At 44.1% G+C, this 142689-nt stretch overlaps 10 protein-coding genes across 14 annotated transcripts in view; 5 read left to right on the top strand and 5 right to left on the bottom strand.

Moving 5' to 3' along the window:
• The window catches only part of clcn1b (chloride channel, voltage-sensitive 1b), a 45617-nt gene extending 24634 nt beyond the window's left edge, over positions 1–20983 (bottom strand). The window contains exons 1-2 of the mRNA XM_083640055.1: positions 20924–20983; positions 711–930 (exon numbers count right to left, since the gene is read on the bottom strand). Of these exons, the coding sequence (XP_083496181.1) occupies positions 711–930; positions 20924–20968 (265 nt within the window). The 5' untranslated portion in view covers positions 20969–20983. The remainder of the gene's footprint in view (positions 1–710; positions 931–20923) is intronic.
• Positions 20984–25280: 4297 nt separating this feature from the next.
• Positions 25281–48063, bottom strand: casp2 (caspase 2, apoptosis-related cysteine peptidase). Its single transcript, XM_083642518.1, has 11 exons — positions 47933–48063; positions 44926–45085; positions 44609–44779; positions 43740–43809; positions 43166–43257; positions 41934–42116; positions 38651–38779; positions 38478–38568; positions 32206–32394; positions 28834–28943; positions 25281–27438 (listed from the first exon to the last, which is right to left on the bottom strand). The coding sequence occupies exons 2-11, from the start codon at positions 45073–45075 to the stop codon at positions 27304–27306; spliced, it is 1320 nt and encodes a 439-aa protein (XP_083498644.1). The 5' UTR covers positions 45076–45085; positions 47933–48063; the 3' UTR covers positions 25281–27303.
• A 1520-nt stretch (positions 48064–49583) lies between these two features.
• On the top strand, positions 49584–53938 carry rap1gapl (RAP1 GTPase activating protein-like; the record flags this gene model as incomplete). Its single annotated transcript, XM_083642658.1, has 19 exons — positions 49584–49666; positions 49823–49852; positions 50020–50110; positions 50321–50356; positions 50449–50496; positions 50677–50874; positions 50998–51095; positions 51235–51313; positions 51419–51472; positions 51592–51675; positions 51778–51878; positions 51972–52101; positions 52235–52402; positions 52904–52975; positions 53095–53181; positions 53303–53449; positions 53552–53635; positions 53740–53759; positions 53848–53938. Exons 1-19 carry the CDS (start codon positions 49596–49598, stop codon positions 53936–53938), a joined length of 1689 nt encoding a protein of 562 aa, XP_083498784.1. The 5' UTR covers positions 49584–49595.
• A 1105-nt stretch (positions 53939–55043) lies between these two features.
• On the top strand, positions 55044–66615 carry styk1b (serine/threonine/tyrosine kinase 1b; the record flags this gene model as incomplete). The annotated part of the gene is made up of 16 exons (XM_083635420.1): positions 55044–55595; positions 55688–55769; positions 55891–56019; positions 56950–57095; positions 57195–57311; positions 57423–57516; positions 59036–59084; positions 61712–61767; positions 62077–62262; positions 62671–63003; positions 63689–63870; positions 64048–64122; positions 65192–65400; positions 65995–66035; positions 66203–66299; positions 66423–66615. Exons 1-16 carry the CDS (start codon positions 55476–55478, stop codon positions 66613–66615), a joined length of 2109 nt encoding a protein of 702 aa, XP_083491546.1. The 5' UTR covers positions 55044–55475.
• On the bottom strand, positions 66612–87601 carry phc1 (polyhomeotic homolog 1). 3 transcript variants are annotated; one of them, XM_083642523.1, is made up of 14 exons: positions 87519–87601; positions 85684–85808; positions 84228–84338; positions 83836–83901; positions 83581–83724; positions 83299–83478; positions 81039–81881; positions 79656–79791; positions 79350–79528; positions 79176–79239; positions 74958–75045; positions 69184–69346; positions 68842–69082; positions 66612–68730 (listed from the first exon to the last, which is right to left on the bottom strand). In XM_083642523.1, the coding sequence occupies exons 2-14, from the start codon at positions 85798–85800 to the stop codon at positions 68579–68581; spliced, it is 2484 nt and encodes an 827-aa protein (XP_083498649.1). In that variant the 5' UTR covers positions 85801–85808; positions 87519–87601; the 3' UTR covers positions 66612–68578. The 3 variants fall into 3 exon arrangements, with proteins under 3 accessions (XP_083498649.1, XP_083498650.1, XP_083498651.1); XM_083642524.1 differs by having other exon boundaries at positions 79350–79516; XM_083642525.1 differs by having other exon boundaries at positions 85791–85808; positions 87519–87575.
• Positions 87602–94621: 7020 nt separating this feature from the next.
• On the bottom strand, positions 94622–101782 carry m6pr (mannose-6-phosphate receptor (cation dependent)). 2 transcript variants are annotated; one of them, XM_083641171.1, is made up of 7 exons: positions 101488–101782; positions 100530–100702; positions 100131–100291; positions 99749–99858; positions 99484–99620; positions 98760–98886; positions 94622–97592 (listed from the first exon to the last, which is right to left on the bottom strand). In XM_083641171.1, exons 1-7 carry the CDS (start codon positions 101491–101493, stop codon positions 97470–97472), a joined length of 837 nt encoding a protein of 278 aa, XP_083497297.1. In that variant the 5' UTR covers positions 101494–101782; the 3' UTR covers positions 94622–97469. The 2 variants fall into 2 exon arrangements, with proteins under 2 accessions (XP_083497297.1, XP_083497298.1); XM_083641172.1 differs by having other exon boundaries at positions 101599–101782.
• A 2797-nt stretch (positions 101783–104579) lies between these two features.
• On the top strand, positions 104580–121028 carry arhgef5 (Rho guanine nucleotide exchange factor (GEF) 5). Its single transcript, XM_083642640.1, has 15 exons — positions 104580–104826; positions 105484–108768; positions 111665–111710; positions 111990–112039; positions 112835–113253; positions 114308–114468; positions 114642–114794; positions 115086–115215; positions 115419–115493; positions 115615–115704; positions 116476–116618; positions 118509–118652; positions 118773–118843; positions 120040–120144; positions 120305–121028. Exons 2-15 carry the CDS (start codon positions 105504–105506, stop codon positions 120460–120462), a joined length of 5010 nt encoding a protein of 1669 aa, XP_083498766.1. The 5' UTR covers positions 104580–104826; positions 105484–105503; the 3' UTR covers positions 120463–121028.
• Positions 121029–122507: 1479 nt separating this feature from the next.
• On the top strand, positions 122508–128448 carry LOC310781530 (gamma-aminobutyric acid receptor-associated protein-like 1). Of its 2 annotated transcripts, none has more exons than XM_083642176.1 (5): positions 122508–122707; positions 125331–125420; positions 126184–126262; positions 126581–126699; positions 127934–128448. In XM_083642176.1, the coding sequence occupies exons 2-5, from the start codon at positions 125331–125333 to the stop codon at positions 127997–127999; spliced, it is 354 nt and encodes a 117-aa protein (XP_083498302.1). In that variant the 5' UTR covers positions 122508–122707; the 3' UTR covers positions 128000–128448. The 2 variants fall into 2 exon arrangements, with proteins under 2 accessions (XP_083498302.1, XP_083498303.1); XM_083642177.1 differs by having other exon boundaries at positions 122508–122791.
• A 7526-nt stretch (positions 128449–135974) lies between these two features.
• LOC310785257 (rheacalcin-1) lies at positions 135975–139427 on the top strand. The gene is made up of 6 exons (XM_083646267.1): positions 135975–136154; positions 136242–136346; positions 136658–136738; positions 138119–138270; positions 138466–138563; positions 138666–139427. Exons 1-6 carry the CDS (start codon positions 136043–136045, stop codon positions 138793–138795), a joined length of 678 nt encoding a protein of 225 aa, XP_083502393.1. The 5' UTR covers positions 135975–136042; the 3' UTR covers positions 138796–139427.
• trpv6 (transient receptor potential cation channel, subfamily V, member 6) overlaps positions 139339–142689 on the bottom strand; it is an 11935-nt gene continuing 8584 nt past the window's right edge. The window contains exons 12-18 of the mRNA XM_083646255.1: positions 142260–142346; positions 141727–141803; positions 141433–141598; positions 141159–141225; positions 140747–141015; positions 140543–140649; positions 139339–139887 (exon numbers count right to left, since the gene is read on the bottom strand). Of these exons, the coding sequence (XP_083502381.1) occupies positions 139608–139887; positions 140543–140649; positions 140747–141015; positions 141159–141225; positions 141433–141598; positions 141727–141803; positions 142260–142346 (1053 nt within the window). The 3' untranslated portion in view covers positions 139339–139607. The remainder of the gene's footprint in view (positions 139888–140542; positions 140650–140746; positions 141016–141158; positions 141226–141432; positions 141599–141726; positions 141804–142259; positions 142347–142689) is intronic.

Below are 142689 nucleotides of genomic sequence, written 5' to 3'. Positions count from 1 at the left end.
AAAAAGACTAAAAGAAATAAAAAGGCTATAAAATAAATGTAAAGTGCATTGCCATGAAGCCAGTAATTTAAAGTGCATTTCTATGGAGCCAGTATTTTAGGGCTCTTTTAAAACTGGTCACAGTAGTACTTGCTTTTATGTCCCTTGGTAGATTGTTCCAGTGAACTGCTGCGCTGTACCTGAAGCTATTTTTCCCCATCAGACTTTTAAATCGACAGGGTATAAAATCTGTCGACCTACCTCGAGTAGCGTGCTGATGTGTTTCTCGTACAAGTAAGAAGTAGTTTAGTAGGTACTTCAGGACCTCACGTAAAGTGATTTTAAAAGTGAGCAGCATTTTAATATATAAAGTGCGCTTTTCGACCGATAACCATCGGAGACTTTCAAAGTGCTTGGTTAGGTAGGTTGGTAGGTGAGTACGGAGGTGCAACTTAAGTATAACTCTGATTAATTTGTTTTGGGCTGTCTGCAACCTGCCCTTTAATCGTTGTGTGTTTTACATGTGCCTAAGCCTTTTGCACATTACTGTACATAAGAATAAAAAAAGGGAAAATTGCCGACTAGTTCCCTTGGTGGATGGCATAGCGATTAATAAAGCATGGCTGCCCATGTCTTATGGGATTCATCAGCATTGTCATCTTTTAGCATTCTAAATGATACTGGTCCCTGGTTGTTCTGAACTGCTACAACTGTTATATCATGTTGATCACCTTGGCATTTGGAGTAGGGACGGGGCTTCTTGGTAGAAGAGACATGGCTGAGATGCGACTCCAGGGTCACAGGGTGGTGATGTCGCCGGCCAAGCCCTTTGCGGCCGGTGGCCAAGGTGTTTTCCCCTGCCTGTCTCCTCCTCCATTGTCTCTCTGTCAGCAAACGGGCTGCCTCCCGTCTGGCAAAACTTCCCAGCTGCTCCCTGTACTCACCGTACAGCTGTAGCCAGGGGGAAACACGATCTGAGTTAACAGGCTCGCAAAGATACAGTATGAAACAACAAGCATTTAGTAGAGAAGTGGTGTTTTAAGACAGAGGTGAAAACAGACAAGTTTAGATGCTGGATAAGAAATGAGGGAGAGAGAAGGGAAGAGAAGGGAGAGAGGGGGCGAGATAAGTGTGACAACTGAGACTTGGGAGTCGGATAAAACTAGATCCAGTGCAAAGAGTCTTGAGATAACGAGAAAGAGATGGGGAATGTGCGGCGTGTGTGTAAGGGATACACACCAACCTGAATACCCTGGCAGACAGAAATAGACAAAACGGGCATAGAGATCGGAAAAACCCCTCCCAGAGAGGAGGCAGTGGCTGGAGAGGAGCCAAGTCGCCAGAGGAAGAGATCCTGGAAGAGAGAACATTCCACACCTTCCCCTTCCGACTCACTAACACACACATGCATGTGGTTACACACACACACACACACACACACACACACACACACACACACACACACACACACACACGGACAGAAGATGATCTGGTGTGATATCAGCTTGCACCACACTCCCTATAACGACAGAAGCTGTAAAACACAGCAGATCCAGGTGCTGCTGCTGTGTGCAACCTAAAGCTACAGATCATATGCAGCAGATCCAGGTGCTGCTGCTGTGTGCAACCTAAAGCTACAGATCATATGCAGCAGATCCAGGTGCTGCTGCTGTGTGCAACCTAAAGCTACAGATCACATGCAGCAGAACCAGGTGCTGCTGCTGTGTGCAACCTAAAGCTACAGATCACATGCAGCAGATCCAGGTGCTGCTGCTGTGTGCAACCTAAAGCTACAGATCACATGAGGTGCTGCTGCTGTGTGCAACCTAAAGCTACAGATCACATGCAGCAGATCCAGGTGCTGCTGCTGTGTGCAACCTAAAGCTACAGATCACATGAGGTGCTGCTGCTGTGTGCAACCTAAAGCTACAGATCACATGCAACAGATCCAGGTGCTGCTGCTGTGTGCAACCTAAAGCTACAGATCACATGCAGCAGATCCAGGTGCTGCTGCTGTGTGCAACCTAAAGCTACAGATCACATGAGGTGCTGCTGCTGTGTGCAACCTAAAGCTACAGATCACATGCAACAGATCCAGGTGCTGCTGCTGTGTGCAACCTAAAGCTACAGATCACATGCAGCAGATCCAGGTGCTGCTGATGTGTGCAACCTAAAGCTCGAGATCACATGCAGCAGATCCAGGTGCTGCTGCTGTGTGCAACCTAAAGCTAGAGATCACATGCAGCAGATCGAGGTGCTGCTGCTGTGTGCAACCTAAAGCTACAGATCACATGAGGTGCTGCTGCTGTGTGCAACCTAAAGCTACAGATCACATGCAGCAGATCCAGGTGCTGCTGCTGTGTGCAACCTAAAGCTACAGATCACATGCAGCAGATCCAGGTGCTGCTGCTGTGTGCAACCTAAAGCTACAGATCACATGCAGCAGATCCAGGTGCTGCTGCTGTGTGCAACCTAAAGCTACAGATCACATGCAGCAGATCCAGGTGCTGCTGCTGTGTGCAACCTAAAGCTACAGATCACATGCAGCAGATCCAGCCATGAGGGAGGCCCAACAAGGACGAAAGCTCAATCAATTGCCCATAATTGTGTTATCTGAGATTTAAATAAAGCTTCTATAACAATCTGTAATCTCCTCAGATCAAAAATGCCAACTTAGACACTACTAGGCTACTAATGAATTAGGTGGCGAGACCTTCTTCAGTATAGGTGTACAGAAGTGTTCTACACAACTCGTCTAAACAGTCCATTGTAAAATATGAGCCTGTAAACCCACATGACAAACTGCTGACTGATTTAGAAGTTTATAATTACTAGATAAATACACCAGATAGCAGGTGGCCTGCAGTTACACTGCAAAAGGCAATTGAAAACCTTTGATGCCTCTAAATTCTCTAACTGGTTATTTTCACCCTCACTAAACACTATAAACCACGGACTGTTATTCAGAACAATGCTAAATCTCTGAAAGCTTACAGGTTGTAATGCAACAAGTCCTTGTTTAATAGTTTTCATAATAACTCATACGGGAAATGCTGAGCTAACAGTGGATCTATGACTACTGAGACAGAGAAATACAAAACACTATTGCCTATTATAATTATTTTGTAATGGGCAAAGGCCTTGGTCAAATAGTATTTTCAAATAGGCTATTATGTTTTATCTCACGTAGATTCATTTCAGTCATGCAGAAAGTAAGATGTCCAAAAAATAATAACAAAATCCACTGGATTTAAAATCAAGCTTCATCAGAGTATTTGCAAGCTACTGTATTATTACAGTTTGCTATTCAGATTAAACAAACAAACTATGAATTATTTGGAAAAACTATTTGACCCACGTCTGATGCAAATCACTATTGGGTTTCTTGCAGATTTACATGTGTTATGCGAAGTTGCGAACTATACACCTACAGTATGAAGTTTTTAGTCTCTTGCCATTCGTTTTTATATTACATGATCCATTCTAATGATCTTAAATCTAGATAAACCTCTCATCCGTTTCAAAACAGTACAACCAAGCGCATAATTTAAATTTGAGCTGTGAGAAATGAAATAATTTGGGGTTTTCACTTTTCAATAATACAATTAGCACAGCAAGAGAAAATAATATGTTTTTACAATATCTTGGAGGTTAAGAAAAGGAATCGTGTGTGACACACATCATGAAAAAGAGACTACAGGTTTTCATTGCTTTGAGTTGAGTTTTTGCTTTGAGTTAGATAAGCCTAAAGGATTATGCATGAATGTACAGTAAGTGGGAATTTGTACGATCATCAGACACCTAAATGAAGAATTTGGCTACTCTATAAATGACACATAAATGGAACAATGTTAGGCTATCCAAATTGTATTCATTTATTCAATCTATTATTTTAACATAAAATGTCTGCCATTTAATCCTGTCTACAGGATTCAATGAGACATGTGAATATATTGAAATATGTAAACGGATGACTCCTGCATCAATTGTACTGATGGAATTCATAATTCATGTCATGAATAATGTATAAATACTGTAAGAGAGAGAGAGAGAGAGAGAAATGACCTGCACCAGAGTGCCAGAGCCATCCATCCTCAAGTCTTTACCTGTTCCTCATCAGTTGTCTTAAGCATGATGTGGCTGCAGCTCTGTCCTGGTCTGTCTCCTGTCCTACACTACACACCTCCACTACACTACACACCTCACACACACACCTCCACTACACTACACACCTCACACACACACCTCCACTACACTACACACCTCACACACACACCTCCACTACACTACACACCTCACACACACCTCCACTACTCATTAACAGCACAGAACTGATCCATCACAGGATCAAACAGCCACTGGCAAGAGAAGGAGAGAGAAAGAGAGAGAGAGAGAGAGAGAGAGAGAGATGAGAAATGTTATTCTTTCCCAAAATGCTACACAAATATCAAGAATTTCAAATCAGAAAGGGATTAATTCAAATACCTATTAGGCAAAAAAAGCACATTTGGCAGCTAAATATCTGGCTTCTTGCCACAACCACTGAAACACCATCAGACCAAATTGTTTGTGTGTGTGTGTGTGCGTGTGTGTGTGCGTGTGTGTGCGTGTGTGTGTGTGTATATATATATATATATATACACACACACACACACACACACACACACACACATATGTATGTATGTATGTATGTATGTATGTATGTGTGTGTGTGTGTGTGTGTGTGTGTGTGTGTGTGTGTGTATATGTATACAGTATATATTTGTCCGCCCGCCCGTCCAATTCTCGTTAACGTAATATCTCAGGAACGCCTTGATGGAATTGCTCCAAATTTGGCTCAAACGTCACTTGGACTCAAGGATGAACTGGTTAGATTTTGGTGGGCAAAGGTAAAAGGAAAAGGGGAAAGGGGCCATAGCTAGGGATAGGAAGGTCGTAGAGGGTCGGGGTTTGAGGGGTGGCTAGAGAGAGTGGCTCAAGGAAGGGGGTGGGACTGCCGAAAAGGGATACAAAGGTCATAGAGAGTCGGGATTCGAGGGGTGGGTTGGGGGGATGTCTGGAGATGTGGGTGATTCATAGAGAGTTGGGGTTGGAGGGGTGGGTAGGGGGGATGTGGGTGGTTTTGAGGTAAGGGTAGGACCATTTTCCATGTTGAAAATGATTAGCCGTGTTGTTGAGGTACAGTACTCCCAAACATTGCCTAAAGTGCCATAAGGCTGAATGGCCACACCAGTGCGCTGTGGGCTTCAAGGTATTTGTGCATGGCGGAGGCATACCTCTGCGATGCGGTATTTCTAGTTTTATTGTTGTATTATTGTTAATATTTGTTTGCTTTGGCAGCATAACCACAGTCTTTTCATGCCAATAAAGCTCATTGAAATTGACAGAGAGAGAGAGAGAGAGAGAGAGAGAGAGACAGAGAGAGAGAGTGAGAGAGAGAGAGACAGAGAGAGAGAGAGAGAGACAGGCAGCGTGAGAGAGACATTGAAAGCTTAGAGACATTCACTCCTGGTAGCTTTGCTCTGGCTCCATCTCTCAATTTGTGTTTACCCTGTGTCAGCTGTGACCTTGTGTGTCCCACGGGTGATGATCAGCAACCACCATTTTACTCAACTATCACACGCTTTTGAGTGTCGCTGCTGCTGCTGTCGTCGTCATTTGGCTCCTCAACAGTGGAACGACCTTCCCACTAACCACTCTCTCCCCCCCCCTTCCCCCCCCTACTGAATCGCATCTCTCGCCGGCATCTTCCTCCTCTACTCACACCAATTTGCTCCCATCAAAAGATTCCCCTATTGCTTTCATTCCCGGCACTAAGTCTTCTTCTCTGTAACATAATCTTTCTATGGTCACATGAAGGTAGTCAGGCTCTACTGTACGTTTCTGACACTTTGCACCCCTTATTATTAGTCATATGTAATGACGGTGTAGGAAGTGAAGCAGCTCTGCATAAGAGGTTCACTTAACCACCTAAATGCAAAGTGAAAATCATCCCATAGATGCCCTTTTTTTGGAGGGTTATAAATATCATGTCTGTGTTACATTATGTTAATGAGGTGTCAAGGGCTTTGTATTCATGTGGGTATCTGCACTATGAGTCAGCCTCCATAAGGTAATACATAGAACCAGCAGTCTGCACTATGAGTCAGCCTCCATAAGGTCATACATAGAACCAGCAGTCTGCACTATGAGTCAGCCTCCATAAGGTCATACATACTGTATAACCAGCAGTCTGCACTATGAGTCAGCCTACATAAGGTCATACATAGAACCAGCAGTCTGCACTATCAGTCAGCCTCCATAAGGTCATACATAGAACCAGCAGTCTGCACTATGAGTCAGCCTCCATAAGGTCATACATAGAACCAGCAGTCTGCACTATCAGTCAGCCTCCATAAGGTCATACATAGAACCAGCAGTCTGCACTATCAGTCAGCCTCCATAAGGTCATACATAGAACCAGCAGTCTGCACTATCAGTCAGCCTCCATAAGGTCATACATAGAACCAGCAGTCTGCACTATCAGTCAGCCTCCATAAGGTCATACATAGAACCAGCAGTCTGCACTATGAGTCAGCCTCCATAAGGTCATACATAGAACCAGCAGTCTGCACTATCAGTCAGCCTCCATAAGGTCATACATAGAACCAGCAGTCTGCACTATGAGTCAGCCTCCATAAGGTCATACATAGAACCAGCAGTCTGCACTGAGTCTGCCTCCATAAGGTCATACATAGAACCAGCAGTCTGCACTATGAGTCAGCCTCCATAAGGTCATACATAGAACCAGCAGTCTGCACTATGAGTCAGCCTCCATAAGGTCATACATAGAACCAGCAGTCTGCACTATGAGTCAGCCTCCATAAGGTCATACATAGAACCAGCAGTCTGCACTGAGTCTGCCTCCATAAGGTCATACATAGAACCAGCAGTCTGCACTATGAGTCAGCCTCCATAAGGTCATACATAGAACCAGCAGTCTGCACTATGAGTCAGCCTCCATAAGGTCATACATATAACCAGCAGTCTGCACTATGAGTCAGCCTCCATAAGGTCATACATAGAACCAGCAGTCTGCACTATGAGTCAGCCTCCATAAGGTCATACATAGAACCAGCAGTCTGCACTGAGTCTGCCTCCATAAGGTCATACATAGAACCAGCAGTCTGCACTATGAGTCAGCCTCCATAAGGTCATACATAGAACCAGCAGTCTGCACTATGAGTCAGCCTCCATAAGGTCATACATAGAACCAGCAGTCTGCACTATGAGTCAGCCTCCATAAGGTCATACATAGAACCAGCAGTCTGCACTATGAGTCAGCCTCCATAAGGTCATACATAGAACCAGGAGTCGACTTGAGGAGGGATACGAGAGGATGCCATCCCCCTTGAAATATAAGTTGTCAAAAGCCATCCCCTTTGTAACACCACCATCCGCCTTTCATCCCCCTTCATGGCACAAAGATATCATGTAATCATGTGTAGACACTTATCATTGATTTGTCATCATTTTAGGGGAAATAGCAAATCTGGAGTTTTCATCAATTCCAAGGGCAGTGGGGGGAGGGAGGGGGGGGGGGGGTCTGTGAGGGGCCACACGCACCTGCATTGACATGGATGATTTATTTTGGGGGATGGGGGGGGGGGGGTTGATAGCACAGCAGAACCTTGAGGATATTATTTTGTCTGGGGACCCTTTCACAGCAGCCATTTGGATGTGTTAAAGGAGAATTTCGTTTTTTTTTAACCTGGACCCCTCTCCTCACATTAATTATGATCTGACGACTCACCCAGCGATCTCGGCAGCGTTTCTGGCCGTCCTAGCGTTGTTTTGAGATCAATAGCGTCCAAGCCAGTCCTAAAATGGAGCTCCGAGGGGGCCAAGTGGCAGCCTGTCTTTCCTGCATCTAAATAGCCAGTTTTATTCCCGTTTTCGCAACATATCTTCATAATCTCATCCCGCAACAACCACCAGACTGATATTTCCTCCCAGGCTGTTCCCTGGAGTCTCCCAGGGATCAAATTACCTCATTCGTGATCTCGGTCACCAAGTCTGGTCAAGTCCCGGGATACTTTCCTGCCGGCTGGCCAGTGTATCGTTCCAATTTTAGTATAGCCTACTAAATTGGAACGATACACGACCGCATGCCAGTCTTCTCTGTATCATTCCAATTTAGTAGGCTATACTAAAATTGGAACGATGCAAGACCGCACGCCAGTCTTCTCTGTATCGTTCCAATTTAGTAGGCTATACTAAAATTGGCGGGAGTGCCGCGGTGGCGGGAGTGCCGCGGTGGCGGGAGTGTCGCGGTGGCGGGAGTGTCGCGGTGGCGGGAGTGTCGCGGTGGCGGGAGTGTCACGGTGGTGGGAGCACACGCCGATGAAGCTCCTCATACAACAGCTCTCTGCAGTAGCGACAGGCCACCTGCGGGGGATGAAGAGCGAGCTCCGCGTAGCGCGGTCCCAGACACACAAAGCATTTGTGATGCATGTCATCTGCATTGATGTAACCAGACCGGCATTCCTGACAGGTTTGGACGCCGGGAGGGAAGCGGCCATGGATCAGCTTGGGACGGGCGCCGCTAGAAGAGGCTCCGTCACCGGCTGCATCTCGCTGGTTGTCGCTCATCTTGCTTGTAGACTTGTCTCTACGACTCGGTGAAGATTGTGGGGGGTGAGCTATGGTCAGGTGTGGGATTAAACACCGTTTGCGCACATAAAGGTGCAATGCCTGTAAGGGGGCGTGTCAGTGGTTGGTGGACCAATGATAAGGATCGCGTGGGGATATCTCCAGTATAGCGAAGCCTAAAAAAGGGCGGAGCTAATTGAATATGAACGATACATTTAAAGTTTGGATAAGATAAAAGTGCCATGACTATTACGTTATGTGAAGTTACACTTTATTGATCACCCTGGGGAAATTTGTCCTCTGTATTTGCCCCATCCTAACTACTTAAAAACAGTGGGCAGCCACAGTGCAGCGCCTGGGGAGTAACTCCTATTCTGAGAACAGTGCCCCTTGGTTAACAGCATTGGCAGGACTATCTGATACCTAACATCCCTAACTTGCATGTCTTTTGAATATAGAATTACCTTTGTGCTGTTTACAACAAAAGGCAGCTGGTCCCCTACCCTCCATGCTGTCTTCCCCCTCACTATCAAATTGTTTGTCTCCATAAGACCCCACCATCCCCCTTGAAATGTGTGTACAAATCGACTACTGCATATAACAGAATATCAAGAGGTGAGAGAGAGAGAGAGAGAGAGAGAGAGAGGCTTAGACAGAGAGAGGGAGACTCGGGCATAGTGAGAGCCGCTAATAGATGCAGAGGGTGAAGGGCAGTGTGACATTGAGAGTTAATTAAAAAAATAATAACACATTCCTCTGTCCCTTATGAGAGGGAGAGAGTGGGCATAGCATATTCATAAATATCCCAGTGTTTTTTTGTGGGTCCTTAGGCATGATAAGTGTGTACGTGTGTGTGTGTGTGTGTGTGTGTGTGGGGGGGGGGGGGGTAATAAACATGATAAGCGAATGCATGTGTGTGTATGTGGTCAAGCCTTACAACAATGTAGCCTTGTCCTGTAGCACAAGGTTAATGATAAAATCTGACCCACTCACTGACGGACAGACAGATAGGGAGATTAGGACCCCCCCCCACCCCACCATACACCCCTCCAACCATACTCCACCACACACACACGCACGCACACACACATATGCGCACACACGCGCACACACACACACACACACACACACACACACACACACACACACACACACACACACACACACACACACACACACACACACACACACAAATGCATTCCAAAAGCACTCATCTCCTTATGCATACACTAATTAACCAGCACAATAGCATGTCCATGCCTAGTCCAAACACTATTCAAGCTGTCATGTTCTAATTAAAGAATATTAGTACCACCATGAGTGGAAAATAAAACAAGTCATGTGTAAACTTCTAGATACTGTAACTGAGATTGACTGATTTAAGTACATTATTGAGTTATATATATGCACAACATCCAAAGTCACTTTAGAAATCCAGTTCTGCATTTGAAGCCGCAATTCAAATTCAAATTTAAACCAAATAATTCAGGAAAAACAAACAAAAGAACAAACATGTACAGTAGGCCTCTTCAGTCACTTTTATCAAAACTGGTTTATATTTACTGTTAGATTACAAAATGTACATTTAACCTCAAACCAAATCTAAGCATCTAAAAAGTCAACGAATTAAGAATAGCACTAGAAATAGTAGCAGTAATAATAACCAGAGATGAAAAACATATTGAGTACATCATTAACATCACCTTGGCCTCTCAATGCACTCATCACTCTTAACAGTAGGAGAAAAAAACTTAAATAATCAAGATAGTATACCTTACAATAATCAAGTCAGTATACCTTACCAAAATCTGATCTATATTCAGAACTGTCTCAAAAGTGTTGATGCGCTGCCTCATCTTCCCCCCGTTCGTCTGCGGGTCAGTGTTGCCTCCCACTTGTTCCCTCCCTAATATACTGTAACTCTCCATATCTTTGTCTTACATCTGTCCTTTTCTGTCGTTCAAAAGCCCCCAGTACGATATGCAGACAGACTGTACCCGCTACCTACCTCCTTTCAGGGAGGCTGACACACTATAGACCCCAGTGACTGACAGGTATGGCCGATACACTACAGTACAGTACAGTAGAGGGAAAGGAGTAGAGGTTAATGCAGACACACTTGAGGCTTAACAATAAGTTGTCAGCAGCTCTTAATTCAGTGGTCTGGATGCCCAGTCCGCCAGCCAATCCAGCAGATTCCAGTCAGTGAGGCCTGGATCATAAATGTTATCAGCAGCAGCATGGACACACCGTGCTGACTTAGCATTTGGAACTAGGACTATGTTGTGTGCCTTCTTCAGCATGCAAAGCATAATGCTGCTTTGCGCTTCGTTTAGTGTCGAGGTTCTTAAACTGTATGTGAGACATAAAATGGGTCACGGTTCTGTTTCTGCTGGGTCCTGATATAATGAGTAGTAGTAGTATGGTTTAGAGCCTGCATGGTCCCAGGGTGAGACCCATTTAGTGAATTCAGGTGCTGGACTGCAGCCGGATGTGCGCTCCCGGCTGATTACAAACTCTCAGTCATTGGCTCCGACCATGTCAATCAGAGCGGCTTCCGCTCCCTCCTCCCTGTGTGTCGCTGTAAATAGTGCCGCCTAAGTGAAAACAACAACGCTAACTAGCTAGCAGCAAGTTAACAGCAGAAACCTACACGCTAGCTCGTTGCTACACGCTGAAAACGGTAAATTGGATTGTTGGAAACTATTTTCCAAGGGCACTGCCGCTAAGCGCCGCCCATCGCAATCCCACTATGGAGACCTGTGGCGCCAGACTACTCGGAGGGAAGGGAGAGGAGGCTGGCCAGCGAGACTACCCTTGCCCTAGTCATCAGCTTATCACAACACTTTTAGCTTGTTAGGGCAACAGATACCCACCAATGATAGGGAGGGGAAAATAGTATGTTTGATTTTTCAATAAGATAAAGCACTGCTGGTATTGACACTGTTGCAAATGAGTATTATATGCATTTAAAATTTGTATTATTGATACTATTGATACGGTCAATACCTGTTGCGCGTATCCGTTTAAAGTCTTTAGTATTGATAGTTATCGATACTATCGATACTTAGGACAACCTTGACTGACTGTCGTCTCTTCTGCAATTACATTGGAAAATTGTCCTACAATGTCTATGTATGCTGTATCTGTCCCTATTAAATACATTTATGCATTTTGCTGAATATTACAATTGCTATATAAATTGCAATACAGTATACAGACAGATATTTCAATATTTCAGTCAACGTTTTTAATAAAAAGAAAATCAGATGTTGCTGTGTTTAAAGGGATACTCCACCTTTTCGGGAGTTTAGCTCATTTGCCACATCCTCCCACATAACCAAGATACCAAGCTACAGTCGTGAAGTTAGTTAGTATCGCCATAGAATGGAGGGTAAAAGAGGTCGGCGGCCATGTTTGGAAAGTAGTGCCGGCTACCTCTTTTCCCCTAAAAAGACCAATTATATGCATTTTGGATGAATATTTCATCATGTGCTGAGTACCTGAAGCAGAATATGTATTTTGGCGCCGTGCGATGTGTGTTTTAGCAGATTTTTAACAGCTGTACGATTAGCCTCCATTCTATGGCGATACTACTGTAACTTCACAACTGTAGCTCACTGTAAACTGTGCGGCCAGTGCCGGTAAGGCATGGTGTATCTTGGTTATGTGGGGGGAATGTGGCAAATGAGCTAAACTTCCCAAAAAGTGGAGTATCCCTACAATGAAAGTATTTTTTATTTGATTTTTTTAATAATGCAAATCAATTCAATTGATAGGCCAGTGACATTGGGCTCAGCACCAGAAAACCATGTTTTGAGCAGCCACTGCTCTACTAAGATATTGCAGTCTCTTACGATTTGTAAAATTAAGAAGTTCATATTGCAGTTAATTTTATTTTTTCAGATTAATTGTGCAGCCCCTTTCGGTCCCCCTACGAATACCCAGCTACAAACCTGTAACTGGCTTGAGAACTGAAAAACAGATTTTTTTACATTCTTGGACCCAATGACGGCTTCTCAAGTTTTGCTTCCTTTTCCAAGCAGTCTCACCTATGACTTAAGAGCTGCGTCCACCCTTTCACCTTTCCCTCTTCTCTCTCTTCCCCCTAACTTTCCCTCTCACCACCCCATGTCCCCATCCATCCAACCCCCACCCCCGAGGTGAAACCTTACTCGTGGATAAATTTAGCACCAGTGTGACCCAATGTTCACTGACACACTTCTCTGCACCTCTCTCTCTCACGCTGTTTGTCTGTCTCTTTCAGCCCATCTCTCTGGGGAGGCCTGTTGTGCAGACAGATGGAGGGTTTTAAACTTAACACAACACAATAACACTGACAGGTCTGCAATCCTAGCAAGCTGCTCATCCTGTAACTATCGATCTGGTAGCTAATCGTTTGGCTATTACATTATAGTACACTTCTGTAACAGAACTGCGATTATCGTATGAAATTTAATGGCTTAATCGCTCTACATCGCAGGCATTCCTCTCGGTAAGAGTTTTGGCAGATGAACACGAACCCTTAAGGAGGCTATAACATCTGAGTCTCCAAAGATCCATTTCATTGCTGTTGACATGCTCAGATTTTCCCCCTCCTCTGTCTCCTCATCTCAACCTGATTTTTGCCACATCCAATAAGTAAGCAACATACAACCAGTTGTATGAAAGCAAGAACAAACACATGTGTGCATAATGTATAGACACACACACACACACACACACACACACACGCCTCTATCTCCGTCCTCCTGACCACCCTGCCAGAGTGTGTCTGTCAGCCTGACCCGAGTCCGCAGAGGTCACTTCCTCTCTGTTAAGGTCAGGGGTCAAACACAGCTGTGTGACCTGGAAGTGATTAACAGAACTGCACTAACACTAACAAGGTAGGCGCCCAATAATAACACTCACAGGCCCAGTGTGTGTCTGTGTAATAACACTCACAGGCCCAGCGTGTGTCTGTGTAATAACACTCACAGGACCAGCGTGTGTCTGTGTAATAACACTCACAGGACCAGCGTGTGTCTGTGTAATAACACTTACAGGACCAGTGTGTGTCTGTGTAATAACACTCACAGGACCAGCGTGTGTCTGTGTAATAACACTCACAGGACCAGCGTGTGTCTGTGTAATAACACTTACAGGACCAGTGTGTGTCTGTGTAATAACACTCACAGGCCCAGCGTGTGTCTGTGTAATAACACTCACAGGACCAGCGTGTGTCTGTGTAATAACACTCACAGGACCAGCGTGTGTCTGTGTAATAACACTCACAGGACCAGCGTGTGTCTGTGTAATAACACTCACAGGACCAGCGTGTGTCTGTGTAATAACACTTACAGGACCAGCGTGTGTCTGTGTAATAACACTCACAGGCCCAGTGTGTCTGTGTAATAACACTCACAGGACCAGCGTGTGTCTGTGTAATAACACTCACAGGACCAGTGTGTGTCTGTGTAATAACACTCACAGGCCCAGTGTGTCTGTGTAATAACACTCACAGGACCAGCGTGTGTCTGTGTAATAACACTCACAGGACCAGCGTGTGTCTGTGTAATAACACTCACAGGCCCAGTGTGTCTGTGTAATAACACTCACAGGACCAGCGTGTGTCTGTGTAATAACACTCACAGGCCCAGTGTGTGTCTGTGTAATAACACTCACAGGCCCAGTGTGTGTCTGTGTAATAACACTCACAGGCCCAGTGTGTGTCTGTGTAATAACACTCACAGGCCCAGTGTGTCTGTGTAATAACACTCACAGGCCCAGTGTGTGTCTGTGTAATAACACTCACAGGCCCAGTGTGTGTCTGTGTAATAACACTCACAGGCCCAGTGTGTGTCTGTGTAATAACACTCACAGGCCCAGTGTGTGTCTGTGTAATAACACTCACAGGCCCAGTGTGTGTCTGTGTAATAACACTCACAGGACCAGCGTGTGTCTGTGTAATAACACTTACAGGACCAGCGTGTGTCTGTGTAATAACACTCACAGGCCCAGTGTGTCTGTGTAATAACACTCACAGGACCAGCGTGTGTCTGTGTAATAACACTCACAGGCCCAGCGTGTGTCTGTGTAATAACACTCACAGGCCCAGTGTGTGTCTGTGTAATAACACTCACAGGACCAGTGTGTGTCTGTGTAATAACACTCACAGGACCAGTGTGTGTCTGTGTAATAACACTCACAGGACCAGCGTGTGTCTGTGTAATAACACTCACAGGCCCAGTGTGTGTCTGTGTAATAACACTCACAGGACCAGTGTGTGTCTGTGTAATAACACTCACAGGACCAGCGTGTGTCTGTGTAATAACACTCACAGGACCAGTGTGTGTCTGTGTAATAACACTCACAGGACCAGTGTGTGTCTGTGTAATAACACTCACAGGACCAGCGTGTGTCTGTGTAATAACACTTACAGGACCAGCGTGTGTCTGTGTAATAACACTCACAGGCCCAGTGTGTGTCTGTGTAATAACACTCACAGGCCCAGTGTGTCTGTGTAATAACACTCACAGGACCAGTGTGTGTCTGTGTAATAACACTCACAGGACCAGTGTGTGTCTGTGGAATAACACTTACAGGACCAGCGTGTGTCTGTGTAATAACACTCACAGGACCAGTGTGTGTCTGTGTAATAACACTTACAGGCCCAGCGTGTGTCTGTGTAATAACACTCACAGGCCCAGTGTGTGTCTGTGTAATAACACTCACAGGACCAGTGTGTGTCTGTGTAATAACACTCATAGGCCCAGTGTGTGTCTGTGTAATAACACTCACAGGCCCAGTGTGTGTCTGTGTAATAACACTCACAGGACCAGTGTGTGTCTGTGTAATAACACTCATAGGCCCAGTGTGTGTCTGTGTAATAACACTCACAGGCCCAGTGTGTGTCTGTGTAATAACACTCACAGGCCCAGTGTGTGTCTGTGTAATAACACTCACAGGACCAGTGTGTGTCTGTGTAATAACACTCACAGGACCAGTGTGTGTCTGTGTAATAACACTCACAGGCCCAGTGTGTGTCTGTGTAATAACACTCACAGGCCCAGTGTGTGTCTGTGTAATAACACTCACAGGACCAGCGTGTGTCTGTGTAATAACACTCACAGGACCAGCGTGTGTCTGTGTAATAACACTCACAGGACCAGCGTGTGTCTGTGTAATAACACTCACAGGACCAGTGTGTGTCTGTGTAATAACACTTACAGGACCAGCGTGTGTCTGTGTAATAACACTTACAGGACCAGCGTGTGTCTGTGTAATAACACTCACAGGACCAGTGTGTGTCTGTGTAATAACACTTACAGGACCAGTGTGTGTCTGTGTAATAACACTTACAGGACCAGCGTGTGTCTGTGTAATAACACTTACAGGACCAGCGTGTGTCTGTGTAATAACACTTACAGGACCAGCGTGTGTCTGTGTAATAACACTTACAGGACCAGCGTGTGTCTGTGTAATAACACTCACAGGACCAGCGTGTGTCTGTGTAATAACACTTACAGGACCAGCGTGTGTCTGTGTAATAACACTCACAGGCCCAGTGTGTGTCTGTGTAATAACACTCACAGGCCCAGTGTGTGTCTGTGTAATAACACTCACAGGCCCAGTGTGTGTCTGTGTAATAACACTTACAGGACCAGCGTGTGTCTGTGTAATAACACTCACAGGCCCAGTGTGTGTCTGTGTAATAACACTCACAGGACCAGTGTGTGTCTGTGTAATAACACTCACAGGACCAGCGTGTGTCTGTGTAATAACACTTACAGGACCAGCGTGTGTCTGTGTAATAACACTCACAGGCCCAGTGTGTGTCTGTGTAATAACACTCACAGGACCAGTGTGTGTCTGTGTAATAACACTCACAGGACCAGTGTGTGTCTGTGTAATAACACTCACAGGACCAGCGTGTGTCTGTGTAATAACACTCATAGGCCCAGTGTGTGTCTGTGTAATAACACTCACAGGACCAGTGTGTGTCTGTGTAATAACACTCACAGGACCAGTGTGTGTCTGTGTAATAACACTCACAGGACCAGTGTGTGTCTGTGTAATAACACTCACAGGACCAGCGTGTGTCTGTGTAATAACACTCACAGGACCAGCGTGTGTCTGTGTAATAACACTCACAGGACCAGCGTGTGTCTGTGTAATAACACTCACAGGACCAGTGTGTGTCTGTGTAATAACACTTACAGGACCAGCGTGTGTCTGTGTAATAACACTTACAGGACCAGCGTGTGTCTGTGTAATAACACTCACAGGACCAGCGTGTGTCTGTGTAATAACACTTACAGGACCAGCGTGTGTCTGTGTAATAACACTCACAGGCCCAGTGTGTGTCTGTGTAATAACACTCACAGGACCAGTGTGTGTCTGTGTAATAACACTCACAGGACCAGCGTGTGTCTGTGTAATAACACTCACAGGCCCAGCGTGTGTCTGTGTAATAACACTTACAGGACCAGCGTGTGTCTGTGTAATAACACTTACAGGACCAGCGTGTGTCTGTGTAATAACACTCACAGGCCCAGTGTGTGTCTGTGTAATAACACTCACAGGACCAGCGTGTGTCTGTGTAATAACACTTACAGGACCAGCGTGTGTCTGTGTAATAACACTCACAGGCCCAGTGTGTGTCTGTGTAATAACACTCACAGGACCAGTGTGTGTCTGTGTAATAACACTCACAGGACCAGCATGTGTCTGTGTAATAACACTCACAGGACCAGCGTGTGTCTGTGTAATAACACTTACAGGACCAGCGTGTGTCTGTGTAATAACACTCACAGGCCCAGTGTGTGTCTGTGTAATAACACTTACAGGACCAGCGTGTGTCTGTGTAATAACACTCACAGGACCAGCGTGTGTCTGTGTAATAACACTCACAGGACCAGTGTGTGTCTGTGTAATAACACTTACAGGACCAGCGTGTGTCTGTGTAATAACACTTACAGGACCAGCGTGTGTCTGTGTAATAACACTCACAGGACCAGCGTGTGTCTGTGTAATAACACTTACAGGACCAGCGTGTGTCTGTGTAATAACACTTACAGGACCAGTGTGTGTCTGTGTAATAACACTCACAGGACCAGTGTGTGTCTGTGTAATAACACTTACAGGACCAGCGTGTGTCTGTGTAATAACACTCACAGGCCCAGTGTGTGTCTGTGTAATAACACTTACAGGACCAGTGTGTGTCTGTGTAATAACACTTACAGGACCAGTGTGTGTCTGTGTAATAACACTTACAGGACCAGCGTGTGTCTGTGTAATAACACTCACAGGCCCAGTGTGTGTCTGTGTAATAACACTCACAGGACCAGTGTGTGTCTGTGTAATAACACTCACAGGACCAGCGTGTGTCTGTGTAATAACACTCACAGGACCAGCGTGTGTCTGTGTAATAACACTCACAGGACCAGTGTGTGTCTGTGTAATAACACTCACAGGACCAGTGTGTGTCTGTGTAATAACACTCACAGGACCAGCGTGTGTCTGTGTAATAACACTCACAGGACCAGCGTGTGTCTGTGTAATAACACTCACAGGACCAGCGTGTGTCTGTGTAATAACACTCACAGGACCAGCGTGTGTCTGTGTAATAACACTCACAGGACCAGCGTGTGTCTGTGTAATAACACTCACAGGACCAGCGTGTGTCTGTGTAATAACACTCACAGGACCAGTGTGTGTCTGTGTAATAACACTCACAGGACCAGTGTGTCTGTGTAATAACACTCACAGGACCAGTGTGTCTGTGTAATAACACTCACAGGACCAGTGTGTGTCTGTGTAATAACATTCACAGGCCCAGTGTGTGTCTGTGTAATAACACTCACAGGCCCAGTGTGTGTCTGTGTAATAACACTCAGAGGACCAGTGTGTCTGTGTAATAACACTCACAGGACCAGTGTGTGTCTGTGTAATAACACTCACAGGCCCAGTGTGTGTCTGTGTAATAACACTCACAGGACCAGTGTGTGTCTGTGTAATAACACTCACAGGACCAGTGTGTGTCTGTGTAATAACACTCACAGGCCCAGTGTGTGTCTGCCGAGCTTCATCTGGCTACACCTTTATGAAATGATGCACTGTCATATCCTACACCTGATCGATGAATACATTCTATTAGGACAGTGTATTAACAGGTCTATGCACACTCCTCAGCTCACAACACTCATTTCCTCCCTCGCACGCACGCACGCACACACACACACGCACACACACACGCACACACGCACACACACACACGCACACACACACACACACACACACAGTCACTGCTCTCACACCTGAGATGTGTGTCTAAGCAACTTCAGCAGAGACACATTAAACTTGTAGTGTCATTAATGGAGAGGTTTGATTGATATCTGCCCGCGGCTCCTTAGAGGCTCCATAAGGGCCGGGGATGAGGTAAGGGGGGTAAGGGGGTAAGTGCCGGGGGGGATTTGGCTTTGGGCAATCATCCATCTTCTCCCAGGAAGAGAAGGACTTAAAGGGGAACGGTGCTGACATGCTCTCACCTCTCCTTGCTTTCTCAGTGCGGCTCACAAACACACTGATCTGCTTCAACGCATGTAGACACTCGGCTTGCTCTAAAACAGTCCCTCGTTTACCAATCTGTCATTGCCTCTGCTTATAATTCACATTCAACTCTGTGGCAAAGGGGTCATTTTGAATCCTGGCCAAGTTCTGCATGATAGAATGTCAACACACAACGCATCAAACTGAGTGCTGGGGCAAAAAAATCCCACGTGTTGTCTGTGGTTAATTCCTACAGAGCAGGTGTGTTTTCATGGTACCAGGAAAAAGTCAATGGCGTCCAAGGCAGACGCCACAAGACAAGATCATGATGATACTTGGAGGAATGGCCGTCGTTCTGGATGAGCTTTTAAACAGATGAACCGGTGGATACAGTGACATGAGTTCATCTCTCAACATGTAGCCTACATCTAACCTGTCTGCTCAGGTTTCCTGTATATAGGTATTTATATCCACCAACAGATGAAAACAGCAACTGCTTTACAAGGCTGAAGCTTGAGGAGGGGTACAGTGGTAGATAGAAGGGGTCACCAAAGAAAAACAGTGAGAACACCCATTGTACTGGGAGAATCAGGACAAAAGAAAAGAAAAGAAATTAATGGGAAATGCAAGAAAACAGAAAACACGCAACACATTGGAAATGAATGGTAATGGTATGTTAAAAAAAAAAAAAAAAAATCTATCCGTTACTGGGACGCATTTTCATTTAGCGTTTCATAAATGTGCAGCCCGTGAAGCCCTTGGAGACTGTCACTGTGATTCACGGCTACACAAATAAACTTGACATGACGTGAGACTTCACAAATACTGTTCAAGAGGAAAGTGGAATGGAGGAGGAGTGAAGATGACAAGGTGTCAGATAGTAAGGATGACCAGCAGCGATCCGACACAAGGGCAATAGGACAAATCTACGTGCCAAAGTAGGAAAGCATGAAAGACAGCAGACAACTAGCTGACTACTGATTCCCAACGAGGGGTATATATATATACCCCTCGGGGTACTTGAACAGCTTTCAGGGCGAACATGGAAAGTTTGGGAATTACAATTTATTTACAAAATTATTAAAAAAAAATTCAAGTCATTTCATAAGCCCATTACTTCCTTCTAATATAAGCCCATTGCTAAAATAGTATGTGTGCGCCGCAACTAGCTCCCCCCCGGTAGGTGTCAACTGTTACATGTCTCTGTAAAGAGGTCACGTTCACGCATGTCAAAACTGTTTGCCATCCAACTAGTTAGCAAACATGGACAAATGGCTCAAATGTCCAGTTGCTGTCGCTCCAGATTCAGGTTTTAGGGGAGAGCCGGGTGACCACAGGAAAAAAGAGACCCCAACCCCAAACAATTATATGATGAATGGATTTACTTGAACGTCTGTGGATTCATCGCAGCCACAGTGTTTTCTTGGTACGCATGAGTGAGGGGGGACTATTGGCATGGCCAAACAGCTCAAGCGGTACATAAGACGGAAACAGTTGGGAACCACTGGTCTAAAAGATGCACTGGATTAACACACATACTGAATGACCAGGAAGTAACGGTGGAAGAAAACAGTGAAAGTAACGGAGTAGTGAGGAACAGTAATTGATGGAAGAGAGAGGAAGTGGCAGGTGGATAGCTGGATATTACAGGGACAAGTCAGAGGCGGTGTGTGTGTGAAAGGAGACGGGAAAGAAGAGACATTTTGATAGATAGAATGGGAAGGACAGGATGTTGAAGGACAGACAGGCAGGCAGAGACAGAGGAAGATCGGGAAAGACCTACCAGTGTCTGTTGGTATCTCAGAGCCTTCCTTTCATCTGCAGCCATGTCACGGACCCAAAAATAACCCCGCTGGACACCCCAGCATTTCCAACGGCGTGGGCAACACCACCACCACACACTCGGCTACATACACGTATTGACCAGCTCAAGGAAAATCAAAACACAAACATCATCTTAGCCTCACACAAACACATTGTCAAACGCACACATCCCGTCCATCAAATGGTGTCTTTCCCAGACTCGATCTTCTCCAGATGATCCAGAGGCAGAGAGCCATCCAGCTCGGCAGCAGGACTGACGGACAGACGGACAGACAGACAGACAGAGAGGAATACAGACGAGACGGGCGGACAAAGCAGAGCACAGGGATATGATGAGGCAGCGAAGGACGCAGCAGCTCGTTCCTTTATTAGAACTGCAGACACCTAATAACATACACACACGCACACACAACTTGTTGCCCTTAGCAGCACCCTCCCTGCCAGCCGGCCATGAGCTGTGTTTTTGGATGGAGTGTTCTTGTTTGGACAGGGGGTGGGGGTGGGGGAGGGGGTGAGGGCTGGGGGTGAGGAGGGGAGGGCACCCCCCCCCCCCCAGGTTGCAGGGCTGCCCCTGCAACGTGAGCAGGAAGGTGCACATGACACCCCTATGACAGCTCTCACCTAATCAGCCAATGATGCAAGGCAATCCCCCGTAACGCTCACATGCCATAGCTGTCCCCCTCCATCCAAAAGAACTTGCCCCAAATGTGCCCTCGCAGTAAAATTACCCCTCAAAAAATGCAAGATGGCCGATGCTCCCTCCTAAGTAAAGACATCATTCGCCAAAGCGGCTGTACGACACACGTGAACCCACAGACTAGCTGCTGTACGTTAACACACGTGAACCTACAGACTAGCTGCTGTACATTAACACACGTGAACCCACAGACTAGCTGCTGTACGTTAACACACGTGAACCTACAGACTAGCTGCTGTACATTAACACACGTGAACCCACAGACTAGCTGCTGTACATTAACACACTTGAACCTACAGACTAGCTGCTGTACATTAACACACGTGAACCTACAGACTAGCTGCTGTACATTAACACACGTGAACCCACAGACTAGCTGCTGTACATTAACACACGTGAACCTACAGACTAGCTGCTGTACATTAACACACGTGAACCTACAGACTAGCTGCTGTACGTTAACACACGTGAACCCACAGACTAGCTGCTGTACATTAACACACGTGAACCTACAGACTAGCTGCTGTACATTAACACACGTGAACCCACAGACTAGCTGCTGTACATTAACACACGTGAACCTACAGACTAGCTGCTGTACATTAACACACGTGAACCTACAGACTAGCTGCTGTACATTAACACACGTGAACCCACAGACTAGCTGCTGTACATTAACACACGTGAACCCACAGACTAGCTGCTGTACATTAACACACGTGAACCTACAGACTAGCTGCTGTACATTAACACACGTGAACCCACAGACTAGCTGCTGTACATTAACACACGTGAACCTACAGACTAGCTGCTGTACATTAACACACGTGAACCCACAGACTAGCTGCTGTACATTAACACACGTGAACCTACAGACTAGCTGCTGTACATTAACACACGTGAACCTACAGACTAGCTGCTGTACATTAACACACGTGAACCCACAGACTAGCTGCTGTACGTTAACACACGTGAACCTACAGACTAGCTGCTGTACATTAACACACGTGAACCCACAGACAAGCTGCTGTACATTAACACACGTGAACCTACAGACTAGCTGCTGTACATTAACACATGTGAACCCACAGACTAGCTGCTGTACATTAACACACGTGAACCTACAGACTAGCTGCTGTACGTTAACACACGTGAACCTACAGACTAGCTGCTGTACATTAACACACGTGAACCCACAGATTAGCTGCTGTACATTAACACACGTGAACCCACAGACTAGCTGCTGTACATTAACACACGTGAACCCACAGACTAGCTGCTGTACATTAACACATGTGAACCCACAGACTAGCTGCTGTACATTAACGCATGTGAACCCACAGACTAGCTGCTGTACATTAACGCATGTGAACCCACAGACTAGCTGCTGTACGTTAACACACGTGAACCCACAGACTAGCTGCTGTACGTTAACGCACGTGAACCCACAGACTAGCTGCTGTACGTTAACGCACAGACTAGCTGCTGTACATTAACACATGTGAACCTACAGACTAGCTGCTGTACATTAACGCATGTGAACCTACAGACTAGCTGCTGTACGTTAACACACGTGAACCCACAGACTAGCTGCTGTACATTAACACACGTGAACCCACAGACTAGCTGCTGTACGTTAACGCACGTGAACCTACAGACTAGCTGCTGTACATTAACACACATGAACCCACAGACTAGCTGCTGTACATTAACACACGTGAACCTACAGACTAGCTGCTGTACATTAACACACGTGAACCCACAGACTAGCTGCTGTACATTAACACATGTGAACCCACAGACTAGCTGCTGTACATTAACACACGTGAACCCACAGACTAGCTGCTGTACGTTAACACATGTGAACCCACAGACTAGCTGCTGTACATTAACGCACGTGAACCCACAGACTAGCTGCTGTACGTTAACGCACGTGAACGCACAGACTAGCTGCTGTACGTTAACGCACGTGAACGCACAGACTAGCTGCTGTACATTAACGCACGTGAACCCACAGACTAGCTGCTGTACATTAACACACGTGAACCCACAGACTAGCTGCTGTACGTTAACACACGTGAACCCACAGACTAGCTGCTGTACATTAACACACGTGAACCCACAGACTAGCTGCTGTACATTAACACACGTGAACCCACAGACTAGCTGCTGTACATTAACACATGTGAACCCACAGACTAGCTGCTGTACATTAACACACGTGAACCCACAGACTAGCTGCTGTACGTTAACGCACGTGAACGCACAGACTAGCTGCTGTACATTAACGCACGTGAACCCACAGACTAGCTGCTGTACATTAACACACGTGAACCCACAGACTAGCTGCTGTACGTTAACGCACGTGAACCCACAGACTAGCTGCTGTACGTTAACGCACGTGAACGCACAGACTAGCTGCTGTACGTTAACGCACGTGAACGCACAGACTAGCTGCTGTACATTAACGCACGTGAACCCACAGACCCAAAGCCTGATGGACCATCGCTGTAGGTTACCACTGCTGCACCGCATCCCAGTCAGACAAACATCTCAAAGTCTTCTGTGGCTCTTCCCCCCCGGTTCCTCCTTTAGGGCTGGCATATGACAGCCACACACACACATCATTGATCCCCTTAACTCCGCCTCGCTTTGTGATCCACACCCCAAACGCATAACAGCCTAATCTTACAGCGCACCGGAGGCCAGCGAGAAATGTGTCACTCTGACCGTCGGAGAGTGTGTGTGTGTGTGTGTGTGTGTCAAGGGAGAATGACTGTGGACAGCTGGCTGTGGCTCTATCTGATACACAGAGAACATTATCACTGGTGGTTTGCTGTGAGAGAGACACACGCATACAGCCCAGTCACAGCAAGGAGACCTGAGTGTATACCTGAGAAGTAGAAGGCTTGCAGAGGACAGGCTGCACACAGGGAACAACACACACAAACACACAGGGAACAACACACACAAACACACAGGGAACAACACACACAAACACAGCTGTACACAGGGAACAACACACACAAACACACAGGGAACAACACACACAAACACACAGGGAACAACACACACAAACACAGCTGTACACAGGGAACAACACACACAAACATAGCTGTACACAGGGAACAACACACACAAACATAGCTGTACACAGGGAACAACACACACAAACACACAGGGAACAACACACACAAACATAGCTGTACACAGGGAACAACACACACAAACACACAGGGAACAACACACACAAACATAGCTGTACACAGGGAACAACACACACAAACACACAGGGAACAACACACACAAACATAGCTGTACACAGGGAACAACACACACAAACACAAACACAGCAACAAGGAGGAGCAAATCAAGTGCAGTATGCAGAGGGGAACATGCATGCATACTTCTCACACTCGCTGGACAATCCAACCAACATGTGATGCGTGCACCCAGATACACACATCATGATTGCATGTGCAGGCACACGGCTAAAAAGAAAAAACAAAGGTTTTGCTTGATTAAAAAACCATGAGCCGTTTATTGTATAGAACATTTGGCAGTCATTGTTATTGACAGAAATAAAATCTCCCCCACCCCCCCCACACACACACTGGGCCTCACCATAGCTTGGCAGTGAACCTGACACTTCAGTACTTCGTACACTGTAGGAGAGTTACTCCTTGATACTGCTCCAATATTTGGTTTTACATTAACCTCCCAAATGGTTACAATCAAAATGGAGGAGAGAGCAAAAAAGATGCAGGTAAGCTCTACCAGGAGCACTTCACTTCACGCACACAATAAGTACATCTCTGTTTATGGATGGTGGGTTAACAATCAATACTGTTTTGACCATATTTTCTTTTCTCAACTACAACAAAACACACTTGCCTGGTCAGGGCTTTTGTGCTCATGTGGTCTTGAGAAATATACATTCCTGTGTGTGTGGGGCCGTCAAAGCAATACTAGAAATGCACCTCCATGGTCATAAATGGGTCTAATAGAGCATTCTCACATGACACAGGTTCTGTAGAAAACAACATATCATTTATACTTTAGGAAGACACATGTATTATCCTTACTGTATCCCATACAGCAAAACAACCTTCACACAAAATACAGTAAGGGGATTAACTAAAAGTGTGGGGTCCACACAGGGAGAAATACTAGGAGTCAGAGTTAGCATAAAGGTCACAGTTCATACTGTAGGTGCATGACCCCAGAAGTAGCACCACATTCCCCTGGCGGACCACCACCCTGGGAGGGCCAGCTCTACAGAACCGCAACTGATATGGAAAGACACGTGCATGCTATAAATGGCTGAAAACTTGCAATTAAAGGTTAAAAAGCAGAATTTTCCCCAAGTGAATCCAAATAACGGACAAAAAAACGTATCAAGATTTTTGCTCTGAAGCTGCCCCGTATGTGTTGTTCCTCTCCATGAGGTAAAAGATATGCCAGAAATAATTGTGAACTACTCCTAACCGGAGCAGTTCAAAACTTGCAAAAATAACTTGACTGTTAACTCATCATGGTGGCTGACTACAGCTGTCAGATAATGGCTGACTGCAATTACGCCAACAAAGGTCATTTGGAAGTCCCAAGAGTTACAGGAAATATTGTGAGAGATGGTGAAATGCATTTGCCTCTGCTGCAGTAACCTCATCGTTCTATACTGCCCCCTGCCTGTCACTATACCAATCAACAAGGCATGATCACAAGTTAAAATCAACATTATGTACAAACAAAGGGAATGGGCTTAAAATTCTTAAAAAACCAATTTGATACAAAATAAAGCAACAAAAATAGATCTGTGTACAAAATATTTTTTCAAACACTCGAAACACTTGAAACGTCAAAGTAGCTGATGCTGTAGGAAATCAAAAGACCCCGAAAAAAGATTCTGTCTGTTAGTTAACTTAAAAGGATCAACTTTTAAACCCCATAGCTGGCATGGATATAGAAACACATGGCCACGCTTAGCTAACAAGTTGTATGCAAATACACTGCCCATTTACAAGTACATGTAGATTAACATAAGCTTGTTCCTTTTTCCTTTCCAAGATCCCTGTGAATGAACGTGTGTGTGGGGTTTGAATGAACGTGTGTGTGGGGTTTGAATGAACGTGTGTGTGGGGTTTGAATGAACGTGTGTGTGGGGTTTGAATGAACGTGTGTGTGGGGTTTGCCTGTGAATGAACGTGTGTGTGGGGTTTGAATGAACGTGTGTGTGGGGTTTGCCTGTGAATGAACGTGTGTGTGGGGTTTGCCTGTGAATGAACGTGTGTGTGGGGTTTGAATGAACGTGTGTGTGGGGTTTGAATGAACGTGTGTGTGGGGTTTGAATGAACGTGTGTGTGGGGTTTGAATGAACGTGTGTGTGGGGTTTGGGGAGGCAGCATTTGCACAGCAAATGTGAAGGAATAAATCCTCTTTGCATACAAGTTGTGTGGAGTTGTAACAGGGGAATGTGTGAGTGTGTGGCAGTAACTACTGTCTGGAGCGGAATGAACGAGTGTGTGGCTGTAATGAGGAGGGTCTTGAATGCAAGGAATGGTGTGTGTGTGTGTGTGTGTGTGTGTGTGTGTGTGTGTGTGTGTGTGTGTATGCGTGTGTATGCGTGTGTGCATGTTTGCCTGTCAATACTGGGGGTGGTACTTGGGGAACAGGTAGAGGTCTTTGCACAGAGAGCTGGTGAACTCGGACATCTCTTTGCAGCGATGGTGGGCGGTGCCGGGGGCGTATCCCTCCCTCTCCTTGATACGCCCGTTCACCTGGAGACAGGCAGGAGAAAATGAGGGGAAGAGAAAATTAAGTGAATGTAATGCCTTAAAAAATGTTATTAAAAAATAAACAAGTAGTGCTGCACAATGAATCTAATGGCTCATTTCCACCACATTTTACAGCCCTGCACAGCCCGTCACCACTCGGCTCTACTTGTTTCAACCCGATGGACGTTTTGCTTCCACCGCTGGTCATCTGCCCCCGCCCACACCTGGTCGTCATAGCGACCGCATATCTGCCCTCCGCCCATATTCCGAAGTAGGCTATAACATAACGTTACAATTAAATCCATACACAGAACTTTTAAACTGTTTATGAAATACTGGTGCCTCTAAATGACCTACATTGTACATGGGCAAATGTGACAATCGGCCAGGAGAATGGATATCACTTTGTTGTTAGTCAAAACTCACATGCACTGCGCGAGGGACAGGCGCGAGGGACGGGGGTTGCGCTAGAGTGAAGCCTCTACCCCGGTGGCCTCACCAGGCAAGACCGCGGCTTCACCAGAGCCCCGCCTGCGGCCTAGCGGAGCCGACGCAGCACTCAACTACAAGCGCATCCTGAGCAGCAGACTTTTGGACAATTGAAACCACCGCCACGATTTTATTTCACCAGAGGCGAAGGCAGCAACACAAAAGACTGATGGAAAAGCATAACAGAAGAGAAGGTAAACCCCACTAAACTGGTATGCAGCATTGCATTGACAGTCAGTAGGATAGACAGAGTAAACACGATTCTGCCTGGCCAATCAGTCGTCTACAATGTTTTCACGTCACCGTATGAACCCGGGTTCACAGAATAGAACCTCGACGAGGCAGGTACGAAAAGTAGCACGACTCGACCCCAATACAACCCGGGCTGTCCCCGTTTTTGATCGGTGGAATGAGACAAAAAAGCGAGACGAGCTGGGCGGGGCCGCGTTGATACCAGCGGTGGAAATGGGCCATAATCGCAATCACAATGTCAGCCTTATATAACCGCATAAGCCTCCAATTTAAATAAAGAAAACATTTGCAACCCTTTTTACTGGCACTGAAAACAGTACTGTACTTTTTTGTTTTGTATTTTTATGCTAATCTAATCTGTATGTTTGCGTTGAAAAATACACATTTCAAAATCAGCAGTAATCTGTGCATTTCCAAGCAAGTCTAGACGCATGATACTATGTGTTTATTATATCGCAATCGCAGTATTGTCCAGAATAATCGCATATATATATCCATCGTGCAGCACTAACAGAAAGTACATTCTATGTTGTCACGTGTGTGTGTGTGTGTGTGTGTGTGTGTGTGTGTGTGTGTGTGTGCATGTGTGTGTGTGTGTGTGTGTGTGTGTGTGTGTGTGTGTGTGTGTGTGCGTGTGTGTGAGGGACCTTTAGTTACCTGCACCAGGATGTCAGCGAGGTGTGTGTCTCTGGCACGGAGGCGGAGTGCTGTGTTAATTTCTTGGATAAACCAGGATCCTCTCTTGGTGTTCCTCATGGCTGCTGTGCCTTGAGATGGAAGAGATCATCAAACATTACATGGGGATGCATGAGATGCAGGATAACAGACCCTCTCCTGGGTCTGGGATTTGCATAACTGAGAAAACAGACTGACAACTAAAAAGGGAATTTGGACAGTTAAAATGACAACTGAGCTGTTATTTACAAAAGAAAACGAAGAAGACAGAAATATGCCTGCAGTGGTAGAGTATAGCTCTATCATTTAAAGACCCCCTAAAGTCATGTTTCAAGATGTATATACAATACTCTGCTTTGAATAATCATTTGTGTCTGATGGTTTCCCACCCACAAAAAAGGTTAAATGATCTTGTTAAAATCCTTAAAATGACTTCCCCTCCTTCTTCCTCATTTAAAACTCCAAAGCAACCAATCAGGGTTATCTAGAACATAACTAGCCAATCACAGCATACAACACAGGCTTTGCAATAACACATTCTCACTCATGACAAAGTGACAACAAGGATTCCTGACCGAGCTGCTGTATATGACGAGTTGGGAGTGAGAATGTGTTGAGGTTAACTGCTGAATACTGGACAGGGATTGGCTCCAAGATTCATGATGTCACGAATCTTCCTTGTTGAAAAGGGCCTTTTCAGTGAGCTCTGAGAAACTTTCCACTTTCAGCAGAAGATTGTGGAAACAGCCTTCTAGTGTCAAACTCTGCACAGACATCATCCTGCACAGTGAAGCTCAAGCCCCATTCATACAGGCTGAAACATTCATACAGGCTGTGAAAGCGGTAAATGTTGCGGAATTAGGTTGCTTTCGCATATAAGCTGGTGGACTCGGTGCGGTGAAGTTGCAACATTGTTTAATTTTTCATTTGGGCCGGTTCGCTTTCACACATGCAATTTGCCGAGCGCACCAAACTTTCTGAACAATGTCACGTGGTCGAAACGGTCACTCGTCTATTGGACAGAATATAGAGGGGAAATCTCTCCACTTCTGCTGCCTTGCCCTTGGAGGGCTGACTGCACACAAGTGAATCCGCGAAACACAACCCATAGAGAAACATCATCCTTCATGCAATCTTGGGATTTCTGGTTTTACTTTGGTGTTACTATCAAATAAATATTTTACAATAAGAGCAGGCAGCAGATGAGGCAGCGAGCTGTTGGGTCCAACATCATTCTGCAGAGACGAGGGAGGCAGCGCATTGCGCACTGACCCATGTGCGCGCCGCAGTGTTTTGCTTCCTTCTACAGTCTTCTACTCATGATGCACTGCCTTTCCTATATTTGCTCTTGTGTTTGGTTCTGTTTGCTTTCACACCACAAATGAACCGCGCTAGAGTTCACTTGCAAATGAACCGAGACCCACGTTTTTAAGCGGACCAGAGTTTGCTTGTTTGTTCCGCAACAGAGTTCGTTTGCGCTTTCACACCACCCCAAACTAAGCACACTATCCGAGTAAACAAACTCTGGCGCGGTTAAAGGGATATACCACTTTTTTTTTAAAGTTTAGCTCATTTGCCACATCCCCCCCACATAGCCAAGATACCCCCTGCCTTTACCGGCATTGTCCAAGCAGTATACAGTGAGATACAGTCGTGAAGTTAGTAATTATTGCGATAGAATGGAGGCCAATGGTATCGCTGTTAAAAATCCGCTAAAACACACATCTCACGGCGCTGAAATACATGTTGTGCTTCAGGGACTCACCACACAATGAAATATCAATGCAAAATGCACATAGCAGTGTTTTTGGAAGGAAAATAGACAGCCGGCATGCTCCACATCTACACCACCAGTCCATCCCGGTTCGTTCTCTCCCCTCGGCTGTTCGGCTGCCTCAGCCTCTCGTCTTGCCCGCTCTGCTTCTAAAGCCTGTAGTTCTTTCTCAGTATATTCTGGTTCAAATAGATAAGGTTCAGGGTCTTGGTTTGTCCAGTAGTAATCGTCATCATCCTCTCTCACGAAGTCCGCCATGATTAGTAGTTATCGTAGTTGTCCTTTGTTTTGGTTACATTGGTTTCCATGGTGCTTTGAGGCACTGTGTGAGATCAGTGCCGGCTGTCTATTTTCCTTCCAAAAACACCGCTATGTGCATTTTGGATTGATATTTCATCGTGTGGTGACTCCCCGAAGCACAACATGTATTTCAGCGCCGTGAGATGTGTGTTTTAGTGGATTTTTTACAGCGATACCATTGGCCTCCATTCTATGGTGATAATTACTAACTTCACAACTGTAGCTCACTGTATACTGCTTGGACAATGCCGGTAAAGGCAGGGGGTATCTTGGCTATGTGGGGGGGATGTGGCAAATGAGCTAAACTTAAAAAAAGTGGTGTATCCCTTTAAAGCGGACCAAACAGCTTATATGTGAAAGGGACCTTAGTAAGCCTCGCCTCCGGTGTGAAAGTCACTAATGCGGAGTGGTGCGGATTTTTTTTAGCCTTTCGTTCCGCCACTGGAGGTAGTCATAGACCCGAATCGACGTCTGTCTGAAAGGGAACGCCTCAGAAAGACGGGAATCCCAGCTAATTCATTAACTAGAACGCCGCACCGCGGATTTATGCCTCCGCCATTAGTTCATTCTTGAGTCCAAGTCGCCATTTGAGGCAAATTGGATTTAATTTCAATTAAGTGCCCTATTTTGGGATCAAAAATGTGACTGTCACCTAAAGGTGACTAGTTTGCATCCCTGTGTAACGGCGTTGTGTAGGTGGTACTTGCAGCAACCCATGTTTAGGGCTTGTCCAGGGGTGGGATACGAACCGCCGACCTTCGACTTGGGAGTCCGACATGTTAACCGCAACGCCAAGAGAGCTAGCTCCCTTGGCGGAGCTGATGCCTTTATACTGGGGAGTGAGTTTAACCAATCCACTCGCTACCACTCGGGACTCACGAGGAATCCGTGCTGATTCACCTCGGTTACACTCACCCCCTTAAACTCACTCCACACCCACTGGGCATCCGGGTCACGGCACCAATGTAACGGCGTTGTGTAGGTGGTACTTGCAGCAACCCATGTTAAGGGCTTCTCCAGGGGTGGGATACGAACCACCGACCTTCGGTTTGGGAGTCCGACATGTTAACCGCAACGCCAAGAGAGCTAGCTCCCTTGGCGGAGCTGATTAACATGCCTTTATACGTGGGGAGTGAGTTTAACCAATCCACTCGCTACCACTCGGGACTCACGAGGAATCCGCGCTGATTCACCTCGGTTACACCTGTACACAGTTGCACAATTCATACACAAATCCACCCCAGTATGGGAAAGGACATGAAACTCGCAAAGTCTCTGACCTTTGAGTGACGCAAAGCCACAGATCATGTCAGAGCGCTGGGGCAGTTTAATCCTGGGCTTCCCCATCTCCCCTCTTTGTCTGGAGTCTGCATCCCCCTCTCCTTCCCTTCCTGCGTCCCGCTGCTCACAACTGGGGGAGCAGGTCCTCTCTGGCCCATCTGCCTGCTCCACTCCACAGTCCATCTCCTCTGGAAGACAGAGGACAGTGAGAATGTTTAAAGCTAAACTCTTACATCAGTTTCTCTTTTATAACAAGCTCTTGTGCAAAATGTTGTGCTTATGACCAAATCCAAGATAGGTTCTTGCTGTACACTGATGTTGATGTCCAACTCAGGGGGTTATATTGAATTTCTGTAACTCTGTGGTAAATCAAAAGCTGAGAAAAAGCTGAAAGGTTGTTTCTAATTATTCCGGGTATTTAATGCTAGCCAGATTCATTCGATTTGTTTTTCTTATTCTTTGAAAATGATTGTACAAGTTACATTAAGAAAAAGTCAGAGTGCCTCATTCACATAACTTTATTATTATTAATGTTATTATAGACCAGAGGTTTTCAAAGTGGGACACGGGCCTCTCCCTCGCTGTACTATGAATACCAGTCGAGGCTGCTTGCAGCTTTTGAATTGTTATTATTACTTTTATTCTTGAGAAAGGAGCCTATGAATAACCAATGTGGGATTCAGGAAACATGCACAATGCCTTCAGGCGCATCTGATCATGAATGTCAATTGTTCATAAATTGGATGCGCGTGGATGTTGACTAGCAGACATCCTGCAAACACAATGAAAGGTATGCTGACTTAAGAGTCATGTGCAAATAGAAAAGACTAATGGAAGGGTGGAGAAACTGTGGTGAAGGGACCCAATAGAAAGTTTGTTGTCAGGAGTTGGTGCAAAAAGGAAAATATGTAATTTTCAAAAGTGTAAGCAGTGGAGTGACAGCGATGAAAAAATGCCTGGCAACAAAATTGCGGATGCTGTGTGGGGGAAAGGGCACCATTGAGCTGCCGATTTGGACCAAAGGATTGGGGGCATAATGGCTCAGACTGATGTCAGTGATCAGCAGAGTTGGATATTGGCTGCATTCCATCAGAGGGTGAGCTTAGATCTTAGGCTATCTGTATCATGTTGATTTGATTGCTCTTGACAGGAGCTAATACGCTCGCAGCATCCAAGCATCCAACGGACTTTCAATGCATCTGTGTGAGTGCGCGTATGACAATAATGATATGATTGCTCCTGGAGGATCTGGGGGTTCATCGGGGGTGTGAGGCATAGTGCATCTTATTATAAGAATGTGAAGTGTCTGTCTGTGAGCACAATTGTGTTCGGCCACAGCTGTGCCATTTTACGTGCAATCGGGCTGAATCTTTCAGGAAGTGTAGAGCACCCCTGCGGGTGACCTAACGGAGCCGGATTTTTAATTAGTTAATTAGGGCAGATTAATTGCCATAATTACTGCCCTAATTACCTAATGATGATGTGATGTCACTCAAGCAATGATGACATCATCACTGATGACATCATCATTGAGTGACATCACCAATTCTATACACTAGTGGACCCGTGGGCAATTACCCAATTAAAAAAGATCTGGCTCCGTCAGGTCACCCGCAGGGGTGCTCTTTACCCTTCCTGAAAGTTTCAGCCCGGTCACACCTAAAACGCCATAGCTGTGGCCAAACAAAATTCTACACACACACACACACACACACACACACACACACACACACACACACACACACACACACACCTCTTTTTATTAGTAGATAATCTTTCAGGAAGTGTAAAGAGCACCCCTAGCCGGGTCCACTAGTAACTAGAGACAAACTAGTTGATCCTGGTTAATATAACTAGCCAACAGGAATACACATTAGGTTTAGGTTGTTGTTACAGAGTAATCACATGCCTATGGAGTGTCACTGTGATTCAAATAAGGAAAGACTTTTGGAGAGTATGCTTTGAAGATCCACATTCACTCTATTTCTCTGATGGTGTTTGGTAGGCTACCAATAGGATGGAAATCTCTATTTATTCCAGTCTGCTTTATTCCCAATACGGGAATACTATGGTGCCAGCTGAATGATGCCATCCAGCACATTTGGGAGCGTGTAGCTGTGATAAGCTATGGAATGTCCCAGTGGCCGGGAAGGCAAGAACAGACAGCACCTGGACATGTGGAGGGACAGGCTGGCTCCGTTTTGTTCTCCTGCTCCAGGGTGTTGCAGAGATCCAGGACATCTAAAGTGTGTCATCAAGACCCATTCATCGCTCTCAGATATCTGTGCTGTCCCTAAACATATGCTTTCTCCTCAAGGCTGCAAATGTGCCATTGTCAGGTTTGACTGCAAGCACATGGTCTTTATATCATAATGAATCGCTTTGATCAATCAGCTTAACATGAGTTTCCAACTGAATAGAATGGCATATTATGGTTATGAATTTGTTCATAGCTTTGTCAGTATGGTTATAACTTATAATCACTCACCTGTTACATTTGGCTGACAAATATACACATTTTGCTGTCAATATGAGATCTGTAACTACTTAAGTCAGGGGTTTTCAAAGTCTGAGACTGTGGGCCTCCTCCCAGACAAAGCTTGGAAAAACGAGCCCCCCTCGCTAATTTCCTGGATGCCTATGGGATTACGATTATTATTATTTCAAGGGGTTCCCAAACTTTTCCAACCAAGTACCATTATGTACCAAACCAAATTTCCCAGGGACCACTTCCACTGCGTATATACCCCCCCCCCCACCCCCCCCCCCCCACCAGAAAATAAAATTAGCTGATTTAACCATGCAATGGCATCAGAAAGGCTCAATAACAACATACAATGGTTAAAAAAGCTAGCATGACATGGTACCAATCGATGCCTTAGGAGTAGGACAGGTCTTATAATTTCATATGATACAAGAAACTTATCTAGCTTTAAAACTGAGCCTGCTACAGCCTCTGAAAATAAAACTTAAAGGAGAATTTCGGTTTTTTCGAACCTGGAGCCATCTCCTGCCATTAATTATGATTTGTCCACTCACCCGGCGATCCCCGCGGCGTATCTGGGCGTCCTAGCGTTGTTTTGATATCAATAGCGTCCAAGTCAGTCGTAAAGTGGAGTTGATTTGGGGCCAAGTGTGAGCCTGTATTTCCTGCATCTAAATAGCTATTTTTCTTCCCTTTTTCGCCAAATATCGCCATAATCTGATCCGTCAACATCCAGCAGAGTGTTATTTCACCCCAGGCTGTTTCCTGGAGTGCACAGGGATCAAATTACCTCAAACGTGATCTAGGTCACCAAGTCTCGTGAAGTCCCGCGATACTTTCCTGTCGACTGGCCAAATACAGGCAGGACGCTTTGCGGTCGTGGTTTTAGCGTAACCTATGTGGGGTTTGGCGTAACCTATGTGGGATTCGAAATAACGAAGAAGAATCAGATTATGGCGATATTTGGCGAAAAAGGGAAGAAAAATAGCTATTTAGATGCAGGAAATACAGGCTCACACTTGGCCCCAAATCAACTCCACTTTACGACTGACTTGGACGCTATTGATATCAAAACAACGCTAGGACGCCCAGATACGCCGCGGGGATCGCCGGGTGAGTGAACAAATCATAATTAATGGCAGGAGATGGCTCCAGGTTCGAAAAAACCGAAATTCTCCTTTAATATTTGTGATATTTCCAGAATATTGCATTATTTCCGACAAATGGCCGAATCCGGCTACTCCTCAGGGTTACTGTGTATATGTAAAAAATGTTGTCTGTAATAACTAAATAAATTCCTAAATAAATAAATAAATAAATACATACATACATACATACATACATACATACATACATACATACATAAATAAATAAATATATTTTTTGCAATTCTCCACCAGGCAGGGACCACAGTTTGGGAACCAATGTATTATTTGATCCTATCCACCTTATTTCTAGCTGCCATGATGCCTATGGGTGCTTCTTCCGGTGTAATCCTCCCAAAGCTGCAGGCGAACGGAGCAAATCACTAATCAGGTCCAGCTTGGCAAAAATCTTGTCGATAAATATTCCTTTAAGAGCGCAATGCATCATGTGTAATCACCTACTGTGGCTAATGTTAGCGGTTAGCTAGCTATGTTACATGGCAGTAGAACACCACTGAATGACCAAATTGATATAACTTTTAACCATTTCGAGTAACACTGTTTCCATACGGATCACCAGCATTAGTTTGTTGTTTATAATGTGGCTATATTTATCATGTTCTCTATCTATCTATCTCTGATACACTGAAAATACTGGGAGGCGGGCCATAGCGTCTCTGTCGATGATTTGATTTGACAGTTCTGGGCACTGGCGTTGGCCAATCCTGGCATGTTCCACCCTCAAATCGATTGTGTTCTGGCGCAAAGCGAACAGGCTCTTTGAGGTGCGTGCCAGTAACGTTATTTTAGAGCAGCGCAGTAAATACAATATTCCTGGAACGCGAGTTTAAAGCCCCAATCAGTAACTTTTTCACCTTAGTATAACAGCTTTTTAGTCATTGAGGATGGTAGAGTGACTTGTAACAGGGAGAATGTCACCTCTATTGGTCACACACCGCCCTCCAAAGGCCTCTCTTGGGACTAAGCAGTTTGGTGCCTGCGTCCCGGAGGCAAGATGCGCGCATGCGCTCTACAGTGGGAGCGTTGTGTTCCTGGAAACAAGGAAGTAACTCGATGCGGATTTGCTACGAAAATGACGTTTCACATAACTATGGATTATTATTTCATCACGTGGTGAGTACCCGATGTCACAACATGTACATAGAGCTTTCTGGCGCTGTGTTTTGTTGACTTTGAACTGCGATATCGATATCGATACTAGTGCACCCAGAGGGCGCAGTTTCTCCAATAGCAAAACTTGGAAAAGTTGCTGAATGGGGCTTTAAGAAACAGTTACATGTCCTCTGCATTCTACATCAAATAAAGACATTACTGTTTGTTTTATTTGGTATGTTACATACTTATTGGCCAAGTTATGTTAGTTTATGGGCTAGGAATTGAGCCAGGGTACAAGGGAGTATAGGCGGCCATCTTGCCTGCAGAGTTTTCAAATCAAGTAGAATACCGTTTTAGGAAATGGCAAGCTGCAACAATCAAGTCACGTTAAACCGGACCTTGTACCCACAATTATTTTACAGTGGGGCATTCAAAAATAAGGTGGATAGATACTCAACAATTGAGCCAAGATAGCCTGATGTTGCTGTTTGACATACTTCAGAGACTACACCGAATACATAAAAAGGCCTGTCTGAAGGCATTTGTTTGTTTCTGACTTTGGGAAAGTAGGAAAAACTGTCCAATTCCCTAAAACTAGTACTGTATCTCGACTCTGAACTATCTCTTTAACCAAGCCACATGCATTTAGGCTATTCTATGTGATCTCCTTTTAATAATGTAATGTTTTTTTCACTTCCATTCACTGAGCCTCCCAGGAAACTGCTTGAAGCGCCCCTGGGGAGGCCCGCCTCCCACTTTGAAAACCTCTGACTTAAGTGACTTTGCATAAAGAATACAACTTTCTAAGTAGGAACTCCTTCAGCTTCTGACCCGACACATCGTTCCAAACACACAGTTTTGTTTTTGTTTTTTATATACCCCCCCTCCCATTTTTTTAACCCATTTTTATCCCCCTTTAGTGCTAATTTAATTTATTTATCCTGGTTGCTACTCCACCCTCTGCCGATCTGGGGAGAGCCGAAACTGGCTCCATGCTTCCTCCGAGACATGGGCAGTTAGCCAGCTGCTTCTTTTCACCTGACAGGGGAAGCTTCACCGGTAGGACATAGCACGTGGGAGGTTCACGCTATTCCAACCAGTTCCCCTCCCTCCGAACAGGCGCCCTTAACGACCAGAGGAGGAACCACATTAGCAACCAGGATATTGCATGTTTTGGTGAAGGGAGTTCCTATATGAAGGAAACCCCCGGGAGGCACGGGGAGAACATGCAAACTCCACACAGAAAGGCCCTTTTGACGACCCCACCCGGGCGGTGGGCACTCGAGGACATGCGGACGGGCACGCATTCCTTCAGCGTTCACAGCGTCCCAGGTGGGAATCGAACCCAGGACCTTCGAGCTGTGAGGCGACAGCGCTTACCACTGCACCACCGTACCCGCCAAACACACAGGTTTTGATCATATCAAAAGAACAAAGAATGAATGAATGAATGAAGGGTTACATTGATGAACATTTAAGGGGAACCTTAGCTTAAGTGGTTTTATGCAACCGGGCAGAGCCTTACCTCCTCTGCAGGCCTGGATGAAAAACATCTTGGGTTTGTTCTGCAGCAGCGGACAGTGGGCGTTGTCAAAGTTCTCAAACACCCAGTCCAGCTGAAAATGACCAAGGGACAGAATGAAATCTCAGAATCTTTATCCTTGCAGTAAACATGCACACACAAACAAACAAACTCACCTGCAGCAACTGTCCATCTGTGCCATAAATAGCTCCTTCCACTCCATGGGAGAGCAGACACACCACACAGCTGTCTACTGTCCGGTGGTCTGGCCGTCGGCAAAACTGCTCAATGCATGCCCGCATGCCCTACCCAAAAAAAGAGTGAGGGAGAGATAAGTTAACAGAGATAAGCACATGGCAAAAGACCTTCAACATTTCTGTTTCCCTAGTTGCTTTTCCAACACATTTTGAAAGGGCTGCCAAGCTGCCCTAGTGGTTACAGAGACTGCCCTGGAATTCAAACGTCACTGGATCAACACCCCTGACAGCCAATGTGCCCATCAATAGCCAATTGTCCTGCTGAAGTGTGTTTGAGGACGACATTGACACTAACCTGCACACTCCTTGCAAGCTGCTGTGAATAACAACATAAGCTAACCGTTTAAAATGTAAAGTTTGTATGCTTTGTGACGTTATCACACCCTACAAGGAAACCTGGAGGCGGCTCTTCAGACAGCAGTTTGTAAGAACATGGGAACTGGGATAAACTGACATGCCAAACAATAAATCATGAGCACCCTTTCTAAAGATAGGTCACCAGGCATTCTTAAGTACAAGTCAGGGCTCTAGACAAACTTTTTCACTGTTATCAACTTTCTCAGTTGGTCACACCACCACATGATTTGGTCAGACTTTTTTTGTGTACAGCATGGTCCTTCCCACAGCGACCCAGGTTTGAATGCGACCTGCGGTAATTTGCTGCATGTCCTCCCCCTCTCTCTCCCTGCTTTCCTGTCTATATACTGTATACTGCCCTATTGAATAATGGCAAAAATCCACCCAAAAATAATAATAAAATAGGCTAATTAATGAGATTTGCATACCCTCATTTTGCATTGATGTAAAGATTGACAGTGACTCGAGACTTGATATTTGCAAAATATTTTAATCTGAACATTAAGTTTCTCTTCCATGAAGAGTGGCTGACAAAATAGATAATCTTTTATTGTATTTTTTTTGTAATTTTGACCGAAACGGGTCCGCAGAGGCGGAGTCAAGGCTTTATATAAAAACGGGCTGAGCATCAAGGCTGAGCACCCCGGGTTAATAACAAGCACATCCATTTGAATCCTCCTGGGGGGGAAAAGGCAACATGAATGAATGAATGAATGAATGAAAATGTATTTTGAACATTAAAAAAAGGAAATATACATGTACACATATAATAAAATAAAATAAGAATTAAAAACAGACAAAAAAAATAATAATAATAATAATAATAATCAAATGGTCATGTCCAAAAAGGAATAGGAAGAAGCAGATGCTTGTCTAGTCCTACCCCTATTCTCTAATATACTCTATTCCAGAGTTCGTCATAACTAAACTAAATTTACATAGATAATTTAATAACATGATTGACGTTAAGAAAGAGGTGAGATAAAGAAAGCGATTGGAACGAGTGTTTACATGATGAAATGTTATCCATCGACTGGATTATAAAAGGAGGATCATACCACCGCTCTCAAACGGAATGAATTTAATTCGGATCAGGCCAGTTTATTCTGATTGATGATGAAACGGAAGGAGAAGAAAAAGTACTACTTTCAACCACAATGGCTAACGCAGTACCCATGCCTTCAATATCATTTAGGGCATATCTATATATAATTTTTTTTTTTTTCTAAGTAAAAAAAACAAGAACGCCGCAGGGAGTTCCCCAAACTTTTGAGTAGCCAGTCAGATTGAAAAAGTAGCCGGATCATGTTCGCGGCGTTTGTTCCAGTGGTCCTTTTCCCCCAATTAATAAACAAACCTCAAATATGTATCCATGAGCGTGACAATTGAAATAATACAAATAAACATTCTTATAAAGGCCTAATGCTCAATTTAATTATAAATAAAACAATATCCATATTGCAAAACACAAACAGGCAATGTACATTTGTTAGAACAAAGAAAACATTCTCTAGTCTATGAACATATATTAAGCTTCATTTTTGATCAGGCACATTGCTAGCCACCTATTGTGGGATAGCAAGGACCCCAAAGGATAGCCACGCGCTAAACGTCGATGGGATTCTTGGTGGTCAATGATGTCACCAGCAGCCAAGAGCACCAGCTGGGCGTACGCCTACGTGTAACGTTACGTCCGACTTAGAACTCAAAGTTACGACTTACTGAATTTTATGACTAGTGCACCATGTTGTCTTAAGCCCTGTATGCGTTGCGCCTGGGTGTAACTTTTACAAGGCGTACTCATACTGACAGCTGTCTCATCTTGATCTGCGCTGGGAAAGTCTTTCACTTCAGCTGGGACTGACAGCTCTGTGCTGTCAATGCCGTTCAGTCCTGTAATGCGAGGGAATCTTCTAAAAAAATATCGATCGATATGTTCTGTAAATGGACGTTTTGGGTGCAGGACCTCCGCCTGTCGGCGGGTTTTTAAAAGCTGATGCGTCCAAAGAGCTTTCCATTTCTTCCAGACTTCGTCAATTGCGCACAGTCCGCTATCGCATTCATTATGGTTTGCACTTGTGATCGAATTCCATGCGGCTTGTTTCGGTTTGTTTGTGTTGTGAGAACATTTCTATGCTGTGAATAAACTCTATAAATTGGAGCTGAGTTGGAGCTGTCTGTCAGCTGTCTCGAGCTCATCTGAGAGAAGTGTGTTGCTTACTGCAGCGATTGCATTGACGGCAGCAAGTTCGTCTCCCCCATGCGAGACTTGCTCCTTTATAGCGTGAAATGTCGGGTGCACGGCGGGCGCAGATCTATCAATAGTAGGAAATAATTTGGATTCATGGCGGGTGGATGGTTCATGCATACACGCAGGTTAGGATAGCATAAAAGCTCATCTGCGCATCTCTAGTGTGTGTGTCTGTGTGTGTGTTACTGGTTCGCGCAATTAATGCAGCCTGCCTCAACCCCCCAAAAATTCTATAAAGCAGCCTGTCAAACAGAGGCCACTAGGCGGAGAAATCTCCGGTGACCGGTGCTTAGGGAACCCCCTGGCCGACCGGTTTCTGCATCAGGGCTGACTAAGACCCTGCGTGGTCGAAACCAGTCTGCGTTCTTGTTTTTGGACTTTTAACACTTTGATATGCCCTAAATTATATTAAAGGCATTATAACCTTATTCCTGGTTTTTCAAGTTGTTATTTAACTTCAAAAGCACCTTGCATCCACCTGGAGGCTAGTGAGCACTCGGTAATTCTCTTTCTGTTGCTGGAAAAAAAAAAAAAAAAAAAAAAAACGTGTTTATTGACTCCTGCAAATATTGCTTTAACCTCTGCCTGTGTTACCTGAGCAGTGAGGTCTCTGTGGACAGTGACTAGATAGTCCAGCTCTGTGAAGACCTTCCTGAGGACCTCCTCATCCACCTCGCCTCCTTTCCTAGGGTCGAGGTCTGGGGCAGCACAAGGGTCAAAGGTCACATTACTGATGACCAAGGCAAAGCCACGCGGGGATGAACCCATTCTGTAAGACTGGAGTGGGGGAGTGAAGAAGAGAGAAAAATGACAAGCAAGGTAGAGAAATAAAGAAAAAACATGAGGACATGTATGAGAAAGTGACGAGAATAAACTGATGGAAACACAATAAAATTACATTGCTATGTTTTTAAGAGGCTTAATTTCTTTGCTATTGATTTTCATTATGAAGCTGTTTTTTGTGATTAATTTGTCTTGAAGTACCTTAAAAAGCTCTGCAAGTAAAATTGATTAATTTGAGCTGCAACAAGTAGTTAGTTTAAAAGTCACTCTGTCAGTTCCAAAAAACCTTACTGCACAGTATGGGCTTTCCTCCATCGAATCCATTCTGCTTATCGCTTCATGACCGCCAAATTGCTTTTTGACGTAATTAGAATCACAGTTGCAAACAAGCTATTGCAGGACATAAGCCTGACTGCTGCAGGACATAAGCCTGACTGCTGCAGGACATAAGCCTGACTGCTGCATCAGGACATAAGCCTGACTGCTGCAGGACATAAGCCTGACTGCTGCAGGACATAAGCCTGACTGCTGCAGGACATAAGCCTGACTGCTGCATCACTTTGAGTTTAGCTTCATGCTAAGGTATTGGTTTGCCATGCCAGAGATCCCAGCTTCTAATGCTGAGTGAGTCAAATCAGTCAATTTAGTGGCACACTGTTCGCAGCTTGTCACAAATCATGTGCTTCTTATTATCAGCATTACAAATTGATATAATCTCTGCTATGTATTTTCATGCCATAGCATGCCTCATATGCGCTCAAACATCTAAGACATGCAGCTTCTCATGAACAGGCAGATGTCTTGCCCCTGTTGAAAATAATTGATAAAAAAAAGAAATCCAACACTGTAGTGATAAAAAAAAAACTATTATGTGAAAATGGGCAGCCAACTACAGTACATCAGTGTTTTAGAATTTTACAGAAACAGGCAGCATGACATTAAATGCACTGATTTCTTCATTAGACCACAGGCAAATAATAACCAAATATTCCTCTGCAAACCCGTTTATTTGACCTGGTAGGTAGACTGAGGTAGAGTTTCACCTGCTGGCTGTGAGAGAGGTAGAAGTCACCAGTGCAGGGAAGCACAGGAGTGGTGATGGGACTATCTGCATCTAGACTCATCTCCAAGGACTCTGTAGCACACGCACGGACGCACGGACACACACACACACACACACACACACACACACAAACAATCACTGTTAATCTCGGCATGTTCCAATTACACTTAAATGTATATTATTTTGCAGCTCATTGTGTACTGCTGCTACTGGAGGTATGACAACAACCTTTGTGCAAAGCTCTGAGTGAGTCACTGCCAGGGCGTGTTGCACGCAAGTGCTAACAACAACTGCCAGACCGACAACACTTCCACTTCTCTCAGTGTAGATAAGGTTATGTAAAAAACACAGCCCACAGACTAAACTGTTTCTGTAACTGCACTGTAACATTGAATAGGCTAAACAGTTTTTAATGTAAAAGTATATACGCAGACCAGTGTGCACAAATCAAACATTTTCCCAGACCCCACCCCGAGTCTCCATAGAAACAGAAAAATATTGTGAACAAAATCTGGTTTGATCTTGAGTGCAGGCCACACTGCAATACCACTCACCATGTGTCCTTGCTCTCTTAGCAGCAATAACCTCTTGTGTGGGAAGTGGCAGGGAAGAGTCCACAAACCTCTGAAATGTTAAATCATGGCATGCACAAACTATTAAATACAATAGATAATCTGGGGTATGGCAAATAAAAGTAGATTGATCTATTTTGTGCTGGCTGTTGTTTGCAGTGGAAACATAACATTTCATTCATTCATAACTTCACTCCTGGGGACTACTGCGGGGCATCTAATTACCTCAGCAGGCCATCTGGCTATCTAACATGGGATATGGTTTGTGATTCTCACATCTGTCTCCTTGTCTCTTCCTCTTTTCTTCCTCTTCTTTCTCTCTTTGTCTCTCTCTCTTCGCTGTCTGGAACCGGCTCTCTGAGCGACATCTGAGCCTTGGACTGGGCTCGCCTCACTCTGTTTACTGAGGCAGTCTGTGGAGGACCGACATGCAACGATGCAACTGAAGCATATCAGATGTGTCTTTTCCCCCCTCCATCTTGGAGTATGTGGAATAAGGCTGTCAATTTTTGATATTCAAAATGATTTTGAAATCTTTTGACATAACACATTTTTAATGACAGAAATTTCTTGTGATAATAGGTTTTGTTCAATCTCAGTTTGATGGGAAAACGGACCACAATAATGTCAACAGTAGTCCTGGCTGAAGCATTACATACTCTCCATTGAGCTCTCTTTTCTTCTCTGGTGTCTGCAAGAAAAGTCGGCCTGCCTCTCTCTCTGGCTCTGCCTCAGGCTGAAAACTCTGAGCAAAAAAAGTCTAAGGACTACAATAAGTCTGACTGGTATGAACTAGTAGTACACACCCTTCTGCTGTGTGTGTGATGATGTTTAATGATGTGTATCCTCACCTCTCCATGCCTCTCTCGGCCATCTTTCTCTGGTGACTGTGTGAGCAGGGCACACAGGTGCTGCTGCTCAGTGTCTTGGAGAGCTGAGCAGAAGCTGCTAAAGGCTCTGGGGCCCCGCTTTGGTAGGAGGAAGAGCAAACGCCAGCTACGCTTCTGAGAAGTCGGCTCAGCCTGGAGTAGAGAAGGGGATCAGATAAAAAACAGTGGAAGGTCACCAACAAAAACGTCTTACTGTCAATCTAATTTTGTGAATGGGTAAAGGGAACATAGGAGTCCAGCCTTGATCAGTGAAAATCCAAGTAATGCTCTTCACATACCAGAATGCTTTCTGCCATGCTTTCAGTAAGAATGTCGTCCGCCTGCAGCGACTGAATGAGTAACTCGTCCACCACCATTTGTTTGCAGAGAACTGCAGAGCGCTTCCGAACAGCAAGTCTGTCCCGCTCCAGCATCCCACACTCCAACATTTTGCTCAGACTAGGCACAGACACAAGATAAGACTCATGAAATGCACAATACAACACAGTAAAGTAAACCACAGCAGTTACCTGTAATAACTGACAGGCAATACCAGCAACAACTCAACCACCTGCCTGTACCGACCTATAAGCATAATGTTAATTGTTTGGAAGAGACTGGGAGTGTACATTGACAATGAACTGGACTGGGCAAAGAACACTGAAGCCCTCTACAAGAAGGGACAAAGCCATCTTTCTACTGTCTGAGAAGGCTGAGGTCCTTCAACATCTGTCGGACAATGTTGAGGATGTTTTATGAGTCTGTGGTGGACACTGGCCAGTGCTTTCTTGTTTGCTGTCGGCAACAGACTCAACAAACTGATCCGCAAGGCAGGAAGTTGAGGGATGGAGCTGGGCTCTCTGACAACAGTGTCAGAGAGGATGATGTTGTCCAAGTTACGTTCTATCGTGGACAACGTCTCCCACCCACTCCATGATGAGCTGGTTGAGCACAGAAGCACTTTCAGTGCAAGACTGATTCCACCCAGATGCACCATAGGAAGTCATTCCTGCCTGTGGCCATCAAACACTCTTTAAAGGGGAATTCCTGTTTTTTACACCCCAGACCTTATTTCCAGCTTAAAATATGATGTTTTACTCACCCAAATAACTTTGGTTTCATTTTGATCCCCCTAGAAGATATTCAGATCCGAGTAGAGTCCTGGAACTGGCCAAAATGGGCATAAATGGGGCATACGTCATGCACACTGTAAATAACGTATTTTCTGTCATGTCGCGGTTCATTATGGTTGTTATATAAATACTAGGAATCTTGCGCGCTGGATTCCTGGCTGCAGCTCGCATTCGCAGCCCAGCCACGGCCTTCCCCGCAACTCGGCTGCTGTGTGGCCAATGACACCAGAATCACTGATGATGTCAGATTTATGACATCACTGATGATGTCATCAGTGGGATTTATGACATCACTGATGATGTCACAGTGGGATCAGTCAACTCTGACCTGCCCCGGATGTGCTTATGTTCTTCTTCTGTGGTGTTCTCTTCTTCTTCTTAGTGTCCTCTAGAGAGAGAGTGGCGTCAGCGGAGGACCAAAATGCAAGAATCATTAGCCAATGAACAGCCAGGAATGGGTCTCGCGCTACTTTTGCATGCTAAAATAAAGCAGATAATGTACAATTTGATTCATTTCAAGGGATGAAAAACCCTTTCAAAGTACAACACTGTCTATTTTGATGCAACTTGACAGTGCTGCTTTTTTTACTGAAGAGTTCCACTTTCTACTTCCTGGAAAAAAACTGGTCCATTGGAGTGAATGGAGATGTCGGAACTCTTCTATTGCTTCTTCTGTTACCAAACAGAAGCGCTTCTCGCTTCTTCTTCTGAAGCACATCCGGGGCAGGTCAGAGTTGACTCCGTCTGTTTTTTTGTGTAGCTTAGCAGCCTGCTTAGCATATAGATATGATCTGATTTCAAGATTATGCACGATTCAATTCAATTGCCGCTCGTATGGAATAAGGCCATATATCGATTACAAACAACAGCGGGAGATAAAGCAGGAGGTGTTCTATGTGATGGACACTCGGACAGCAAACAGAGCATGCTGTCGGCGGCAGCATGGAGGGTCATTACATAGCTAATTCATGTTCTCATAATTATATAACAACCATAATGAACCACGACGTGACAGAAAACGTTATTTACAGTGTGAACGACGTATGCCCCATTTACGCTTATTTTGGCCAGTTCCAGGACTACTCGGATCTGAATATCTTCTAGGGGGATCAGAATGAAACCAAAGTTATTTGGGTGAGTAGATCATCATATTTTAAGCTGGAAATAAGGTCTGGGGTGTAAAAAACAGGAATTCTCTTTAACTCCTCCCTCAGATCGTCAGGCACTGAGTCGGTCAATAATATAGCCGTTGACTCACTCCACCCATTTACAAATAAGAAAAACTAAATCGATGTACAATAACTGCTAAATACTGCAATTTGTGCAATAATCCACACTGTTACTGATGTTCATTTTACTGACTGGACCGAATGCACCTTACTCTTTATTATTACTATTGCTCACGCTGCTGTATATAATAATATTATGTACCTCACATATTTCACTTTTTACACAATGGTACTTGATAAGGATTGTAGATATTGTATATTGGCTACCTAACTCAAATTGTATTGTTTTTATGGTCGAATCCTATGCATCTTATAATGTCTCTATGTTTATAATTTTCCTTACCAGAGAAGTGTGAGCAAATGTAGCACGACTCAATTTCCCCTCGGGGATCAATCAAGTTTTTTCTGATTCTGATCAAGTCTTTCTACACAATGCACTGGTGGTTATCCTTGATAGCGACAGACCAGTGGGCTACACTCAAACAGACATATTGACAATGTGTCAAGCTAACAATGATTGTTAGCTACTAGCCAGACATCATCATCAAGTTACCTATGAAATCGTATAAAATAAAACACTTTTTTCACGGTACCAAATCAACCTTCAACTAAAGCTATCGCTGTCAGCTTAGCAATACAAATCCAGGTGTATGCACAGCGATAACCAACCGATTAGTCTGGGAACCTGGCTGTACTTGGGTAAGGTTAGCGTTAAATTAACGCTACAGTTTAGAAAATCAAAATACCACCCATGCGCAACATATTTTGTAACGTTATACTCGCAGTGAAACGCTGGTTAGCTAATTAGCTAGGTTAATCGTTACTAGTAATGCTAACTAGCTAGCATTAGCGAGCTAACGTATGAATGCTATTTTTGTATCCTGCATGAAGTTAACATATTGAAATGTATCGCCTTACAAACTTAGCGTACTTCGCTTACTTACTTAGCGGGCTTCTGCAACTGTACACCAAACCGACCAGATAAATGTGGTAACAACTTCAATGCATTTCACTCGTAATTCGCGCAAACGAATAACAACATCCCCCAGCCTGACCAAACTTCCGCAGCATGGTGGGGACTGGTAGTGGCAAAGGCGGGGTTACAAAAGTCATTGTTTTGGATCCGAGCCAATGAGAGTATGAGGATTTTGAGTGACGTTTCAAATCGCGATTCAACAGGCTGCTTGTCACTGACTGTAAAACACTATTCGAGTGCATTTTGAATTTGAATGTTTTCTGTGTAAATAACCAATTGATAAGAAGCATTAGGAAGATAGGCACAAACAATCCTCCAATAGTGGACAACAGTGTTGGGCAAGTTACTTTAAAAATGTAATAGACCTATACTACATATTACAAGTTACTTTCATTTGAAAAGTTACTTTACAATATTACTATATATATATATATATAATATTACTGTAGAGCAACTTGTTACTTATTACACTACTTTTGCATTACTTTCAACAAAATGACAGCAGTAGCAGAATGACATCGCCTTCCCGGAACCATCCCGAAAAATAATTGAAACTGTCTTGAAGTCAGTGTAAACCGTCCAAAATGTTATCCTTTTCCTTTGTTATTGTCATCTATAGTGGTTATTTGCATAAAAACACACAATTTGATTAGGAAATTATTGTATCTTTATTTAAATATGTGCTTTGATAAATATTTTTTAACTCAATTTGTAACTTGTGTTACTTGATAAAGTAACTGGTATAATATTACTGAAATCCTATTGGTAATAAGTTATATTACAGAGTTACTGCTAAAAGTAATATATTAGATGTAATATGTTACTTTTGTAATGAGTTACCCCCAACACTGGTGGACAACATAACTAGAAGAGGATTGAAATGAGATTTGCATGAATGTGAATCTGTGTGACAGATCATGTGCCATAAAAAGGTTTTATTATCCTATAATACATCCAACTAATTTGTAACATCTAACAGGCTACCCCCCCCCGCCCCCTCTCTCTCTCTATCGCTCCACCTATCCTCGGGCCTACTCCCCCCGCTGTCTTGCTCCTCACCCTCACTGTGTGTGCTCACTGTACTGTCAATAATTGATGATTCTTACTGACTCAAAGGGTAACAAGGTCCAGGAGAAAATGTTTCATCCTATTCTTTCTTTATTTCCAGGTCTATCTTTACCCTCAGCCCATCTGAGAACCCACCACAAGTGTTTATTAGAGAGCATGGCGATCGATAGATGAAGCGGCCTATCTGTTTATATCTATCAGAGTGCACCTGTGACCATGAGCCACTTTTTGCTGCCTGCCTGCCTGTCTGTCTGTCTGTCTGTCTGTCTGTCTGTCTGTCTGTCTGTCTGTCTGTCTGTCTGTCAGCATGTCTGTCTGTCTGTCTGTCTGTCTGTCTGTCTGCCTGCCTGCCTGCCTGCCTGCCTGTCTGTCTGTCTGTCTGTCTGTCTGACAGACAGCAGGGTAGAGGGAGGGGAGGGAGCTTAAATGAGTGAGAGGCAGGGGGCAGAGAGGAGGAGGAGTGACAGAATGATAGAGTGAATTAATTCAACCCTTAGCCAGCCCTGATTGACTCCATCACAAGCTGGCATACATGTACAAACATTCACAGTGACACAAAAGCCATGGAGAGAGAAAAGAGGAATGACATCTTCTTCTCCAGAAAGAGAAGTTTCACTTTTGGGGCATATGGAGGGTGAGTAAAGACATCTTTTGTGCCAGAATAGGACAACTCTCATGTCAGCATTCATTTAGGTAGATGATTATCCTGAATACTTGATGTTGTTTTTAGATATAAGTAGCAAGACGGTCAGTTTTCTTCTCTGAGTAGTTGCCACTTCCTTGTTTACAGTGTGGACAGATTCTGTGGGGATGAGACAAGGTGAGGCTCTATTTGACATTTTATCCCAGTTGTTTTGATATCAACTCCAGGCAGTTACTCCACACTGAGACTAGCCTGGTATTGTATAGTCTACACTACAGCAAGTCTTGAATGAGAAGTGATATGAGTTGTGCTCTTTTCTTGTGTAAATCCACCTGTTGCTGCAGACCTGAATCTGTAGAACACAACATACTGGACATTTTGGATTCTCCTGTCAGTGAGACCAAGCCTTTTCTCTCTACCAGCAGCAACCAGAGGGTGATATCATTCACTTATAATTAAGTATATTTCATGTATTTCCATATCCTGTCTCACTCACAGTCTGGCTCTCATCACAGCAGTATTTTGCACTTTGTCTAAAATAAATGTCATGTTCCTCTTTTCCCCCCACGTTTCCCGTTTCCTTTCTCTCTGTCTGACTCTCCCTCTCCGTTCTGCCTCACATCTGCTGCCCGTTGTTCAATTCAGGTGATAGAGCTGTTTGAAATCATAGAAAAGCTGCAGGTGAGATTGCAGTATGACTCCTACTACAACTGTGTATCCACTAGTGATGTCTGAGCAGTTTTCTCATGATGAGTGCTCTTCTTCTCCATCAGGGCAGCAGGCTCGATGAGCAGCGGTGCGAATTCCCTCTACCGCTGAAGGTTTGTTTTCAGTCAGAAAATGCTAATTATACATACAGGTTTGAACCGTTGTGTTGACACTCACCTTTCTTTGATCACCATATCACTTGTTTCCCCAAACAATAAAAGTGAACTCCCAGTACAGCAGACAAGGACAGACCTCATCAACAGTATACAGGTGCTTATCTGTGTCTATTTCAGTCTCCGCTTTTAAAGATAGGCGGCGAACTGCCCCTCATCCTGCCGCCAAAGTTGGGAGGCTACTGGATAGACCCCCCTCCGAAAAAGCTTACAGATGCGAGTCCCACCTCGTCCCGCTGTGGCCTCGACCCAGAGCGCTACGACATCATGGAGAGAGACAGCGAGGCCAAAATCTACCATGACTTCTTCCGCTCACGAGTTAGTAGGCTTTATAAATGAATCCTGTGTGATTGTTGAAATAAACCATTGCAAAATCTCAAGGAATGTTATCTGGCCTGGACTAGTGTTTTTCACTCTTTGCACCCACTTTTCCTCTCATAGTACCATCACTCTTTCACAGCAGTGGATCCCTCCTTGGGACCGCTGGTTCTCTCTGTGTGTTTAGAGGAAGAGGAGAAGAGGCTACGCGTGATTTTAAGGTTGAGGTTTCCCTGCACAAAATATGATCTCTTTTGTGTCCCTCAGGCTGCAAACTGAATACCTCTGTAACAACAATGTTACTTACTAGCAATATTGCATAGCAAAAAATGACAGAAATTGTGTCTCTCTATCTCACAGAATGAAGGAATGCTCTGCGCATGGAGTTTTCTCTATCTCTCTTTTCCCCAATATCCCTTCTGCTGTTGAGTTAGCAAAGGTATCCAACTACATGTTGTCCCAAATAATAAACTGTTGATCACAATTCATCCATCGGTGAATCAACAGATGTCTGACTATAGAGCCACTGTCATATCCCTTCTAGATGCTCTGTGACAATGTGGCAGTCTCCAGGTTTGAAGTGGTCAGCTATCTCAAGGTAACGCTTCGCCATTCCTCAGCCTTGATGATGACATAGACATTTACTCATTAAATTACAACAAATCCTCTTTAACCCTCTGTCTCCATCATATTGTATCTGTCTCCACTGTCACTCAGGCTCCAGAACTCATAACAGCTTTTGATGAGCACAGAGTATCTTCTAATTTCAAGTTTGGCATACTGTACCAAAGGGACGGGCAGGTAAGAAATGCTAGTCCCCAATGTCTTGCCTTCCTCAAAAGACTGCAATATGGCACCATGTTATGTTCACTCCCTCTCAGACACAATCGCTTTCCCCCCCAGCTCACTGAGGAGGACATACTTAGTAACAACGAGGAAAGCCAAGCGTTTAAAGAGTTCCAGACTATTTTGGGGGAGACCATTCAACTGCAAGGCTTCACTGGGTAAAGTAGGCCTCCACCATTCTGACATTGCTTGATTGGATTAAAAATGACACTCTTATATCATATGATGTCTTATCTTCACTCCCTTCTCAGATTCAGAGGAGGTCTGGATGTATGTCACGGCCAGACAGGAAGTGATGCCGTCTTCACTTCCTTTCATGGGAGAGAAATCATGTTCCATGTAGCAACTAAACTGCCTTTCACAGAGGCCGACCCGCAGCAGGTCAGTTACTGCATTATCGTCTGTTCTGCACTGATGATTCACAAGCCAGTTTTTCCCATGGACTTTTTGGGGACTCTTGACTTGAACGGACACTGACACTTTTATTGCTCTGTCTCCTCGTCACCACACACAGTTACAGAGGAAGAGACACATCGGTAATGACATTGTAGCTTTGGTCTACCAGGAGGGCCACACCCCTTTTCTATCTGATGTCATCAGCTCCCACTTTCTGCACTGTTTCCTGGTGGTCCGGAGGCTGCGGAGGGGGGGTGAGGAGGAGACAGGAGGAGGTGTGTACCAGGTGAGTGAAAACAGCCCTGCTCTAGAAAAGGCAATATAGCCATCCGCCGTATGTCTCAAATCATCCATACCCTCTAAAGAAAATGTAAGTGGGGGCAGTGGGGGCCCAAAGGTTAGAGAAGTGAGCTTGTGACCGGAAGGTCATCGATTCAATCCCCCGGACCAGCAGGATAAATCTGGGTGGGGGAAAGTGAAAAAGCAGCACTTGCGCCTTCCTTATTACCACCACTGAGGTGCCCTTGAGCAAAGCCTAACCCCAACTGCTCCTGTGGAGCTGATCAGTGTCCAACAGATCAGACTGTGGCTGTACTACTGGTCAGCTTCCAGGTGTGAATGTGAACAGGGCACTCCTGACAAAAGAGAGCATTGCTCTCAGTGAGACTCCCCCTGTTTAAATAAATAAAATAAAAAAAGTAGAGGGACTGGCATCTTGTTTTCAAAGTTTGCCAATTTACATTTACTTTCCAAATGAGCACAACTGTTTTCCATTGCCTCTTCACAGGTGTCGGTCACAGCCAGAGAGGACGTTCCTCCCTTTGGTCCGGTCCTCCCAGATCCTCCCATCTTCACCGATGTAAGTAGAAGAAGTTCACCAACACCCTTGACTGAACAGCATTCATTTCTCTGAAAAGAAGAGCAACATGTAATGTTGAGATGCTCTTTGACTCTGGTTTCCTCTCTCCTGTCTTGTAGCATTCCCTGCTGAGAGAGTTCCTCCTGACCAAGCTTATCAATGCAGAGATTTCCTGCTACAAGGCTGAGAGGTTCAACAGACTGGAGGTAGATGGAGATCCAGCAGCACTCGTTATAACTGCATTGTTACTGAACATCCATCTCATAAGCTTAAATCTTCTGACTTTGCTCCTCTGTGCTCTCCTGTACCTCCTCCTCTCTGATGAAGCTGCGCACTCGTTCATCTCTCCTGGAGGGCTTGCAAGCTGAACTCTCCACCCGTTCCCAGTGCATGATGGGGGATCCATCTCTGCCATCTTCTGAGGGGGTCAGGGGTGTGTCTGAGGGGAGTGGAGGCTTCATTGAAAACTTTAAGGTAAATTTTCTAGCACGCTTCTTCATACCCTTCATGTTTCAGAATCTCTTCCAAAGTTGACCCCAGTTTAACCTCAGATCGGCTTTGAATCTCTGTCATCAGAGAGCTATCAGAGTGCGGAGCCATTCTTTTGAGACTCTCAGCGTTCCCAGGAAGATAAGTGGGATTGTAACACAGAAGCCTAAGGTAAAAACCTCATGCCAAGATGTGATGAAAATGTTCTTTGACTACATAAATGCATAATGAGAGTGCAGTGAGCTAATATTCATTTCTAACTTCATTTGCAGATGTGTGAGAAAGATGGAGAGAGGTAAGAGTCATGAAATAAAAACAGTTGAAAAGTCAATGTTCCATGTGAATTGAAGCAGCAATCCACAACGGTTTTCTGTTGTTTTCAGGGACAAATCTCCAGGAGCTGCGCTGTCTTTCATAGACAGTTTGGTACCAGCAGAGCTCAAAGATCAAGCAAGCCCTCAAGAAGAGACATAGATGGAAATATGAATGTGTAGATTTTAGACCCATTGTATAAACATGTGGTTATTAGTAAATAACCATATATAACGACATGTTTATATATGTTTATATATAACATCATTACTTACAAAAAGGGCCTTTCTGTGTGGAGTTTGCATGTTCTCCCCGTACCCCCCAGGGGGTTCCTCCGTACATAACCCCCCACTAAAAACATGCAGAAGAAGATCGTCATCCGACCAGTGACGACAACATCTGAAGTTGGTCCCCGGGCCCTGGAAAGAAAAAGCGACCACTGCTCCTGGCCTGTCCCCTGGAGGAAAGGACAAGCCTGGATGGGTCAAATGCAGAGGACATATTTCACCGGCCACCGTCAGCATGAGTGTGTGTTGTGGCCGCATGCATGTGTTGTAGTGTTCGTGTGACAATAAAGACGGGCTTCCGTCTGAAATCTTTTTTTTTTCTTTTACTTTGATTATCCGGTAGATGACTTGTATGTAAATAGAGTAAAAGTAAATATAACTATTTTACTGTTATAGCAGTGACATAGATGAATAAATCAATCAATCTGTGAAATGTATTACTTCTATAAGTTATAAGAATATGGCTGAAATAAATGAAATAGCCTACTTACCAGCTCTGTCATAATGACAAATCTATCAAAAGTGCATTGTTAATGACAGTGTCATTACCATAGACACGCCAGGAGATGGCAGTAATGTGTTCCTCGGGGTGTAAATCCAAACCAAACAGGGACAGAGGAAGTGCACAGCGCTCTGCTGAGCCAAAGAGCGTGGAAGGAAAGAGACGACATCCGCTCATTTTTGGAAACAGAATGCGCCTCGCAGTGGTCAGCTGCGGTTGCGCTGGCCCCTATAATCAGCCTCTCTAAACAGTAACTCAACGGGAGTTGAACCTCGGGTCCTTTTCATTAGGTATTTATCTTGAAAAAACTAAACAAAGAAAACGAACCACAATATGGTTGTTGTTTTACATCCCTGCACTACACCACTTCAATCAAGATTTGCAGTACGCCCGGAAAAGATGTGAATCCCCAAAGTTTAGAGTGTTCTCCCGTTGAGTTACTGTTTAGAGAGGCTGATTATAGGGGCCAGCGCTACCGCAGCTGACCACTGCGAGCCTGTGCGAGGTTCTTTTGGCGCTGTCACGCTTCCAAAAATAAAAAATGGCGGAAGCTGCTGGGCGCTGATGTTGCAATGGGGCAATATGGAGCTGTCATTTCTTTCCATAAAAGTTCTTTGGCTGAGCTTGACCTTCTCATCTAGATCCGATCGCCTCGCAGCAGCAAAAGGAAACAATAACCGCTAGTTGTGCATTGACGTGACTGCTGAAATCAACAAAGGTGATTTCAGATTACATCTCTTGCTGTGTCATTGTGTGTGCATTGACTTTGCATTGAACTGAACGGGACTGCGAGCAGCGTGCGCCTTGAACACGAACTTTGACACACTGACCCGTCAGATGTTCAACAACACGGACATTCAGGGTTGACACTTGTCACCGAATTCACTTCACTCACCGAACTTTCATTTCCATGCTGCGTAGAGGTGTTGCAGCCAAGCAGAAGTCCTTTACTGATCTGAAGATGTCATCCAAGAAAGTGATCGAGTTCTTCTATGATGTGGTTTCTCCGTACTCTTGGATTGGCTTTGAGGTTTGTATTTTTTTGAATGTCATCATTTAAGATGGCGAGAGATCATTTAGTTGAAAGTGAGCCTTTATTTGCATTGCTCGTTTTGCATTCAGGTCATGTGCCGCTACAGGAACGTATGGAACATAGAGCTCAAACTGCGCCCCGCGTTTTTGGGAGGTGTTATGCAAGCGTCAGGTAAGGTTTTGAAACTAGGCTGTCATTTTAATAGTGTGTGTATATGTTCGTAATAGGCTGTACACTTTTGAGTGTGCACTTATTGACACATGCAATATCTAAATAATGTTTTGTTTTTTAGGCAATAAGCCCCCTGGATTGGTTCCGAACAAATTCTTGTACATGACCAAGGATTTGAGCCGCCTGGGCCAGTATTTTGATGTTCCCTTCCAGTCTCCATCTGACCCCTTTGAGGCCATGTTCAAAAAAGGTAGGCTAGCTAGACAGTCTAGCCTGTGTGTGTGTGTGTGTGTGTGTGTGTGTGTGTGTGTGTGTGTGTGTGTGTGTGTGTGTGTGTGTGTGTGTGTGTGTGTGTGTGTGTGTGTGTGTGGGCTATAGTCTAGCTGCCTAGACTATAGCCCACACACCAACACACACACACACACACACACACACACACACACACACACACACACACACACAGTATCTAATGCTCTAATTCGATGCAAGTTGAAAGTGTGTCTTGAGAGATTACCACAGGAGTGACTGGATCACTACCATGAAAGTGCATTTACTAGAAAGCGGTGTTATTGTGAAAATTGTGCTTTCAAGTGTGTAAAATCAAATCTGTAGACGCACTTGACTTGCAAAGGTTTTATTTCAAGACACAATGGTCATTTTGGTCACCAAAAGGCAAGTGAAGACCCTTCCCCTTTATATTGTTTTATTGAGCGAAGGTCAAGCACGAAGCTCTTTTTTAAATCCCCCTCCCCATTTTTTTCTGGTTTCCCCCATTTCTCCCCAATTGTACTTGGCAAATTCCCCCTGCCAAGCTGTCCCGGTCATTGCTCCACCCCCCCTGCTGAACTGGGAAGAGTTGTAGACTAGCACATGCTTCCTCCAATACATGTGAAGTTGCCAGACGCTTCTTTTCACCTGACAGTGAGAAGGTTAATCGGCAGGATGTAGCACGTGGGAGGATCACGCTATTCCCCAGTACCCCCCACTCCCCACAGGCGCCCCGACCGACCAGAGGAGACACTAGTGCAGCAACCAGGACGCGTACCCTTAATCCAGCTTCCCGCCGCAGACATGTGCCTTTATGGATGCCTGACCAAACAGGAGGTAACATGGTGAGTGGACTGGAACCTGCGACCCTCGTGTTGGGAGTACTAGCTCTTACTCGGTGTCTTTATTTTAGGCTCCTTGTCCGCAATGCGATTTGTGGCAGCAGTGCAAGAGAGGGAGAAGGGTGGAGACAAGCAGGTGGAGCAGGTGTCCCGAGAGCTGTGGAGAAGGATCTGGAGCCAGGACAAAGACATTACTGAGCCTGCATCACTGTCTGAGGTACCAACTTCTTCATCCCACAAGTGGCTGGCCTGACTGATGGGGATAAAGGCAGCAGAACTATTTTTGGTTTTGTGACTGTTACCATTTTCTTCCCAGGCAGCGATGAAAGCGGGACTGTCTGCCAGCGAGATTGAAGAGCTGCTGAAGCTTTCTACTTCTAAGGAAATCAAAGACAAGCTGAAAAGCACGACACAGGAAGCACTTGATCATGGGGTCGGTTAAATGCCCTTCCCTTCTCCTTGCAGAATCATGTGACCTCATTTCATGTATGAGTAGTCTTTGGAGTGAAATTAAACAAAATCTCTCCTCTTGCATCTCTCCCAGGCGTTCGGCTTCCCCCTGGTTCTGTGTCATGTCAATGGAAAGGCAGAGATGTTCTTTGGTTCTGACAGATTTGAACTCATGGCCCACTGCATAGGTGAGCATTACATTATTCATAAATGCAGCATGCGCTCAAACTGATGATGGCATATACACTGAAAAGCAGTTTCTTCAAGAGTACGTCAATAGCTCTCTTCTCAAAAGCCTCTGTCAGGCACACATTCAGGAACATTTCCATCTTGAGCATTTTCACAAATGCCATGGCAATGCCAGAATAGATGGGGCAAGGGACTAGCCTAACCCTAAAGCTGCCTTCACATGATACGAGATCTTTTCGCTCACCAAGAGGTAGAGTGGAGGGCAACAGCTGTTGCTAGGCGACATTGGTTGCGCGCATGAAAGGTCAGCGGTAGGGGTGCACCGATCGATCGGCAAGCAATCTGTATCGGCCGAATTTGACCTCAAATATGCGATCGGCTGATTGCCGATATTTCGGCTGATTGCCGATATTTTTTTATATTATTATTATTATTATTATTATTATTATTATTATTATTATTATTATTATTATATATATATTTTTAATAAAAAAGACAATCGACAATCGGCTAGGAGAATGGATATCACTTTGTTGTTACTCAAACTCACATGCATGCATTGCGCGGGGACGGGAGAGGCGCTACGGGGGAACCCCAGCTGCAACTCACCAGGCAAGACCGTGGCTTCGCTAAACCCCCGCCTGCGGCCTAGCACGAAATGACGGACATGTGGGGGATATAACGTTACGCAATGTCATGCTGTTTGTCCACTACGAGCCACCGTCATTGTTTACAAGCTAAGCCTATCAGCGTGCTCCTAATGCGAGCTGCATACCGGTAGTACAGGCTTCACTTCATGTCAGCTGTCAGCCTGTCAATGCGGTTTGTTGCCACACAATAAACCAGCGGTTTGTTCCAAGCCAGAGTGATCCTTGACTCGCTCTCACACGGCAGCCAATCAGCGTTGAACAGCGAGCGACTGATGCCAGCGTATTTTCGCTCGAGTTGGAATATTTCATCTTGAGCGACGAGCGTATTTTCTCCCTATCGCTCTGTCTCTGCCGCTCGGACGCCCAGCGATTATTCTCCCAGGCGAATATACGCTCAATCGCTCGTTTGCATTGACTTTGTATGTAAACTCGACGCCAGCGACAAACTTTAATAGGTCGGTGTGAACGCAGCTTTAGGGGGACCTGACAGAGTGCAGTGTGTGTGCGTGGGGGGGAAGCGCCCACGGGGTGGTGCATGGGGGAACGGGCACTGCACTAGTAGTATAGATGAACTGAAGCTTATTTTACTGCTGCATTCACTAGTCGCACTTGATATGTATATGAGCTAAATGCCTAAAATATAAATGTAAACATGGCATTTTCAAATAAATTGTAGTAATCTACATGAATTCTGCCTGAGCCATGTACAAGAGACATTTAATTTTTTCACAATGAACTTGTAACAAAAATCTGTTGTAGCTTCGTTATTTTCATTGTGTGGTTTGTGCATAGCCTCTTTTCCAATTGAGCAAATCAAGATAAAGCTTCCTGATATCTTTGACCAATCCCATTCTTTTTTCTCTTCCAGGGGAGGAGTGGGTGGGACCTCAGCCTGGTAAATCAGCTGCCAAACTATGAGCTGAAACCTGCCTTGAATCACTGTAGGCATGCTCACACATCCTAGGACTTGTATATGAATGAATGAATGAATGATGCCTTTATTGCAGACTCGTGGTCCATAGAAAAACAAACATACAACAATAAACATACGGTAAATAAAAACCAGTCCAAATGAACATGTTAGACAGGGCATTTGTGACATTTATAAATACAGGCTTTTAAGCCAATGTCTCCTAAGGCTAGAGGAGTATCTAGTGCAGCTCTTCACAGGGTTACTTATACTGACAATGATCTCATCTAAGCAACACATGAATCTATGCATTAAGTTGCATTTTGTTTTTATGTTTAATTAATTTTAACCCATTAAACAGGTATGTAGGAAGGGGGGGGACACAGGGACCCCACACTTTTTAAGGAGGCAGTATTGGACCCCTGTATGTTATTTTTAAATGCAGCCCTTATTACTTGAAATAACAAAATAACAGGTTCTCTAAATTAATTAGCGTTGTGGATATAGTATTTTTATGTGAATAACATTTTGGGTGAAGCAAGATTTAGCTATTTTTCAAGAAAAGTGGCAGCAGTGTAGAAGTGAGTCACTAAACTAATAACCATAACAGCACAAATAATTGACAAAAATCTCTAAATAAATATACAGTATTTACCCGAATGAGAAAAGGAGCAAATTTGACGGTTAAAACTGAATAATGACATCACAACAGTCTAATCCTAATGTTAATTTAAAATGTGATATTCCTCTAAATCTGGCTTCAAACGGCCAAATTTTTAGAAAAACATAAAAAAAATGGGCCTGAGAATGTGGGCCTGTACAAAATGTGTCCCCTCCACCTTTGAAATCAAAGCTATGTCCATGCTGTTAAAGCTCTGATTTTCTGTACTGGGCATCTTGAATGCAAGCTGTCTGTTTTCAGTGGATCTCATGAACATAAATTACCATTTTACTGTTTTTTTTGAAGTACATTATTGCTGACGAAATGCTCGATGGATGACAAAGCTTGCCATACGGGTTCCGGGCCAGTGATGACTAAATATGCCTAACAAAAGGCTGAGGACTAAAAATGACAGGGTAAAGTGGTAGGACCAGTTTCCCCAGACAAAGAAGAGACAGGGAGGGCTAGCCTTAGCTCACATACACTGGTTTGAGTTGGTAGGAAATTAGACAATGTGACAGAACAAACCCCAAGAAAGCCAGAGAGAGACTGTAGATCACCATAACCTGATATCAATGTGATGCAACTGAGAGAGAGTGGAGGAAGAAGGAAGGAAGGAGGGGAATAGACGGTAATAAGAGGGATAGGTAGCAGGTGAAAAGGGTGGAGTTAAGAAAACACTGAAGGTGGAACTTAGACAAACAGAGCAGTGGAGTGATCCCTCGAGTCAGACTGGAAACACCTGAGAGAAACGACAAGCTCAGCTATACCTAGACGGCACCTCCACCAGCAACACACTCAGCTGGCAAGATGTGTGAAAAGTGCCTGACCATGTGAATGACAGGAAGCAGCCTGGAAGATGACACTGGATTAACTGGATCAAAATTTTTCTTTGAGATATAAAGACTCAATTGAAGGAGGTGAGGTAAGAATTTTGTATTTTTGTTTTGTCTGTGTCCTGTACATTCATTTCATCTCCATAACACTTGTTTTGTGCGTTTTGTGCAGTTGTTTAATATATTGTGCCTTGTGAGTGTGGTTATTTGGTGTATGCACGAGAGATTTTGTATTATTATTTTTCTCTGTGTGTATCTCAGTCTGTGTGCGCTCTTTTGGTGATGTCCATGACATTTTGTTTCAGTATGTGTATGAGTACTGTATGGCATGTTTTCCCTTTGGCTGTATATTACGACACTAGCCACACTGTTAAAAATGCATATGGACAGTTTATCTGTTAAGAGATCTCAGCCCCGGTGCAAAAGTGTAATGTGATTTGAGGAGTTTCCGTATGTGATGCACATTTCTGTCCTGCAGATGATATCTAAGACAGCTGTCAGCCAATGATGTACCACATCATAAGGATTCCACAGTTGACCACATTCCCCCCCTGTGTGGCTTAGTGAAGGGTGTGACTTGTGGGTAAACTAGCTTTGTCGTATCATATTACTTTCACAGCAGACTGCCAAAGGCTGACTGTAGGATGGTGGGCAGCAGCCCCTGCTATAAGTGACACAGGGAGATTTGAGCGTAGGGATGCTTAGTTTCTGTGTGAATGCACACGTAGCCCGAGTGTTCGCTCTGTATCCAGTTTGTGTCCGAGACGTAGAAACAAAAGCAATGTGCAATTTTGGGAGTTTTTCTTCTGATTGCTTTAGTTGCTGGCGGGAAGGAGCAGGTTGGCAGGGCACACGTCAGGGTCAGAGAGACAGTGTCTGAGGTTCCTGGTCTCAGTTACACCTTGCGTCTCTCCGTTTGCCCAGACACCTTCATCTCCTGATTACTCATAAGAGTCATGTTACGATTCACAGATAGCTACTGCTCCAGTAAAATGAGATTTATCTCTTATCATCGGCACAATCCATTGCTATTCATTCATACACACCTGGAGCTGTGCATCATCTAAAGCGTGTCGATAATAGCTTGAGGCCAACAATCTGTTCATTCTCATATTTTCATCTGGAAACATTTGACAGGATGTCTTCGCTGTCAAGAGCAGACTACCACTGCGAGCAGGGGGACACCATCTGTGGTAAGTTGATTTTGGGCCTGGAGGCCACTTGGGTGACTTCTCAATACCATTTTCCCCTAAACACTTGACTTCCTGGTTAGTGAGAATGATTTTCTCAGTGAATGAAAATATGAGCTTCAGTCTAGAGGCCTTATAGTTGTGAAACACACACACACACACACACACATATACATCAGGTCAACACATGCAGGCTACAGACAAACTTGTTTGTTATTCAGGATAAACAGGACAAACTGCAGTAAAGCCCCGCTCAAGCAGCCATGCCTTCGCTGATGAGTATTTCCGCGTGTCTCTGTTCCTTCTTTGCAGAGATCCGGGTGTATGAGCAGGAGGTGATCATAGTGCCTGTTGTGCTGCTGGCCATCTTCACGGTCACCCTGGTCTTCATTCTCTTGCTACGCTTTTGCCCGGAGAAAGTAGACCGCATCCGACCACAGGCCTCCGACACGTCCATCAGGTCCCAGCGCTCCAGGAGAGTGCTGCATGGTATTGATGGTGAGAGTCACACAAATAGGCCAGATTAAAAGGGTTGACATCACAATTTAAATGACTAAGAAAGTTCAAATGCTGGGTAATAAAATCGACATACAGTAAGGTTTCTCTGGTGTGGCAATTTCTTAATTCAAGAACAAAAAGGGAAATCCACACTCATATGATAGACATCATATCGTAGAAATGTAGTTATTCCATTTGTGTAATGAGCATTGCACTGTATATTTAGGGCATACTGTTTGCATGAGGTGTGGGTGGATGTGTGTATGCTTCAATGACATTTACAAAAGGCCAATAGCTCTATTTACCTTGATATTGATTTTACAGGTGTATTATTATGTTAATACTTGTTGGACCTTCATGGTCATTATTCTATCCCTCTGCTATCATCCACGCCCTCTCTGTCCACAGCTCCACCAGGTATCAATGTTTTGGAGCATGAGAGTATAGCTCTGGACATGCCCAGTTCCTACTCCACCTTCAAGCCCCCACACACCTATTCCTCCAAAGGCCTCTCCATCGCCGTGGGCGCGCCCTCCCTGCCGCCCAGCCCCCCGCACCAGTCCTTCAAGCCCAGTTTCAAGCCGACGGTGCAGCCCAGGGAGCTGCCCCGCCAGAGGCTGCCGGAGTCCTTCAACCTGGTCACCCCTCTGCCCACCGCCTTTGCCCTGCGTGCCGACAGGCCAGTCTCCCTCTACAGGGCCCGAATGGAGAACAGGAACGTGGTCCTGCGGGTGCTCAAGGGTGAGAGGAAATAAACCTCCACTGGATTTCGGAGTGTTAAAGACTGTTGAGAAGAGAACATGTCTCAGAGTTACTCGCTGAGAAAAATGCCTCTGTGTGGTTATCCTCTGCCTCTCAGTGGATCCCAGGATTAGGGCTGAATGATTTTGACAGAAAATCATAATTATTTGGCAGAATATTGCAATTCCGATTTAATGTGTGATTCATATAATCACATCACATCACATCATGTTTCTTGCCATACATGTTTTAGGACTTTAAAATGGTTTAAATAAAATATATTTTGTTCAGCTAAATGCATAAATAGATGCAGGATTTACTGAGTTTGAGTAAGATGCAGTTTTGAACAATATTGTAGTTGATTCATGGATCAAAGATTACCCGCAGCACTAAAATACCTTGTTCAGAAATCCATTTTGGAAGTGGACACCTCTCTGTCTTAAGAAATGATTTTCAGCCTCTGCGATTTGAAAGTTCATACTCATTGAAGAAGAAGAAAAATCGAAATCGAAATATTATTGCGATTTTGATTTCTTTTCCTCAATGAATTGTTCAGCTTTACTCAGGATTGTTGATAGGCATGAACAAGACTCATCTAGTCTCCAGGATGTTGCTACTATATCTACAGTAACTTGGTGAATGTCCTTTTTCACGTTCTTCTCCCTGTCGTCCTCGTCTTCTTCAGACTCTGCTGACGCCACAGAGAGACACAGTTTCCTGGGCTTTGCATCCTTCTTGGCGCAGCTGGGACCGCACCCCTTCCTGCCAGAGCTTCTCGGGGTGGTGTCCTTGCGGGCCCCGCTGGTCGCTGTTGTGGAGGAGCTGGAGAACAGAGACCTGCTCAGCTTACTGTGGCGATGTAGGCAGGTAGGGAGAGTGATGGCTCTGTCATCAAAACCGTACTGTACTACCTCAGTGTGTGTGCTAACTCATTGTCTGTGGTCAAACCATTCCCATACAATAAAAGATAAATGACATGGTTGACAAAGGGCAAAGGGAAAATATTGACAGGAAAGTTCTATTTGTGTTTGTTTGTTTTGTCAGGAAAATGTGGATTCTTCATGTGAAATGACTGAGAGACGAATCTTTACCATGGCCAAACAGGTGGCTTCAGCGCTGGTCAGTATGCTAATATAGGATGAGCCTTTCCTCGCTCATTTAGGTCACATGTTTGACTTTCAAATCAGCAACACACAAGATGACAATATTACATAATATAGTGTACATATTATATTAGGGCTGTCCTCGACTCAGAATTCTGCCAGTCAAATCAAATTCGACTGTCCAATACAAATATTCGACTATTCTATAGTCGAAGATTTGAAAGATTTCAATTGCCGATGTCGGGCTATTGGATAATGGATTTGTCGGAATAATGAGACAGTCAGGAGACATCTATTTCTTTTTTAAATTAAGCTCTTATAGCCTAACTTTTTTATTTCACCTTTTAAACATTAAAACATGCAGCCTACATGAATCAACAAATGAAACAGTGTAAAATAAGACATTGCCGCTGCTTTGAAATGACATCTCCAATGCCTAGAGTATACAGTTCTTTAACCTATTTCTCAAAAACTGATAGGCCTACTGTCAATAAACCTAAACAAGAATAAATTAACAAATGAAATTTGTCATTAGAGTTCCTAAGTCACGCCCTCTTCCAGGTTCGGTATCATTTTTGCATAGACATTTAGAAAAATCCTTATAAAAAGGTTTTACTTGGTCAAACCAAGTGATTCATCTATATTCAGAATCAGGAGAGACCATATAACATTTCACTCAGACCAAAACTGGTGAGTGAAATGTTATATTGTCTCAACTGATTCTGAATATAGCTGAATCACTTGGTTTGACCAAGTAAAACTCTTTTTATATATTTTTTTAAATGTCAATGGGAAAATTAATAGGGAATGAAATCTCTTCGGTCCCATGCCGAACCCGGAAGAGGGCGTGACTTAAGCACTATTTAATGACTTGACAGGGCGTTTTCCCTCTCATTGATGACGCACGTCACCCACTAAATTTGATTTGATTTTCATGTCAACACAGATCAATAAATGTAATTAAATTGACTGGAGGAATAAAGGACAAAAATATCATGTTAAATCCTGATATGTTCTCTTCAAAGTGTCCCATTAACTGACCATAGCCCTTCCTACTGTAATGTGTCGTCTTGTTGCCCAATTAGGAGTTCCTTCACGGCAAAGATCTTCTCCATGGCAACGTCCGTGCTCACAGCGTATTGGTCAGCAGGGAGTACACAGCCAAGCTCTGGGGCCTGGATGGCGTTTACACAAGAAAGAGCCAGGGAACCACTCAGAGTGAGGATCCTAGCATGAAGAAATGGCAAGCGCCCGAGCTACTAGCCAAGAGACCTGCCAGCCAGAGCAGTGATGTGTGAGTTTGATACAACTCCATTTATATTTGAAATGCTGTTTGTCACAAACATCAGCAGTTACGGTAGCTAACATTCATACTCAATGATCTGTGGAGAGGCTTTAATCTACGGATGCACTAGGGGTGTAAAAATAAATCATTGATGTGTCGCAATGCATCATTGGTTGGGATCAATTAATATTAATATTGCAATAAGGTGAGTGCTACATAGAAGGTGGAAATGGTGTAGGCTGAGCTGCTTTAAATTCTGCCTTGAAAATGACTGTAATGCTTTGAACTACTGGAAGGCTTACCTATGTTTAATTATTGCTGACTGAAACAGTTTAGTTATTTCTTACATATTACATAGAGGTATACTTTTTTACTACTATCAAAATACTAATTGATACTAACTATCAAAATTAATGAAATCGAACTGTTGTCAGATTGTGAGATTTTGTGACGCATTGAATCTTTGTGGAACTCGACATTGTATCATTGTTGAATTGAATCGTTACACCGCTGGTACTGTATGCACATAAAGAGCACTTGCTGTATGGAGGTGGCATGTTTCCTATCTAAGTATAATTTGCCTCTCTCTGTGTCCCTCTGCAGCTGGTCATTTGGCATCTTATTGTATGAAATGGCAACCATGGGTAAGTAGAATGTTATGTTTAACTGGTGACTAGAGTTATCCACCAACTAGGGGTTTTAAAACCCGCTTGGATGTCAAGATCATAAGATTCCTAATAATGACAGATGTATATCTGAATCAGATTTATTCACTAGATAATTGAGACTGTACTACCCACTTTCTCCCCAGGTGAAGCCCCATTTTCAGAAATCCCAGTTAATGAGCTTCTACAGTTCCATCAACGAGGGAAAACACTGAAAAGGCCTCCCAGCTGCTCCAACGCGCTGTGAGTAATCCACTGCATGTTCCCAATAATATACAACAAAGCCATTCATCTATTACAGTGCTCCTTTTGATTTATGAATGGTGTAGTAAAGAGCGTATTATTATACTCTATTCTCTCTCCCAGATACTCCATCATTAAGGGTTGCTGCCAATGGAAGGTGCAGGATCGACTGTCACTGGCTGAGGTTAACCGCAAGCTGGTCTCTGGAGAGAAGAGTGCCACCGACAAAGTCCTCAAGGTGCCGGAGCCAATGAACATTGAGCGGTACTTGCAGGAAGCAGGATACGGCGAATCCAACAACTACACTGTTTTCTGATCATGGTCTGTGCCAGCACAGGAAATGCACTATGCTTAGGGACAAACGCCCCAACAATTCACTTTAAAAACATGAGGTTTTACTGTAAGACCATGTTTTATAGGCAAAGCATTGAAATTGTCAAATTTTTCTATATGTAACCCTACTTCAGGCTCCCGCAAGTTAAATAATAATAACGTGCTAAATAAGTGTAACTATCGTTTGCTTTTGGGAACCATGCAGTCAACTTTCCTTTCTCAGACTTCATTCATGTGGTTTTGGTCAAGTCTGTCTTTCTAGACCAGTGATTTCCGAACCTCTTTTTGCCTTCAGTACCCCGTTTGCCTGATTTCTCAATCCAAGTACGCCCTTTACCCGATTACATTTTGCTTAGAAAACTGCAAGAGAAAACTATAGCATATGATGCAATGAATGAATGATAACCCACCTTTTGAAGAATATAACATTACGAAAGAGTTGCAATTCGTGCATTCTGAGCAGATTTATTTTAACTTTGTATTCATTTTCATTATTTATTCTTACATTTTTCCATTTTCTCCTTTCTCTCAAGTACCCCCTGTAGTAGCTCCACATACCCCTAGGGGTATGCCTACCCGTTTGAGAACAACTGTTCTAGACAATGCATGTTAAGATCTATGAGGGAGAGTTGGAGACTTATGTCAAGAAATGCAACCATAATCATTTTGTTGTACAGTATTTGTAGTCAACTTAAGATACGTAAACTTGACCAAAATACAGCTGCTGCATCTTTAGCTTGTAGTTGATACTGTGTATATATGGTTTACTGATCTTGTTTACAACCTGAAGCCAATGTATAATAAGAAATGTAATATGTTATAATCACTATTTTTGTAAAGATTTGCATATCTAGCGGAGTTGGGGAGAGGATGAACATACTGTATGTCTAGTATGTTCATAAAGGTATTATTACAATGTTTCATAAGGTTTTACCTGTAAGCTAAGTTAGGTTCGTGTAATCATACATATTGGGTAAGAATTTAGCTCCAATTGTTTGCACAAACTCAAAGGTGAATAAAAAGATCATCACAAGGCTTTGAATGACTCTTTCATTTATAAGTGAATACCACAAAAGGAAAAAACAAAGCTATAGTATAAACTGTAGGACATAGGTCCAGTAACAGGCATTGTTTATTGGTAGTACTGCATAAAGGTAGACATAGCACTTCCACTCAGCCCTTGAAAGAGCAAACCATGAGGAATTAATATTTTCAGGTAGTTAATTTGATTAAAGCTACTAAAAGCACTACATATCCATGAAAAAATAACTTTGTAGTACAAAATGAAAAAGATACAAAACTAATAAATCTCATAACTGGTAAATGAAAACACTAAAACACCAGGCTTTCCAAGTGTCCTTTCCTTTGTGATTGGAGCCCAGATCCACTGTCTTCTATGGTAAAAATGTTGCTATAAAAAAAGTGAAACGGACTGTTCCCGGTCGTAACACTCCAAATCATATCACTCAAGTTAAAGCACCGTTTGAAATACAGCAAGAAGGCAACATGTTTGTTTTTTTACTCCATAGATGAATTGTCCTAGCTAGCCGAACTAGCACCGATTCCCGCGGGTTGTCAGATTGGCAGTTTCACACGAGAGTATACATACATCATGTCTACTTACAGACAGAGAAACTGACAAACACCACTTCTCTCTACTAACATGGATACTTCAAACAAACCGTTAGACCTCCATGCTCACCACTCACACTTAACAGAACACATAACATGTATTTGCACATTCAATGTCCAGAAAGTCGAAGCAAATTGTCCATTCCCATTTCTCCAGAAGATCATTGGTGCACCATATTATAAACTTCACCATCACTGTCGCCATTGCTTTCAATCTAATTGATAGAGGAGCAGGTCCTACGTATTGATTACATTGAGAAGTCAACAAGACAAGATCCTTGTGTCTTTCCTCCAGCTCTGATGCGTCAACAGCCTCACTCTCGCAGGTTGTTGATGGAGGCACAGATCTTGAGAGCGGGACCCAGCTTGATATTCATGGTGGCTATGAGGTGATCCTCTCGCAGTAGCAGCAGAGCCTGTCCGTCTATTTCCTGGGAGAGAAACTGGGCAGCCAGCTCCTCACAGCCTGGAAACAGCAGAAATATTTGGAGATATAATTAGCACAGAGGAAAATAGCAGATACGACTGGGCTTACAACTCAAACATGAGCTCAACTGTCTCATAAATGACCACCAACCTTGAAGCGAAGAGATAAAACTGCAGACTTCTTCCACACTCCAATGAGCAGGAGTTGCTGGTAGAAAGTTGGCCCCATCCAACGGGAGGCTACCAGGGGCTGAGCTGTCAGATGGAGGAGCGCTGTGGGCAGGTCTTGGGCAGGAGAGGGACGAGCTTGGGGAAAGTGAAGGAGAATCGTCCTCGTCTTCCTCTTCTCCGTCGCTAGATGCGTCTTCAGAGCGACTTGATTCAGAGCGACACTACAGCCAAAAAGAGGAGATTCAAACACAATAGACCACGATAAAGCCTCACAATAAGGTGCATCTGTTGACAGTTAATAGATTTGAATTAGAGATCTCACCTTCACAGGTAGATGCCTGTCTGATAATTTAGCACAGACGATCTCAGAACTGCACCTGCGAGGAGGGCCCCTGCGCCTAACAATGCCATCAGTGGGTCCTGAAGGTGGGCCAGTTCTCCCAGCTCTGCTTGTTCTGAAATGTTGACTGCAGCTTACATTGTACCTGTTGGTGCAGGAGCACAGTCAATATCACTAAGGTGGATTTCAGTACATTTATAGCCCAACACCGCACACACGCAAGCACACAGAATACCAGGCTAACAGAACATACTGCATTCAGGTTTAATTATGCCCTTCTCATGAAGCCACAGCTACGCTGGTTTAGTTCTCCTAAGTGTACTTTAGGACAGAGGTTTTCAAAGTCTGAGAGAGTCGGCCTCCCCTCAGACCAAGCCTGGATAAAGCATCATGATTTTTATTTGACGCCATTGCAACTGAACAATTGAGCCAATATAGCCTGATATTGCTGTTGACATACTTCAGACTACACCAAAATAGCCTGCATAAAAATAAAAATAAATCTCTCTGAACTTAAGGCTTTGATTTGTTTCTGACACTGGGAAGAGTGGGGAAAACAATGAAATTCCCCAAAACTACTGTATCTCTGAACTATCGCTTTAACCAAATCACACACATTTAGGCTAGTCTATGTGATCTGCTTTGGATAACATTATCTTTTCACTTCCATTCACTGAGCAACCCCTGAAACCATTTGGAGCCCCGCCTCCCACTTTGAAAACCCCTGCTTTAGGATATTGCCTAGAGCAGGAGTTGGTAACCGTGCACCATGAGCCGTTTTCCCACATGCGTACCGGAAAATTACCTGTAAGTCAATATCGGACATTTCCCTTCACACTTCGGCTCGCGCATGTGGGAATCTATCAGCGAATTTGCCTGTATGTTGGGGGGCGGGGGGAGGGGGGAGCTTGTATGTATGTAGAGAAAGCAAATGCACGAAGCGAAATGTGGAAGTAGTTTGCTTTGATGTGCGCGAATGATTAGATGATGCACTTTGAAGAAGTTGGGATCCGTGTCTGAGAGAAATAGTTGCTGGTTCGATGTTTATCCGTTCACCTGCGTCGCGTTGAAGCACTTTTTACAGACTGGCTTCGTTTGATGTGTCCGGGCTTGCCTTGCCTTCAGAAATCAGCACGCCCACACATGAAGCTGACATAGGCTACCGCTCTTATTATCACAAGATCATTTCGCCAGTTTGCTTTAATGTGCGCGAATGATTAGATTATGCCCGCTGGAACATTAAGCAACGTGTGTAGGCTACACCTCGCCCATGAGAGAAGGACCGACCGCTGTCGCGGAAAATGACTGGACCCGTTTCCCACTTGGTCTCCCTTAAGAGCATACCGCTCTTCTGACTGGCTCGAAACTGGTCAAATCTCCGCGACGACGGGGTCGCGCTTATACCGGCACGACGACTTTCCCACATGCAGGCATTAGACCACGTTCCGGTCATTTAGCAGTACAAAGCGCATGTGGGAAAACGGCTATGGAGTGCCAACAGTATGCAGGTTTTCATTCCCACCAAACACTACACTACAAGGTGATTTTTACTGATTAGTTGGAAGGTGTGGTAATGAGTGAAATCACCTGGCATAGACTTTACTTTGAATGAAAACTTGCATACTCTTGGCACTCAATAGGATATGGTTGCCTATCCCTGATAGCAGTCCCTAGATCTGCCCTCAGCTCTGGTTACATTTCCAGACCTGGTAGGTCCATACTAACGTGCATGAAACCTCCTATCACATGACCATTCACGTACACTGGGCATGCGTGTGCCGGTGTAAACAGGAAGCAGATTTTGTCCAACTACTTGGTTGGTTGCTAAGTTAAATGGCTATACGTAACTAAGTCCGAGTTCAGTCTTTTTGTAGTTGTGTTTCTAGAATGATATGTTTTAGGGAGATGTAAGGAATTGTTAATGCATCATAATCCTTAAAGGGAGTTTCAGTTTAATTCAAACTACTAATATGTATATTTATTAGGTAATTGCTAAGTATGATAAGGTTGTGTTGACTGCTGTTAGTTATTGGTTTGATAATCTCTCAAGACAGATTTTCGATTTACATGAAAATCGGTCGGCATGGTCGAAGAAAATCTGGATAATAGTGCTTTTAATTTGCAGGTTTTTTATTAATTTTAAAGGCCAATGTCCTGCAATTACAAATTATCTATGTTAGTTTGTTCGCAATGGTTTGGTGGAGAGAATCCCCTCTTCACCTGTAGAGACCTGTGTAGTGGTGGGTTTCATGTTAGTTTGTTAATTTCATGCCAGTACTTAGTTAATCATTATGTTAATAGTTGCCAGTTGGTTTATAGTTATGTTTAATAAACTTCTTTATTTTATTTGTGTGTGTCTCTAAGTGATTGCTAACTAATTGGGTGCATGTTCCCCCCTCTGTCCCACACACTGCTCTGTCAGCTCACAGTAACAACGCTTGATAAAGGTTGAATTTGGCTGTGGTGACGTGACGTGGAAGCCTATGCGACAGTGTGTGTAGTTCTGGAATAGCTTAGCACAGTGGTTTCCAACCTGAAAAAAATAATAATAATACACCACAAACAATTTAAAACTAGCGAAGATGATTAGGGTCACTTGCGTTTTGTTTGTTTTAGTTCCGAGTTTAAAGTGAAAGTGATCTCTAAGATTTCAGTGTTGTTCTCTTGGATGACACCTATGGCGATGAGTGGTAATTGCAGGTGAGATCCAAACAGTGTCAATGGGCTCACTATCAGATAGTGACTTTTTTTAATGAAAATATTTGAGACTATAACTTTAAATCAGGATTCTGAGAATAAAGGAGGAATTCTGAAAATAAAGTCAGAATTTTGAGATTAAAGTCAGAATTCTCAGATTAAAGTCAGAATTCTGAGGGAAAAAAGAAGCATACATGTGACATCACTGATGATATTATTGACGGTGTACCGGAATTTGAATGTATAGGGTCCCTAGATTTTTGTGACGTCAAAATCGGGTCACGAGCCAAAAAAGGCTAGGGCTCGCATTTACGCTTCAAAACTCATGAAAGTGCTCCTCACGTGTGAAGATTATCCTGCTGAACACAGGTTCGTGTTTGAATAAGCTTGCGTTAACCACAGACCTTATTTTAAGCATCGCGCCAAAAACCCATTAAAACATCCCATAGGCAGAAACAGTGAAGAAGCCGGAAGTCCGGGACTTCCGCATTGCGACTAAAAAATACGTCATCCCTGGGGTAAGGTCCCATGGAAGCACCAACATAGTGAGCGCTAGGCAGATATGCCAAAACATCTCGCTGTTCTAACAAGTACCTCAAACAAAGGCGCTTAAGAGGTTTTAAATGTAGAATTGTATGTACTTTCAGCAACTTGCGAAACAATGCTATCAAACAGCTAATCTGTTAGCTCCATGTTTCTTTTGCAGTGCTGTTGCTGGTCGGACTGTAAACACAGGAAGAAGCGGATAGATAGAACGGTCGGTAAAATTAGCATAAAAGCGCGCAGCTGAGAGCCTCGGTGTTTCTGGTTTATCAGGTATTGAAACGAGCTTGCCCCCAGAGTTTTTACGCGCACGCACGCACGCACGCACACACACACACACACACACACACACACACACACACACACACACACACACACACACACACACACTCCGTTTCTAACAGTAAATGGTTGCAGTAAATGGTTTCCCTTTGTGTGCATGTTTTTAAAAATACATTCCTACTTAAACATGTGTTAACCATCATATAAACTTGATCGTTTTCCAAAGGTCTCCGTTTCTGCCCACCCACACTACAGCGCAACCCTGGAGTTTTAGAACCCACCCACACTACAGCGCAACCCTGGAGTTTTAGAACCCACCCACACTACAGCGCAACCCTGGAGTTTTAGAACCCACCCACACTACAGCGCAACCCTGGAGTTTTAGAACCCACCCACACTACAGCGCAACCCTGGAGTTTTAGAACCCACCCACACTACAGCGCAACCCTGGAGTTTTAGAACCCACCCACACTACAGCGCAACCCTGGAGTTTTAGAACTGATACGGGGTATCAGGCAGCGTATCAGGTTGTGTCTGGTTTTGGGGGTCAGAAACGTCGGGGCAGTGTGGAGCGGACACAGGGTGTAACCATAGTAACAGCTACAGTATGCTGTTTAAAAGGAAACCATATTAGTGTGTAGCCTAAGGCTGGTTTCACACCGGCGACCCAAGCCTTGCCTATGCCTTGCCTTTACCCACGCTTTTAAATAGGCGTCCGTTTTAGTCAATGAGGCTGTGTACACCGGCCGCCTGAGCGTGAACCCTGCGTGTACCCACGCCTTGCCTGTGCCTTGCCGATTTTATCGAATAGGCGAGAGTTCTATTTTCACGCCGACAAGGCGCGTGCAGGCAGGCTTTTCTGTCAAGCCATGAAAGAAAAACGCGACAATATCCGTGGGAACTGGCAAAGTCAACTGAATTTCAAAATAAAATGGAGTTTCTACAACAGTATTGAGCAGAGAGAGAGAGCGAGAGAGAGATTGACGGGTGGCTATCACGTGGGGCTTTCTCCCTGTCGGCAAACAAATCTTCATGAGAGAGAATAGCGACCGAAGAAGCAAGATGGACAATGTTGTTGTGCCAGCACATATTCTTGCAAGATCACCTCTCTAAAATGTCCGACTATAGTCAGACCTGGTTATACATATCCAGCATCAATAGAACATTAAATATATCAGATTTATTTTACCTAGAGGCTACCCATGACAATTCTGGACAACACGTGAAAAAATACAGTCGGGAGAGAGGAGAGGCGCTTGTGACTCGGCTCCAGGTTCGGCGTGCAAAAGGCGTGCGGTGTGATCGCAAAAGCGTGTAACAGGTTCACGCCCAGCTCGGCGTAGGCGTGGGTTGAGGCAAGGCAAGGCGTGGGTCGTCGGTGTGAAACCAGCCTAAGGCAGTGTTTCCCAACCAGGGGTATTTGTACCCTGTACTTGAGCAGCTTGTAGGGGGTACTTGGAAAGATTGGGGATTACAATTAATTTCCGGCAGGTGTCAACTTACACTACTCTGTTGAAGAGGTCATGTTCACACATGTCAAACTGTGCAAACCAACTAGCTACAGTAGCATCCAACTTAGATAAATGGCTCAAACGTCCACTTGTTGTCACTCCAGATTCAAGTTTAGGAAAGCTCGGTGACAAAAGGAAAAAAGAGGCCAAGCCCAAACACTGGCAGTTCAGCAACAAATATATTTGGTATGGATTTAGGCTACTCATACGTCCATGGATCCACCACAGCCACAGTTTCCTTGCGGTACAAAGTACATGCATGAGTGAGGGGGGACTATTGGCATGACAAAACAGCTCAAGGGGTACATAAGACAAAAAAGGTTGGGAACCACTGGCCTAAGTGGCCAAACACACCATACGCCAAAGCCATGCCGAACTGAAGCTTGAGGCAGGCTCAAGCTGATCTGATGCTTAACCGGTCACACCAGGAGCAGTGTCTTTTCCTCAGCGCTGGGCTCGGAGCTGCTGCTCCGGCCCCTCCCACCCCTCACAAAATGCATTGACTGCCTGCCTGGCAGCTCGGGATCAGTGCGCAGCACGCTTGGAAAATAGAACAGAAGCTGAATCTATGGGTTTGGCGCGTGGCGTTGGCATGGTGCAGCGTGGCTTCAGCGTGCGGCCGGTGTGAAGGGACTCGCCTGTTAACAAGGACGCTGAATTGAAACTATGTGGCTTTGGCGTGGGATTGGCGTATGGTGTGAACGTGCACTAAGGGAACTGTACCTCTTAGCACAAGTATTGGAACAGAATCTCTTGGATCCTCTGAACTGGCTGGCTGGAGCGAGTCTCTCGCAGTACTCACATTTCATCACTGGAGGAAATGGGAAACATAAAACCACATTATACATTTTACATAGTGACCATATGTACAGAGTTAAACAACATGGATAGGTTTACATTCAGAATTTCACTTGTACAGAGTATGTTAGTCCCCAATGACTATCTTGAATAAATGTATTACATTCAAAGATGTTCAGAAGTTTGATTGACGGCCTAAATTGTAGGCTTTCCAGGCTAACATTACCAACTACTGCACTCATCGGGACATCATTTACTAGAATTTCCAGCTCAATAAAGGATTGGAACAAAAGTAACAGCTAGACCAGCTGACTTAGTCAAATAAAAGAATCTGCACTGCTACGAAATTCAATAATTTCATTTTTCTCAACCATTCAAAAGCATCTGCAGTATTAAACCTTTTATCCACAAGTTTTCTCCATTCAACAGTACAATCAGGTTTTCCTTTCATTGCTCTCTGAGCAGAGAGGCCCTAAAGCCCTCCCTCTCCACACAATATTGTGCACTACGTCACTCCATGTTCCTGGCATAATACGTCCCTGTGAGTGTGCTGTGAAAACAAGTGTTTCTGTTCTTGTTCAGGGACCCACTTTGTCCACTAGCACCAATAGTGGCCGAACACTCTGTTGGTCATCTTTAAGGGGGACTTACCCCCCCAGATATGTAACAAAACTGCTTGATTTGAAACAAGGCCAGGTCGAAATCTAGCATAGGGCCGGTGCATGGTACCGTCACCCATGTATACCCATGAGGTCCTTGCCAACCCCCAGCTTTAGCTGTGGTGGGGCATTCCTGTCCATTTCCTAACGGACAGTTTCCTAACCAGTTTAAAAGCTCCGTGTATGGATTTAAAGTGGAGATGAAGCATTGAAAAATACAAGTGTGGTTTGTTTGCTTTGTACCTTGGGTAAGACAGAACCCTGCAATCAAATGTGAATTACACCTACATTGGCTGCAAACCTAAAATGTATTTGCCTGTTTTGCCACTGACTGCTGCCATGTTGTTGAAAGCTAGATGGTGACGTCACACGCATTATAGCTCTTGTGTATGCAGCCAGGCTGCAGCGCTGCTTGTTGTTTACTCACCGGTCAAAATGGAGCACGGACATACTAACGTTAGTAAAAGCACAGATGGAGGACCCAGCGAAAGACGGACCCGAGGAGGATCATTTTGTGTTGCCCCTGGATGCTCAAATGAGCACTATTGTGTAAAAGACAGTGGTAAAGTAATTTGTTGTTCTTCATGAAGAAGGTGCCTGTGGCTAGCTGCCCACTCAGCCCACCTGTGGGACTAAAGGTGCTCTTATACTCGAGCAAAGCTCCGTGGGGTGGGGCCCCGCGAGTCTCCGTGCAGACCTCGCGCTGGGGCAGATGCCATTATACTCAGAAAGTGATCAGCATGTATTGTACAATGGTGAGAACAGCCCGTGGAAAAGTCGCAATGAAACGCTATTATGTGCAGTACTGAGTGCGCTTTCACTCTCAAACGACCGCACATCAGCAGATGAAGGAATCAAATCACCAAACTTGTTTTTACTGAAAGCCGTTTTACTTCTCAGCCCTGATAGCCTACTCTGTGCTGCTTTTAATCTCTCTCAATAATGCTCTCAACACAACACATTTACTTGGTGAAATTACTAAAAACGAACAGTTGCAAATCAAAGTTTATAGCCTACCACATGGGTCAAGAAATGTGGCGAAAACACAGCTCAGTGTTCAGGGTTCAGTGGCTTGAAAGCGGACATGTTTGGAGAGAAGCCGTGCGCTGCTCGCGCTGTTAGAAAAAAAAATCAGGCACCAGGCGAGCGCCAGACGGAGCTAGCGAATAACCACGCCCAACAAATTTACGTCATTTGACGCGCCCGGTCCTCGCTCCACCCCCGCGCCCTTCACGGCAGGGTGAGCATAATTCAGCCTTAACGCTACTTCGTGAGCTCTCTGCAGTTGATCTGAAAATAGGTGAGTAAACTCTCTGCCACATTTCAAAAATGTTTATCCTCCCCTGTTTATAATTGCCTTGACCATCACAATTGCACTTGTGAAATGAATGAATATGCCTACAACACAGCACAGCGAATCCCACACAAGCTGTTGTAAACCGTAGCATCCATGGTGGTACACTAGCTACATAGCAATCCTAGGCTAATAATAGAAAACTATATACGATATATTTGCCACACAAAGCTATATGCTCAACCACTGTATCCATCAAATTGTTGTCGAGCTGAGGAGCTGCTAAACGGTGACACTTAAAGTAAGGAGTTGATACAAGTTTTCAGCTGATAACGATAAGAAAGTTGAACGAAACAAGGAATTGATAAAGAAAATGCCTCCTAAGAAAACAGATGACATGGATGAGATCCGTAGATCACTGAACTTCCTGACAGAGGAGCTGTCAGAGATCTCAAAGAAGCAAAACACGCTTATGGAGCTGGTGAAGGAAGTAAAACAACTCAAAACCCTGATGGCAGAGAAAGAGAAAAAGATAAATGGCCTCGAGAAGCGAATCAATGACCTCGAGCAATACACAAGACTGGAAAATGTCATCATAAGTGGTCTGAAAACAAAACCACATACGCAAGAACGGAAACCCGCTGATCTAGCCATCATAATACGCTTCACAAACCGTAAACACAAAACTGATCTCATGATGCAGACGAAAAAGCTGAAAGACACCGGTGTCTACCTGAACGATCATCTAACCAACAAGAATGCCCTGATTGCTCGTGATGTACGACAACTAAAGAGAGAGAAAAAAATCGAATCAACGTGGACAAAATTACTCGGTGCTCAGCCCCATAAGAGTAACGTTATATGTAGATAGGCAGGCACAATGACCGATGAATAAAAACTTAAGTTGTTACCGTAGTTTTGCACCGCTGTCAGTCAGAAGCTGTAATTAATCATCCTACCTGTCCGTCATGCAGTGCTGCGGGAGGATGAAAGCAATCCATTCCAGTCTGTCCAAACTTATTACCGATCTAATCTCAGTATGAGATGCAGGGAAATATATTATAGTAGCCGATGTGTTTAGAACAGCATTGTCACCTTGCCTTGTCTTGCTATAGCATAGCGTTATATTTTACATGTTTGCTAAACTGCGATGAGATTTGTTTGCGGAGATGACGGCGGGGATGAAAGTCGCTGTGTGGGGGCTCACTTTTAAAAGTCTGTAGGCTACATGTGTCTATGTGCTTTGGTGCGACAATATCACTGCATCTCATGTTCAGTTTAACATTATTAGTAGGCTCTTATCTTATCAATGTTACTCCGAGAGTGGAAAAAAGAAAAGAGACGGACTGACATGCAAATCAAAGGGCAAGCGCCGGGCAAACAGGGTTGCAATCAGACCTTACTAACGAGGCTCACCGTGGACACCAGAAACATGTCTAAATATACAGCAGCAGCATCCATTCACTGACAAATAGTCCGAACAACACACACTCACTCTGCCAGTTGGTTGCAAAAATCATATCTAGGCTACATTAAAAAACAAAAAATAAAAAAACATTTGCATCTGAGAGATCAAATCTCATCATATTGGGGGTCCATTGCTCCAATGTGAACTAAATTACGGCTCCTTAATATGAAAAAGGTTGGGAATGATTTACAGCAACACAATGCCATTTCCTTCCTTTTATTTCTATTTATGATTATAGTGGCTTTTATTGATAGTATTATGTTACATCACCAGGTGATAGGAAAATAACAGGTGATTGTAATCAATTAACAGGTGATTAACAGGTCAAGTGACACAAACAGCCAATGAGCTGTGTGTATTGTAGCGCCATATTGGTAGGAAAATGCTTGCGACATCATGGGAATAGGCTTGGAGTTGTGAGGAGCCGGGAAAGGGTACAGGGGGAGTAGGGGAGTTACTATCTTGAAATCCCAGTCTTTGGTTCATCGTGACGTCAGGTTGGACCACATTTTGTGCATTTTTGAGGGCAAAAGAAAAGCAGGGTTGAACCCATAGAGGGCACTTATGCAGCTGAAAATGATACAAATGGTACAATGGTAACAGTTTGGTCTCAAATGTGGAAATTTTGAACATAATTCTTCACACACCACCCCAAAAGTCATATTGTTTAAAAGCTGGAAAAGTGTTTTGTGGGTTAGTTACACTTTAATACCGCCACTTACTTGCAGATCCATTCTCTGCGCGAGCAACCATGGCAAAATCTCTGTCTTTGAGGAGTCCACCAACCTGTCAGTCAAAAGCAAAGCTGAAGATTAGTCAAGCTTTCACATCTCAAATGAAGGCGTGGACTTCATGTGAACGGCATGATCATCTCATATCAGGACGTTACTACTTACAGGGAAAGGTTCAGCTCCCTCCTGGATGACAAATCCCTCTATGAGGTGGGTGAGGACTTGCGGCTTGACCACTGCCTGGGGGACCGGGGCTCTGTCTTTGTCCCCATGGCCCACTCTTGACAACGGTAGAGGCAGGGACAGCGTGGGGGGTGATGAAAAGCCTTGTGCTGCAGAGGGAGCTGGTGGTCAGTCAGTGAAAAGGGAATAGAATAAGCTTTCAATCACATTCCCAGACTCGTGGCTAGAATTTGCTCGTATTGCCACCAATGGTGTTTTACGCATATTTGGAGACAACAACTGACATACCAGAGTTCTTTGATGGGGCAGGGGATAAGGGAGGAGCAGAATCTCTCACTGTTGCACAGTCTGAAGATCCTGCTACCATCTCATTGGTTGCATCAGAGTCAGACTTCCTCTTCAGGGAGCCAACCATAGGCTTTGTCTAATAGCATGAGAAAAGGGAATGGGAACAAGTTACATCTCCTTCTACGCTCATGCTAATTTTTATACCTAACCAAAGCAGTCTGCTCTCATGAACAACCCCTGCCTACAGAGAGGAGGTGAGGGTCCTGGAACAATGGTGCCAGGACAACCACCTCTCTCTGAACGTCTCCAAGACCAAGGAGATCATTGTGGACTACAGGAGAGGGGGGGGCGCACCCCCCCCAATCACCATCAACGGCACAGTGGTGGAAAGGGTGGACAGCTTCAAGTACCTGGGAGTCAACATCCACCAGGACCTGACCTGGGCCGGCCACACCGCCACTGTTGTCAAAAAGGCCCAACAGCGAATACACGGACTCAGGCGCCTGAAGAAATTTGGGCTAAGGAAAGAAATCCTCAGGGACTTCTACAGAGGCACCATTGAAAGCCTGCTGACTGGCTGCTTCACCGCCTGGTACGGGAACTGTACCGCCATGGACCGCAGGGCGCTACGGAGGGTGAGGCGCGCGGCCCAGCACGTAACAGGAGATGAGTTGCCAGAACTGCATGAACTGTATAACCAGCGGTGCCTCAGGAGGTCCCTGAAGATCATCAAAGACACAAACCATCCCCACAACAGCCTGTTCTCCCTGCTACCCTCAGGGAGGAGATACAGGGTTCCAAAAGCACGCACAAATCGCTTGAGGAACAGTTTCTTCCCGCAGGCCACGAGACTCCTTAACATACACAAATAGTGTAGTAGTCGTACCGTACCGTACTGCAGCTGCTACCATTATGTATGCCTAATGTTTAATTGTATGTTTAATAAGGTACATGCTATTTGCACCTGTATGTCAAATACGTCGAATTTAAAATGTCTGAACACGTCTAACGTATGCACAATGCCTAATGTTAATTGTATGTTTAATAAGGTACATGCTATTTGCACCTGCATGTCAAATATGTCGAATTTAAAATGTCTGAACACGTCTAACGTATGCACATGACATGTGCATCTATGTGCAATGAATAAGCCACTGACTTGTCTTATCGCTATTCTGCCTTATTGCCTATTGCTGCTTAGTATTGCTTATTGATGCCTATTTCTTATTGCCTATTGCTCATTGATTGTTGCCTATTTGTACTATGTCGTAAACGGAGTCCACAGCACAAGAATTTCACACGTGATACTTGTACCATGGAGTGACAATAAAAATCTTGAATCTCTTGAATCTTGAACCCTTCTGTTTCAATGGTTGACCTTACCATGGTGATAGCACTGTTGTTGGAGGCTGTGCTGACATTCCCACCAGTTGTACTTTCCTGGGCCGTACTGCCCCGTGTCTGGGCCAAGGCAAGAGCCTGTACATTTCCTGCAACACCCTGTCTGGCCCCCACAAGTTGGACAGGGATGTGGGGAGGGTGGTGTCCCCCAGAGGTGGCCTGGCTGTTGTTAGTTGGGGCTGGGAGAATGGGTGGTGGGTGTCTAGGGGGCAACTGGACAGATATGCGGTGTCCCTGAGCTGTCTTGGGCTGGATAGGCACAGGGCCTTTGTCTGCAGTAGTGTTGGACTGTTGTAGGGGCTGCACCACTAGGGTCTGGGTGTTGACATTGGCTTTGGGGGCCACTGAACCAATGGGGTAGCCCTGGGTGGAGGTAGAAACATTTGAGGTGGGCACCAGGATGTGTGTCACAGTGGCAGGGGTCACTGTGGTTACTGCTCGGGCCTGGCAGAGTCCAGAGGGGGAAAGGAGGAGCTGGGACAGAGGCAACACTGGAGAGGAGGAAGGAGCTACAGAGACAGCAGGGGAAACAGTCATGGTAGTCTGGTTTCCAGTCTTTACAGTCATACTGTTGGCAGTGGGCTGCTGGATGTAGTTGGATATCTGTTTGGCCATTTGTTGTTGCTGTTGCGGCTGCACTTGCTGCTGCTGAGCTGTCTGGGGGAAAGGCTGTTGCTGCTGTTGAGCTAGAGGGAAGCTGGCAGCATCTAGAGGGAAGCTGGCAGCATCTAGAGGGAAGCTGGCAGCACCTTTCCTCTCTGGAAACTCACACTTGACAGCAACTGGTCGAGGAGCGGAGGCACAGTGTAGGGCCAGGTTCTGTACCTGGAAGATAAAGAGGAGAAAATTGGGGTGAAAAGCATGTGAGAAAAGTAGAATGGGAAATGAATAATGGTAGACTGATATTCAAACTGCATCGTCAATTCATAAACTCATTGCCTCTTCGTCTCACTTCAGGGGCCGGTTGCACCAACTGGTCTTAACTATGCCTGGTCGTAACTCCTACGTCGGTCTTAGTTAAGACCATGGACTTACGCCTGTTGCACCAACACGGCTTACGTCTGGTCTTAACTATGCTGGTCGTAGCAATGCGCGTCCATGTGAATTGCCAGGGAATGCACCCTGTTGGATGATGTTGCAAAAAATGTGCCTCGCGACCTGCTTGGAGCACTGTGCCACTACGCTCTCTCAGCCACTACTGTAAAACACCCTCCCTCCTCTCACCCTCCCTCGCTCCGGGGGAAAAATGGGGGCGATTGAGCCAGACAGACAGTCTGAATGAAATTGAATGTAACGTTCCCAATTCTATGTATTACATTCTAAAAAATTAACGGCAACATTTTGGAAGGCTAAGCCACACAACTAGTTAGTTATAATCTAACGTCGTGCTTTCAAAGACGGCGAACTGGCGGTGTTACGACGATGACGGTCAAAAAGGTCTCCGCGGAGATCTCTGTTACAGGCAGGCTCTACGCCTCCTCCTGACCAGGCGTAGGAGTTACGCCTGGTCGTAGTGAAAATAAGACTTAAGCCGTCTTGGTGCAACCGGCGTAGCTGTTAGGTCGTAAAGTTACGACCAACTTAGCTTAAGACCAGTGTAAGACCAGTTGGTGCAACCGGCCCCAGAGCATTTGTATGAGGGGGCGGGCTTCGGTCTTCCCTAACCAATCGGCAGGGCAGCCGCAGCAGTCTTGCTAGTCACAAGCACAAGCTAATGCTAGCCAGTTTCTCCACGTTAAGCAGCTGAAGTCGGCCCACTTTGTACTTGTCGTTTTAATGTAAGTCTTATCGTATACTGCAGTAATTAATAAGATGTTTTAATGTGTCTTATCGTATACTGCAGTAACTAATAAGACGTTTGTTAAAACGAAAAGTACAAAGTCGGCCAAAGTTGGCTGCTTAACATGGAGAAGCTGGCTAGCATTAGCTAGCTACGTTATGTTGTGTAATCTTTATGCCTCTAAGATCACATAATGACGAGACGGAGAGCAGAATACCAGTAACGTGCTTTACTCTTTACTTTACGTCTGGTCTGACCAGGAAGTTATATGTCCGTCACATAAACCGGTCCGTGCGGCAACATCAACCGGTTTTGGCCACAGCTGTTTCTGTTGTGCATGACTGACAACAGCGTTAGCCAATCAGCGTCCGTCATTGGATTTTCAACCGAAGAAAAGGCGTTTGCACATGGCGATTTCAGACCAAGAAGAACCAAATTCACGGCAAGTATTGGTCCGCAAACCTGATCACTGTCTGATTGAGCAGTAGCAGTGGTAGGAGGGACTTCTTGTTGTTGTTGTTGTTGTTGCTGCTGCTGCTGCTGGGGCTGTTGCTGAGCAACTGTCGTTACAGTAGCTGTTGCTGTACCACCAGGCATGAAGATGAGCTGAGAGGCGAGGGGAGCCCTGAGAGAGCGGTTGACCTATATGGATCAGAGTAGGAAAGATGGTCAGTCCTGGTAAAAAGCAAACATTTCTGTGAATGATTCCTCAAGTGTTGTGTTATACGACAAGTGTTAACTCACCCTAAGATACATCTGTCCCTGTCCTGCTGAGTTCCCACCCAGCAATACTGACTGGTTGAGAGCTGTTGTCGCTGCAGACGTGGCTGGGCCAAGGGGGCGGGGATTTGTCATAGTTCCTCCCCCAGACGTGGTGCTTAGGTTGACCTGAGCGAAACAACAAATCTTACATTTTGACCAAGGCTGCTAAATTATTTCAAAAACCAACACAGAGTAATTGGACAACCATTTCAGACAACAATCAACATAAAAACTTACAGTGGTGGTGGCCTGGGTCACGGTATTATTGGGAGAGTTGGACTGGCGGCTAGCTGCTAGTGTGGCCTGGAGTAAAAAGAGAAATGAAATGGGTGGGCTGCTTCTTCTTGCATTTTTTGTGTGTGTGTAAAAACTGATCACTGCATTTTCCTGTTGTGGTTACCTGTTGGGAAAAGTAAAAAAAGTGGCGACAAGATAGCTCAGCAGGCCAATATAAACAGTAAATAGAAAAAAGGAGCTTCTTGATGCTTATAGAAGGATTTAATAAAGAAGTAATGTACGGTTATACTTATTCAGTTAATACAAAGTACATCTTCAAGATAGGACAAGGGCACAAGGGACGCAACGCGTTTCAACCTCTGGTCTTTGTCAGGCTGTAGGCCTGTGGTTACCTGTTGCACAGCAGCCAGGTTCTGGAGTTGGGCATTACTGATCTGTTGCTGCAGCATGAGTTGCTGGAAGTATTGAGCTGCATTAGGCTGCCTCTGCAGTGCCTGGAGAGCCTAAACAAACACACAGAGACACAAATTGGTAAAGCAGCAATTCAAAAGTTTGATGAATACTGCTCTCAAATATTAATTCAAATTTGAGACATAGGTCTATGCTGTAGGACCTACAGCATAGACATATGTCTCAAATTTGGGGTTCCCAAACGTAAGAATGCCGCGGCCCACTTTGAAATCTGAAAGTCTTCCGGGGCCCACCCAACCCTTTAATCGCAACTCTGATTAACACATGAGACTAAGATGATGTATTTCCCTGTATGTTTTTAATTATTTTTTTCATTAACAGAGCATGTGAATTTGGGCATAAGGGAAATTAATAATCCCTTCAATCCATCCCAAAAGCAGATTGCCAACATTTTCTCCCCTCCCTTCCTACTCATCAGAAGTATTTGCATGCATAATGCTACCCTATAAATGCTACCTTATCTGTAAATGGGAGACTTTAGGGGTGTCACAATATATCGTCCCACGAAATTTCGCGATAGTAAAACGTCACGATATGTATCGTTGAGATGAAATCTCATATCGTGAAAAAAAAAAAAAAAAAAAAAAACATTTTTTTTTTTTTTTTTTCAAAAATAGACAAAGAAACGTCTTTGTTTGTTGAAGTTCAATGTGTGGAAAGTAGTTCAGTTGAACAAGTCTCTGAAGAGACACATGAGAAGTTATACAGGAGCGAAACCATTCAATTGAGTTTCTGGCAAAACTGTTTACTTGACAGGAAAAACTGAAGATGCATAAAAAATAGACTAAGAAAAGTCTTGTTGTTTGAGTTTGAAGAAAAGCTGAAGATGCATAATGAGAATTTATACTGCTGAGAAACCTTTTAGTTCAAAGTAAATCTAAGTGACGGTGTAACTCATTCTATTTCAAGATAAGCCTTATCTCCAATCTCATGTTTTTTCTAGTTGTTATTGTAATAACAATTTCCCACAACAGCATGTTTTGTATTTGTGCATTTCAAATAAAATACTACTTTTCCAGTCATATATTGTCATTATTCAAGTTTAAAAAAATATTGTTAAAATCGTATCGTATCGTATCGTTATCGTGAACCCAGTATCGTGATACGTATCGTATCGTGAACTAAGTGTATCGTGACACCCCTACTTGTGGGTACCCATTGAACCAATTTTAATTCAGATAAATTGAGCTGAGAGGTCAAGCGACCCCTTTGAAATAGTTTTCCCTCACCAAAATGTAATCTATGTTTGGAGCGTTGCTTTAAAAATAACCCTGCTAGAGCCATTTGATTGTCCGCAAAAATCGTGTCCAGACTTTGGGAATCACTGTGTAGGTCATGCATGCAACAATGCAGACAGACACACACATATACACTGACCTGGACAGCCTGTCTCTCATATAGAGACATGTGGGCTATCTGGGGTGGGCGGGAGTTACCACTTGTCTGAGCATTTGCATTTGTGGAGCCTGTGTTTTGGTCTTCACCTGCATCCATGGTTGCTGCTAAAAATAGAGGAGACACTCATTAAAAGGTGTTTGAAAGTTTGCTCTCTACTGCATGCTATTCCAAACTGCACAAGTACATATAAACCTACACAACTTCATATGGATGCATGTTGGATATGCAATGCATGTGTGTGTGAGATATATATATATATATATATATATATATATATATATATATATATACTGTATATATATATAATGTGCGTGTGTGTATGTCAGTCAATTGATGGTTATTGATGGTTTTTTCTTCACAAAATATCGCTAGGACAGTATTAGCATTGGCATTAACTCGGCAATCAATCATAACCTGGTTTACCAGGCTAAATCAATCAATCAATCAATCAAAGTTTTATTTTGGATTCAGCGTGTGGTCGTGCTACGCGAGTGGGATCCGCCGAGTACCAGGCTGCCAGCTGTCTCTGCGGAACGAGCGGACAATCCGATGCATGGGTGCTGCCCGCCAGCCTGGAATCTCCGAGGGGCGACCCCTGACAACCAGGCTTTCAGGCGCGCGCCATTATCGCTATCGCGGTAAATACAATATTCAATGCGAGTTTTAACGAGCCAGTTACATTTCTTTGCATTCTAGACATTACCGTTTTTTTTGGTTCATGTTTCATACAATTGGCCAAGTTAGTACCGGTAGTTAGTTTATGGGATAGGAATTCTGCCAGATGATGGCACTAGTCGCCTTTTTTCTCCTTCATTTGGAAGAGAAAATTATCCTGAAATGAAGATTTGATTGACAGCTGCCACATCGTGATATGATTGGTTGAAATGGGGTAGAAATGTTATAGTACTACTAGGTGATGTCAGCAAACTGTAGATTACTGTTATGAATGAAATCTTGAAAAATGAACTTTTGATGTGAAAAAGTGTGAAAAACGGAAGAAATTAGATTTTTGTGATTTCTTTTGCATACATTATTAAATAGGTGCACTGCATACCCAGGTATTTGAACTAAAAGAAAAGAAAAGTCATTTTTGGGTTCAGCTCGACTTTAAATAAACAACAGAACAATAAAATGATCAATTAAAGACAATGAAGAGTGAATCATGTTTTTATGGTCATTGTATTATTATACAATGAACATAACAAAAACAAAAGTTAATACAGGAAAAACCTTAATCAAGGGTAGGGTAAGACAAAGGACAGAAAGCTAGAGTAAGACAGACAGAAAGACAGAATGCTAGTAGGGTAGGAGAAAGGTCCGTGTCGAGCCCAAGCAGCTGTCACAGCTGGACTCGTTATTCGTAGCAAGCAAGTAACTTTGGTATTCCCATTAGCTAGCACACTAGCGTTAGCTGTCAACATGATAGATGAATGCGAGGGAAATGGCAACATGGAGGGAGGGACGGACAGAACAAGTGAGCAAGAAGCTAGCCAGCTGTGCTGTGGCTAACTACACTGACTGTGACGAAAATGGCTATCGATAACACTAAACAAACGTTACTCAAAAGGAAACATCTTCCCAACATTGTTAACTAACGTTGTAAAATAGCGTTAACGTTACAGCAAAATCCAGTGAGTAGTGTGATGCTAACAGTACACTAACGCTTGCTAGCAGATATTTACGTTAGCTAACTAGCATAGCTAACGTTAGCTAACGCTAGACGTTAAGGTAACACAGTAGCAGATAGTCAGCTAACAGTCTACCTCTGCTATAAGTTAGCGTTTGTTGGCTGCCCGACGTGCTAATATGTTTACCTCTCCTTGAGATGTTTGCCCCTTTCGTCAATGTAAACAATGTTGTTGCGTTCCTCAATCTCAACTAAAACCCTATGGCTAAAACTACAACGGCAAACCAAAGAACTTTTATGGAAAGAACTGAAAGCTCCATATTGCCCCATTGCAACATCAGCGCCCAGCAGCCTCCGCCATTTTTTATTTTTGGAAGCGTGACAGCGCCAAAAGAACCTCGCACAGGCTCGCAGTGGTCAGCTGCGGTAGCGCGGGCCCCTATAAAGCTTCTGGCATACTCTTCGCGCCCAGCCAAGCGCATAGGGCGCACGGCGATTATGACGACATCGCACGGGGCGTGTCGGGGGGCGAGGGCTGACCGCAGCGCGGCGCGTCCATGGAGATTTTTCTATCAGCGCGTCGGTTTTGCTGCCTGTGCCTGTGAGATCTCCGTGGTAGGCTATCAGCGGATATCTGCTGTGATTGAGTCCTCACCGTCGTAAAGTCGCCTTCAAAGCATGCTGTTCGATTATAACGAACTAGTTGTGTGGCTTAGCCTTCCCAAATGTGGAGGGGTCGTTTTTTATAATTTAATACATAGAATTGGGAACGTTACATTCAATTTCATTCAGACTGCCTGGAGCCTGGAGCTGCGCACTGAGTATGTTCTGTTTTGGCCCGCGCAGAGTGCGCGCGCCCTCCTCTGAGCCCCGCCTCCAGCGCGTGCGCGAAGAGTATGCCAGAAGCTTAATCAGCCTCTCTAACGCTGGGGACATACCAGAGGCGAAAATTGCGCGCATGCGCCGCGCAGCGCACCTCCGCGCAGAAGTCGCTTAAAAGTGTCCACACAGAGAGCGCAGCTCTCTTTGCGCGCTCTGCTCGTCCGCTATATATTTTGCCCCAGATCTCCTGTCTTCCTTATCATGGCCAAGTAAATGATGACATAAATATCTAAAGTAATATGTTTGGGATAACAGTTAATGGCTACCTTCTTTATAAAATGCAATTGCATCATTTGTCTGTTCTCCTCCCGTTTTCCCAGTGCCTGCTGTTGTAGAGAGAAGGCGAGTCCTAGCTCTCTACTTGTTGCTCCGCAGGCAACGAGCCCCTAGAAGCCGCTCCCCCTCTCCCACTGCTCTTTCTCTCTTTTCACACTTCCAAAGGGGCAATCAACAACGTAAATAAACATTATTTCACTTTGAAATTGGTTTTATTTGACGAATGTCCGGTTTCGGAGTTCCTGTCTGCCCTTATCTGATCTGTTCAACTTGACAGAGTCGCTCACAGGCGCAGACGGCCGCGCAGGAAAATAGAACTCCAGGCTGAGCTGAGCGGCCCTGAGCGTCCGCGGAGCTGAGCTGAGCGGCGCGCTGCGCGCTGCGCGCAATTCGGTGTGGACTGACAGATCTGATAACATGGTGTCCTAATGAAAACTGGCTGCGCACAAGGTCGCAAATGGTCGCGCTGCGCAGCTTACGTGCAGGAGACGCGTGCAGTGTGTTTTCACCGTAAACAGTAACTCAACGGGAGAACACTCTAAATTTCGTGGATTCACATCTTTTCTGGGCGTACTGCAAATCTTGACTGAAGTGGTGTAGTGCAGGGATGTAAAACAACAACCATATTGTGGAAACTAAGCAAAATGTTTCGTTTTCTTTGTTTAGTTTTTTCAAGATAAATAGCTAATGCGGCTGTCGTCCACTCCGTCAGAAGTGTGTTGCCGTGGTTTTAACCTCGGGTCCTTTGCATTTACTATTTATCTTGAAAAAACTAAAAGAAAAAAAAGAAAAATTTTGCTTAGTTTCCACAATATGGTTGTTGTTTTACATCCCTGCACTACACCACTTCAATCAAGATTTACAGTACGCCCAGAAAAGATGTGAATCCACGAAATTTAGAGTGTTCTCCCGTTGAGTTACTGTTTAGAGAGGCTGATTATAGGGGCCCGCGCTACCGCAGCTGACCACTGCGAGGCGCATTCTGTTTCCAAAAATGGCCGGAGTTTCGTCTCTTTCCTTCCATGCTCTTTGGGCAAACCCTTTGGGTTCTTCTTTTACGGCGGTTGGCATCCAGTTTATTGGTGCAATACCGCCACCTTCTGCTCCGGATCCGGCGAGTAATCTCTCTGGTCAATTTCAGGAATTGAGGATTACGCACAAAAGGACACAAATCAACAATGGATGTGGAACCGTGGTTTACCTGAAAAAGCTCTATGTTGGATCAAAATGTGTTTTTGTCATAATAATCATTAATCAGTGAAAAGGCAGTACATTGTGCACGTTTCACACCGTCCAGCACCTAGACTTGATCAATACACATATCTGGTCTTCATAATAAATCAAAGTAACTCTTACCTAAAATGTATACATACAGTATATGAATTTACAATAGATAGGCAACCCGTACAGCAGGCATGCAACACTTGCATGACATATTTGGCAACAGTATTTGAGTCTGAGTGTTTTACAGATTGCATACACAGTTGGAGATTTGAGTGGAGGTATTCAAGCATGATGTCAAAAATAAAACACACATTGTTTATTATTAAAAAAAATAGGCTATAAATGAATCTTTGTAGAAAAATGTCAGTAGGCCTAATGCAAGAGGATGTGTATCAAACTACTGGGGGACACACAACCTTGAAAAGCACTGCTCGTACCAAAGGAGCAATTTGTCAGAAATTTAGTAGGACAGAGTTCCCTCCTCTGCGTTTGACAAGCATATCCATTTCCACATCATTGTGCCAGGCAGTGATACCACTTGTAGCATAGGAGAAAGCAGAGAAGCTCACACACCATGATTTATCATTAAGTCCAAGCCTACATTCATACCTTCCCCTTTCCTGCTAATTATTTTATATGCAAATCCCACAGAATGCACCCCAGACAAGCTCGCCCTCCCAGTAGCAGCGCCCTGTTAGGCCTTCTTTACACAGCACTTGTGGATGTGAGTCGAATTGTTCAGGATTTTCGGAGCATGGCCGTTTTAGTTTTCTAGATGAAAACCAACGACACAGTTTCTGCAGTATCCAGGTCCAGAGTGAGTTGGCAGGCATCTGTCAGAGAGAGAGGGGGGAGACACAGTTTTAATGATGAGTTTTAATAATCCAATAACATTTCTCTGAAAAATATTGTAGCGATCCGGGTGATCCAGGTATTACCTGTAATGTGATGTACAATAGAAGTGTCTAGAGTGCAGCTAGGAACTAATGTGTGCGGGTGTGTTCCTAGGGGAAACGGGGTATATAGGACCAGCGGCCGTGTGGCCGGATGTCAGTCAAGCTATGGAGTGAGCGAGACCGGTTGCTGTGTGTAGAGCTAGCTGTGTGAAGCTAGCTGCTAGGAGCTGATCGAGCCTGTGAATAAAGACCCTGTACCAACTACAACTCTCCGTTCCTTGGCGTATCACCGATACGTTACAATATGTTAAGAGTCATCTCACATTTTTTTAGTCCATTTTTTAACCAGCACTCCACTCCATGCTCCACGCTGTTGGACAAAGAGTTTTTTAAATGTGTGTGTGTGTTTGCGCATGCTTGTGTGTGTGTGTGTGTGTGTGTGTGTGTGTGTGTGTATGTGTATGTGTATGTTTATGTGTATGTGTATGTGTATGTGTATGTGTATGTGTATGTGTGTGTATATATATATATATAGAGAGAGAGAGAGAGAGAGAGAGCAGAAATAAAACTTCTTTCTCAGCATATTTGCTTGTGCATACAACATACGTCGTTGTCTATACATGTCATCGTCATCACTCATATGATCATTAATGATGTGGCTCAGATATTTAGTACTGCTACACACATCCAGCACATGTCCTGACAGATAAAAGGATGGGAAGGAGAGATCCCTATCATCTCTTGTCCTGAAGATCATGACACTCTTTTTAGCATTGTACTTTACATCAAACTATACACCATAGTCAGAACAAATATTTAGCAGCTGTTGGAAACCAGCACTGCTTGGCGACAGTATGGCCAGGTCGTCAGCATACATAAAATGATTAATGAAGGTGTTACCAAGCACACATCCAGTTCTATAGCTACTGAGCTGCACAGAAAGGTCATTCATATAGAAATTAAAAAGCACAGGAGAAAGAAGCCCTCCCTGATGGACACCATTCCCAACCCCAAAAGGAGCAGAGACCATGTTGCCCCACTTGATCTGCATAGTCTGGTTTGCATACCAGTATGCCAGGATTTTGATCAAACTGCAAGGCACTCCCCTCTCCCTCAGCTTAATGAACAGTTTCTGGTGGTTTACACGGTCAAATGCCTTAGAGGCAACAATGAAACCCACTAGGACAGAGGAGTTTTTACCTTTATACATATCAATAACTTCTTTCAGTCCATAGATGCAAAGGTCAGTACCATGCTTGGCTTTAAACCCAAACTGATTATCAGCAGTGCCTAAATATGGACTTAAACGAGATAGTAAGATTTTCTCTCAAACTTTGGAGAGTACACTAGCAAGTGCAATTGGCCGGTAATTGTCCAGGTTACCCACCTTGCCTGTCTTATCCTTGATGACTGGCACCAAGGTAACAGGCAACATGGAGTTTGGCAGCAGCCCATGTGACATGAGGCCTGTAAAACATATGGCTAGCAGAACAGACACCCTAGGGCTTGCATACTTTAAATGCTCTGCAGTGATATTATCTGGACCGCCCGCTTTATGATTAGCCAGCTGAATTATTGCCTCCTGCACCTCCAATAGCTGTGCCTCCAACTACCTCGCTGTCAGGGATGCTCCCCACTTCCAAGGGGTCACTGTCTAAGCAGTTAAAGATAGCGGAATAAGGCTGCCTCCACAACTCCGCTATGTTTTCAGATCCAGTTACTCCCTCAACTGAACAAGGCAGGGACACGCTTCCCCGGTTCAAGGCCTTCACCTCCTTCCAGAACCCAGTTACATTACAGCTAAGGAGCTTCTCTGCCATAGAGTCTGCTCTAGTAAGTGATGCCCACTTCTATGTAAACCTCATTTAAAAAGGCTTCATTCTCTGTACTGCCTTAAAAAATGTGCTCAGCTTTTGTTGCAGATTTGCTTTATGCATTCCTTTAACTCGCTCCAGGATTGCATCCACTGAAAAAGAGTGAAAAGAATCAAACAGGAATAGTTATCTCAGAGGATTATGACTTCTGTTTGTTTATGATTATTAAAGCACTACTTACGCTGTGGGCCACTATGGTCACTGAAAGAAATGGAATAAAAAGATAATCAACTATACCAGTATTTTACAATGAACTAGTTTATATAACAAAAAACAGGGTCAACATGGGGGGGGGGGGGGGGGGCAGAGTTTCCTTTCACCTTTCAAAGAGAAACTTACCCTTGGTGTGTTGCACTTCTCCCTGACATCTGCAAGGTGTCATCTATCAGCACAACAAAAAGGGGACATCAGGTTTTTCAACATTCTTTACATACATTAGAAGTCTTGTGTAGTATGCCTTTAAGCCTTTGCATCACAATCAGACTCCTCTATATTTAGTGTTATGCACATGTGATATTCTGCTTGTGTACTGTATTCAGATGGATGAAGCATGAGACTGCATGGCGATGTTAATACTAACAGATCCTCCTACAGTTGCAGAGCTGTGGTATGACATTACAGGAGCCACTTTCAGCAGTGATGGCAGAGTCTGCCATCTGACCACCACCTACGCGGCCAAAACAAAGATAAATGAATTAAGACACAAGGCCTTATGGGATGTTTAATCATTTTGACCTTTGATATATTATGGCCGATTTGACGTGAGACACAAATGACTTCTCAAGTCACTTGAATGTTTTAAAATAAGACTTAAAATCCTGAACAATCTGTATTAAACAATAGAAAAATGTATAAAACGTTTTTACACCAGATAGCCTATAACTAGAATTATATAACGACAATGTTAATAATAAGAATAATACATGTAATTAGGTATTTATTTACCAACCTAATTGATCCATTATCTTGGTGAAACTTTTATAAAGCTTTCAAGAAGAGTAACAACATTGATCTGAAGGAGGAAAAAAAAACATTTTAGGGACATTTTTATTTAATAGTTTATTTCCAGTGGGTAGGGCACCTGATAAAGGTGAGGATTGTAATACAGATGCAGAATGCACAACTTAATAAAGCAAATTCACTATTAAGAGGAGGAAAACATTTAGTGAAAGGGTAAATATTGGATAAAATGTGGCAAACAGTGGGATAAGCAGTTTTCTTCAGGAGATCATGAGATAGCACTCCGGCACTAGGTGGCGGTATGCAACTATATTCCCTGGTTTACGATTCTCCATTAAACAAGAAGTATGAGGAGGTATTAATCTCACATTGCCTGAGATCCGGAATATTTTCTTTGAGGTAGGCTATTTATGAGGACATTACCATGTGAGAATTTCCACTGGAGTCTGACGTGACATTCACTCCTTATTAAAAGAGAGAGGGTGATTAGTGAGTTATATAAACGGTGTCATGCCGAGTTTTGCACCCCCGCCGCCAAATGCATCCCCACCTCACGGGAGCGTATTGTAATGATTTATACGGAAACTTAACTGTTTACAAATGATATAATTGTCTGGGTAGACGTGATCTCCAGGCCAGGGGGTCTGTCCTGGCTCATGGAGACCGACTTTGATGCATAAAATCCGCATCGAGGTGACTTCCATGCTTGGGGCTCTCTTCTGGCTCATGGAGGCCGACTTTGGTGCTTACAATCCGGCTACAGGTGACCTCGAGGCCTGGGGTCTCTCCTAGCTTTATTATGTAGCCTACAGTCTATGAGGGGGAGGCAAGTCTCGGCGGTTTGTACCTGCCGAGATTTGCATCCGTTTTTAAGTTAAAACAGTCCCAAAATATGGTGGGGGTGCAATTCTCGGCATGACACCTGCCACACTTCCAAGTTCCCAGATGATTTCATAACGTTACTTTTTCTGTAACTTGCAGTGTATTGAAATAAGGTGCGGGAGTCACGCCTCCATAACATCTGATAACACGGATTAAAGTCTTATAAAGTTAATTTGCAGTGTGGGATCAAGTGCAGACATCTGACCAATCACCCCCAACCCCCTCCCTCTCTCTCTCCCTCTCTCTCACACACACACACTTCACTCCCCCAAAAATGTAGTAACTACAATTTCAAATTTTCTTTTTTAATGCAAAAGCCAGAAAAGAAAAACAATACATTGTTGACTTGGAAAAAGTCAGAACAGGCTATGAAATCAAATGCCTATTGAATCCAAAGGTGGCTCCATTCATTGCTTCTATGCAGGTAGCTATAACCATACCTGATCTGGAGCCAAGAGGTGCATCATGACATTGGTTGACCTAAGCATATATTCTAAATGTCAACATTAAAAAAAAGAAATATACACACCACAAAGAATACAAACAAACCAAAAGGAAAGTAATTGTCCACATTGACAGTGTGTAATATCATAATTTGCTTCATTACATAAATTGCCTAACATTTCATCATCTCAAGTTCAAAAAGTCTGCTTTAGTCCTAATAAAGCAGCATTAATAATGTTAGAATTATCCACAACATATTAGAAAACTCATAGGTTTCCTCAGTAACATTTTCACGACCAAGGTAGTGATGATCAACCCAGGAAGTGTATAGTGATGTACCGGTACATGCCTACTACACCACTCTACATTCCTGAAGAAGCAATGCAATGCTCGTAATGTGATGTAATGCTAATGCAATGGGCGAGAAGTCTGCATTTGGTCAAAGTCTGCACCTGCACCCTAGGCTGAATCCAAATGTCCAGACTTCACTGCACTTGCAGACTCGCAGACTTTGTGGGCGATGTAAGAAACACCCAATTTAACCATACTCCTTATTTACAAATATTTCTGTATTTGAATGTGTTCATAGCCTATATGTTGTATAGAAATAAAGGCCTGTCTATCAGTGGCTTATATAATGACAGAGTAAGTATGACTGAAGTCCACGAGGGTGGACATTTGGATTCAGCACTACTCTACATCCTACCTACACTACGCAGCACAAGATTGATGCGTGTACCTAGCAGTGCATCCGTTTGGTTCTGTATTATCATGTGTGTTTACCCATTATCATTTTCATTATTAAATTGCTTGTTAACTATCAGTGATTTGCTATGTTTGTGCATTTATTTTATGAAAATACAAGTGCATACAGTCGGCCTACATTTGTGCATGGTTCCCCAGCACTTGAAATCATCCATAAATTATGAACATCAGACTTTATACTGTGTATATATTTCCTCTCAACGGCTATGCTGTAACATAAGTAGAAATTGGTGAGTTAAAGGGATACAACGGGATTTTGCATTTTAGTTGGTTGTTTTTCTCAGACACTTGTGGAGGGAGGAATCAACATTTACACAGTTTCCCTAATTAGCTTGTTAGTGCGTTGACCTAATTAAAATGAAGGGTTAATGTTAGCTACAGGTACAAAAGGCACGCACATCCAGCAGTGAAGAGTTAAAACCAGGTGCAGGACTGAAGTGCAAGTGAATGATAAAAAGTAGAGTCCGCACACTGGTAGCTGCGGCAAAGCCCTTCTTCAGACATGTCTGAGGAAGGGCTTTGCACCGAAACGTCACACATTTCAATTAAACTTTTGGGAGCAGCTACCAGTGTGCAGACTCTACCTAATGTTAGCTACAACCATGCAGCTAGTTCAACTAGGGTTCAATAAGGGAGGCTTACACTCATAGACTATTTAAATATATGGATCTAGCTCCCGTGACTTGGTTTTTGAACTTGGGTTTGAAGCCTCGAGGTTGGCATTTTCACCGTTGCCATCTTGGTTATTTGGAGCCAGAAGTGACACGAATTTGGACGAGAAGAGCCGCAGTGCGGCCTGCTATTGGTCCATGATCAGCAAGCTGCACAATCACTGGACAGGTGACCTGTCAATCACACCCCAAATCATAGTCTTTCCTATCTTATATTTTACTCGAAATGTGCCCATAATTTACTAAATGAACATCATGCTGTTTTGAAGAAGACACTAGCAGCGAGGTAATAAACTCAATAGGAAAGTGTTTACTGAGGCCATAAATCAAGTCAGAAGTAGAGCCACTTTCCCATTCACTTTCATGTAATCAGACTTCTTTTTGCAGCCAGCGGAGTCACGCTCTGCAGGCAATTCAAAAGAATGCAGGTTTAAGTTACTTCCACATTGGCTTCACAGAGCTAGAAGCTAGCCCACTGCTTAAAATCCTCATCATTTTAGGGAAACACAATGTAGAAACATTTTCCCCATAATGTGAGAGAAAGAAAGAAGAAAAACAGCCAACTAAATATACAAATGCCAAACTATACCTTCAGCCAAACTATACCTTCAGCAGTGATTTCTATTTGTGTAATAAGGCTGTAAGTAGTCACATCATTGTTTTACCTTCAATTAAATGTAATAACTGGAACAGACATTCAGTTACTTAATTATCACACGTTCATACAAGCCATACCCTGATTAAAGCCATATTACACAAGAAAAGGTGCTCACATATCATGTAGCCCAGAACTGTCAGTGCACAACCAGCAGGACCCAAGGAAGAACAGCTTTCCCCTTGGTGCAGTTTGAGTAAACGTTAGCAATCATCAGCTAAGCAGAAAATGAGGAGCACTAAGTCGCTGATTTTACATAATGTGGAAACCCAACTTCTCATCTTCTCCCTTTGGTGCCAGATTTTGACAGAAGAAAAGTCACTCTTTGTTGTCACTTTATAACCTCTGATGAATCATCCATTAGTTTGAAATCAAATGGCTGAATGAAGTGCTTAGGTTAAGAGAAGTCACAGGTCTTTCAGCCCTCAGAGTAACTTGCTCTCAAATAGAAGTTGCCCTTAGGCACAAGTCTAGGATACATGTCCTGACCTAAACCAGTGTGGGAAAACTGACCACAGACTTGTGTCTAGCAGCAACTTCATCTAACCTCTGAAATGTTAAACGGCATCACCCAGTGGAAATTTCTCTCCCACGTCTGACATATCCAGATCACATAGGTAGTAAGTGGTCATCTCTCTCTTCTGGCTCCTCCTCCAAGGGCTCTGTGGCCACACCCCTGTAAGTTGGTGCTTCCTCTCGACTGCGTGACCGGCACACAAAGTCACACCCATCCTGTGATGGAGGGAAGAAGGGTATTATGAAATAACTGAAACAAACAATTAATCAAACCACGGTTGCTCTAATTCAGGGATGGGCAACTGGCAGCCCCTGTCTTCAAACTATCATACATATAACAAATATAACAAAACGTACTATATATATATATAGTACTTTTTGTTATTTTTAAGAGAAAATTATTGACAGATTATTGACAGATGAAGTCGTGTGAGCTAGCTTGTCGAAAACGGTGTATTTCTCAGTTTAGATACGTCTTTGGCTAAGTGTTTAGACAAATTGCTCGTGTTTGCACGTTTACTAGCGAACGATTTATTGCACTTGTGACAACGTGAATTGTCGGCATCAACTCGAGTGAAGTACAACCAGACTTGATCGCTTCTTTCTTTCTTAACGTACTGCGGTCTCTCCTCGGCTCAGCTGCCTTCCCTTCAGCACAGCCCCTCCCCTCTGTCCTACTCCTCTCAGTCATCAGCCTACATTCACACAGGATACCGAATGTAAGCAGAACTGAAGCTTGAAGCAGGCACAAGCTGAACATACGCCTTGTTGTTCACACAAGACGCCTTCTCTTTTCCTCTCAGCGCCTACTCTCGCGCCTTGAACCCGCCCACAACTCCCATTGACTTCATGCCTCACGGCTTCACGGCTTCAGCGTCAAGCTTGGAAATTCGGCGTGAGTCCTGAGTGATCGCTTCGGCGTGGCGTGAGCGTGGCTTCGGCACGGCGTCAGCGTGGCACGCGCGCGGGTGGTGTGAACTGCTTCGCCTGTTAACAAGGATGCCTAAATGAAACTTGTAGGTACAGCGTAGGTACAGCGTAGGTACAGCGTAGGTACAGCGTAGGTTGAGCGTTGCTTCGGCGTCCTGTGTGAACGAGGGCTCAGGCAGCCTCGCTGGGAGCTGCTGCCTGTCTCTCCTCTGAGAGAGAGAGAAAGCAACGCTCTCGTTCAGAAATCGCAAAAAACACATCATAGGCATGTCTTACGGAGTTGGTGAGATAAAATGTGCAAGACAACGTTTATGTATCAATTATAAATAGGAAATCTATTTTCTTAATTTCTTCAGTACCGATAAGAGAACCGTTAACATGAAAGCTTATTGATCCTCCGGTATTTACAAATTCGGCCCCGGGGCCCCTTTGGTACAATTGAACCAGCCTTACCGCTGCCAGATTGCCAACCTCCACCCAGAAAGCATAGTTTGGGAACTGCTCCATCCCTTTGGCTCCAACAACCAATCGCTGGTAGAGGAATCCTCCGATGAGATACACAGCCAGGAGACAAACGCCACTGAAATAAGAGAGGGGTCATCATCACCCATCACTTATAATGATTTATGCTGCAACATTAGGAGATTTTGTATCATTACCATAGACATAAATAATATGGACGTAGCTATTCCATGAAATTTCTTCTCCCTGGCGGAGTTCAAACGTTGGCCGTCACCATCTTGATTTTTCATCAGCAGAGTGGGAGGGAATCGGTTGAGTCCTTCCGCACCTCACGTGAGATGGGAGTTTCCCAGAGCTGCAGCTCTGCCTGCTATTGGTCCGTGATCGGCAAGCTGTGCGATCACTAGACAGGCAATCTGTCAATCACCCCCTTTTCTAGCATCTATTTTACTCCAAACGGGCGAGTTATATAAAAAATTACCCCCCTACAGTTGTTATGAAAAGGTGAAATCAGCTATATAGACCAAAACCGTGTTTTGCCCCTCACTGGAAAGATGTTTATTCCTGTTACAAAGTCGGGCATTTTAACATGGGGGGGAATGCCTTCTGCCAGTAGTGGCCATTCAAGGAACTACAGCTTTTCAATTCACTTCCGCATCATCAGAGGGAAGGGGGTGGGCTTGCCCACTGGTCATTACAGACCGTTTTTACTTACATTATGAGTATTATAGAGCCAGCGCTGAGCTGCTGGGAAGGAAGAGGTGGACACATTGCACTGGAGTCCAGCTCAAACAGGTAGAAACAGTCATCTCCCGTTCTCTCCCTGTCCTCCAGAACCACCTCCAGCTTGCTCTGATGGGATGGGAAGAGATGGAGAGACAAAGAAAACACACAAACTAAGAGGAGGGTGCAAGACAAGTTTACAGCAGGGAAGCATCAGTCACCAATTCTTAAAAAAAATGATCTGTAAACTATCTTACCTTGTCCATCTTCGTGTTGCAGGAGATCATCACAAGGGCCTTCCTGTTTTTCTTGTCGCAATGTGAATCATATGGGTCTCCACGTCTGTACCTCAGCAACACCCAGTCACCTGCAGGGGCACAAGAGACACAGAGGTACAGATCTAAAGAAAGCTAGAACTATGTTCATAATTAATTTAAGATGAGCAGTAAACAATTCTCCAGCCATTGGCTTCTTAGGGACATGTTATTTGAAAGCATAGCTTATCTATGCACCCTATTATCCCAAAGTTCAGCTGGTTAGAAATTAGAATTCCCTCAGCTTCTGCTGTCCAGAGGACATCAGATCCGATCTATATCACGATAATGTAGTCTATAATTGTTTCGGTTTGCAGATACTTACTTCCACCCCACGCATCCGTTTCATTATACCTGCCAATTACTGTTGGCTTCTGTGACTTGTCCAACTGAATGACCCCAGCTCCTTGGATGCCCCCTGCATCCCCACATAACTGGAACATATATGTGTAGCTATCGTCTCCATCCTTTGTCTGTACAGTGAAGCTGTCAGCATGAAAACAAATCCAAACAAAGAAACAATATTAAGTCACGCAGACATGAGATTGGTGTAAAATACAAATACTGAATGATGAAAAGCAATCAAGCAAAATGCTGTTGTCAGAAATAGTTTACATGTTCCATAAGTGTTTCTTCTCCTGCATTATCAGGAGTGATTTCTACAAATAATTGGATTGTCAGGCACATACTTAATGTAAGGCCATTTCACCCAGTCACTTCTTACTTCATATTGGTAAGTGGCTCAAGCCGACTGAGGACTTTCCGCTCTGATGGGGACTCTTTGAACAGTTTACAGTTCTTGGTGTTGTCACTGACGTGTGCCCCACTCTCACACAGGACCAGCTCAACAGCCAGAGTCCACAGCAGGAAGGCCACTCCCATGGGTCTGTTTAACACCTGGCATAAATGTATGAGAAAATAATGAACACAATAAATGATTAATGCCATTAAACGAGCAAATTAAATAACTCCAATAAATTCAAGTCTATCTATTACTGTATAATAGCCTATTATCACATTGAACGAATAATTTAACAAAAATTCATTAAAATTCGAAAGGCCAAATTTGTTTGTGTCTGTTGACTACAGGCAGCTGATGCAGGTGCATGCATGGGGCCCTTTTCACAGCAACCGTTGTGAGGTGGTAAAGCAGGAAGTAAAGCAGCTGTAACAATAACATTATTGAGGGCACTGGAACACCTAAATGGAATGGAACCATCATAGGTATTGGCAATACACCTGCTTTACTTCCTGCTTTAGCACCTCAAAACGGTTGCTGTAAAAAGGGGTCCATAGCTGCCTGAATTACAAATCCATAACTAGGAAGAATTGTTTGCTATTGGTCTGCATATCCGCAGTTTGGACAATACAAAGGCATTTATACACAGGGGGGGGGGGGGGGGGGGGTGACGTTGGTTTGCAAAACATGAAAGCAGAAAAAAAGTTTTGAAACGACACCCTTTGAGCCACCATCACTGGATACATGTGCATACAAGAAGCGCCAACGTTTTGACATTAATTCCATTAATATCACGGTTGAGCTATTGCGTCAAGTTCTCTGTGCAAATGCATTATCTGCAAAAGCAGTCAGTATCAACCATCGACATAATGGTATCAACCTGCTGCCACTCTGTGAAAGCTTAACGTAAATAAACCTTGGCAGAGTTACTTTGTGGACCTACCTCCATGAGTTTTTCAAGCGGGAACGAAGAAAACAGCTTTTAAGTTAGTTACAATGTAACATGCAAATTCCAAGTAGTTTCAAAATGTAGCCAACTGATGATGTAGCGAACCTGCCGAACGCTAAGCTTCCCCTCTGGCTCTACGGACTCTACTGTGAGTAGCACACCCCACAATGTGCCTCCTATTTGGCCATGCAAATAAAACAATACAATTACATGTGGCCGTGATTTTCAAATTAATGTTGTTTGCTAAAAGTTACGCTGTGAAGACGTTAGCAAGTGCTAAGGTGCTACATTAGTTAGTGAGTGCGGAAGTGAAACTAAACACACACGCGCATGTGACTGTCGAAATGAAGCGCAGAGCCAATGAGTGAACGAGCGGAACTTGAAGCCCTTCGCACCCTCGTCAGCTGACTGGGGATATGTTGAATCTGATGACCTGTCACCTGACGAGAGCAAACCACTGAGACAGTAGGGAGAGACCGGAGAGACACGTCAAATGTCTTAAAATTTGTCATTGTCGAAGTAACGTTGACATTTGGACAGAAAAAGCATAGAGGATGCATCACAATAAAATGACAGAAATATGTGCGGTTTACACAACAGGATTTAGGAGTTGTGACTCGTTCACAAAGTCAAAATTAGTCTAATTGTGATTTACACGATGATAGGAACGCACGATTAGTGGTCCCTGCCTGGAGAAGTGGGTAGACTGTAATTTACGCCCCCCCCCCCCCCCCCCCCCCCGGCCGCTTTTTGAGAGAGAGAGATATCTTCCCAAAAAATTAGAATATCATGGAAAATTAGTTTTTTTCCCATAATTCCTTTCAAAAAGAGAAACTTTCATAGATTACAGATTCATTACACACAAAGTGAAATATTTCGCCTTTATTTGTTTCATTTTTCATAATTTTGGCCTACAGCTCCAGAAAACCCCCAAAACAGTATTTCAAGAAATTAGAATAGTGTGAAGAAAATCAGCAGTTACTTCTCAGTTATGACTGACTCCAGCCTCAGTCCACTCCCTCTGAATCTCCGTCAAAATTTTTAATTGTCTTTGCTTGACAATCCGCTGAAGCCCACGTACATGTGTATATATATATATATATATATATATATATATATATATATATATATATATATATATATATATATATATATATATATATATAAACAAGGGGCTTAGGGCAATTCTGTCAGTGGTGGCATTGTGACATCATCAGCTGCGCGGCCGAGCATGCTGCAGGGCGGGCGAGGCTGCCCTACAGCAGAACTAGCAAGCCCGTATAGCGGGCGAGCCTAACTGAAATCAACTCTCAATAACTGTAAAACTAAATGAATGCCTGCTAAACTGTTTACAGTTTTCGGGTAGGCTAATGTGTGAGATCACGTGCAAAATAAATCAGCATTGTTTTTCGGTGAAGTTCTCCTTTAAGGCTTCACTATTCATTCCCATTGGTATCCCCTCCCTTACACACAGATTCTCAACCAGCCACGGAGCCCAGAGATTTTGTCTCTGATCCTCTTAGGTATGATTTTGTTCAGATCAGAATAAACAGAAATTGAATTCTCATATCAAACAACAATAAATCCTTGTGGATCCCTGACAAAATTGTGTTTTATTGACCTAATTCATATGTTTTGTGGATTTATTACATGAATTGGCTTGGAAACAGGACATTTATACTGTGTTAAAATTCATTTTATCATCTCTAAATATACTGGTAAGTATGGGATTGTGGGTGTTAACTATGGGAGAAAAAAACATTTTAGGATGCTGTGTTTTCATTACATTTCCATTCTGTAAAGCTATATGAGATACAGTGTATCTCATAGCTTTAATGCCTCCAGAACAATGCTCCAGAATGAGAGTATAAAATGGCCAGTTTCAAGTGCATCAGTAACAATGACACACAGCTTTTTTTTTTACACTGTTGTTTCACATAGCCTATAATCCTTTCAGGTTATCACTCTGAATCTGATTATCAGTCAACCATTAGATATTGAGGGTTTGATCAGACTGATTTGCAATAGAATGTCCCATTCATGCAGAAATTTGCATATCTCAACAAAGCTAATTTAAATGATGAAATTATAGGTGGTAAACAATTAGTCTATGTGTCTGTTACATCCCTCTCCAATCCATAAGGATCACTTACTTATATAAAGTACATCATTGTGTTCCTATTCAAATCTTTACTCCTGCTCATGCGGAACAGCAAGTCCAAAGAGCATGAAAATGTCATGGGAATAGTGATTAATTTAGCTACAGTGTCATTATTAGTGCCTAGCTGCTGCAATTACTGTTCCTTAACCTATAGACAGAGAATCATCACTCCCATTTTATCCTATATATCAGGTCACATGGTTCATGTCTCGCTTGCCAGACAAGTGAAAACATCTGTGAACATCTGCAAATGAATCACCATTTTAGTTAATAGTTGACAGTTAAGATCACCCATGTAATGCCCCTCCATTTCCTTCTCTGTGATTGCTTCATCTTTTTTTCTCCTTTCATTTTCACTCAGGCTATGACCCTTTCTTTTCCATATGTATAACTTCTCAAGGGAATGTTAGTGAAGTTTAAATAGGCTGCAGTAGAGGCTCTGTTGGCTCTCTGCAGCTTATGAGTTTGTTTGTCTGTGCTCTGAAACCTCTCTCCTTCTCACTCTCCCCTCCCCCCACTTTTCCTTGTATAATCACAGCCTAAATTACCTGGCTGTGTGTGTTGTGCAGACACACCCGGCTGCTCCATACCGACCAATCGCAGCTCCAAGAGAGACACTCAGGAGGTGCACTGACTTCCTGTGTTTGGTGAGCCAAGAATGGGGCAGGAGAGAAGGAGAGAGTTGTCTACTTTTACGCGGGGATCAGGACAGACGATCACGTCAGCAACAGAGGGGAAGGGAAAGGATTGTTTTGTGGTCAGACTCCACAGCTTTGATTAGATTTGTGGGAGATCTCTCCCTGTTCAGTAACGGTGACTGTGGAGACAAGACAGAGAGGAGGACAGGACGGGGGAGATAGGTGTCAATCTGTTGAGACTTGTTTGGGAATTTGAGGAGGGAGGGAGGTGGGGGAGAATCAGAAAGGCAGAGGCAGAAAGAAGAGGAAAAGCAAGAGTGTTCAGGCGTAAACAGAGAGTTAAACGTGTCGAGAGTGTGTGTGAGACAGAGAGAGAGAGAGAGTTCACATTGAGTAAGAAAAGTAGAGCATTTGTTCAAAGGCACCTAGGCACTGCTGTGAATGCTGGGAATGAATTCTTGTGTGTTGTGCAACCCCATGCTTTTGGGCTGAGTTGGACGGGGGAGATCAGATCTCCCTAGAAACTACATTCAGGTGAGTTGCTAATTACCTTAATGGATTACAGTTTGACACTTTTATAAATTCATGTTTGAGCTTGAACGCTATTGTGGTTTACGACTGCAACATGCCTTGACGATGTGTCACAGGCCCTTTGCTTTCCGAAAGGCTTATTTTGGTATGCTGTGCTTCGCAGGTCTGTGCTACATTCTGAAAGACTGTAACAGGGTGTCACCTTTTCTTCTGACCTGTTTTTTCCCACTTATAATGTAGAAATGTCCACTTATAATGTAGAAATGTCCACTTATAATGTAGAAATGCAGCCAGCAGTCCGCAAAAGAGTTTCTGCACAACCGTGTGACTCAAAATACAGTGTGGGTTAAAGATCGCTCTAGAATACAATAGGTGGAGCAATTTATTGAACATAACTAGATGAGTTACAATGTTTCCTTTGAATACACATAATGACATACTTTCCAGAGACAGCAGTAACTTGTGTTTTAACTTGTGTTGTGTTTTTAGCAGTAACACAGTTTGTAGTTGTACTCCCCTCTGGTTTGTAGACCTCCTGATTATATTTTCTTTTGATCTGTCAAACAGTGATTTATTACTGACAATAGGCTGACTCTTTATCTCTGACTGTTCTCAGTTATATTGTGTCTAAATTGATTATGTACTGTATATGTCTTTTAGGTTCTGAAAATTATGCTACAATGGGGACCAAAAGGCCCAGCTGCACCCTGTTTGACACTGTATCCAATCCAAACACTGCTGACCGCAAACATCAGCCAGGTGGACAGTTCTCCCGGGACCCCAGTCCCAGACCCGGAGCTGTTGCCCAGTCAGAGCGAGAGACAGAAAGGAACCGAGAGGAAGAATGGAGGAGGGAAAGAGAAATGGACAGAATGAGAGACAAAACAAGATACAAAGGGAAAGACTTAGACCCACGGGAGAAATTGTCTGACCGAGAGCGGCCTCCTGCACCCAGACCGAGAGAGGGACAGCGAGAACGGCCTCCTGCACCCAGACCGAGAGAGGGAGAGCGAGAACGGCGGGAGAGAAAAAGGAGGCAAGAAGGAGAGGGAAACCCAAATGGAAGGCCATTGTCACATTTAGAGAAGGGGGCTGAGCGAGAAATAGAAAGTGTTAGGAAGAAAGGAGACACATTCCCCAGAATGAGAAGGGGCAGCCAAGAGAGAGACAGAAGAGTGATTGTATTTAATGAGAAAGATGAGGAAAGAGGGGGGGAGAGGATATTAGACAAGCAAAAAAGGATAGAGTTTGATGACTTTGAGAGAGAAAAAGAGAGAGCATGGAGGAGAGAGAGGTACAGAGAGAGGGAAAGAGATGGATTTCGAAACAATGGAGGAACCCCCATGGAAGATGGGACAGTGCGGCAAAGGGAAAGACAGAGGGAGTCTGATCCCGATTTCCGAGAGCGGAGGAGAGCGAGGGACTTGGAGGTCTTTGACCCACGGGACAGAAGAGAGTGGGATGCAGCTAGACAGCGAGGGAAGCCAAGACCCAACTTGGGAGAGAGAGAGGCCAGGATGCCTTCTCCGCGCAGAAGAAGAGATGGACAGATCTACTCAGATAGAGAGGACGGGGGAAAGGCAGAGAGGAGGAATGGAAAGAGGGACACCAAGAGTGACGGAGACAGTGACGAGACGGAGGTGAGGAAGGAGAGAGCAAAGGACAGGGCGAGAGCAGAGTTAGTGGATCAACACAGTAGAAGTGAGGGTGAAAACAATGGTAGGACGGCAAGGGAGAGCGAGCGAGACAGGCAGAGACACAGGGAGAACAGGCAGAGGTACAGAGAGGAGAGGGAAAGAGAAGCGTATGGACCCAGAGCGAGAGACCAAGGGCGAGAGAGGGGAGCAGAGAAAGCTAGGGACATGTACAGAGAGCAGGACAGGGGAAAAGAGAGGGAGGGGGAGAGACGGAAGGATGGTGTGAGAGACGTAAAGGGGGGTGGTCAAGACGACAGAGGGTGGCCCAGTGACCGGAGAGAGGGAGAGCGATGCAGAGAGAGGGAAGACAAGGAGAGGAGCGGCAGGGAAAGAAAGGAAAGAGAGACCAATCTTAGGCGGGACGATGCAGCAGGCGAGACAGCCCCCAGGCCGCCCCCGCGAGCCCAGAGCAGCGGAGAGTGGAGCAGCGACATGGACAGTGAGAGACGATACAGAAGGGGGAGAGACAGTTATGAAGAGAGGGAATCTGGGAGAGACAGCAGCACGGCAGAAAGTGAAAGAGAGGAGAAGACAGCTGGCACGGTGGAGCAGAGAAGGATGTGGTTAGTGCCAGATAGGGGCAAATATAGCAAAGACTCATCTGTGGAGGAGGAATTCATAGAAAGAGAGAGACACACAAGGAGAAAAGAGAGCACAAGAGGAAGAGAAGAGAGGGCAAGAGGAAGAGAAGAGGGGACAGTGGAGTCCCAGGCAGAGTGGGCGAGACAGGGGCGGAGGGTAAATGAGGAACAGGATAAGAAGTACTCAGACCAAAGCAAGTCCAGTGGAAGCCACTGTGAAAGCAGGAGGCATGGAAGGAGAGAGGAGTGCGAGGAGCAGAGGGGAGAGACAGAGGGCGTAAGTGTTGATGGAGAGGAGGTGAGTGAGGACTGGAGAGAGGGAGATAGGGGAGGAAAGGAACATCTGTTTGACAGCGATGGAGAGATAGAGGGGAGAGAGGGAGAGAACACGACAGATAACACAGAGGAGAGTGACAGAGAGGAAGAGGGAGGGAGCGGTTATTGTGCCCGCGCTGAGAGTGAAGGAGGAAGGGAGCCAGAGCAGGAGAAAATGCTGTCAGGAGAGGACGTTTTTGTCACTATGTCCAGCGGAGATGAGAAAGAGGAATTTGAGGATTGTAGGGAATTCTGGGATGGTGGCGTCAGTTATGATGACGGCCCACCCGCTGGCGTCAAGGGGTATGATGTAGAGGAGGAATGGAGAGAAGGAAGGGAGGATAGGGTTGATGAAGTGAGAGAAGACAGTGAGGGACAGGTGAAGGAAAAACACCCCAAGTATGTCTTCTGTGTCATCGGGCAAACCCTGCCACGCTCAAAGCCGGATAAGATGTCAGACCCGGATCTGTCGGGAGGAGCGGAAAAGGACAACCCAAAATCTGGAAGTAGTCAGTATGGGAGTGATGACATCACACAGCCTTCCCAGGATGACCTACATCCTGTTCTGAGTAGAAATGATGATTACCCCATCAACAACAACAACAACAACCACCAAGAGACTGAGACCAAAAGAGAGAGGGACAAGTATAACGTGCCGAAGGAGGAGAGACCCGATGACAACACCAATGAGACATCCAGAGTGAATATAATATATAGCACGTCTTCTGAATTTGAAGACGCAGAGACTGGAGAAGAAGTGAAAGGCAAGGTGGAGCACCCGTATGCAGAGATCGGGCCGATACGAAGAGACTCACAGACTGAAAAACTCCTCCGAGAATGGAGAGAGAGAAACAAAGAGTGCACAGGGCAGACAGGAAGAGAAGGAGAGAGACTTTCGCCAAGCCCCTGTAATCCCTATGGTGAGGTTGGTTCTCAAGGGAACTTTGTGCCAATCCAAACCCCCTTGGATGGGATTAATGTAGCAACAATGAGTCCAGAGGAGGAGGTGGCCATCCGGATCCGTATGAGCGGAGCATGGAGCATGAAAGAGGAGGCCAAGCGACATTCCCAGGCACCCCACCTTAAATGGGCGAAAAATGTAGTGCAAGAGATCTTGGGAGCCTCTGAGGAAAAGGCAATTGATGAGCCTAGTTCAGGGCAACAGGCACACCGGGAGATCGAGCAGTCTGAGAGAGGGACCAAGACAGAGGAACGACAAGAGGAGACGGCAGAGGGGGTTGGAGAGATGCCTGTTTATGCCCAAGTGCAAAAGTTGAGAACGGATGAACCGCACTCAGAGCCGGAGTTGGATGAGGGAGAGGCGGAGCCACTGGAGCTGGAGGAGTCCAGAGGTATGGTGCAGAGCCAAGCAGACATGCATGCTGACCAGTCAACAGCTATGCATGGTGACACACCTACATACACTCATACTGTCATACTGTTAGACACAGAAAGGGAGGAGGCTTGTCCTCCCTTGGACAAAGATACTGGGCCTTCTGCTCACCACCACTTAGAAAAGGCAGCAGAAGATATGGAGGTGATTATTACGGTGGAGGCAGGCGATGAGGCTAAGCTAACGCGAGTAGAAGAAGAAGCAAGCAGAGAGAAAGAAGTGGAGATGTATCTGTCTGTGTGCAACACTTTGTACAAACCCAGCAGCTGCCCTATTCTCAATTACGAAAGTGAGTCTGACCTCCCCATCCCCTCCATAGAGGCGAAGGAGGGGGAGGAAGACAGAATGGGTGAGAGTGAAGAGGAGAGGCAGGGAGAGGAGGGCGAGGAGGGGGACACCGGGGAGGGGGTGGGAGAGGTGAGCCGTGGAGAAGGAACCGAGGAGGGGGGCAGAGAGGGAGAGGAGGAGGCAGAGAGGAGAGGAGGAGGAGGGGTAGTCAAGAGCAGCTGCAGCTTCCGAGATTTGGGTCCCGAGGCTCGCATGAGAAGAAGGGGAATCCGCAAAACAACCGAACGAAGAAAAGAAGAGCGCATAGAGGAGGAACAGGAAGGTGTCGGAAGGGATCGCAGAACCAGAATATTCTCGACACCAGGTAAATAAAGGAGATGGAGGATGGAATCAGAGGTTATCTGCTCAAATCAGTCTCACCAATGTTTATTGAGTAACTTAGGTAATCATATAACCAAATAACATCACCTCACTCTCTTTGATGATCATGTCCAATTATTTGCTCATTAATCAGCAAGTATGATACATTTTCTAATCTAACGTCATCAGGCTAACACAGCGGTTCTCAACATGGGGTCTGGGGAAGCCCAGGGCTCCTTAAGGGGGTCCCAGGGGGTCCCCAGCAAAAAGGGGAATCATTTATTTTCACTACAATTCCATAAGTGACAGATTGAATGGCTGGTTTGGTCATGGGTCATACACCTTCTGTGATAAAACAAATCAATAAAATCTAAAAGCTAAAATCCTATCAGATGGGCCCTGGTCTAATTTGTGTCAGTTTAGGGGTCCTTGACGTGACAAAGTTTGTGAATCACTGGTCTAACACAGTGATTCTTAGATTGTTAAACCTCACCATTATTTGATTCATATCGTGTGGCATCTGGTGATTCCCACCCCTATATTTTATATTATTATAAATTCATTCATGGGAAATTCATTCATGGGACGGCACGGTGGCTCAGTGGTTAACACTGTTGCCTCACAGCAAGAAGGTCCCGGGTTTGAACCCCGGTCCGTCCCAGGTCCTTTCTGTGTGGAGTTTGCATGTTCTCCCCGTGTCCGTGTGGGTTTTCTCCGGGTGCTCCGGTTTCCTCCCACCATCAAAGAAAGACATGTATGTTAGGGTTAATACTCCTGTCAGTGCCCCTGACCAAGGTACTGGCAAAAGAACTAGAGTTGGTCCCCGGGCGCTGCACAGTGGCTGCCCACTGCTCCTAGTTCTAGGAAGGTTCCTAGTAGAGGATGGGTCAAATGCAGAAGATGAATTTCCCCAAGGGGATAAATAAAGGATAACTTAACTTAACTTAACTTATTACATTACATTATGTCATTTAGCAGACGCTTTTGTCCAAAGCGACTTACAATATCACATTTGTCAACAGTACAGAAAACAACTATGCAACACAATCAATGACAAAGATATTTTGATAGACTAGCGCCATGTAGGAAGTAGTTTGAGTAGGATTTCTTTTTAATTAAAAGATGTTAGTTCAAGAAGGGCCCAGGTGAGTTTTTAGTCTCCGCCGAAAGTTTGGCAATTCATGTTTTATTTCAGATTCACTTTCATTTGTCCTGTGTAGTAATAATTCCTGGTATATCAGAGTCACCACCTCACATTACAAGGAAATGGTATTATTATCTATGGAAATGTGTGGGAACCCTGTTAAGATTAGAGAATGTAGAAGAATGACCATTTTGATGGTAGTTTCACTGTTATCTCTCGACCTACAATACAGATAGTCATGGAAATCTGTTATCTCTCGACCTACAATACAGATAGTCATGGAAATCTGGACAACATCATATCTGACAAAAACATCTCAGATTTGGGTCTGAGACACAAAATCTCATCAAATTTGAGTCTGAGGCCTTAATGGACTAAATTAGGGGTCTCTGATATGAAACAGTTTAAGAATCACTGGTCTAACACATTTGACCCTACACTGCCACACAGAGGAAGCAACATTTAGTCTTGAACCAAAATACACATACTCTGTGAGGGGGTAAATCATCTTTGTTTTGTCTTTCTTTTTTTTAAGTCACACATGAGGTTTCAGGCTCATCCTTTGTTTTGCAGTGTACATTTCCTTTCTGAATCATCCAGATTGTCATTGAACTGATTTGAAGAGATTATGTTTCTTTGAATTGGAAACTGCGTCACAGTCAGTTCAACAGTAGTGTGATCACAGGTGGTGGGCGGAGAGATAAGAGAAGGTGGGGAAAGGAGGGAAAACCAGACACCAGAGCCTTAAGAAGTGCAGAGGGTGAATCCTGGATGCAATCGCCACAGAGCACATCTCAGAGCTAGACTTTGTATTGAGATATAGCAGGAAAAACTTGAGACAGAGTTTTGGAGATAACTCTTTGCTGTCTTACTTATTGTAGCTGAATTACAAAATTAATTATACTAATTATATCTTATTTATTTGTTTTAGATTTTTTTATTTTCATTCATTGTTAATTCATCCATACCCTTGTGGTAGTTCATAGTAAACGTATTAGGCTATAGCACAGTAATCAGGAAATGCTGTTGTATCTTGACTGGGTGAATGGATACTTTCTTCTAGATGATGAAGATGCTAGGAGTGACAGCTGGGGAGAAGTGGACCTGAGGTGAGTGAAACAATCACAGATCACGTGATGTGATCAAATACATTGCGATACAACGGCAGATGTTACAAGATATAGAAATTGACCAGGTCAATTTTGAATTACGACTGGTATTGAAAATGAGCATGGGTTTGCTTTTACTTTAAGGGTGATGCCAGGCAGGCTCCGTAAAAAACATGTAGTTCTTCTCAAAATAGCAATTCAAGCTAGGTGTGTTTCCTGGTGTGTACAGTTTAGACAATCAACACATTTGTAAATGTTGTGACGTCCTTGGCATTGCAGGAGTGTTTTGGACACAATTGGAAGAACGAAAAGGAACTCAAAGTTTTTCAGTGAGTATCTTTTCAGCATCTCTATTTTGACCTATGACCCAGTTTATATGTGTTATGTGTAGCTTACTGTCTTTGGAGGCAGACCAAAGGGGGGAGGAATTTGGTATCGTATCCTTTTGCAGTAGAAGCTGTTTTTCATCAATTACAATGTCATTTTAGAAGAAAACTACAGATTGATGATTGCAATATGTAGGCGACGAGTGAGTGACGTGTGTCTGCAGATTTGATCTTCTCAGACTGCGGTTGGGAAAGGCTTTACGTGATGGAGCATTTCCCTTCAGTGTGTGTGACTCATCTGCCTGCGGACACTGGCTCACTAGTTGTTTATGTCTAACTCGACACTAATTTCCTCTGAATTTTAACAGAATACACAACTGAACGGAAGCTTGTCCACATTTTGCTGTTGGTTCACATCATTTTTCAAACTTGTTTTTCAAACATCCTAAAATGGTAGTAGTTATCTTGACCAATGACTCATATGAGTATTGCGTGAAATGGGGAAGGCCGTGTGTGTGTGTGTGTGTATGTGTGTGTGTGTGTGTGTGTGCTCCAGGGCCACAGACAGGTTTCTGCAGGCATTCAGATCTCCCAACTTGATGAAAAACCAGCTGCTGCAGTGACTTTGCATTCCATGTGTAAATGGAATGTCAAACGCAAACATCTCCTCCTGACTAACTGTTCCTGTCTCTTCTGCTTCCTTTATTTTTCAATCGTCCTTCTCTCTTGCTCCCTCTTCTCTCCTGCTCTCCTTCTTTCTGTCTGTCGGTGCTCCTCTGTGTCTCCTGTCCTCCTCAGATGAGGCCCAGCTCTACCAGCAGTACAGCGAGGCAGCCCAGAACATTGAGATCCTGCGCCAAGCTCGCTCCGATGTCGTCTCTACAGGCGAGGAGCCCAGCAGCCACCTCATCGCCCCCCTCCCCTCCTCCTCTCCCTCCTCCTCTCCAGCTCCCTCACCCCCTCCGGCCCGCAGACCCCTCCCTCCCCTGCCCCCCGTGCCCCACCCGCACTCCCTGTCCCACACTCCGTCTGTCACCAGTAGCACCAGTTCCAAGAACCTGCCTCTCCCCGAGCCCCCCAAGACTGAAGGCAGGCCCTCCTCCCCCCGTCTGTCCATCTCTCTCACCCAGTCGGCCACATTGTGGCGGGATCTGCCAGGAGTCAGGAACAGTGCTGAGCTGGAGGAGCTGACGGAGGACCAGAGGCGCCTACAGGAGGTAACATCATATGCACCACATGCATCATATGGCGTACGCTTCTGCAGCACGTAACGTGCTTCTGCAGCACGTAACGTGCTTCTGCAGCATGTAACGTGCTTCTGCACCACGTAACGTGCTTCTGCAGCACGTAACGTGCTTCTGCAGCACGTAACGTGCTTCTGTAGCACGTAACGTGCTTCTGCAGCACGTAACGTGTCTGAACGTGCACTCACCATTTGATACGATTACAAAAAAAAGCCAATGAATCCTTTTCTACAGCATGTGAGATTTTGATCATAGCAAGCTCATTACCAGCCGCGCTAGCGGGGTTGGTATTGTTTTCATCGTGTGTGTGTGTGTGTGTGTGTGTGTGTGTGTGTGTGTGTGTGAGAGATATCAAGGCAAAATGTGGTCCTGGAGACACCTATTGTAGGCGGAACTACCACAGGAGCTGTTTTGAGTACTTTACCGGGTGTTTATATCTTATAGTTAGCGCAATAGCATCAGAACCGTGCAAGATGCAGTCACGAAACAATATAGGTGTGTAGTTGACATCAAAATGAAGGCAGAGTTCGAAAATAGATGTGTTCCAAGCAAGGGGGCCGGCCACGCACAGTGCCCACATTAATTTTAAGTCGCGGCTGGTGTGATCCCATCGCAATCGATGGTCTCTATATGAATATTTATGAGTGTAAGAATCAGTTGATGTGACAGTTCTCACTCCAAATGTCATTTAGGAGAATCCACTTATAAGAAATCTGCAGCTTCCCGGCAGAGGGAAGATGATGACAGTATACCCAGAGGGCGGGATTGGTATACCTTGTTGTACTTCTCTCTAGTATTGCAGGTGTTTGCCTGCATAGTTTAACACAAACGTTTTAGAGTTGAATCATTTCCATTCTTTGTGAAATCCAAGGCCTTTTGGCAGACATCCCTGCCTCCTCATCATAGCCTAGTCTAGGGCGAGTACTTCTACAGAAGTGACAAATTGTGGTTTTGTCTGGCTGTCTCTTGCTCAATGTGTTAATCCTCTTCCACTTGTGTTTTCCCCCTGCCTCTTTCTCCTGTCTAGGTGAGGTTTGAGATGGTGACCTCCGAGGCTTCCTACTGCAGGAGTTTAGACATTGTGGTGGAACACTTTGTTAAGAACAAACAGCTGGGGGCGCTGTTGACCACGCAGGACAGGAACTGGCTGTTTTCCCGCCTGGCTGATGTCCGTGCCATCAGCCACAGGTTAGAGCTGTTAAGGATTCTTTACAAACTGACACTGTTGATCATACTGACACATTTTAGAGCACATGTGACTGCTCATGTGACAATCTAACTTATTGGAGCTGTGCTGGTAGAACTTCAGAAGTCTGGAGGAGAAATAGACTTTAAACAGTTCTTTGTTTCCCCCCCTTTAGTTTTCTCTCAAAGCTGGAGGAGCAAGTGGATTCTGACATGATAACTTTTACTGTGTGTGACCTCATCGCTCGCTACTGCCAACGCTTCAAAATGGTTTATGTGCCCTACCTCACCAACCAATCATATCAGGATGCCACCTACCAGAGACTCATGTGAGCCATGTCACCATTTATACCATTAGTATCAACCATCATTACTGACATACAACCTTAATTAGTTAATATAATAATCTAATAGTTAATCTAATACATACAACCTTAATTAGTTAATATAATAATCTAATAGTTAATCTACGGTAATACATACAACCTTAATTGTAAGTTCAAAAGTTCATCTAATTTCAACTCATGAATATATGATTTTCAGTATAAATGAACATCCACCATCAGCTTATTTCACACTTTGTTTGTTTGTTTGTTTGTTTGTTTGTTTCTTTCTCTCAGGGATGAGAATCCAGGGTTCAAGAGAATAGTGGATAAATTGGAGAGGAGTCCTGTCTGTCAGAGACTTCCCCTTCGCTCCTTCCTTGTCCTCCCCTTCCAGAGGATCACAAGAATTAAGCTGCTAGTCCAGGTGTGTGTGTGTGTGTGTGTGTGTGTGTGTGTGTGTGTGTGTGTGTGTGTGTGTGTGTGTGTGTGTGTGTGTGTGTGTGTGTGTGTGTGTGTGTGTGTGTGTGTGTGCGCGTGCGTGTGCGCGCGCGTGTGTGTGTGCATTTAACGGTATGTTTGCCCCTGTTCCTTTTGTCTCACTTGTACACACTGTCTCTTTCCATCCAGAACATTGTGAAGAGAACTGCTCCAGGTACTGAGGAGGCGATGCATGCTATCACAGCTTTGAAACTACTGGAGAAGGTAAGCAAACACTATTGTGTAGTTTGGCAATATTTTGCTATTGCTATAAAATATATTTGGATGTACGTCCTCCGTCACATATGCCTAATTTCTTTGTGTCTTCCACTCATCTCTCTTCTAGCTGATTCAAGAAAGCAATGACAGCATCTCTCAGATGAAGAGTATTGAGTCTCTGGTGTCACTAAGTGCAAAAGTGGATTTTGAGTGCAGGGTAAGTAATGACTACATTGCCTATCTTCCTCTCAAGTGTGGTATAATTTTGAGCCCAAAAAAAGTCTGGATTCCACCCCCTTTCATTCTAATGAATGAATAGGGATGTAAAATGATTGGAATATTGATTATTGCTTTTGAGGGTTCATCTATTGTGAATGTCTTTATTTTTTAAGGTGATTTTTGAGCTTGTGAAGTTTTTAAGCTGCAAGCAGTACTTTCCCCTCCCTCATTACCACCACTGAGGTGCCCTTGAGCAAGGCCCTTAACCCCACCCGCTTGGGTGGAGCTGATAAGTATCCAGCAGATTAGACTGTTGTTGTACTGGTCAGCTTCCAGGTGTGAATGTGAACAGGGCGCTCCTGAAAAAGAGAGCTTTGCTCTCAGTGAGACTCCCCCTGTATACAGAACAGAACAGAACAGAACAGAACAGTGTATGAACGGGAATGAATGGGTTAAATCCCATACATTTTCACTATAGGTGAAGAAATTCTGACAAAATTCTGACAACTCTTGAATAATTCACTTATTCCACTAGGACATTAAGGGAGTACGACAAAAGTGACTAACATAATTCAAGTCTTCTCTCTCTCTCTCTCTCTCTCTCTCTCTCTCTCTCTCTCTCTCTCTCTCTCTCTCTCAAATTCAAACTAGGTTTATTGGCATAACAAGTTAGAAACTCATGTTGCCAAAGCAGTACAGACAATAAACACAGATGATACAACAATAATCTCTCTCTCTCTCTCTCTCTCTCTCTCTCTGTGTGCTACAGACTCTTCCTCTGATCAGTCCATCTCGGAGGCTGGTGCGGGAGGGGCTGGTCACTGAACTGATGGATTTCAATCTGAAGGAAACGGAGAGGAATATTTACTTGCACCTGTTCAATGACTACTTGCTGCTGTCACTACACAAAGAGTGAGTCACCAAATATTATGAGCACAAACAATAGCAAACACATTTTCTCTACATTCACGAACTGGCATATTTTTAAATGATTGTTATAGTCATCGGCTTTCATGTGCATCTGGTCTATTAGCATCATTCTCTTGCCTCTGGTTTTTGTTGAGGTCTCTAGTGGGGCGTGAAATATTTTCACATTAAAGCTAAAAAAATGAGTGGGCCACGAGTCCGTGTTTGACGAGGTCTGGTGCTGCGCTCAATTTTTAAACTACAGCAAAGATTCTAGTATTTCCAGAAACTAGAAATCCAGACGAACACGTAGCATGTTATGCTAGCTCACTGGGAAGTGGGTGTAAAATGGCTCCAAAGTCGGCAATGTTAACACAAAGGTAACTGGGCACGAGTCAGACTATTTTCAAATGGGTCCCTTGACCTCACATCAATATATCTGAATGAAATGTGTGCACATTAGAACCGCAAGAGTCATAGCTTTACAGCCTTGTCTGACATAATGTCAGCTATAGGGTTTTAAGAACTCAGGTCCTAAAGAAAGCGTTCTGCATGCAGTGAAAATATGTTAACCCCCCCCCCCCCACACACACACACACACATTTCTGCACACTGGTACCTAAAAAAAAAAAACATATTAAGCTGCATAATTTCATTGAGCAGTTATGTTTGAATATCACCATACAGCTGACAGTGGCATAACACACATACATCCCAGTTTTCTCCTTTTTTGTCAAGTTTTGTTTTCTCATTTATTTGGGATTTGGGGATGTTTTAACAGTCAGAAGTGGGCCTTATGTTACAAAAGGTTGAGAAGCCCTGGTCTAAGGTTTAACATTCAACACCATCAAAACAGAATACCATAACACGATAAGTGAACCAGCATTTTGATCCCAAAACAGGGCACTTAAGTGAATGATGCTGTGGTCTGTCACCTTTTTCACTCTCCATGAGTTGATATCCCTGCTTAACAGAGAAGGAAAGCCCTACCTTGAAGTAGCTCATCTCCGGCTTGTCCCGGTCTCTGGCACAGCTCTGAAGCTTGACTCCAGCGTGCAGAGGGCCCGTCAAAACTACCGATAGACAAACGACTACATACATTCATGGGTGAAACATCTATTCTACTGGGGTTCAGTTCAATGTCAAAACAGTCAATGTGATTAGTTGATGGTTTTGGTCAGCAATATCTCCTCAGAGTCCCACATCCAACCCTGCTACCGCATGATCAAGTTTGTCTGCCTAACAAACATTCTTCCATGCGCTGGCATGGAGCTCTTCTCATATATATCTCTCACACAGACATGCCTGCCTTGAAATGGCGTCCGGCTCGCTCGGTAAGGGCTGCCCTCTTAACCAGCTCAGTGGCCTTGTGGTCTGAGTGTCCGCCCTGAGACTGGGAGGTCGTGAGTTCGATCCCCGGCCGAGTCATACCAAAGACTATAAAAATGGGACCCGTTTGCCTCCCTGCTTGGCACTCAGCATCAAAGGGTTGGAATTGGGGGGTTAAATCACCATGTGATTCCCGAGCGCGGCGCACGCTGCTGCTCACCGCTCCCCCAGGGGATGGGTCAAATGCGGAGAACAAATTTCACACATTGTGTGACAATCAGTGGGACTTTACCTTTACCTTTACCTTTATCCAGGCCAGCCAATCAAAAGCCCAAAACACATGACACGCGCCATAGTTCGTTCATACAACATGGCAGCTCCAGTTAAACTAACCAATGACTGCTCATGACTGACGCTTATAACGTCTGACCTATCTGCACCGTAACAATATCATTTGTGCTCTTTCCATGCTTTTCCATGCTTTTTTTCTCCTCATGTTTCCTACTTCATTTGTCCTCTCTTCTATTTGATCACACTCTTTCCTTCCCTCATACCTTGTGTTTTCAGAGGGGGAAGGTTCACAGTGATAGACCACGCTCCTGTATCAGACCTGCGTGCAGAGAACTGCCGCGTCAAACTTCACTCCCTACAGAAGAACCTGTTCCGCCTCCACCTCTCCAACAAAGCCCTGCTGCTGAGGACTGACACACAGTAAGTACAAAGCCCTGCTGCTGAGGACTGACACACAGTAAGGGACTGGGGCAGCGCTGGAGAGTGTCTGTGTTGTAATGACATCAAAATGCTTCCACTCATCTGTGCTTCCTCCTCCAGGAGTGATAAGCTGCGCTGGATATCAGCCGTGTCCCGGCCACATCCTGACATAGATTTTTCTGCTGCACAAGGTGACGTACAGTATACGTCCTGCTTTAGATGTTACAAATTACGTTGCTGTCTTGTTAGTCACAGTCTTTAATATGTTGCAAAGATAATAATTACTGTTAGAACACTTAAAGGGGGACTGACCCCCCCAGATTTCTTGCATAACGGTATTCGACTTGATTTGAAAACTCTGCAGGCAAGATGGCCGCCTATACTCCCTTCTGTACCCTGGCAGAATTCCTAGCTGATAAACTAACATAACTTGGCCAATAAGTATGTAAGATACAAATTAAAACAAACGGTAATGTCTTCATTTGATGTAGAATGCAGAGGACATGTAACTGTTTAGTTAAACTCGCATTCCAGGAATATTGTATTTACTGTGCTGCTCCAAAGATAGCGTAGTTGGCTCGAGCCTGTTTCGTCCTGGAACCCACACAGAACACAATCGATTTGGGGGTGGAACACGCCAGGATTGGCCAACGCCAACGCCAGTGCCCAGAACTGTCAAATCAAATCATCAACATAGTCGCTATGGCCCGCCTCCCAGTATTTTCAGTGTATCAGAGATAGATAGATAGAACGTTAGAAATATAGCCAGCCACGTTATAAGCAACAAACTAACGCTGGTGATCCGTATGGAAACAGTGTTACTCGAAATGGTTAAAAGTTATATCAATTACTTAATCATTCAGTGGCGTTTTACTGCCATGTAACATAACTAGCTAGCTGCTAACATTAGCCACAGTAGGCGATTACACATGATGCATTGTTCTTAATTAAAGGGCTCGCGCCGCGTGAACTACAGTAATAATCGCATGAAAAAAAAACGTAACGATGTACCAAATCGGCCATTCATTTGAGGGCACAAAAAAAAGCAGGTTTGAATCCATAGAGGGCACTTATGCTGCTGAAATGATAGGAGTTTGTAAAATTGTAACAGATTGGTCTCAAATGTGGAGATTTTGACCAGAATCCTTCACATACCACCCCAAAAGCCATATGGTTAAAAGCTGAAAAAAAATTTTTGGGGGTAAGTTACACTTTAAGTTTTAATTCTGAAATAGGAAAAAGCATCTCATAGCTATTTATTGTGAATGTATGACAGTTGCCATTTAAAGAGTAGCTTCACTCTGTGAGCATCACATAATGCATTACAATGTGACTCGTTTGTCTTTATGACTGTAGGTTTGACCTATCCCCTCTCTTGTCCATGCAGATTTCAAACAGATGCAGTGTATCCGGGCCTTTGTTGCCCAGCAACCAGATGAGCTGTCCCTGGAAAAAGCTGACATCATACTGGTGCACCAACAAAGCAGTGATGGTAAGACAAAGTAACATCAAACTACCTTTCCCATGATTCTCTTGGGCAAAGTACCATTTACCTGCACGCTGTTTTATTGTGGAACTGCTTTGGACCCTGTATTGGTGGCGTATGGTGGTGAATTTAATTTATTTTGTGTTGGACGCTCTCTCGTTGGCAGGCTGGGTGGAGGGGACCAGACTGTCTGATCGGCATCGTGGCTGGATGCCTGAGTCCCATTTGGAGACTATAACCAACCCTAGAGTCCAACAGCGCAACCTGGCAGATGCCCTCAAACTTACAACAGCCAGAGCTGCTGGGAGCACAGTTAGGGACTAAACAGAGGGAAGCCCCAGGTACACAGCAAAGGATGAGAGCCACAGTCTGCTTCAAGCTACTGGAGACTGGACAGTGGATGATGAGATGCTACAAGTGTGGATTTCCATCTCTGAACTGTTCACAAATGCGGGCAACAACTGATATGCTGTAATAATGCATGCCAAAGTAGTATTTTGGTCTGGTAAGTAGTATTTGCTCTTGCTTGTTTCAGAGAGACCTGCCTGAAAATACCATGATATGGGTCCTGTGACTGTGAGAAGCGGGTGGCACCAAGACATACTTTGGACACTGTCTATGCTACAAAGAACACCTGTGCTAGTCTATCAATGGACTGGTGTGTTGAGAAATATTTTTAAAGGGAACTTGCTATTTGCAAGAAATGCCACTTTTAGAAAATGTATTATTTGTGTATATCGAATAGAATTTAATGGTATATGATCATATGATGCATGTCTGTTTAAGAGTAGACATGCTAAATGTACAACTTTGTAAAGACAGTGCGCAATTTCAAGATGTGCAGAACATTGTTATAATGCACATGATAATATTTCTTAAAATTAAAATTTGTAAAATAAAAACATGTTTGAGCATGTCAAGTTTATTTGTATAGCCCTAATTCACAAGCATGTCTCTATAACACATTGAACAGAGAAATATAGAAAATATAGAAATATAGGATAGAATGGGTGCCATGCTTTATAATAGTGGGGGAATAGTGGGGCAGGAGAGATCAGGAAAGGGAGGAGGTGGGGAGGGTGCAGGGGGGATGTGTGAGAGGAGAGAGCAGGAGAGTGATGAGAGGTGGGGAGGGAATGGGAAATGTTGGGGAGGAGAGGAGGTGGGGAAGGAGCAGGGGAAGGGGGAAAGAGGAGAGAGCAGGAGCAGAAGGGGGAGGGAGAGCGGGGGGATGTGGGGGAGGAGAGGCCATGGAAAGGGAAGAGGTGGGGAGGGAATGGGAAATGTGGGGGAGGAGAGAACAGGGAAGGAGCAGGGGAAGGGGGAAAGAGAAAGAGAATGGGTGCCATGCTTTAGAATAGTGGGGGAGGAGAGTTCAGGAAGGGCAGGAGGTGGGGCGGGAGAGCAGGGGGAGTAAGAGAGTATGTGGAGAGAACAGGGAAAGGAGGGGATGCCATGCTTTAGAGTAGAATGAGTGTCATGCTTCGCTAACGCATTAACAGACAAAAAGGCAATACAAAAGGTGTTCAGAGATAAGCAAATATATATTTTTCTCAAATATACCCATTTACTAAGGAGTTTATAGCTGAAACACTATTAGTTAATTGTTAATTAAGCACTTCAAACTTTAAGTATTAATCTAAATGCTTTCTTGAAACAATCTAATTAGTTATGATTTACTACCACTGGCTACCCCGCCCTCGGGCTCGTGGTGGTCGTGGCCCTGAGGAGCGGGGCCCCTACTGCAGGGGGGGGGGGGGGGGGGGGGTCCCTTATTTTTCTGCATGAAAGGTGGCAACCCTACTGAGGGGAAGCGTCCCAGACCCAGAGAGAGATCTGCAGCATGCAGTAGTGTATCAGTGTAAGAACTTTCATCGGTCTGGTGTTGAGACTACTGTTGATCTAATGTGTCTTCTTATTTGAACGCAATTTGAGTCATTTGCAAGGGCCCGTTCTCTGCCCAATACGTTGATTACTGTCAATGGTTGATGGAGAGCCTGCTCTGTAAAGGGGCCCCTCTCTACCCCAGGGGGCACTGTCTACTATACCTACACCCGGCTGAACAGTACAAACAAACTGTACAGCAACGATAATGCGGAAAGGCAAGTGCAGGCATACGTGCAGCATGCACGTAGTCTGGCTTGGCCAAGGCGTGACCCTGGTCCAGTTTCCCAGGCAAAAAGCACTGAGGCAAAGCTGACAAAATGGACATAACAGATTTAGAATGACAGCGATACCAATCCAATGAATGCGTTGTCAACTGACTGGGAGCCCGCCTCCGGTTCCCTCCAATTGGACACATTACACTGCCTATCTGCACGTCTGTCGCTCATTGGTCAATGGTAACGAATATGGTGGGCGGGCGTTGCAATATTTGTTGTTGTTTTTCAGCAGGAGTAGTCGACATCTTAAAAATATATCTAATTCCTAGACGTTATGAGTATATTTTGAGCTAAATCGCCCATCATATGCATTCTGTGAGAAAACTGACCACACGAAGGACCTCTGGATATCGCTGAATTTGTGCTGACATCAGTAAAAACAGCTTTTGTTTTAATTTTCTTCAAAGGTACGTCTTCTTGACTCGCCAGATGTAACTAGCGAGTAACCCCATTCGTTAGCTAGCAGCAGCAGCAGCAGCCCTGACTGATGGGTAAGGGTTTAAGCCACTGACGCTGACAAACAGATAACTTAATCGATTCATTTTGCTCAGAATAGTTCTGGATGTATAACGTTACAGAATAACACGCTTCCGCAAAGCCAGCCAGTCTCAGCATTGTTGTGGAAAGTGACGTGGCCTCACCTCGAGTTAGCTCAGCTGAGCTCATTATAACGTTAACGTTTACCCAAGAGAATTGAGTAAGCTACTCGTCACCGTATTGTCCTGTGAAAAAGGATAAATATATGATATATTAGAAGTGAGCACACTGACTGAGAGATACTGTAACTGTATTCATCATAGATTTCACTCTCCACTGTTGTTGTTGTTGTCACCACCCACTTATACATAATTCTGTCAAACAGCCAAAATCTCCTAAAATGTGATTCCTTTATTTGGGGATCCTTGATACACCTTTACATAATTTACCTTATCGTTAGATAACAATTAATTAGACTCCTAATTTTGACAACTATCATCATCATCATCATCATCATCATCATCATCATCATCCATTCATTCATTCATTCATGCCTAAGTGGGCGGGCGGTGTACATTTGCGGTGTCTGTTAGTCACGATCTGTGATATCATCAGTGATGTCATGAATCAGTGAATTTTGTGACACCACCAGTGATGTCTAATCACTGAATTGTGATGTCATCAGTGATGCCACTCGAGCAATTGTGATATCATCAGTGATGTCAATCTAGTAATTATGATGTCATCAGTGATGTAATAAATCCTTCCTGGCTGAGTGGTGGGAGTATAAGTAGGGAGGAGGACAAGGGGTGGAAGAAAAGTTATTCTGTGGTGTTTCTGTGGCAGTTGGTATCCTTTATGTTGCATTACTGCCTCCTGGATTTATTCATCCACTGTTTCCCTACATTCTGTCCCTTCCTTTGCACTCCGATCTCACTCCCAAGGGGAAAAGTTAATTTCACCAGGGTCTCCACCCTAGAAATCGATTCTTATTTCTTATAGTAAGTAAAATTGGTTTATGCCTCTGACACACTGTGCGATTTTGGGCTGTCCCAGACGAAAGATGACCAACGTGAAAGAAACGTGGACATATCTTTGGGTGTGGCTACAAAAATGCTCGTCATGGCATCGCGCAGTGAAAGAGGTTCAAAGATGGCCATTGTCAAAGTCTTGTGACCAACGATAGCCTAGGACCAATTCTGACAGGCTGACAGCTGTCAGAATTGGTCAGTATACTCAGTATACAGTATACTCGGACACAAGAAAGGCAAGGCCGCACAGCGGCCAAGCTGTGAATGCGAGCTGCAGGGCCAGCTTGGCGAGCTGCAGGATGGGCGACTAGGAATCGAGCGAGATCCCTAGTTTTACTAAATGTCTATGGAAAGATGAATGGCTGAACAACACCACCAGGGACGCTGGAACTGTTTTTAAGTAGGGGGTGCTGCAAGGAAGGGACTGTCTTTTGGGCGCCAAAAAGTGTGACATTTTTTGGACGTTTGGATGTTTTTTAGCCATATTTAGAGGAATGTCTAATTTTAAATTAACATTAGGATTATACTGTTGTGATGTCATTATTCAGTATTTTCTCCTTTTCATGTCACCACCTGCTCTCCCTTTAGTTCGTTTTACACTACAACAGACAGCAACACAGGCAGAAACACTGAACTTATTTAGTATTATATTTTATTATCTTATTATTATAAACCAAACATCAAAAATAACATCTCCACCCTCTTTGCTTTGCTCATAGTCTTCAACTAAACCCTAAATATCGCAGTATAAAACATATAAAACACATTTTAATCTGCAATTCCAATACAAAGCAGCAGAGAGTGCTGCAGCACCATAAGCACTCCCACCCCTGCTCACCACTTGCCCACAGCCATCCAATGACACTCAATCATGAGACCAATCTTCTTGGAAACTGTTATTATTTTATTCTGATTGATCTTAGATTTGTGTCATAGTTCTGTGGAGCCCGACATAAGCCAGATAAAAAAAAAAAAAAAAAATTGAGGGCCCCTTCATACTGAGGGCCGCCTGGGCACCTGCCCCGGTTGCCCGTAGGTAGATCTGGCCCTGGCTACAACGACATCTGATAACAACCAATAGAAATGCTGCATGCATCAGTATAGACACAAAATGCTAGTAGAGGCTAATAGATAGTCGACATGACCTCAAGCTCTCTCGCAAAATTGGCATCCTCATGTTGGCCTCTGTTCCCTAGCCATGACCGTGTCCACATTCTCCAACTCCTCCTTGTGTATGGATGGATTTTGGATGGATTCATTAAAAAATAACTTATTTTCTTTGTGCTTTTATCAGGTGTTGTGTGCAGGCCATATGCAGTATATGGCCTGCACACAACACCTGATAAAGCACAAAGACCCTATAGATAACATTCGCCTGCATCACATTCCTAATGGTCACATCTTGTGCCCTTAGGCTGTCAGTACAGCTTGTTGACTGAATGCCTTCTCGTTGCTTTGTCTACTTGATAAACAGCCATATTGTCAGAGATGTAATGTCCTTTTTGTGTTGTTTTGTTTTTAGATGAGCAGTCAGTACCAGCGCTCAGTACCACTAGAGGTGAGGAGAGCAGAGGGGGAGAGAGTTCGGGCAAAGCATCCGGACAAGATACCGGTCAGTATGACATGCTAATTATCTCTTTCTTTTTCCCACAATCAGACAGACTGCCAGTGATTTGACAGACAAGGGGTGTGTTTGTGTTATGTAGGCTGTCATTGTATCTTATCGTGCATTCCTTTAAAACTGGGGACTGGTAATCTTACGACTTCAAAGGTCTTGAGCTGGGACGGTGACGTCATCAGAGCTGGTATTTCCCATTCCAAACTCGTAGGAGCCTCAGCAGCCCCGACCTCAAAAATCCAAGATGGCTGCACCGCGCAACAAGTAGTTATAATCGTAGTAATGTTGTTTAGCACTTCTGTTTTGTTTGTGTCTCATTAAATCAGCGGTACACACAGCACTGCCTAACTTCTATCTGTGTGGACATGAGGCTGCAGTGTTTGTATGCGCAAAAGGCCGCAAAATGCCATGTTGTCAATTGTTATTGCTAACAATGGCTAGCCTGGCAAGCGACTGGATCTGACCAATGAACAGTGAACTTCCCAGCTCAAGTTTTCTGCAAATGGAACGCTAACCAAACAGATGTGAAGTCATTTAGCCTCCACATCCCAGTTATTTTGCGATAAAGGAACGCACGATTAAACCGATATGTGCAAGGGTAATAGTCGGTTCTTTAAAGAAAGCTCTAGATCTATGTTTGCTTTCATTATGTTATGCGAGTCACTTGAGATTATTCTTGGGCCCGGGTTGGGGATTTTAGCATGCAAAGGCGTCGTCTCTAATCGATGACTGATTTCTCCTGTGCTTTCTTAACCAGATCATTGTAGAGAGAGCTGCAAGGTCACGAGCTCCTGACCTGGACAAGAAGAAATACCTGGTGCCGTCAGATCTAACAGGTGAAACACACACGCATGCATGCAGGCACGCACACGCACGCACACACACACACGTGATTCCCTCTGTTTCTCATCTATATATATCTGATAATATTAGTAGTCAGTAGCAGGCCTATATCTTTTGCTTTCTTTTTGTCTGATGTCACAAGACTACAGACCGACCACACAGTGACCCTGTCAGTTTCACACCCAGTTTCCTTCCTCTTTATATGAAATGAAACAGATTCGTTAAGATTCGATCACTGACCATCTTGCTCTCTGTCTCTGCCTCTGTCTTTGTCTTTGTCACTGTCTCTGTCTCTGTCTGTCCTGCATCAGTGGGCCAGTTGTGCTTCCTGATCCGACAGCGTGTGTCCATGAGACCAGAGGAAGCACTCTTCTTCTTTGTCAACAACTCCCTTCCCCCATCCAGCTCCCCACTTTCTGCTGTTTATGAGGTAACTGTACCCTTCCACACACTCATTCACATGTGCATCTTCCCATCATACACATGTCCCCCCCCTCCACACACACGCACGCACACGCACACACACACACACACACACACACACACGCACACACACACACACACACACACACACACACACACACACACACACACGCACACAATCCATTTGTCTTAGAGTTTCAGCTGACACACAAAACATTCTCTGCCCCTCCCCATCAATGCAGCATACCAAAAATGACTTTGTATCACTGCTAGACAGTGTTAAGAAACATCTGACAGCTAGAGATGTTGCTTCACTTTTTTCCCTTCACAATACAGAAATAGCAGGCCAGTAATTAAACAAATATATTATTTACATACAAACTTGGTGTTCAAAGGACCAATCCTTGCATGCTGTTTTCAGTTGAAACACCGCCACGTCTCTACTAAAGTCATTCATACAAGAACTAGTAGTATGTGGTAGCTCAGTGATACTCAACTTGTGGTCTGGGGGCCAGATGCGGCCCGCGATAGGGTGCAGAGTGGCCCCCCGACCATTTTCTAATTCACAATGAAAACTAACATGAAATAAAGTTTGACTGAGCTCCAGCCGTCTGCTCGCCACCCTGGCACTTATATGTACTTAACTAACTTAACCTAACTAATTTAACTTAACCTAACTAACTAAAGACTAAACTCCGGCTGACAGCCCAAAAACCTACAATCGGCTACAGAAAGATTTATATTAATGTTTCTTTATTAACTGGCCCCTGGCCTCATATCATTTGACAAAAGGCCTCCGGGCAAAGCAAGTTGAGTATCCCTGTGGTAGCTAGACATGAGTGTTGTGTATATTAAGAGGCTGTAAAAGGTCTGTTTACATTTGTAATGTTTCTGTACGTCATTGCATAAAGCAGGCTTGTAGCCTACAGTATATTGAGTAATGTTGTTCTGGGAAATGTAAAACAAAAAACTTGGTATCCCTCTGCAAAGATTCCTCCTATAAATAGTAGTACCATTTTGCTGACTAAGCAACTTGGTGTGTGTGTGTGTGTGTGTGTGTGTGTGTGTGTGTGTGTGTGTGTGTGTGTGTGTGTGTGTGTGTGTGTGTGTGTGTGTGTGTGTGTGTGTGTGTGTGTGTGTGTGTGTGTGTGTGTGTGTGTGTGTGTGTGTGTGTGTGTGTGTGTGCGCGCGTGCGTGCGTGCATGTGCATGTGCGTGCTGTTGCGATCTGTTCTGTTCCAGGAACACCATGAAGAGGACCTGTTTCTCTACATGACCTACAGTAATGAGAGCGTCTACGGTGCCTGAGAGGGGACAAAAGGAGGTGGAGAGGAGGAGAAAGTGACAGAGGAGAGATTAAGAGAGACTGAGGGATGGAAAAGTGAAGGCTGTTTGTTATGCTTCACACCACTATTATTCCTTTTGATATGAGTGTTGATAAGAAAGCTACATGGTGGAAGAAGGGCTTGGCACAAGGGCATGTTGCACATATGGGTTTACCTTTGTCAGTATTTTGAGTTGGACATCCAAAAAAAGCAGTAGCCTATGATTTGAGTTATGTTGAATCCTTAATTGGTGAAAAAAAAGAAGAGGGGTGTAAAGAAAGTAAAAAAAAAATACGTGGTAAAAGAAAGTTATTGAAAATGATTTGCAGAGAGCTCTCTTAATTGTCATCTTTCTCTGTCATCTGTATTTAATGCAAATAGTTTTTTTTGTAAATTAATATCATAAACTTTTGTGGAAAATAAAGATGAAAATGCATACAGTTCTGATTTATCATTTTTTGTTATTATTACTACAACCATTTGTGTCTGTCTCTGTGCACAAACATTGTTGTAGATGTAAAGATCTAAGTCTTCTCATTAGCACACATACTGTATGATTGTCGTGCACTTTACTGCTGCACAGCACAACAACACACCTTTCTTTCATTGTGAATCAAAGTGGAAAAAAGGCAAAGCGATCAAACAACATAGAATTCATGTTGTCCATGTACCATTCACCTGCACCATATTTTTTGTTCTAGGATTTTGCTGAGTTGAAAATTTAAATACCAGTAAAATGTGATATATTTTTGTCCAACTTAATTTCTGCATAAGTGGCACCACACCACATATTTAAATGATGAAGTTCATCGCACAGAATCTAGTGAGGGTGTTGAAATAGCGCTCTATATAAGTGTCTGAGGGGAAGGAGAAGTGTTCAGTGTGCACAGACTGGATGAAGCATACGCACTGGACTTTTTTAGGTTTGAGAATATTTTGAGCAGCTTTCCTCTTTATGTTTTTAATAGCAAAACATTGACATTTTTTTGCAGCTAAATTATAATTGACCTTGTGTGTGTGAAGAAGAGGTTATATAACGTTCTCCATACAACAAAGACTGCAGGGAAATAGAAAGTGAGACAGGCGGGAGAAGGGGCCCAGAGTCATGGAGATGCAGCAGATTCCCGAGGAGGGAAGAAGTGAAGAAGGCGAGGGGGCAAGTGAACGGATGCATGAGCCAAATGTTGAAGGTACGAGACATTTTGTGTCGTCAAAGTGATGTAGAATTACTGCAAATAATCATGCATTTGCCACTCATGGCCAGAGGTGGAAAGAGTACTGACAAATCCTACTCAAGTAACTAAGTATTGTTACTTTCGTGAAAATGTACTCAAATACAAGTACTAGTCAGGGAAATTACTCAAGCAAGAGTAAAAAAGTAGCCTATTTCAAAGTAAAGTACTCGAGTAAAAGTACATTTGCATTGGTTAAAGGTTAGATTTTCTGTTCAAACCCAACCCGGTCCGTGGGTCGGGCCGGAATTTCCCATCTATTCCTCGGACCCAGGCCGGGCTTGTGGTCAGATTTACAGTAAGAGCCTTTCTTTTTCTTTTTTTATAATTAGGGTAATGTTTGGTGTTATAATCAGAATGTTATGTACATTGTAACCTTAGAACCTTATCAATTCACGAGATTGAACAGACAACACGGATATAGTTTAGATAAACAGCCAAATTACTAAGACAATTTCAATATTATATACCGGTATATATATATATATACACACACACACACACACACACACACATTATAAAAATACTTATACTTATAAAAATACAAATCCTAAAAAAAAAGCTACTCGAGTACATGTACTTGAGTACTTTTACTTGAGTACTTTCCACCTCTGCTTATGGCAGTAGTTTGTTGCCAAGAGCAAATCCTTTCATTTGGGTTTTATTAGTTTTATTTGCCCACACTAAAATTAGATATATTTTATCTTGTGTATTTAATTTTGTTGGCAATGCATTGAATGTTTGGAAACGGCAAATGGTTTACTTCTCTGTTTGTCTGTCTGTCTGTCTGTCTGTCTGTCTGTCTGTCTGTCTGTCTGCCTGCCTGTCTGCCTGCCTGTCTGTCTGGCCTTGGAAAAAGCAGAGTCAGCCATCTACTCCAACCTGGAAAGAGCAACTGAGGACATCTATGTAGATGCTCTGCATACTATACAAAGACCAGGTACACTTCTAGTTGACCGCTTGTACAGGATAATTTACAGCTAAAATGTCGCATGTTAAGACTGTGTGTCTGTAGGCTAATGCACAGCTGATACGTCCCATGGCATTAAGACAGCATGTTTCTTCTAAATCTACGCTGTTCGGCATGGAAATAATTAAAACAAAATAAAAATATTGTTTCTTCTGTGCTGAATGATTTACAGTAAGTGCTTCTAAAAAAGAACAAAAGGGAAAGAGGAAAGGAGAAGCAAAGACGTGACAATGTGTGTGTCAAATAAACAGAGATGGGAAAAGTACTGACATTCTGTACTTGAGTAGAAGTACAGTTACTTGTGTAAAAAACTACTCTGGTAAAAGTAGAAGTACTGATTAAATTATTTTACTCAAGTAAAATTAAAAAAGTACAGGCTCTGAAATGTACCCAACGAGTAAAAGTAAAAGTATTTTTACCGTATCTTTCTGAATGACTGAACCTCACATCATAGAATATAATTTGAGGATAAAAGATCCCCTACAAATGTTTTACACATCTTAAAACTCTACTTTAAATAGTGTGCTATGGTTTTTCCACACAAAAAACCCCCCATTAAAATCATATCTAGTCCACCCTCATTAATATTTCCATGATATATGAATGTGCAAATAGTTGGACAAGTTTAACTGCTGGATACAAGTGTCCCTTACAAAGTGCTGTATCAGATATGGTAATGGTATATACATGTATATACAATATGTGATGTAGTTTATATATATTCTACACATCTGTAATGATATGTAGGTATTTCTGATGTATGCAATACCTTGAAAGGTACAGTATGTATGTATGTAATATCCAAAACTGTACCGTTTGTACAGAATGTATTTTTTACACAGAATGTAAATTTAGTATGTGATTGAAACTATGCAAATTGTTTGATGTCTTGAAACTATGCAAGTTGTTTGACCCCAGGAAGAATAGCTGCAGCTCTGCTGTAGCTAATGGGGATCTTAAATAAAGACAAAAACAATACTCGAGACTGATATGATACTGATACCTAATGGATAAGGAACTGAATGTCCACAGGTTGATCACATTCACAAATTCAAGGTTTATTAGACAGAACTGTCTCTGGTGTTAGAAGAACACCACCAAATTATTATTATTTTTTTTTCTAAGTGTTGACACCATATTAGCTGAATGTTGACAGTGCACAAACTGAATGTATGTGTTAGAACAACTCCATACGCTTGGAAACGCCAGATTATTGGCAACTCTGGAAGCAGCTCGAGGTGGGAGGAGTGAAGAGGAGCAGGGCACTTTTCCTGTTAAACTTTCCTCAGCTTTCAGCGCCCAGAGCGCTGCGCTAAAAAACACCACCAGCTTTTAAACGCGATGAAATGCTTCTTGAAAGAGATGCGCGCTAAGCGCGTATTTATAGAGAATGATTTGCAAAAAGACGAGCGCTAATAAGTGCTGGCTGTCTGCACGGCCCCTAATGTCTGCGTGTGTCTCCCCTCAGAGAAAATCCGTGTTTCTCTTCTTTGTCCACGCCCCGGAGGAGTGTCAAGTCATACTATTGGCGGAGCTGGAATGAGCTTTTATCCGCAGCGCTGGGAAACTCGTCTATTACTGCTCCGTTCTCCCGTTTCTACTCGTTTTTAAATTACATTCTCGTGCATTTAAACAAAAGTAACGAACCTGTTTTGAAAATGTACACAAGTAAAAGTACAGATACTTGTGTTAAAATGTAACGAGTAAAAGTAAAAAGTCGTCAGAAAATTAAATACTCAAGTAAAGTACAGATACTCGAAAAATCTACTTAAGTACAGTAACGAAGTATTTGTACTTCGTTACTTCCCATCTCTGCAAATAAACCATTTTAAAACTACAAATCTATGGCAATTTCTGGGATTCATAACCTATGTACATTACAGTGAGACAAATAAAACTGTGAACTACTGTTATTGCAGCATTGTGGGGCTTTGATTTTGAAAAGAACTTCCTACCAACATCCAAACAATGCACTGCACTTTTCTTTACTTTTAGCTAGATTGGATTCAAATTAGCCTGACATGGTTTGACACTTTCTAATCAAGTACGGTCCATTTGGTAGTTTGTATTTGTCCAAAAATGTCTAAGAAAAAAAGGATATTGTTTGTCAAACATTATGTTTGATATAAAATCTTCTTCTATCATAATAGATTAATCCTCATCACACACAATTTTGGGCCAAATCTCCCTCCTCTTAAGTACATGCACCAGGGTGGAACATGCTCCAAATAGGGTTGAAAGGTCCAAACTATGGCACTGGAGCACACAGTGTATAATAAATACTTTTATTGTCACACTAACGTTTCAACATCAAGTGCGTCTTGATCAGAGTCATGGTGGAAAGGTTGTTAGATGATGTACTGTTAGAATATTGAGACTAGAAATAACCGCCTTGCAGTTGTATGCCTCCGCCAACAAGTCAAGTTGCAGTCTACATCCATGTCTGTTCAGACTCATACAAGCACAAATACCTTGAAGCCCACGGTGTGGCCATTCAGGCTCATGGCACTTTAGGCAATGTTTGGGGGTACTTCAACAACACAGCTAATCGTTTTCAAGATGTAAAATGGTCCTGCTACCCGTAATCCTACGCTCCCCACCACCCACATACCCCTAGCCACTCCCCTACCCAACCCTCATACCCCGACTCTCTGCGACCTTCCTAACCCTAGCTACGGCCCCTTTCCACTAGCCCCCACCCCACCCAGGGGGATGTGGGTGGTGGTACCCACCCCTCAAGCCTTGACTTTCTATGACCTTCCTATTCCTAGCTATGGTCCCTTTTGCCTAGCCCCGCCCCTTCCTTGATGGAAAGGACCGAGGTGAGGTCACAGTGCCATTGAACTTTGACCTTTGCCCACCAAAATCTAATCAGTTCATCCTAGAGTCCAAGTGGGTGTTGTTTTTTTATATATATATATATATATATATTTTTTTTTTTCACTTTATTTAGATAGGACAGTAGGCAGACAGGAAAGGCTGGGAGAGAGAGAGGGGATGACACTTGGCAAAGGACCTCGGGTTGGACTCGAACCTGTGTCGGCTGCGCAAAGGACAGAGCGTCCATCACACGCGTGCTACCAGGTGGATGTAGTCTGGGCACGCTTTACACCACTTTGGGCCATGTAAATCAAGGAAACAGGAAACAATACCGGAAACAAGTGCGCCAAAAAAATCGTCTTTGTTGCCGTTAGCTTGACGTGGCGAGGTTACGTTAGCTAGAGCCTGATAAAAATAACAACAACACAAGTTGTATAGTAGCGTTAGCACATTTCTCCAGTAGTCACTGCCGAGGAAGGTTTCTGGAGAGCCAAAGACAATGCAGTACTTGCCATGTGAAATCTTATGATCAATGTCCATGTCTTTCCCAGCACACGCATGCCTTTGGATTTCAACTGTTGTACTTGATCCTCCATTATCGATAACAGCGGACAGACAACTATAACTATTCCATCAACTGGCCATTTGTTTGAAAAGTTCTTCCCAAGCAGTTGGCACACCGTCGGCCAGGTTTGGAATACTAAGCTTTTCCCAAAGCTAGTTGGTTGACACGCGAGAATGTCTCTTTCCTCGATTAATTGCAAAGCTTCTGTATTGGCTTAAAATAGGCTATGTGATATTGTGAATCCGCAATGTTTCTAAATGTTTCTTCAAAAACTTAGTTCGGTACGTCCATCTTTTGTTTTGTTGTTTGCCGTTTTATTTTCTTATTGTTTCCGCTGCTTGTTTCCTGTCGAGGGCGGGCTCTAGGCCGGAAACAGGCCGAATGACAAAATCCCTTGTAAACGCAGGCCTGGCTCTTTTTCGCCGAGAAGAGCCTGGTGACGCGAGGTTAAGTGGATGTTTGAGCCAAATTTGACGAAATTCCCTCAAGGCGTTTGTGAGATATCGCGTTAATGAGCATGGAACGGGGGTCATGAGGTCACAGTGACCTTGAACTTTGACCTTTGGCCACCAAAATCGAATCAGTCCAAGTGAATGTTTGAGCTATTTGAATAAATTCCATCAAAGCATTCCTGAGGTCTTGGAATTTCATTACATCTGGCACAAATGTCCACTTGGACTCAAGGATGAACTGATTACAATTTGGTGGTCAAAAGTCAAGGCCACTGTGACCTTACAAAAGATGTTTTGGCCATAACTCAAGAATCTATGCTCTAATTGTGACAAAATTCTACACACCTCTGAGTGGTTCATGATGTCTTATTGGATAAAATTATGAAGTGATGACATTTTATATCCAAAAGTTCAAAGGTCATCTTCACTGTGACATTGTAAGGTTTTGCTTACTGCTGTAGCATCTTGGGTCTTGGTTTTGCAGACACCAAAATACTTAAAGTCGAGCTGAACCCAAGAATGACTTTTCTTTTCTTTTAGTTCAAATACCTGGGTATGCAGTGCACCTATTTAATAATGTATGCAAAACAAATCACAACAATCTAATTTCTTTAGTTTTTCACACTTTTTCACATCAAAAGTTCGTTTTTCAAGATTTAATTGATAACAATTTACAGTTTGCTGACATCACCCAGTACTATCAAATTTCTACCCCATTTCAACCAATCATATCACGACATGCAGCTGTCAATCAAATCTTAATTTCTGGATAATTTTCTCTTCCAAATGAAGTCGAAAATGGCGCCTAGTGCCTGTCATCTGGCAGAATTCCTATCCCATAAACTAACTACTAACTTCGCCAATTGTTAGAAACATGGATAAAAAACAAAAACTATAATCTCTAAGAATGCAAAGAAATGTAACTGGCTCGTTAAAACGCGCATTCCAGGGATATCGTATCGTTATAGCAGCGATAATGGCGCGCACTAGGGGTCGCACTTTGGAGATTCCAGGCCGACGTGCTGCACTCTCCGATCGGCAACACGAAGGCAGCTGGCTGCCTGCGGGTCGCTGAGCTCCACTCAGCCACTCAGCCTCCCGTCAAAAGGCTCTTCCCGAGGGGAGCGCCACAACACACTGAATCGCACTCGATTTGGAGGCGGAACACGCCAGGATTGGCCAAAGCCCAATCCATTCCCCAGAATTGTCAAATAAAATCATCGACATGATACTATGACCCGCCTCTCAACCTGTCATCTTAGACAAACTATGTTTTCAGTCTGAAACGGACTCATTATGCACGTGACGAACAGGTTCAGTTCGACTTTAAGTTGACCTAATAATCACATTAATAATTATTATATTGATTTGGACTCAAAGATACTTGTACGAGTCCACCCTCTTCACTTCCTCGTCACTGGATGACAACCATTGACTGGTAGTCCACCACAAACTCATTGGTTTTGCTGATTTTGAGCTTCAGATGATTGTTGTTGTACCATGTGACAAAGTGTCTATCAGTCCTCTACTCCTCTGTAAAAATAGTCTCTAAGTGGACAGGTGTTTCTCACTGGAAATTATTCACTGGAGTCTATTTAACATACTGTTTTACAATGTGGAATACAGACTGCTGCATATCCTCGCCCTCAAATGTGTTTAACATAGCACTGTCCTGAAATCACCTCGAAGGACAGTCCTATCTGATGTTTTGGAATAAAGTGGACTGTTTTCAAGGCCTGTTTGAATCTCACACGTCTTTAAAGATAGTGACAGAGAGACAGATGTTGGGGATTGAAGGACAAACCAGTACTGTGTGCGATGAATAATTTAGACATGAAAGAATGCACGTTACTATAGTGACATGCCAGAGGGCGTCTCAAACTGCAGTCTGGCACTCCTGCAGTCAGTGGTGAGCCAGCTAGCTACACAGGAAGACGCACCGGGACAGGCTAAAGGCTTCTTAACCAATCCCTGGAAAGATTTCCACATGTACATCAAATTTTGTCGCAGCTACGATGCGGATGCAAAGCCATCGGATGAGGATGAAAAGAAATTATCACTTGACTCGAAGTTATCGGTTGAATTGGAGGGACTGGAAGGTAGGCCAGTTAAAAGCCTTCATGCTGTTCTGTGTTGTTATTAGAGTAATGCGATCCCAACAGGCTGATATCTGATGTCTTCCACAGACAAGCAGATGCAGGGAAATGTGCGTGTGTATCGTGCCCTGTGTGTGTTCCTCAGCATAATCTGCCTGGTCCTGCTGCTGCTGGTCATTATCCTGGGTGTGAAACGTGAGTATCCATGGGCATAGATCTAAACTTAATGCTGGATTATGTTTTTAAAATCAAAGCTGATCAAGAAATGAATGTAGGTCTTACTGGCAGTACACAAAGGAATACAGAGAAAAACACAATGTAGCCTATAGGGATTGCAGTGAGGGGTTCATGATTTTTCATCAGATTGTCTTGCCGTGCTTCGGATTTAGCTGTATTTCATAACAACAGACATTGATATGGTTATACAAATAGGGGCTATTGCACTACAGAGATCCTTAAACATGATGCTGTTCTCTTACAACTGCACCTACTCCTCTCATTTGTAGTCCAGACTGGAGGACCCACAGTCCCTCCAACATGCAGCTTCGAGGAGTGCCAGACTTACCTCCCCAAGACTCAACCTCAACGTGAGTGTGGTGCGCTTTGTGAGTCTGTGTGTGTGTTATCCAGGCAAAATGTGTTCCTGGATACACCTATTGTAGCGGGAACTACCACAGAAGTGGTTTTGAGTTGGGTGTTTGTCTGTCTGTTTGTCGGTCAAGTTTATTTGTATAGCCCTAATTCACAAGCATGTGTCAGAGGGCTTCATAGAGAATATGTCTAGCTAAATCTAGCTGACACAACAATAACAATTACAGTAATAATAATAATAATATGGTTGAACAATCTTATGATAGAGAGAGACAGAGGGAAGGGGAGAAAAGGGGAGACAAAGTGGGGGAGGAGAGAGCAGGGAAAGTGAGGAGGTGAAGAGGTAGAGAGGTAGGAAGAGAGCAGGGGAAGGGGTGAGGAGGGGGAGAGGGAGAGAGGTAGGAAGAGAGCAGGTGAAGGGGGAGGAGGGGGAGAGGGAGAGAGGTAGGAAGAGAGCAGGTGAAGGGGGAGGAGGGGGAGAGGGAGAGAGGTAGGAAGAGAGCAGGTGAAGGGGGGAGGAGGGGGAGAGGGAGAGAGGTAGGAAGAGAGCAGGTGAAGGGGGAGGAGGGGGAGAGGGAGAGAGGTAGGAAGAGAGCAGGGGAAGGGGGAGGAGGGGGAGAGGGAGAGAGGTAGGAAGAGAGCAGGTGAAGGGGGAGGAGGGGGAGAGGGAGAGAGGTAGGAAGAGAGCAGGTGAAGGGGGAGGAGGGGGAGAGGGAGAGAGGTAGGAAGAGAGCAGGGGAAGGGGGAGGAGGGGGAGAGGGAGAGAGGTAGGAAGAGAGCAGGGGAAGGGGAGAAGAGGGGAGAGAGCAAAACAGACCAAACAGACAGGATATAGGGCTGGGTGATACAGTCATGAGTAGTCACAGGGGACAGTAACATTTAGCAATCAAGTGATGTTTACCAGGCGATATGAGCCACTGAATAGACAGCAAACAATGAATCTGACATGTATCGCCCAGCCCTAGGGCATACAGCAGCTACTCAATCCGCCTGGCCATTACCAAATGAAGGCCCAGTTTGAAAATGGGTGTGATCCGAGCAAGGGTTCGAATCGCCCCCACATTACGCCCCTGGTCCACATTTGTTTTAAGTCACTCAAATGTAATAATAATAATAAATCATCCAAGATTTCTTTCATGTTGTCAGCCCCACTCTTTTCTGTTTTGGATAAACCCAAACCTTATTTACCAGTAAAACATATTTATTTTACAATTATTAACTGTAACTAGCATGATGAAATATTGCAAATGTTTTATTGCACATTTTGATCAATACTATTTTATCCAGTCATGCAATTCAGTCCATGTCTGGAGAGTGACCCTAGTTGTTTTCTCTGCTGTGAGCTTGTTGCTGTGCTGGCTGCCTCTCTCCTGTAGGCGGCGGCTGCCAGCGGTGTGCTGATGGATGGCTGGAATTCGACTGCTCCTGTTTCTACCTGTCCAGACACAGGCTGAGCTGGGAGGGGAGCCAGAGGAACTGTTCAGCTAGAGGAGGATATCTGGCTGTCATCACCGACCAGAAAGTTCAGGTGGCCCAACCCCCCCCCCCCCATATTTCAGACAATTTCAATGTGTCGCTCAGATCAAATCAGCCAATGACGTACAAGAAAACTTGGGGGTGGCAACAAGGGTGGCCAATCAGATTTTAGCCAATGCCACCCGGGCCTTTGGTTAGCTCTATTTTAGTTGTCTAAAAGGAAAAGGAATGTTGCTCTTTCTTCTAGAACTTTCTGTCCAAACGCGGGGAGATGAAGTACTGGATCGGGCTGAGATACAGAGGAAGTCAGTGGACCTGGGTCAACAACTCTCTGCTGGCGGAGAGGTGAAGACAATAGAGGACTTATTCTCTTCTCTCTGTACTAAAAATAGCGACCACAATATCATGTGACTGTATTTGGGCTATAATGTTCTCTCTTGTTAACAGTTACTGGAAAGAAGAGCACTCAAAGGGGGGTGATTGTGGGATACTGAGTGGTGGAGACCCACCAGAGAAGAGCTGGACCAAAGCATCCTGCAACACCCTCACCTACTACATCTGCCAGCTGCAGCCATGACAGCATCTGCCAGCTGCAACCATGACAGCATCGGCCTGTCTGAGCGCGGTATGGAGCGTACCAATTTACTGTTGCCTAACATCACTTCCTCAACAATAACTCAGATCATAATTCTTTCCACTATACATTCCTATCAGTAGAATGCACTGTATCCAGCCGACAATGTTAATGAAGCTTACTAGACCATTTCATTGTTTTATATACTATAATGGAGAGCCATTGATTAGGCCTTTGCCTGGGTCCAGAGTCAGACCTTTTAATCCACCCACTCCACTAAATTGAGTTTTGGCTTGTTTGTAAATGGAGTATAACAAGTTGACAATTCAGTCTAATATCAGGGTACCTAAATGTTAGAGTTTGCACTAAAGACACGGAGCAAAGGTTTTTGTCATTGTTGCTCGTTTGTCTTGCTATCTGAGTGCTTTTCAATCATGTTGTATTATTATGATTACATATGGGTGATTCCATATATTACTGTACTATTTTATACGTATACTTTTTTTTTTATATAAATGAAAGATCATTTCATTTTTATGTTTCAGGATAATTTTATTCTTGTATAAAAGTGTTCAAGCACCTACACATATAACTTTATTCTATATTGGCATATTTTACTGCTACATTTTTTTAAATATTGCTAGAAAAATAATACACTTTTTTCAGTAGCATAATACTGCATAAAGAATTGCACCATTGACTATATAAAGAGATTTCCAGCAGAGGGATGTCTTCTTCTTGTGTGTGCTTCAGTGCAGCTCATCACCACAGTAGAAGTTCAGTGCTGTAAAGTGACAGGTATGAAGCGTCTCATTCTAGACATATCTGATGTCCGGGTCCTCCTCTGGGTCTGCCTGCTCTATGTCCAAACCTAAAGCGCTGTGACGGATCATCTGCCAGCCTGTCAGCGACTTCCTGTTGAGGTGAAGCCCTCCTCTGTGTTTGGGTCTGAGCATCGGCAATCCTGGGACTCCCCCCTTTAGAGTGTCAGTCTTCTCAAATGCCTCCTTTTCTTTCTCATTGTCGTCATCTCTGGAGAAGGCCTGGATGTAGCGCCGCATCTTTTGCGCCATCGAGTCGTTTCTGTCCTCAACCCTGCAAAGATGATATAGTAAACCAGTCGCAACTGTTAGTGTTGTAATGGACTTCTCTGCTGTACCCCACTTATCCCCCAACCTGTCTCATCTACTCCTACTTCAGTTAGAGATTTTGTACATTTCCCACAATGCATTTTTACAACTCCTACAGAATGCGCCTGAACTTGCATTCAGTATGGAGATCAAGGAATAGCGATAAGTTAACAATAGCAAGGGAGTCCGTTTTCCAGTTGAGAAAAACTCTTACACCCTTTACTCCAAACACAATGTCTTGTGGTTGCATTGCATTCTGGTCTACTGAGAAATCCGTCTCTCTCCCACTTGTAGAGTGAATTGTGTGACGGTTGGATATTTGTGTGCAATTGTGGCTTAGAAAGGAGCCCTGCTTTCTATTCTGAGGAACTGACACCAAAATCATGATGTTTGCGCTTAATATGTAATTGCACTGAAAATAAGTCATCATGTCATCATGTTGTCTTGTCTTTAGCCAGTTGGGAATAAGAACAATACACCACCACACAACAAAATGTACCCATAAAAGCACAGTAATTAACCAATACCAATCACTGTTACCCCCCACACAGTGTTTTAGGGTGGATCTTTTCTTTAAAACGCCAGTCTCTGTTCCTCCTGGCACTGTAGCCCTGTCTTACCTGAGATACCAGCGCTCCTTCAGGCCGTAGGTGAGCCCACACACCCCCAGCCGAGGCCACAGGCAGCGGGGCAGCCTCCTCTCCAGCATCAGGGTTGTGGCCACCACCTGTACAACATACAGCATGCAGCTCTAACCATGACACCACAATGCACAGGAGGCAAGGTGTTTGTGTGCATTCATATTGATGATGCTGTCCTGTTACCTGAGTGGTCCAGAGCTCGTCTCTCTCCTGGGCCACCCTCCAGTGTGTGTCGCTCATCATGGCTATCAGGAGATTGAGCAGCAGGATGTAGGAGACAACGGAGAAGGCGCAGTGCAGCACGTGAATGATGGGGGGCGTAGCGATGGTGTGGTCCACAGGCAAGTCTATGAGGCCGACGCTGAGCTCAAACTGGGAGAAGAGGGTGATGGGGAAGGAGCGATACGAAGGCATTGACTCTGGGTCCTGGGTCATGTACACCATCCAGAGGGCTGAGAGAGGAAGAGAAAGACAAGGTGGAGGTGTCAGTACTAATCCAAAATCTGCCTTGTTAAATGCACATTTTAAATATTTCATTTATAGGTTATGTCAGGGCTAAAGATTTGTTTGTACATGTTTACCAGAATATACTCACAGGTGGAAAAACCAATGAGCACAATGAAACTCAGCCACATGAACTTAGTCAGGTCTCCAAATATAATCTAGGAGGAAATGAGACACAGGGCATCTCAGTCTGAGAGCAGGAATAGGTGAACCACAGAACAAGTGAATACATCCGCTTCAAAAACATATGTGCACAGGTGTGTTGGTATGGAACAAACTATTTCTATGCAACTTGTGAGCTATACCGTTGAACTGTTTATACCGTTACCGCATAGATACCACACACCTAAGTCCAACCCCCCTACCTTCTGTATCATGATGACGTATGGACCAAGCATTTGAAAGCCTCTGGCGAAGAACATGACATTGCTCCAGCCCAGTACCAGACACAACGCCATCAACACAGCCTCTCCCTCCAGCCCACTGGCTCGGAAGACACACAGCAGCACCACCAAGCACGCGTAGCTGATACTAGTCAAAACAACAACGACAACAGAAAAAGATTGTCAGGTACCTGCCATGCATTAGATGGTATTTCCAACTAGTTTGATTGAGTTGACTTTTCACTTGGGTCAGGGGTTCAGTGTGTTTCAACTTACAGGATGACATGGAAAGGGCCTCCCAGGGCTGTCTGGCCAAAGTAGCGCCTTGCCCCTACTCTCAGGATATCAGGGATCTGTGGGATTAGCAGACAGATTAGACCAGGTTCTCAAAGTGCGGTTTTCACTATAATTCCATTCATAATTATCACAATGACAGAATGTAGGACTATTTTGGTCATGGGTTTCATACACTTTCTGTAATAAAACATCTAAAATGATGAAGGATGAATTTCCCCATGGGGATAAATAAAGGATAAAAGATAACTTAAAAGGTGGTCTAATTTGTGTCAGTTTAAGGGTTCTTGACATGAAAAGTTTGAGAACCACTGGATTAGATGCATTATTATTATTACCTCTCTATTTATATTTGTCTAAAAAAACAAAATTCAATCATTTAAGCTCAAGCCTTTAGATCAAAATGGCTTTATAATAAACAAAATGAAAAACCTGGTCCATTCATTCAGGTGTGTCCAAACATTTGACTGGTAGTGTACAGTACATTGTACTCCATGGAAGTAGAGCTAACTGACCTCTAGCAGCAGGATGACCAAGGCACCCAGCACACTGATGATCTCTCCCGCCAGCCGCAGTTTGTCCTCATATGTTACATAACTCTCCTGGGGCACGGGTAGAGAACAATAGTTTGGATTAATTCATATTGATAGCCTATTATTAGACTTTGTGCCATGCATGAACAGGTGCCCAAACTGACATATGTGAATGAATAAGGTCCAACTGTGGGCTAAAGTTACTGTCCTTTTTGTATTTTCTTTGTAGCATTATTTTAGTTATTTATGAAACTAGGTTTTGATTTACTGTCACTTCTACCATAAGGACAGGATATCTCTTTACAGGTTTACGGGTTCTCTGTCCCTCCACAACAATAATTCTAGATGCAAATTACTTTTATATATATATATATATATATATATATATATATATATATATATATATATATAT

Source organism: Poromitra crassiceps, assembly GCF_964638095.1.
Source record: "Poromitra crassiceps genome assembly, chromosome: 1".
NCBI classification, from domain to species: Eukaryota; Metazoa; Chordata; class Actinopteri; order Beryciformes; family Melamphaidae; genus Poromitra; species Poromitra crassiceps.
Note: the sequence above shows the minus strand (reverse complement) of the source record. Positions and strands in the feature narration are given on the sequence as shown.

Coding starts and splice junctions, on each gene's coding strand:
- phc1 (XM_083642523.1), bottom strand. CDS start 85,800: ATGGATGCAGGTGAAGACCAAAACACAGGCTCCACAAATGCAAATGCT. Junction 83,479..83,580: donor AGGGACAGATGTATCTTAGG/GTGAGTTAACAC, acceptor TGATCCATATAG/GTCAACCGCTCTCTCAGGGC. Junction 69,347..74,957: donor TCCAATACTTGTGCTAAGAG/GTACAGTTCCCT, acceptor CTGCACCAACAG/GTACAATGTAAGCTGCAGTC.
- m6pr (XM_083641171.1), bottom strand. Junction 98,887..99,483: donor GGCTCTATAATACTCATAAT/GTAAGTAAAAAC, acceptor CTCTTATTTCAG/TGGCGTTTGTCTCCTGGCTG. Junction 97,593..98,759: donor AGGTTGGCAATCTGGCAGCG/GTAAGGCTGGTT, acceptor CCTCCATCACAG/GATGGGTGTGACTTTGTGTG.
- casp2 (XM_083642518.1), bottom strand. CDS start 45,075: ATGTTGGAGTGTGGGATGCTGGAGCGGGACAGACTTGCTGTTCGGAAG. Junction 42,117..43,165: donor ACCTCTCTCACAGCCAGCAG/GTGAAACTCTAC, acceptor CCCCCACTCCAG/TCTTACAGAATGGGTTCATC. Junction 27,439..28,833: donor TCGCTGACATCCTGGTGCAG/GTAACTAAAGGT, acceptor GCCTGTCTCCAG/GTGAACGGGCGTATCAAGGA.
- LOC310785257 (XM_083646267.1), top strand. CDS start 136,043: ATGTACATCAAATTTTGTCGCAGCTACGATGCGGATGCAAAGCCATCG. Junction 136,739..138,118: donor CCCCAAGACTCAACCTCAAC/GTGAGTGTGGTG, acceptor TCTCTCCTGTAG/GCGGCGGCTGCCAGCGGTGT. Junction 138,564..138,665: donor AACTCTCTGCTGGCGGAGAG/GTGAAGACAATA, acceptor TCTTGTTAACAG/TTACTGGAAAGAAGAGCACT.
- arhgef5 (XM_083642640.1), top strand. CDS start 105,504: ATGGGGACCAAAAGGCCCAGCTGCACCCTGTTTGACACTGTATCCAAT. Junction 114,795..115,085: donor GCCACCTACCAGAGACTCAT/GTGAGCCATGTC, acceptor TCTTTCTCTCAG/GGATGAGAATCCAGGGTTCA. Junction 115,216..115,418: donor GAATTAAGCTGCTAGTCCAG/GTGTGTGTGTGT, acceptor CTTTCCATCCAG/AACATTGTGAAGAGAACTGC.
- LOC310781530 (XM_083642176.1), top strand. CDS start 125,331: ATGAGCAGTCAGTACCAGCGCTCAGTACCACTAGAGGTGAGGAGAGCA. Junction 125,421..126,183: donor AGCATCCGGACAAGATACCG/GTCAGTATGACA, acceptor TTTCTTAACCAG/ATCATTGTAGAGAGAGCTGC. Junction 126,700..127,933: donor CACTTTCTGCTGTTTATGAG/GTAACTGTACCC, acceptor GTTCTGTTCCAG/GAACACCATGAAGAGGACCT.